This window comes from Schistocerca serialis, chromosome 10, assembly GCF_023864345.2.
Source record: "Schistocerca serialis cubense isolate TAMUIC-IGC-003099 chromosome 10, iqSchSeri2.2, whole genome shotgun sequence".
In the NCBI taxonomy this organism is placed as follows: domain Eukaryota; kingdom Metazoa; phylum Arthropoda; class Insecta; order Orthoptera; family Acrididae; genus Schistocerca; species Schistocerca serialis.
This window is the reverse complement of record NC_064647.1, coordinates 225,477,558-225,621,736: the sequence shown is the minus strand read 5'-3', so window position 1 is coordinate 225,621,736 and position 144,179 is coordinate 225,477,558. Positions and strand designations below refer to the sequence as shown.

Genomic DNA, 144,179 nt, shown 5'->3' with positions numbered 1-144,179 from the left:
TAAACTCCTTTTTCAAACTAGTAATGAATCCTAGTGAAGCTGTAAAGTTTGTACACCCGAAATTTCTGCCTACGTCCAATGCCAAATGCTGTAAATGCCAATAATGAACGGCGGAACCGCATTCTCGCGTTTCATCGAATTTCGCCATTACACGCTCCTTGATGGTCTTGAACAGCAGTGTACGATTTCCTTTGAAAAATGTATTTCCTTCTCTTTTCTTTGCCACGTAATCCAGTATGTTTTTAATATTGCTTTTAGACTTCAGTTTAGGGTATCTTTTCAGAAGCTTGTCGTATGTGTCGAAACCTCTTACGTAATAATCATCGTACATGTTCTGCAGTGTGTTGTCATCAAATGCCGTGATGATGCTTGCAACTTAAACCTCCTTCTTGGGAGACGGTTGGTATTCACAGTCACTGCTTCCATCGCCTCTTCCCGCACTTGCCGTAGCACTACCGTCTGCAATGAGTTGTTCGTCATTGTCATCCCTATCATCATCATTGTGTGTTAGTGTTACAACAGTATCTGTTTCTAACTTATCCTCACATTTCTGCACTATAACTGATACCAGAAAACATGCGAATGATTCGTCTTCTCCACCAATACCATCTTAACGAAGAAGGGTTCTTCGTAACTTCATCTCAACCAATCGCAATACATTAGCAGGATTGATTACCAATCGCCGAGCCATCTGACGCATCAATACACAAATAATATCACAAAACGCAACTTCAGAGGCACACTGCACCGTCCCTACTGGTCCCGACTGGCGTACCGACAGGTCAGTGTGCAATGGGGCATGGCATACGCAGAGGCCTCTGACGGACGACTGCAGAGTTTTACAGATGCGGGAGTATCACTAGTGCAATAAGAGACCTTTACATTACTTCTCACACGGTTTTGGTGTGTTTGTGTTTGTTCGAGCCCAAGTACTTTCCCGGTCAGTGTTCTTCAGAGACGTACAGTACAGTACGATCGAGCAGTACCAGTACGGTTTCGCAGAACTCACTGACATCCACCATGTGTATGGGGCAGCACGTTGCCGCGCCCTCGCTGGTGAAAGGCTGCACAGGGAGCGATTTCCTAACAGGCATCGTCCGTCAGGATCGACGAATGCGGGAGACTGGCTCATTGGAAAGAAGATTCGAGGGACCTGGCAACATGAGGACCACTCGCCCATCCAATTTTGAAGAGGAGGTGCTGGAACGAGTTGCACGTATTCACAGTACTGCACGTGACATGGGCGCTGCACATACTAGCGAGTGGCGAATACTCCACGAACAGCAATTACACCCATGTCACCCACAACGAGCCCATGCAACACTAGTGACTAACTTTGCACCAAGGTGCAGTGGTTTCTCCAACAATGAATTGATCGACCAGATTTCCTCCAAATCTTGTTTACTGACGAGGCCTCATTTGATCGAGACTGCCTTTCTAACAGCAGGAATAGCCATGTGTGGGATGAGGAAAAGCCTCAACCTGTAGTAGAGTCACACCATCAAGTACGTTTTGCTGTGAATATCTGGGCTGGCATTGTGGCAACAGTTTCATTGGGCCATTTCTTCTGCCTGGCCGTCTGGATGGCCGCCTGTACTCGAGGCTCGTCAAAGAGTTCTACCTGAGTTTTTGTAAACATACCATTAGCTGTTCGTGAAAGGATGTGGTTACAACACGACGGTGCATCGCCTCACTTCATTGTGGATGTCCGTAACCAGCTCAGTTCTGTATTTACTGGTCGCTGGATTGAAAGGTGCGGTTCTATTGCATGGCCTGCGAGATCGCCTGGCCCGCATCCCCTTGGTTATTTTCTATGGGGGTATCTAAAGTCAGTAGTGTATGAGGTACAAGTGGATACGGAGATGGAATTAGTTGTCAGAACTGTAGCTGCCTGTGATGTGGTTCAGAATGGTTCAAATGGCTCTGAGCACTATGGGACTTAACAACTGAGGTCATCAGTCCCCTAGACTTAGAACTACTTAAACCTAACAAACCTAAGAACATCACACACATCCATGCCCGAGGCAGGACTCGGACGTGCGACCGTAGCAGCAGCGTGGTTCCAGACTAAAGCGCCTAGAACCGCTCGGCCACAACGGCTGGCTTGATTGTGGTTCGAAACACACCAGCGATATTTGTCAGGATGCGACAGAATCTTGTTCGCCGATGTCATACTTGCATTGTGGTTGATGGCCGGCAATTTCAGCACATTTTGTAAGATACAGTACAAATGGTAGGTTCATTGTGTTACTGATAGTATTTGCGGTGAACTATAGCTAATGTAAATAATAAAATACACAGTAATTTAGTTTTATTTCTATTATCTCCTTAAGCTGGCTTCTCCGATCCCTATCTCAAATTGCTCAGTGGAGCATCCTCCATGTCCTGTTAAATTTTTGCACGCTTTTACAGAAACACCTTACATGATACATAAGACGGAAAGATTTTTTCCGAAAATTTCGGAAAACTTCTCAACCAATTTACGTTAAATTTTTACAAGTTAGTCTAACAAGGAGGGGACAGATTGTAGATTTTTAATACACACACCAAAAAAAGGTTTGCATTCCCTCGGTTCCGAGATTTCCGGAACCTGTATAGAAAATTGGAACAGAGATCAACATAAACATCATTTCCACCCTGTTTACTGCTCATGAAAACCACACATTGCATGTTGTACCACTATACAGCGAGACCTTCAGAGGTGGTAGTCCAGATTGCTGTACACACCGGTACCTCTAATACCCAGTAGCACGTACTCTTGCATTGACGCACGCTTGCATTCGTCGTGGCATACTATCCACAAGTTCATCAAGGCACTGTTGGTCCAGATTGTCCCACTCCTAAAAGTCTATTCGGTGTAGATCCCTCAAAGCGGTTGATAGTCACGACGTCCATAAACAGCCCTTTTCAATCTATCCCAGGCATGTTTTATAGGGTTCATGTCTGGAGAACATGCTGCCCACTCTAGTCGGGTGAAGTCGTTGTCCTAAGGAAGTCATTCACAAGATGCGCACAATGGGGGTGCGAATTGCCGTCCATGAAGACGAATGCCTCGCCAATAAGCTGCCGATATGGTTGCACTATCGGTCGGAGGATGGCATTCACGTATCGTACAGCCCTTACGGCGCCTACCATGATCACCAGCGGCGCACATCGGGCCATATAATGCCACTCCAAAACAGCAGGGAACCTCCATCTTGCTGCACTCGCTGGACAGTGTGTCTTTCAGCCTGACAGGGTTGCCTCCAAACACGTCTCCGACGATTGTCTGGCTGAAGGCATATGCGTCACTCATCGGTGAAGAGAACGTGATGCCAATCCTGAGCGGCCCATTCGGCATCTTGTTGGGCCAATCCCTACCACGCTGCACGGTGTCGTGATTGCAAACATGGACCTCGCCATGGACGTCGGAAGAGAAGTCGCGCATCATGCAGCCCATTGCGCAGAGTTTGAGTCGTAACTCGACGTCCTGTGGCTGCACGAAAAGCGTTATTCAACATGGTGGCGTTGCTGTCAGGATTCCTCCGATCCATAATCCGTAGGTAGCGGTCATCCACTGCAGTAGTAGCTCTTGGGTGGCCTGAACGAGGCATGTCATCGACAGTTCCTGTCTCTCTATATCTCCTCCCTGTCCAAACAACATTGCTTTGGTTCACTCCGAGACGCCCGGACACTTCCCTGGTTGACAGGCCTTCTTGCCACAATGTATCAATGCGGACTCGATCGAACCGCGGTATTGACCGTCTGGGCATGGTTAAACTACAGACAACACGACTCGTGTTCTTCCTTCCTGGTGGAATGACTGGAACTGATCGGATATCGGACCCTCTTCGTCTCATAGGCGATGCTCATGCATGGTTGTTTACATCTTTGGGTGGTTTAGCGACATCTCTGAACAGTCAAAGGGACTGTGTCTGTGATACAATACCCACAGTGAACGTTTATCCTCAGGAGTTCTGGGAACCGGGGTGATGCAAAACTTTTTTGATGTGTTTTTATACAATATCTAAATATATGTACCTATACTAATATATAAATACGAAACATTGTATCCAAAAATATCGCAAAGTTTTTGACCGATTTACTTCAAACATTTAGGCAATACTATAAGAACGTTCGGTCAGACGTAAGTTGTATATTATTTTAAACAACAATGTACAGGTTTTCTCTTCTCCTTATAACACAATATAAGCTTAATGTGTGGGGGTATGGCGAATGTCCGGGGAACGTCACCTGCCAGCGTGTGTAGTGCCAACAGTAAAATTCGGTGGTGTTATGGTGTGGTCGTGTTTTTCATGGAGGGGGCTTGCATCCCTTGTTGTTTTGCATGACACTATCACAGCACGGGCCTACATTGTTGTTTTAAGTACCTTATAGCTTCCCACTGTTGAAGAGCAATTCGGGGATGGCGATAGCATCTTTCATCACGATCGAGCACCTATTCGTAATGCACGGCCTGTGGCGGAGTGGTTACACGACAATAACATCCCTGTAATGGACTGGCCTGCACATAGTCTTGACGTGAATCCTACAGAACACCTTTGGGATGTTTTGGAAAGCTGACTTCGTGCCAGGCCTCACCGACCGACATCGATACCTCTCCTCAGTGCAGCACTCCGTGAAGAATGAGCTGCCATTCCCCAAGGTACCTTCCAGTACCTGACTTAACGTATGCCTGCGAGAGTTGAAGCTGTCATCAAGGCTAAGGGTGGGCCTACACCATACTGAATTCCAGCATTACCGTTGGAGGGCGCCACGAACTTGTAAGTCATTCAGCCAGATGTCCGGATTCTTTCGATCACATAGTGTACCATATCTTTCATTAGATTCTCATTTTCCTTGGCGTGTTTTGTTCCCCACACTTCAAGTTTCTAAAATTTTTTTTTGTATTATTTGCAAAGACATAGCGTGAGTGATTGGCACAACCTGGATACTCTTCAGCGTACAACCACACCGCCGCTCTAGCAATTTTTCGACATTCGCTTTACACGAAATTCACTTTTTCGACTTTGGTATACATTGTAAATGACTCAGTAGCTTTACGAGCAAGTTATCAGACTTCTACAACAGTGTAACACTGACTGATGTCTTTCAAAATGATGGAGCACAGCAACCAGCCGTCCTTCTCCTTCAGGCTTTATTAGAGCAAATATAGATTTTGGCTAGTGCCTAACCATTATAAATGCACTATCTAGATTTGCTCTAAGAAAACCTCATAGGAAAGGACGACTGATTTCTGTGCTCTGTCATTTTGAAAGTTATATTACAGCCGTTGAGAGCATTCCACATTCCTAATGGAAGGTAACTTGACAGATTGATGGGTTTCAAGCGCACACGTAGACACAGAAACCATATCTGAGTTACGCGTCTGCATACATTTGTTATAACAGGGCAGACGTTTGTGGAACCTTTTCTCCTGACGGTAGGACAATGGTTTGCGGCACTGTTATCTTGATACTATTTGATGAAGAATCATACTTATTATATCTGTAATCCTCATCACGATAGGTCATGTTGTGGGAAAGACAAACCAAAGACTGCATTTTATTGGCAGAACACTTAGAAAATGTAACAGATTTACTAAAGAGACTGTCTACACTAAGCTTGTCCACCTTCTTTTGGAGTACTGCTGCACGGTCTGGGATCCTTACCGCATAGGATAACGGAGTGCACCGAGAAAGTTCAAAGAAGAGCAACACGTTTTGTATGATCCCCAAATAGGGGAGAGAGTGTCACGGGCATGATACAGGATTTGGGGTGGAGATTATTAGAACAAAGACATTTTTCGCTGCGGCGGAATCTTCTCACAAGGTTTCAATCACCAACTCTCTCCTACGAAAGCGGAAATATTTTGTTGACGCCGATCTTCACGGCGAGAAACGATCGTTATAATAAAATAAGGGAATTCAGAGCTCGCACGAAAAGATGTAGGTGTTCGTTTTTTACGTAGATTGGAGTAACAGAGAATTATTGTGAAGGTGATTCGGTGAACCCTCTGTCAGGCACTTAAGTGTGATTTGCAGACTATCCTTGTAGGTGTAGATGCAGATGCACCACATGGTAGCTTGCAGAGTCTGTTTTTGATGCAGATGTCGCTGAAAACCACCGATTTAGCGTCATCGTTAAATTTTCACGTCCCTGTCTCTAATACGTAGTACCTGGCTATAGCCCCTAACTATAAAACAAGAAGGAATACCAGTTCATTCTCCTTCAAAGCACGCAGAGGACTTGATGGCTCGGTTTACGCCGCCTGGCCAATTGGAGTTCCCGCACAGCTAGCAAGTTCGGCGGGTTGCCTCAGAACCCCTGCCGCTGACGGGTTGGCACCGGAGGGCTGCATCTAACAAACGACTACGTCGACCTCTGCAACTGTACTCGGCAAGCCAGCGAACGGTGTGAGGCGGGGGGTGGTTTGGTGAACCGACATCTTTACCCACGTTCTCACTCCATTCGGGAATGTGACCTTCGAAAAGTTGGGGAAGAGCACAAGGCGTTCGTCGACACAAATCATTTGTGGAAGGCCGAGAAAACGTTGAAGATGAACCTCACTAAAGACCAATCGAGGTGGTGCAGCGATTAGCTCAGTGGACTCGCATGCGGGAGGACGACAGCTCAAACCCACGTCCCTCTATCCTGATTTAGGTCTTCCGTGATTTCCCTAAATCGCTTCAGGCAAATGCCGAGATGGTTTCTTTGAAAGGGCACGGCCGGCTTTCTTCCCCATCCTTCCCTAATCCGATGGGATCGATGACCTCGCTGTTCGGTCCCCTATCCCAAATCAACCAACGAACCAACCGAACCTCACTTATGGAGACCTTCAACTTCAAAAACCGATGAAAACGTCGAACATGTGCGTCCTTTTGTCAGATTATTCCTCCAGGACAAACTGGCAACCAAGTGTTTCACAGTGATGTCCTTGAAAGGTTCAGAAAAAGGGCAAATCGATTGCGAACAGACAAATGGTTGCTGAATCATGACAACGCCCCAAGTCACACGGCAACTTCCATCACGGAATTTTTGATCTCAAAAGGCATTCCTGTTGTTTCACGGTCCCCTGTTCACCCGATCTGAGTCCTTGAGACATTTTTTCCCAGGAATTGAAAAATGTCTTAAAAGCACGTCATTCTGGGACTCCGGAGAACATTCAAAAGAATGTGACCAACACTTTAAAGGCCCTTCCAGCTGAAGCCTTTCATCGCTGCTACCAAGACTGGGAACAACCACTCCACCGGTGTATAGCTACCAAAGGAGACTGCTTTGAAGAGGACAATATTGTTGTTTGAAAAAAATATATAAACTATCATGAATAAAAAAATCTCATTACATTTCTCACACATCTCGTATACGCTGTTAGCCATTGAAACCGCGACACAATAAATTTCAAACTGGTATTTAATTCCATTGGGTACCTTGTGCACCACGACCGTATTGTTGTCAACATATTTTGGATAAATTCCAGCATAGGTCGTAAATATTTATTTTACCGATCTTCAGTGCTAAAAATACATAAGAAACATCAGAGATGAGTAGCTACACAAATGTGGCCCTATTTATAACCACTATCAACGTCCCACTGCAAAGGGTAAATGTTTTATACATTTAAAAATCGATGGTTTTGTAAATGCAAAAAAGATGCTTTTGATAACTTTCCTGTACCTGTTTTGAAGAAATTACTATGTGTTTTTACGTTAGGTACACAACTGGCCATTAAAATTGCTACACCAAGAAGAAATGCAGATGATAAACGGGTATTCATTGGACAAATATATTATACTAGAACTGACGTGTTATTAGATTTTCACGCAATTTGGGTCCATAGATCCTGAGAAATCAGTACCCAGAACAACCACCTCTGGCCGTAATAACGGCCTTGATACGCCTGGGCATTGAGTCAAACAGAGCTTGGATGGCGTGTACAGGTACAGCTGCCCATGCAGCTTCAACGCGATACCACAGTTCATCACAACTAGTGACTGGCGTATTGTGACGAGCCAGTTGCTCGTCCACCATTGACCAGACGTTTGCAAATTGGTGAGAGATCTGGAGAATGTGCTGGCCAGGCCAGCAGTCGAACATTTTCTGTATCCACGAAGGCCCGTACAGGACCTGAACATGCAGTCGTGCATTATCCTGTTGAAATGTAGGGTTTCGCAGGGATCGAATGAAGGGTAGAGCCACGGGTAGTAATACATCTGAAATATAACGTCCACTGTTCAGTGCCGTCAATGCGAACAAGAGGTGACCGAGACGTGTAACAAATGGCACCCCATACCATCACGCTGGGTGATACGCCAGTATGGCGATGGCGAAAACACGCTTCCAGTGTGCGTTCACCGCGATGTCGCCAAACACGGATGCGACCATCATGATGCTGTGAACAGAACCTGGATTCATCCGAAAAGAATGACGGTTTGCTATTCGTGCACCCAGGTTCGTAGTTGAGTACACCATTGCAGGCGCTCCTGTCCGTGATGCAGCGTCAAGGGTAACCGCAGCCACGGTCTCCGAGCTGATAGTCCATGCTGCTGCAAACGTCGTCGAACTGTTCGTGCAGATGGTTGTTGTCTTGCCAACGTCCCCATCTGTTGACTCAGGGATGGAGACGTGGCTGCACGATCCGTTACAGCGATGCGGATAAGATGCCTGTCATCTCGACTGTTAGTGATACGAGGCCGTTGGGATCCAGCACGGCGTTCCGTATTACCGTCCTGAACCCACCTATTCCATATTCTGCTAACAGTCATTGGATCTAGACCAACGCGAGCAGCAATGTCGCGATACGATAAACCGCAATCGCGATAGGCTACAATCCGACCTTTATCAAAGTCGGAAACGTGATGGTAGGTATTTCTCATCCTTAACGAGGCATCACAACAACGTTTCACCAGGCAACGCCGGTCAACTGCTGTTTGTGTATGAGAAATCGGTTGGAAACTTTCCTCATGTCAGCACATTGCAGGTGTCACCACCGGTGCAAACCTTGTGTGAATGCTCTGAAAAGCTAATCATTTGCATATCACAGCATCTTCTTCCTGTCGGTTAAATTTCGCGTCTGTAGCACGTAATCTTCGTGGTGTAGCAATTTTTGATGGCCAGTAGTGTATATTCCTAGAAAAAATTTATATTGTACTTTATGTCAGAGGTTGTAATTTATTGTATTTTTTATTATGCTTGTACTGCGTTTTTTAAAGTTTTGATATGATTTCTGACGGTAAAAAATCGTCAAGTATTTTTAAAGGTTGCTTATGTAATCTTTGATTTTCTGTTAATGGCATTTATAGTATTTGATACCAGCGTGTTGTTCGCTTGTTAATGGTATTTATTGTGTTTGATATGTGCGTATTGTTCGCTTTGGAAGAAGAGGGCACTAGGATGCTTGTTTTTGCTATAGTGAGCTTAGCTAGTTGGCTGCGTAAGCTACAGGCTCACTGTACGTTGGATCGACTACTGCTGAGTTTACAGTACTGGCTCTTCTGTAAGTTTAAAAAATCATTGTAAGCAGTAAAATTGTACATATCTGTTGGAAGTAATCATTAGAGTACCTGTTATACTGCATAGAAAATGTTGTGTTATTATGGTATGGGCCTACAAGGTTCGAGTAATTTGGTATGTACGAGAATCTGTATATCTTCTTATATATTTTTGTGTTTCTGTATTTTTTGATAGTGGCTATAAACAGGGCCACATTTGCGTTAAGATACTGTAAGTAGGCTGTTTAGGTTTTTGTATTGGTAATGCCACGTAGTGCTCTGTATGAAAATCACTGGCTGTGCTGCGTGCAGTCTGTGGCTGGGTGGCATTGTTGGAATAGTCGCTGTTGTAGTGTTGGGCAGTTGGATGTGAATAGCGCGTAGCGTTGCGCAGTTGGAGGTGATCCGCCAGCGGTAGCGGATGTGGAGAGAGAGATGGCGGAGTTTTGAGAGCGGATGATCTGAACGTGTGTCCATCAGAGACAGTAAATTTGTAAGACTGGATGTCATGAACTGATATATTTATTATGACTTTTGAACACTATTAAGGTAAATACATTGTTTGTTCTTTATCAAAATCTTTCATTTGCTAACTATGCCTATCAGTAGTTAGTGACTTCAGTAGTCAGAATCTTTTATTTAGCTGGCAGTATTGGCGCTAGCTGTATTGCAGTAGTTCGAGTAACGAAGATTTTTGTGAGGTAAGTGATATAGGTTATTGTTAGTCAGGGCCATTCTTTTGTAGGGATTATTGAAAGTCAGATTGCGTTGCGCTAAAAATATTGTGTGTTAGTTTAGTGATGATCAGAATAAGTAAAGAGAGAAATGTCTGAGTACGTTCAGTTTTGCTCAGCTGTTTGAAAATCAAATAACGTAAGGGGTTTATCAGCACAGTAATTAATTAATTTTTCTAAGGGGACGTTTCAATATGTCTGATGGTTCTTACGTATTTTTAGCACAGGAGATGGTCACACAGCTACCCGGGGTCTGTCAAAAAAATGGTTCAAATGGCTCTGAACACTATGGGACTTAACTTCCGACGTCATCAGTCCCCTAGAACTTAGAACTACTTAAACCTAACTAACCTAATGACATCACACACATCCATGCACGATGCAGGATTCGAACCTGCGACCGTAGTGGTCGCGCGGTTCCAGACTGTAGCGCCTAGAACCGCTCGGCCACCACGGCCGGCTCGAGGTCTATCTGTATAATAAAATAGAGGATTTCAGTATTTACCACCGATGCTTCCATTTATACGGAATATGTAAAATATCAGATTTACGGTGTTTGACATAAAATAATTAACATTTCAACGCAACCGCACAAATTAGGTAGGCACCTATACTGTCTGACAAAGTGGAGCGTCCAGAAATGGGGAAGGGGGGAAGAAACAAAATTGAAATTTCAGGGGTTGAGAGGGTGAGTGATGTTATTTCAGTGACTAAAACATCGAATCAAACCTGCAAAGAAATGGCGTTAAGAGCCAGCTTAGCAGTATGACGTTGCACTACCTCTAGCATGGAAGCACGCACTGATTCGATTTGGGAGGTTGTATTAAATCTTTGTATTCTCTCGCGAGGCAATCCAGTTCACAAATGTTATAAAGGGTCCTCAATATCGTGGACACTGCAGTAGGAATCGATGGCTGAGCAGGCCCCACACTTGATCTATCAGCGACAGATCTAGAGATCTTGCTGACTGCAGGACTACCTCAGGATCAACAAGTCTTGTAGAGACATGTACCATGTATAGATGAGCATTGTGCTGTTGAAAAATGGCACCACTATACCGCCGTACGAGAGGTAATGTTTGTTTGCAGATGATACAAACACTGCAGTAAGTAGCAAGTCAACTACAGATTTAGAAATTTCTGTTAGTCATACTGTCACTGACATTAATAAATGGTTTAAAGCTAATTCACTGTCATTAAACTTTGAAAAGACCCACTATATGCAGTTCAGAACCTGTAAGAGATTTCTACCAGCGTGTGTATAACATATGAAGACATGCAGATCGAATAGACTGACAGTATGAAATTTCTGGGCTTACAACTTGATAATAAATTCAGTCTGAAAGGACATACCACAGAATTGCTGAAGCACCTAAATAAGTCTGTATTTGCAGCGACAATGATGTCGAATGTACGAGATATGAATATAAAGAAACTTCCATACTTTTCTTACTTTCATTCTATTATGTCATACGGGATCATATTCTGAGATACATCGTCAAACCGAGCAAAAGTTTTTAGCGTGCAAAAGCATGTAATAAGAATTTTTTGTAATGTAAATTCAAGAACATCATGCAGAAACCTGTTCAAGCAACTTTGTATCCTAACCACTGCTTCTCAGTACATTTATTCCTTAAGGAAATTTGTTGCAAGTAATATGTCCCTATTTCCTACCAATACCTCAATAAACGGTAGCAATCTTAGGAATAAGAATAATCTACATAAAGATATAAAATCACTTACCTTGATTCAAAAAGGGGTCCAATATTCGGGAACACACATTTTCAATAAATTGCCAGTAACCACTAAGAAGTTGGTTTCAGGTACAACACAATTTAAACAGATTTGACGGACTTTTTGATAGGCAACTCCTTCTACTCTGTAGATGAATACCTTAACAGGGACTGTTGGACCATCGTCTAACACGACTGTTAGATTTCGGTTTTGGCAGCTCTTGATCACAACAGTCAAGATCAGGTATTTAGTGTATGATAAATTTATCAAAAGTGCATAACTATGCTTAATTCTGACAGTGTATTAATTCTGTAAATATCAGCAGTTCCAGTTTACTCTCATGTATTCACCTACACTCAGGCTCATAAATTAAGGATAATTGCAAAATGCGGCGCCACACAACGTGGCACTACACAAAACTGGCGCTAATAGCATAGGCACATAGGGAACACACACGACACAGATCTGTAAGTCCTCGGTATTGGTGATAACTTGAGAAAACCATCCTCAAACACATGTGCTACAAAACGCCACTGTTTCCTGCCCATGTACCCCGACATAAATGTGGGATATGACCAGCATGCACACGCACACAGGCCGCACAACGGGTTGGCATTCTCTGGATCAGGTGGTCGAGCAGCTGCTGGGGTATAGCCTCCCATTCTTGCACCAGTACCTGTCGGAGCTCCTGAAGTGTCGTAGGGGTTTGAAGACGTGCAGCGATACGTCGACCGAGAGCATCCCAGACGTGCTCGATGGGGTTTAGGTCTGGAGAACAGGCAGGCTACTCCATTCGCCTGATATCTTCTGTTTCAAGGTACTCCTCCACGATGGCAACTCAGTGGGGCCGTGCGTTATTATCCATCAGGAGGAAGGTGGGACCCACAGCACTCCTGAGAAGGCAGACATATTGGTGTAAAATGACGTCCCGATACACCTGACCTGTTACAGTTCCTCTGTCAAAGACATGCAGTGGTGTATGTACACCAATCATAATCCCACCACACACCATCAAACCACGACCTCCATTCAGGTCCCTTTCAAGGACAATTGGGGGTTGGCATCTGGTTCTTGGTTCACGTCAGATGAAACCCGGCGAGAATCACTGTTCAGACTATACCTGGACTCGTCCGTGAACATAACCTGGGACCACTGTTCCAATTACCATGTACTGTGTTCTTGACACCAGGCTTTACGGGCTCTCCTGTGACCAAGGGTCAGTGGAATGCACCTTGCAGGTCTCCAGGCGAATAAACCATGTCTGTTCAGTTGTCTGTAGGCTGTGTGGCTGGAGACAGCTGTTCCAGTGGCTGCGGAAAGGTTCCGAGCAAGGCTACCTGCAGTACTCCGTGGCCGTCTGCAGGCACTGATGGTCACATATCAGTCTTCTTGTGGTGTTGTACAGTGTGGACGTCCCGTACTGTAGCGCCTGGACACCTTCCCTGTCTGCTGGAATCGTTGCCATAATCTTGAGATCACACTTTGTGGCACACGGAGGGCCCGTGCTACGACCTGCTGTGTTTGACCAGCCTCCAGTCGCCCTGGTATTCTACCCCTCATAACGTCATCAATATGTGTTCTTTGTGCCATTTTCAACACACAGTCACCATCAGCACGTCTGAAAACGTCTGCACACCTACTCGCTGCACCGTACTCTGACATACAGCAGCACACCTCTGCGTATGTGGACTGCTGCCAGCGCCACCGTGCGACGACCGCATGTCAAATGCACCACATGGTCATGCCCCGAGGTGATTTAAATCCGCAAACCGCGCACCGGAGCATTGTTTCACCACGTATCAGCATTATCCTTAATTTATGAGCATAAGTGTATTTTGGCGGTATCCTGACAAATGATCATGGGAGCCAGAATTACATTCACATGTTTCATTTTTTTGTTTTATCCTTTCTGACATGTTCCACATTCACGAGAATCATCTCATTTTTGGGTCTATTGAGCGAAAACTAAATCTAATCTAATCTAATGCATGAGGACGCACGATTTCGATGACGCACAGCTGTGCCTTCAGAGTTCCCTCAGTCACTACCAGCGCATGGTGGCCTGGATTGTCACCCATCCAAGTGCCGGCCAGGCGTGGTCCTTACGCGCGATGTATGTTGGCGGGAGCAGAATCATTCGACAGTCAGCTTCAAATGGCAGTTCTGTAAATGTTCTCAATAGTGTTTCCCGAAAAGAACGCCGCCTTCCCTCCAGGGATTCCCATTTGAGTTCCTGAAGCATCTCAATAACACTTAAGTTTTGTCCTTCCAGTAACAAATCTAGCACCCCTCCTCTGAATTGCATCAGTGTCTTCCTTCAATCCGACCCGGCACGGGTCCCAAACGCTCGACCAGTACTCAATAATAGGTCGCACTAGGGTCCTATACACGGTCTCCTTTACATATGAGCTTTTTTTTTTTTTTTTTTTTTTTTTGGTCATCAGTCTACTGACTGGTTTGATGCGGCCCGCCACGAATTCCTTTCCTGTGCTAACCTCTTCATCTCAGAGTAGCACTTGCAACCTACGTCCTCAATTATTTGCTTGACGTATTCCAATCTCTGTCTTCCTCTACAGTTTTTGCCCTCTACAGCTCCCTCTAGTACCATGGAAGTCATTCCCTCATGTCTTAGCAGATGTCCCATCATCCTGTCCCTTCTCCTTATCAGTGTTTGCCACATATTCCTTTCCTCTCCGATTCTGCGTAGAACCTTCTCATTCCTTACCTTATCAGTCCACCTAATTTTCAACATTCGTCTATAGCACCACATCTCAAATGCTTCGATTCTCTTCTGTTCCGGTCTTCCCATAGTCCATGTTTCACTACCATACAATGCTGTACTCCAGACGTACATCCTCAGAAATTTCTTCCTCAAATTAAGGCCGGTATTTGATATTAGTAGACTTCTCTTGGCCAGAAATGCCTTTTTTGCATAGCGAGTCTGCTTTTGATGTCCTCCTTGCTCCGTCCGTCATTGGTTATTTTATTGCCTAGGTAGCAGAATTCCTTAACTTCATTGACTTTGTGACCATCAATCCTGATGTTAAGTTTCTCGTTGTTCTCATTTCTACTACTTCTCATTACCTTCGTCTTTCTCCGATTTACTCTCAAATCATACTGTGTACTCATTAGACTGTTCATTCCGTTCAGCAGATCATTTAATTCTTCTTCACTTTCACTCAGGATAGCAATGTCATCAGCGAATCGTATCATTGATATCCTTTCACCTTGTATTTTAATTCCACTCCTGAACCTTTCTTTTATTTCCATCATTGCTTCCTCGATGTACAGATTGAAGAGTAGGGGCGAAAGGCTAGTCTTACACCATTCTTAATACGAGCACTTCGTTCTTGATCGTCCACTATTATTATTCCCTCTCGGTTGTTGTACATATTGTATATGACCCGTCTCTCCCTATAGCTTACCCCTACTTTTTTCAGAATCTCGAACAGCTTGCACCATTTTATATTGTCGAACACTTTTTCCAGGCCGACAAATCCTATGAAAGTGTCTTAAAATTCTTCCAAGAAACGGAAATCGCCCATTCACCTTCCCTGCCACAGTTTTCACATGCTTATTCCATCTCACATCGCTTTGTAGCGTTACGCCCAGATATTTAAACCACTTGACTATGTCAAGCTGGAGACTAGTAATACACATCCGAACATTACAGCTTTCTTCTTCCTACTTATCCGCATTAACTTACATTTTCCTAAAAGGGATCGGTTGGTAGGACATATTCTGAGGCATCAAGGGATCACCAGTTTAATATCGGAGGGCAGCGCGGAGGGTAAAAATCATAGAGGGAGACCAAGATATGAATACACTAAACAGATTCGGAAGGATGAACGTTGCAGTAAGTACTGGGAGATGAAGAAGCTTGCACAGGATAGAGTAGCATGGAGAGCTGCATCAAACCAGTCTCAGGACTGAAGACCACAACAACAATCCGTATGCTAGGACTTTCGTTAACAGCCTGCAAAGGGGCACCGAGTCAAATGCTTTCCGGAAATCTAGAAACACGGAATCTGCCTGTTGCCCTCCATCCACAGTTCTCAGTAAATCATGTGATAAAAGGTCAAGCTGAGTTTAGTACGAGCGATGCTTTTTAATACCATGCGATTCGTGGACATAAGCTGCTTAACCTCAAGAATGTTTGTTATATTCGAGCTGAGAATGTGTTCAAGGATTCTGCAGCAAACAGAAGTTGGGGATATTGGTCTGTACTTTTGCGAATCCGTTCTTTTACCTTTCTCATACACTAGAGCCGCCTGCCCTTTTTTCCAGTCACTTGGGACTCTGTGCTGGGCGACAGGTTCACGACAAATGCAGGGTAGGTAAGGGGCCGATGCCGTAGAGCACTCTCTGTGAAATCGAACTGGGATTCCATCCAGACCTGGTGATTTATTTGATTTCAAATCTTTAAGTTGCTTCTCTACGCCAGGTATGCTTATTTCTATGTAAACTAAATATTACGATAAATTTTATAAATAGTCGACAAGTACGCCAAAGAAGAAGAGATAGAACTACAATGGAGATGTTATTCCATGGACTCTTGCGCGTCTATGCATGAACTATCTTTCCTTTGTCTTTCACTTATCTTATCTGCTTGGATTCGGAACTAAGAGGACGTTCTTGTGTAAAGCTCATCTTGCTGTACCAGTTGATAATGTAAGTTGTACGTAAAACCCGAAAAATATCATGGTTATTTTGTCAAAAGAATTTGTGTATATGGTCAATCAATTGGTAGTATGATACCTGGATTGTCTTACGTGGATATGGGCCTTAACAAAGAATTTTCATTGTTAGGCGCCATCTTAGAAACATCTTTAACATTTTTCTTTTGGCTCATCTACGAGACGTGCCGTCGGTTAGGACAACTAACTTTATTTCAGAACCCACGTGACCGGAGGCAGCTACTAATAATTTAACAATTTTACTTACAGATTTTCTTTATATGACGAGATAACATCCCAGGCAGAAAAGATCTGGTCACAGGATTCCAGTTCAATTATAGGATTTCACTTGTAGATGCTACTCTTGTTATCTTATATTGGGAAATCGAGACGAAACCACGATGTTAAGTTACGTATTGCAGTAGTGTACATCGAACAGACTTGGCAAATATTCTCTGGCGCAATAAGCACACGACTTCTCACGAGCCGGCCGGGGTGGCCGAGCGGTTCTAGGCACTACAGTCTGGAACCGCGCGACCACTACGGTCGCAGGTGCGAATCCTGCCTCGGGCACGGATGTGTGAGATGTCCTTAGGTTAGTTAGGTTTAAGTAGTTCTAAGTTCTAGGGGACTGATGACCTTAGAAGTTAAGTCCCATAGTGCTCAGAGCCATTTGAACTTCTTACGAGCATGGAATAATACCTGTAGTGTTGGGTAAATAAGAAAAGGACAATTAATTATCGACCATTACTTAACTACCCTGAGAACTGAGCTAGTTCACTGAGTGCTTATACATGTCCGGCTAAATTAAACAACATATAACACTGTTAATAATATTCCTACTTTAGTTATTTCTCTTTTATGCTGAGCCATTGCATTAATGTGAGTTTCTTTGTTATATAAGTCACGGCTCATATTCATTCTATTACATTACAATGACTGCAAAGAAAAAGAGTCACAAATAATTTTTATTTTATTACATTACAATTTGGAAGTCTGCCCGATGATCAAATGACGGTATGTTGGTATGGTTCTCCTGCGTGAACGATTTCTTGAATGTGAAATTTAAAACTTCGGCTTTCGTTTTACTACACTCCTGGAAATGGAAAAAAGAACACATTGACACCGGTGTGTCAGACCCACCATACTTGCTCCGGACACTGCGAGAGGGCTGTACAAGCAATGATCACACGCACGGCACAGCGGACACACCAGGAACCGCGGTGTTGGCCATCGAATGGCGCTAGCTGCGCAGCATTTGTACACCGCCGCCGTCAGTGTCAGCCAGTTTGCCGTGGCATAAGGAGCTCCATCGCAGTCTTTAACACTGGTAGCATGCCGCGACAGCGTGGACGTGAACCGTATGTGCAGTTGACGGACTTTGAGCGAGGGCGTATAGTGGGCATGCGGGAGGCCGGGTGGACGTACCGCCGAATTGCTCAACACGTGGGGCGTGAGGTCTCCACAGTACATCGATGTTGTCGCCAGTGGTCGGCGGAAGGTGCACGTGCCCGTCGACCTGGGACCGGACCGCAGCGACGCACGGATGCACGCCAAGACCGTAGGATCCTACGCAGTGCCGTAGGGGACCGCACCGCCACTTCCCAGCAAATTAGGGACACTGTTGCTCCTGGGGTATCGGCGAGGACCATTCGCAACCGTCTCCATGAAGCTGGGCTACGGTCCCGCACACCGTTAGGCCGTCTTCCGCTCACGCCCCAACATCGTGCAGCCCGCCTCCAGTGGTGTCGCGACAGGCGTGAATGGAGGGACGAATGGAGACGTGTCGTCTTCAGCGATGAGAGTCGCTTCTGCCTTGGTGCCAATGATGGTCGTATGCGTGTTTGGCGCCGTGCAGGTGAGCGCCACAATCAGGACTGCATACGACCGAGGCACACAGGGCCAACACCCGGCATCATGGTGTGGGGAGCGATCTCCTACACTGGCCGTACACCACTGGTGATCGTCGAGGGGACACTGAATAGTGCACGGTACATCCAAACCGTCATCGAACCCATCGTTCTACCATTCCTAGACCGGCAAGGGAACTTGCTGTTCCAACAGGACAATGCACGTCCGCATGCATCCCGTGCCACCCAACGTGCTCTAGAAGGTGTAAGTCAACTACCCTGGCCAGCAAGATCTCCGGATCTGTCCCCCATTGAGCATGTTTGGGACTGGATGAAGCGTCATCTCACGCGGTCTGCACGCCCAGCTCGAACGCTGGTCCAACTGAGGCGCCAGGTGGAAATGGCATGGCAAGCCGTTCCACAGGACTACATCCAGCATCTCTACGATCGTCTCCATGGGAGAATAGCAGCCTGCGTTGCTGCGAAAGGTGGATATACACTGTACTAGTGCCGACATTGTGCATGCTCTGTTGCCTGTGTCTATGTGCCTGTGGTTCTGTCAGTGTGATCATGTGATGTATCTGACCCCAGGAATGTGTCAATAAAGTTTCCCCTTCCTGGGACAATGAATTCACGGTGTTCTTATTTCAATTTCCAGGAGTGTATCAACAAAAGTAAATGTTGGGCCATAGTCATCACTTTAATCACTGTCAACATTGTTATCACCAGAAGGAATTTCGTCAAATAATATTCAGTAACATTTTTCCTGCGCAATTGTTTTTTGGCGGGACATACTCGGTGGAGAAGAAAGGCGATGGTCGCCACTAAAAATACAGAAATCCATCTGTGAAGTATAGAAAATCCTAGTCGAATAAAAATTAATATTACTTTTAGATTTATGGAAGGTCAGTATAAAAATATAAAGAATTACTATCAAAAGTAGCTGTATGAAGAGGAGGTACTGAGGGAAATGCATACCACTTCCACAAACAACACCAACAATGCATAAAATATCATCTTGTGTCGTAAATACGTGGCAAAAGTACTGCACTGTGATTGAGTTTAGTCAACAGTTAGTTGATTAGTTGAGGGAAGTTCCGCCCATGAGCGGTGAGCTCAGAAAAGTTATGCTCATAGCCACACTGACCACCGCCTTTCCAAAGCGTCTGCGTAAGTGGTATGTTACAATGAGGCCTGCACTTCAAATAGTTAAACCATACTTCGTCAGTTGTGTTGAAACATAGGAAGGTCTTTTAGCATGGAACATATAATACTTGCAAATGAATTGAGTTTCTTTAATGTCTGAGTAATTCTACCTCTGTTGGTTTTAGTGTAAACTTGTAAATCTTTGATAATACTTTGACTTAATTTGATTTCACATACCGATTGTTGGTGTGTAGTAGTCTAACAATGTAACAAATAGATTGCTTAAATACAAAACTGATAAGAGTTTCTCGATTTCAGTGCTTTTAAATTTGGATAGAATATTTGTTCCTAGGTAATTTATCTTGTAACATATTTCCATGTTTGAAAGAAACTTTAATTTTCGTGAGAAATTATTGTAATTTTAGAAAAAGACTGCAGCACATAAAAATTGAATGATATGATTTTTAAAAAATTTTTAGCGTTCTCGCTTCCCGAGTACGGGGTCCCGGGTTCGATTCCCGGCGGGGTCAGGAATTTTTCCTGCCTCGAGATGACTGGGTGTTGTTGTGTCGTCTTCATCATCATCATTCATCCCCATTACGGTCGGAGGAAGGCAATGGCAAACCACCTCCACTAGGACCTTGCCTAGTAAGGCGGCGCTGGTCTCTCGCGTCACTCCCCTACGCTCTGTAAAGAAGTATGGGACTCATCATCATCATCAAGAAGATATATTAAACTTGTATTTTAGGGCTGGCTAGAGGCAGAAGACTTGAAAGTGTTCCAATATAGGAGATTCTCCTCTACTATCCTGTATATTAACAGGAGGTGCAAGAAACATTATCTTCTTCTTGTGCCTTTTCCTATTTTGACAGAATAGCATTGTTATAAGGGTTTGGCAGTTTTGGTGGTATCTGGTGGCTGTGTTGCTTCCTGATGCCATCAGTCTCCCTGGGACAGAATGCGTGTACTCCATTTGCCTACATCTAGAGAAAACTTGTGCTCAAGTGAGAGAACGTTTGCTAAATGTCTGACTAGCGTGTATCTGAAGTTGGTTGTGGCTACCAACCCTTTCACTGCCACAGACAAACACTCTGTATTCTGTGCCTAAGCTGCTTTTGTTATGGCTGCACTGCTCGCCAAATGCTGGTACATGTTCTGAGGGACGGCGTTCCAACCGATATGAAATAGTTATCATCCGAGTTTTCGAACTACTAGGTGAAAACATTTGATTTTTGCACATATTACAGTCTGATATCTTCACTCAATGAAGGACTAGATTTCTCTTTGTTACATGCCATATTTACTGTGCTACATCAAATTGAGTGTAACATTTCGCGAAATTTTAAAGATTTTTGCAGAGGCAAAAACACATTGAAGTAAATGAAATGTAGGTAATAGATCTAAATTTCATTTAAAATTAAGAGTAGTTGATTATCTCATTTAATTCTTGAGTTATTGGGTTCTGTATCTGAGGGATTGTAGACTCAATGAGCCCATTTGATTGCATAGCTTCTCTTATAAAATGTGAAAACTAACCCATTCCTTTTATGTATTAGAAATGTGTGCTATGTTTTTTAAATGTATTATACGTAATTTCCTTATATATCTTAGTTGTAGTTGTTATGGGCTTATGTTCCTTGCTGCTGGCACAACAACATGACATACATGTAAATGTGATTCAGTAATTGTAAATTATCAATCTGTCAATCTGTGTTTATGGTATCGCATAATATGTGCATTTTTATGTCGCATGGAATTATGATTCTATAAAGAAGATATTGAAATCTGCTAAACCAGTACTAAATAGCTTTCTGTAATTAACTTTTGATAATATTCGTAAATATACAGGCAAGGTCTAAATACTTATAATATTCCTAATTTTGTAGGCTTCTGAAGAGGATAAATTAACCAGTCGAAACCTGTAAAGGGAAATAAAAATATGTTTGCAACTGATGGCTGAATTTTATTACATCAGTCACTTGTAAATAGCTATTATGGTACTACATATCACTTCAGAAGAGTGCTGTGGAACACTATGTATACCTTTCTGACGAATGATGCTCATCAACAAATGCGATTTTGTTGTGTATTCAGTATGGGACGAGTCATCTCGAGGGACGTAATTAGTTTTTGAGATGAGACAGTTATCAAAGTAACTTCACGACAAAAAGTACCTGTGGGGGCATTTGTGCATGCTTCGTGTATCGTCAGCCAAGGCAGGAGTGGAGCATCAGTCCTGGAGCAAGAGCGACAGTCGACAATGTTGAAATCGGATGGAGGACACAAGCAAAGATTTTGAAATTTTTGTTGTCGTATATGGATCTGTCAAGTTAATGTTTACTGTTCATACTTCAGATCTGTTAAGAGAAGTTATGGTAATGTTCTTGTAGAAGGAATGGCTTATTATGAAAAATTAACTAATTTTTACTCAAAGATAATTTGTGGCTACATCTGCAAAAAATCGTCGCATTTATTCCAAATGTATCTGATAATGTGCTACACAATGTAAGTTTCAGCAATATTACAGATTGCAAAATCTGGTGAGGAAAAAGTCTGTAAAGGTATACAACAATGGCCATAGATAAATAAGAACGCGAGGTGAATATTATCCAATAATTACAGCTCACAAGAGAATTAATCATCAATAGGGCAACATTACACTTCACAGCCAAAACTGAGCTGTAGTGAAAAATAAAAATAAAACGATATTATAAACCACGTAACGACAATCAGTACAGCAGTAAGTGGCACCACACATCCATACATAGTTGTACCGTGATAAGTGGCGCCCCACATTGGGCGCTACTTATCATGGTGTAACTATGTATGGATGCACTTATCATGGGAAAATTATATATTTTTATTTTTATAATTATATATTTTATGATTTGTTTTGGGTGACTTTAAATATTGTGGGATAGCATGAGACTTATAATTAACTTATACCGCGATAACACTCGTACAGACATCGGCTGCCCTGAAGTACATACGATATAATAATTTTCAAACACAACGCACGACTCACCGCCTTCTAATAAACAGTTTGCGTGAGCGCTGCTATTTAGAAAAGAAAATATGCATATTCTTACGCAAACTGTAATTATTAATATGGGTCTCAGGGGCTACTGGTTATTTATGTAACAAACTACACAAAGATTAACTGAGATATTGCTGAGCTTATTGAATGGAATAATTTTCAATATTTCTTGTTCATTATTTGCAAGGAAAAACTGGAGAGAATCTCATCTGCCGTTAAGTGGACAAAATGAACATAGTGAACTCATTAAGTGCTGTGAATTTTGGTAAATGAAATCTATCACTACTCTTTTTAACTTTGAAATTAATGAAAGATCAAAACTGAGAAGTCTCTCGCATTTGCATTTAATAACATGAATCGTCAGCGTAATGGCCGACCAATTGCTGCTAGGGGAGAAGAGCTCCCCACATCTCGAACTTCTGAAAAAAACTTTGTTAATTATAATTAATGATTACTATCATGAGAGGTGCCCCCTAAGTCAATAATACACACTTTCTAATAACAATTTCTATTATATTTTGCAAAAATACAGAAAAACTTACATTAATTATTATCCAGTGCTACAATGGCGGTCCACCTCTAGACAAAACAAAAAAGGAGAGAGTTCAGTCAAGGCATTGTCTCTGATCTTCATGGCCTATGTTACACAGAGATTATACAAAAAACTGTGTTTTGTTAATTACATCGATATTTATGTTTTGATAATAATAACTTACATTGTTTACTGTTGCTATACATCGCGCAGACGTACTTAGTCTTAAGACAATTTATGGTTCACATGTCACGTAACAAAAACTTCTTTCCCCTTTCTCCAAATGTCCATTTATGTGATGTACCGTCACAACTGCCGGAAGAGTCTTTGCTCTCTAAGGGGATTCATGGGTTTTTGAAAATTACAGTGTGCCTCTTATCCAATGGTTCCCCACAGAAAGCTACCTCAGTGACAGCTTCCAGCTGGTCATCTGCTGGCACCTCCTGGAGACAGTAAAATGGAAGTGTGTCCTCCAGCATAGTCCTACTAGGCCAAAACAGGCCCATCAGATACCATTTGTGGCAGATCGTCTGTCAGTTCATCCTGCAGACAATCAAAGTGGGCTGTCCTCTCGTGTCTAGCCGTTCTGTTAGGCTGAAGTTGCCTCACCAGAGGCCACCTCCAGCTGGTTGGGCTCCGGTTCCTCTTCCAGGTGGTCAAATGGGGCCGCATCCGTGCAGTACAGCCTATTGGCCCAAAAGCTGAGCGCCACCAGTTCCAGTAGGGTCAGCACGTTCACTCCCACTGCGGACAAAAGGGCAGAAATCCCACACTGTCACAAGCTCGTATCACAAATGGCTCAACAGGCTGAAATTTAAATGCACCACAGATGCTTGCCACTAGAAGTGAGTTGTATAAAAGATCAAAACACTTTCATCAGATTTGTTCAAGCCAGGGAAAGCACTGAGCAATGTCATTTGTGCAAAGTATTTAACATCTGCACAAAAATGAGTGTACATTATAGAGTGAGAAGGTTTATATGCAATACATCCAAGAATTCGTAATGCGTAATTACAGGATCGACAGGAAGTGCAAAATGGCTAAGCAGGGATGGCTAGAGGACAAATGTAAGGATGTAGAGGCTTATTTCACTGGGGGTAAGATAGATACTGCCTACAGGAAAATTAAAGAGACCTTTGGAGAGAAGAGAACCACTTGTATGAATATCAAGAGCTCAGATGGCAACCCAGTCTAAGCAAAGAAGGGAAGGCAGAAAGGTGGAAGGAGTATATAGAGCGTCTATACAAGGGCGATGTACTTGAGGACAATATTATGGAAATGGAAGAGGATGTAGATGAAGATGAAATGGGAGATAAGATACTTATGAAGAGTTTGACAGAGCACTCAAAGACCTGCGTCAAAACAAGGCCCCGGGAGTAGACAACATTCCATTAGAACTACTGACAGTCTTGGGAGAGCCGGTCCTGACAAAACTCTACCATCTGGTGAGCAAGATGTATGAAACAGGCGAAGTACCCTCAGACTTCAAGAAGAATATAATAATACCAATCCCAAAGAAAGCAGGTGTTGACAGATGTGAAAATTACCGAACAATCAGTTTAATAAGCCACAGCTGCAAAATACTAACACGAATTCTTTACAGACGAATGGAAAAACTAGTAGAAGCCGACCTCGGGGAAGATCAGTTTGGATTCCGTAGAAATACTGGAACACGTGAGGCAATACTGACCTTACGACTTATCTTAGAAGAAAGATTAAGAAAAGGCAAACCTACGTTTCTAGCATTTGTAGACTTAGAGAAAGCTTTTGACAATGTTAACTGGAATACTCTCTTTCAAATTCTGAAGGTGGCAGGTATAAAATACAGGGAGCGAAAGGCTATTTACAATTTGTACAGAAATCAGATGGCAGTTATAAGAGTCGAGCGGCATGAAAGGGAAGCAGTGGTTGGGAAAGGAGTGAGACAGGGTTGTAGCCTCTCCCCGATGTTATTCAATCTGTGTATTGAGCAAGCAGTAAAGGAAACAAAAGAAAAATTCGGAGTAGGTATTAAAATCCATGGAGAAGAAATAAAAACTTTGAGGTTCGCCGATGACATTGTAATTCTGTCAGAGACAGCAAAGGACTTGGAAGAGCAGTTGAACGGAATGGACAGTGTCTTGAAGGGAGGATATAAGATGAACATCAACAAAAGCAAAACGAGTATAATGGAATGTAGTCGAATTAAGTCGGGTGATGTTGAGAATATTAGATTAGGAAATAAGACACTTAAAATAGTAAAGGAGTTTTGCTATTTGGGGAGCAAAATAACTGATGATGGTCGAAGTAGAGAGGATATAAAATGTAGACTGGCAATGGCAAGGAAATCGTTTCTGAAGAAGAGGAATTTGTTAACATCGAGTATAGATTTAAGTGTCAGGAAGTCATTTCTGAAAGTATTTGTATGGAGTGTAGCCATGTATGGAAGTGAAACATGGACGGTAAATAGTTTGGACAAGAAGAGAATAGAAGCTTTAGAAATGTGGTGCTACAGAAGAATGCTGAAGATTAGATGGGTAGATCACATAACTAATGAGGAAGTATTGAATAGGATTGGGGAGAAGAGAAGCTTGTGGCACAACTTGACCAGTAGAAGGGATCGGTTGGTAGGACATGTTCTGAGGCATCAAGGGTTCAGCAATTTAGTATTGGAGGGCAGCGTGGAGGGTAAAAATCGTAGGGGAAGACCAAGAGATGAATACACTAAACAGATACAGAAGGATGTAGGTTGCAGTAGGTACTGGGAGATGAAGAAGCTTGCACAGGATAGAGTAGCATGGAGAGCTGCATCAAACCAGTCTCAGGACTGAAGACCACAACAACAACAACAATTACAGGATGGGGATGGAATGTTATGAAACTCATTGACTTGTTCGAGGCTGTAAGGCGAAAATCCGTAAATTTACAAAAAAATCGATGTTGGTTGATAATTAATAATTAACTGACTATTACCATATTTTGTAACACGCAAGTTACTTGAAAAGCTCAAATTTTTGTTCTGTTTGCCACATCTACTCGGAAAAGCTACAATAAAGAATGTGCACTGCCTGACCAAACAAAATTAAGCACCCAAAACACGTGTTGGGATGTCAATGTAACTTCACCCAGGTACATACCATCGATATGTGTGTAAATGATTAGTATTTCAATTCTCTGTGCCATGTAGAATGGCCACCAGAGTGTCTTAAAGTTGTTCATGTTTGGTGTTGTGAAGAGACCTGGTTGGGTATATAAGCGGCGTGAACAACGTCAGATGCTGAATGACCACTGTGGAGGACACATGCCACATACTCGTGTGAGACAGCATTGTCAGCACCTGATACAGTTTGAAAGGGACCTCATTGTGGTTCTCCATTTGGTCGGATGGTCGAATCATGCAATATTCAGATTTAATTTTATTCACATTTTGCAGCTTCAAACGTGACTGTACTCAATACACTCGAGGTATGAATTAAAAAACTCCTTCAGTCAAAATTTTTCGTGTTTTATTCAGTACACGATGCATTTCGGACCCTGTGGGTCCATCTTCAGGTGTAACTCGTCTCAATACATGCTTTATTTGTTCTCTTGAATGAGATGAAATGCTTATTCCTGTCACGAAAAGGTTTGATGTTAAGTTGCGAATTTCGTAAGTCAGACACAGAAAGTATGTGTGAAATAGTGGAAAAGATGAATAGTGTAAACTTATCAAATAAATCAAGAAAAGCGTTTTTAACGTTTTAGCAACAGCGTAAGTTTTTTTTCCTCCATCGTTTTCAAACATATTACTTCATTCAAGAGAGACATTCGCATGCCCCAGTTGTCCTGCCCGTCAGACATTGCACAACATATGTTGGAAACGAAAAATGTCATCAACACTCTAGAGAACAATTTGGAAGTAGAACATAATGAAGCCGCTGGTAGGACACTAAATCTATTAGAACAACTGGAGATATACCTCCACAAAATCAAAAAATCAGGATCGATGTTAAATGATTTCGCAAGCCACAGTTATTTCAGTAATTTTAAAGATCTGTTCTAAAGTTATTTCCTGCATATGTCAATTGTTTCCTGCATATGTCAATTGTTTAATAATTATATCATTAGTACTATGAAAAATTCATCTTTGACTATACCATGTACAAAACCTCTGTGAAATGATTACAAACATGTGTTTGCGAATGTGCCACTTGAATGAAGTGATATGTTTGAAAACGGTCGAGGAAAAGAAAAACTTATGCTGTTGCTAAAACGTTAAAACACTTTTCTTGGATTATTTGGTAAATTTACACTATTCATCTTTTCCACTATTTCGCACATATTTTCCGTGTCTGACTTACGAAATTCGTAACCTAACGTCCAACCTTTTCGTGACAGGAATAAGCATTTCATCTCATTCAAGAGAACACTATGTTCCACTTGACCGATTTCAACCAAACTTGGTACACATATCACTTACCGTCTAGAAAGGATCGCTGTGTGGGTACGATCAAGCTACCTCTCAAAGATGTGTGAGTGGAGGTGAAAAATCAGTGTAACCCACTATGGGTGAATTCCCATACTGCAGTATTGGCGAATCAGAGCACTTAGTGAAATGCAACAATCTTTACACATAATTTCAAAGGTTTACGAAACTTTTTAACGCTGATAACCCCAATAAAATGATGAAAGCTGAGAAGTTTATCGGTTATTACATTTTCGCTGTTCATGCAGTAAAACTGACGCATGAAGCATGACGTTTTAATTTATTAGACCCTACTTTTTTACTACTGGTTGTTTTCGCGACAAATTTGGCAAACAATATTTACATATACTACTGAAAGTACCAGCAAAATTCAATCGTTGAAAGACAGATCGCTCAGGAGATATGTGTCATAAACAATGAGATGCACGAGAAACTGCCGCATCATGCAAGACTTTTAATTTATTACCTTTATACAAATAACTATGTTCACAAAACATTCCGCAGACGGTAGTCACAAACACCATTGGATGTACCTGCAATTGTAACATTCTACAACATATAGTTCAGGAAATACGACGTCATAAACATGGAGCTGCCTGAAGATGAAACTACACGGTGAAATTTGTTAGAGATACAGACTAAATATGGCTATAAATACCAAGTGTAAGAAGCTCATCCTAAACCTTTGGAACAATTTCAACTAAATCTGGAAAGAAAATACACTACTGGCCATTAAAATTGCTACACCACGAAGATGACGTGCTGCAGACGCGAAATTTAACCGATAGGAAGACGATGTTGTGATATGCAAATGATTAACTTTTCAGAGCATTCACACAAGGTTGGCGCCAATGGCGACACCTACAACGTGCTGACATGAGGAAAGTTTCCAACCGATTTCTCATACACAAACAGCAGTTGATCGGCGTTGGCTGGTGAAACGTTGTTGTGATGCCTCTTGTAAGGAGGAGAAATGCGTACCATCACGTTTCTGACTTTGATAAAGGTCGGATTGTAGCCTATGGCGATTGCGGTTTATCGTATCGCGAAATTGCTGCTCGCGTTGCTCGAGATCCAATGACTGTTAGCAGAATATGGAATGGGTGGGTTCAGGAGGGTAATACGGAACGCCGTGCTGGATCCCAACTAGCAGTCGAGATGACAGGCATCTTATCCGCATGGCTGTAACGGATCGTGCAGCCACGTCTCGATCCCTGAGATGGGGACGTTTGCAAGACAACAACCATCTGCACGAACAGTTCGACGACGTTTGCAGCAGCATGGACTATCAGCTCGGAGACCATGGCTGCGGTTACACTTGACGCTGCGTCACAGACAGGAGCGCCTGCGATGGTGTACTCAACGACGAACTTGGGTGCACGAATGGCAAAACGTCGTTTTTTCGGATGAATCCAGGTTCTGTTTACAGCATCATGATGGTCGCATACTTGTTTGGCGACATCGCGTTGGACGCACATTGGAAGTGTGTATTCGTCATGGCCATACTGGAGTATCACCCGGCGTGATGGTATGGGGTACCATTGGTTACACGTCTCGGTCACCTCTTGTTCGCATTGACGGCGCTTTGAACAGTGGACGTTACATTTCAGATGTTGTACGACCCGTTGCTCTACCCTTCATTCGATCCCTACTAAACCCTGCATTTCAGCAGGATAATACACAACCGCATGTTGCAGGACCTGTACGGGCCTTTCTGGATACAGAAAATGTTCGACTGCTGCCCTGGCCACCACATTCTCCAGATCTCTCACCAATTGAAAACGTCTGGTCAATGGTGGCCGAGCAACTGGGTCGTCACAATACGCCAGTCACTATTCTTGATGAACTGTGGTATCGTGTTGAAGCTGCATGGGCAGTTGTACCTGTACACGCCATCCAAGCTCTGTTTGACTCAACGCCCAGGCGTATCAAGGCCGTTATTACAACCAGAGGTGGTTGTTCTGGGTACTGATTTCTCAGGATCTAAGCACCTAAATTGCCTGAAAATGTAATCACATGTCAGTTCTAGTATAATATATTTGTCCAATGAATACCCGTTTATCATCTGCACTTCTTCTTAGTGTAGCAATTTTAATGGCCAGTAGTGTACTTAGGGGGGTAAGAACCACCAGCCTGCTATTGGGGTTAGTGTCATAACATGAAGAGACAAGGACTGTGGAGAGATGGACAGGCAGCAAGGGGGCAAGAAGGGATGCTCACAGATGGGGAGGGGAGGAGGAGATGAACAGAGAGAGTGTGAGGAGGAAATGGACATAGAAGGGACAGAGGAGCTGGTGGGCAGAGAGAGGTGAGAAGAGGAGATGAACAGAAAGGGTGGTGGAGAAGGTGAATAAAGGGAGGGGTTGGAGGAGATCGACAGAGAAGGGATGAAGAGGAGATGAACAGAGGAAGGGGGAAGGAGGAAGTGGACTAATAGAAAATTGGAATAAATATATACCCGAACAGCTAATAAGAATGCATGCAGCGGAAGGTATTTCTGCTAAGGAAGAGCGACAAGAGATGCATTTCAGATGGCCTCTAGCTGATGTTTAGCATATTGGTCTGTAATGTTTCGAGTCCCGGCTTTTATCCTTCTTATATAGGTTGTGGCATTTATAACAGTTTTTGCGAATATCTGGAAAACTACGAATCGGATTAAAAACAGGTCGTAACAAAATTCGCCTTGAAGGTGACAACCAATGACACCAAAGTAGAGCCCCCTGCTCCACTCCCAGGGAGCGATAGTGGACTTAACCTTAAAGTCTTAAATAGATTCGGATTTTCTGGGAAAAAACACATAAATGATGTTTTTAACGTTTTTCTCATTGCGCAATAGTGGGCGCTGTAATCGACAAAAATCAAAATGGGTTAAAAACCGATGGAAAATGATAATATATCAAGAAATACACATCAGATTAGCATCCCAAATGGTTGTAAAGGCGGTTAGAGGTTTGACAGGCAGTTATTCTAAAATCTTTAATGATAAACCGGTTTTTGTAGGAAAAATAAATTGGTTCTAGATATATCGCAACAGGTTCGGGAATTTCGCAAATTTCGCAAGTAAGTGCTCTGCGGATACTGCATGAACACAAATACCATCCACATAACTTATGGTTGCATAAAGAACTACATGTCGTCGACTTTCCAAACAGCTTAGCATAATATGCATTATTGGTCAGTGGGGAATCGCCATTGGTTAAGGTGAGTCGAGCATCATCTGCGAAAGAAATTGCACCATTGTGTAACGAAAGTAATGTATTGTGTCCTGGAGAATAAAGTTTCTTTTGTATTATAAAAAATCGATTTCTCATCAATATATTATAGAATAACTGCCTTTCTAACCTCCTGGCATCCTTATCTGGTGTGTATTTCTTAAGATCATAGAATGATGGCTTTCACGACCGGATGTTTCAGCTGCCGACAATTCTTCCGGGTTAAATGACCATGGTCCATGGAACTCTTCTATCACTGACGTTTCGTCCAAAACTGCGTTGGACATCTTCGGAGGTTCTCCTGATTGTGCTGAGTCTTGCCGAAACGTCAGGGATAGAAGATTTCCATGGACCACCGCCATAAAACCCGGAAGTATTTCTTAAGATATTAGCATTTTTCAACGGTTTGTAACTCAATTCGATTTAGCCTCTATCGGTCTATTATTGTTTATTGAAATGAGAAAAACAAATCTATTTGTGTTGATTACAACACTGTCTATCACGCAACTAAAAAAAATGTTAAACACAAAAGTTAAGTATTTTCTCCCGGAGAATCCGACTCTGCAATACAAAATGGGGGTTCATGTGGAGTCGTCTACATCTCCATCTACACGTCTATTCTGCAATTCGCACTTAAGTGCCTGGCAGAGGGTTCTTCGAACTAACTTGATACTATCTGAGCACTTAAATCTTTCTGTACAACTTCTGATTTATCTTTTTTTATTATGATTATCATTTCTCTGTGTGTTGGTTGGTGACATTAAAATATCCTCACATTCAGAGGAGGAAGTTGGTTCGAAGAACGATGTCCCATGGCAAAATTAGTACCTCACGACGGGACCACAAGTAAGGGCCGTCGCTGCATCAGGCAGCGACGAATCAGAGACGTCGGCGCAGACACGCGCTCAAGAAGTTCAGCACACCGCCGCTGCTGGAGGATTACTTACGTCAGAGCGCAGCGACGTTCAGCCGCAGACCGCAATCATAGCTCAGGACGACAGCGTCGCCTTATTTCAGATCCGGCAGCGCTAATTGTATTACAAGTCACAACTGGATAACAAGTCATGACTATTTCTGTATTGCATCAAGTGAAAAAAGACACAGAGTCCAGCGACGTAACAAATACTTATGAGGCATGATGAAAAAATACGGTAAATGATTTTATTTGAAACAAAGTAATAATCTTACATGGAATTTGATTTAATCTCCATCAAATTACTGTCCTTGGTAAGCAATGTGCCTATCCCAACGTTGAATCCATGACTGGAAGGCTTCTTTGAAAGGGTGTTCAGTTGCTCTGTCGTGGCCCTGTCAGTGCCAGGAATGGTGTCAAAACGTTTACCTTTAAGCACGGTTTTAACTGTTGTGAAGATACAGAAGCCGCATGGTGCTAAATCTGGTGAGTAAGGCGGATGTGGACAGACAGGAACTCTTTTTCCAGCCAAAAAAATAGCGAATCAACAATGAGGTATTGCACGGAGCGCTGTATTGATGTAGAAGGAAGCCTTTGGCCCATTTTTCTCCTCTCTTTCTTCGCGCATCGTTTCGCAAATATTACAGTACGACCTTGTAAAACTCGGCGTTCACAGTCGCTCCCCTTGGAACGAACTATGATCACACTATGCCCTCAATATCGAAAAGAAACCCAACGAACATGACTTTGATATTTAATTTTGGCTGACGTGCCTTTTTATGGCGAGGGGACCCACTGTTTTTTTTATTATTGTGAACCGTAAATTTTGGTTTCAGGATAATACCAATAGACCAGCTATAATTTTGGACATTACGTCCAGATACGAATGCAGACGAGCCTTCAAGTCTGTGCAAAATGACACACAATTTTCCTTCTGTTCATCACTCAAAAATCTGGGAACAAATTTTGCACTCACTCGTCTCATTTGCAAATTATCGGACCCGTGCAAGGTGCTAGTTTCTTCGGTAAGCTCTTAAATAGTTATTCACCTGTTTGAACCGACAATGTTTGCTACTTTTTGTGCGTTTTTTCTGTCTGAGGTTAATCTAGGTCCCGAACGGTCTTCCTCTTGTACCGACTCATTTCCACTTTTAAATCGCTCATCCTACTTGTAAACAGAGTTACAGCATTACTGCCATAAATCAGTTTCAACATTTCATTAGTTTCTTTAGAACTCTTTTGCAGCTTGAAATGTAACTTAATGTTCACGCGTTGTTCGAAATCCAAGATGTGCGACAGACACAGAATTCACAATCTCATTCGAGCTCTCTGGACATTGAGTGTCAGAACGCGTTCCAGCTTGCCGCTGCCTGTTTCAGCGGATCAGGCTGTCGGCAAATTACGTCAAATGGTTGTAGCGTCAGCAGCTACTGCTAAGAAAATTTGTTCGCCGTATTTTTCGATCATACCTCGTAGCTTCCTGCGGACATAGTTTGTTTCCAGGTTAGGTGTTACAGATTGTTCAAGTTTTAATAAATTGATCTAGTATTTCGTGTATGTTGCAGTATCCACTCCACCTCTTCCAGAAGTAAGTCTAGGCTTGCTAGAACCCCTTACAGTGCCGACTCGAATACCTTTAATGTACTTTAGTTCGGCGCTATAGTTCCTATTTGAGATTTCAAAGTTGACCTCCCCCTTCTGCACCTTCGCTGTCGGGCAGAGGGTCGTGTTTGGTCTCGCTGAATGTCCCCTTTCAAGACGAAAATCTTTTGCACTACTTGACAATTGCTAAATACCAGAGACAGTGTTTGACAAGAATAATCACAGGGAATGATGGACGAAATGAAACTCAGCAGATACGTAATAGAGGTTGAGCGCTGTATTTATAATGAAAAATGGTACATATTTCACCTCATGGGAAAGCAGAATAACAGAAACAAATAACTTTCAAGTCAGACTCCCAACATAAAGGTCAATATCGGACTCTCAGTGGGGAATATGCCCTACTCGGGCACTAATGCACATTTTCCACCTGTTATTCGTGCTGGTTACCACATTGTTGAGGAGTCCTTAGGAGAAATTGTCCCAGTCCTCTCTCAAAGCCGTTTTCAGTTCTTGCACTGTTGGGGCAGAGGTTTCGTTGAGAGACACGCCTGCCAAGAGAATCCCAGGTATCCTCTATAGGGCTTGGGTCAGGAGAGTAACTGGGCCATTCCATATATTGAATATCTTCAGTTTCCAGTGTGTCTGACACCTCAATGTTACTGTGTTGGCGGGCACTGTGGAGGAAGTAAACAGGAAGTCGGGACTTATTACACGCCTAAACAGACGGACTTGGTCCAGAATAACATCCATGTAATACCGCTGTGCTGTGACGGCAAAGATAAGCAGCGGTATTTGGCCTTTGTGCAGAATGCCTGCACACACCGTGACACACAGGCTGTACCAAAGACTTTCATGAATATTCCGTGATGTGTAAAGTGTTCCTGTCTCTCTCTACACTAACTGGTGACCAGAATCACTTGCCACGGTGAAGCGAAATTCGTCGGAGAACATCACTCTGGACCACTGTTGCTGACCCAAGTTAACATGCGCCTTACACAAACGGACGATGGCATGGTTGAAGTGGTATGCATTTTACAGACTTCTGAGCATACAAAACCAGGCTGATTTAATCGCTGCGTAATGGTTCTGGCAGAGATATGCGCTCCAGTATTGGTTGCAAGGTCTGCAGCGATCTGTCTGGAGGTGGAAGGTCTGTTTCTTTTCTCCACTAGTGCTATGTACCGATTCTCTTGCAGTCTGGTAGTCCGCCTACCAGCAGCGGCTTGTTTTCGCTTAGCATTTTCACCATTAACGGCCTTTTCCAATCCCGAGGTGACAGTTTTGGACATATCCATGACCGTGGCCACAGTAGTGACACTTTAACCGCCTTTGAGACGTAGCAAATGACTGTTGTTTCTTAGCAAGTGTCAGCTGTTCTTTAGCAGCTGCCGAGAATTCTTCCGGGTTGTATGGCCGTGGTCCATGGAACTCTTCTATCCATGACGTTTCGTCCAAAGCTACGTTGGTCATCTTCGGAGGTGCTCCTGGTTGCCGACAAGACTCAGCACACCCAGGAGAACCTCCGAAGATGTCCAAAGCAGCTTTGGACGAAACGTCATGGATAGAAGAGTTCCATGGAGCACGGCCATACAACCCGGAAGAATTCTCAACAGATGAGACATCCGGTCGTGAAAGACTTCACTGTATGTTCCTTAGCAGTTGTAATGTAGTGTACACTGAGGCAGTATGGCGTACACGAGAATAAAAAAGGGCAGTGCACTAGCGGAGCCGTCATATGTACTCAGGAGATTCATGTGAAAAGGTTTCTGACGTGATTACGGCCGCACGACGGATTAACAGACTTTCAAAGCGGGATGGTATATGGAGCTAGACGCATGGGGCACTCCATTAGGGAAATCAGTTCAAATGGTTCAAATGGCTCTGAGCACTATGGGACTTAACTTCTGAGGTCATCAGTCCAATATAACTTAGAACTACTTACACCTAACTAACCTAAGGACACCACACACATCCATGCCCGAGGCAGGATTCGAACCTGCGACCGGAGCGGTCGCGCGGTTCCAGACTGTAGCGCCTAGAACCGCTCGGCCACTCCGGCCGGCTGGGAAATCAGTATTTTGGGATCCACAGTGCCTGGGGTATGCCGAGAACACCAAATTTCGGGCATTACATCTTTCCACGGACAATGCAGTGGCGACGGCCTTCACTTAATGACCGAGAGCAACGGCATTTGCTTAGAGTTCTCAGTGCTGACATACAAGCAACAATACATTACGTAACTGTAGAAATGAGAGACGTACGACAATCGTATGCGTTAGGACAGTGCGGAGGAATTTGACGATAATGGGCTGTGGCAGCAGACGACCGAAGTGAGTGGCTTTTTTTTGTAGCAGCACGACTTCGCCTGCAGCGTCTTTCCTGGGCTCGTGACCATATTGGTTGGACCCGACAGAACAGAGAACCGACTCGTGGAGATAACATCTTGGACCTACTGATAACAAACAGACCCGAACTTTTCGACTCTGTATGTACAGAACAGGGAATCAGTGATCATAAGGCCGTTGCAGCATCCCTGAATATGGAAGTTAATAGGAATATAAAAAAAGGGCGGAAGGTTTATCTGTTTAGCAAGAGTAATAGAAGGCAGATTTCAGACTACCTAACAGATCAAAACGAAAATTTCTGTTCCGACACTGACAATGTTGAGTGTTTATGGAAAAAGTTCAAGGCAATCGTAAAATGCGTTTTAGACAGGTACGTGCCGAGTAAAACTGTGAGGGACGGGAAAAATCCACCGTGGTACAACAACAAAGTTAGGAAACTACTGCGAAAGCAAAGAGAGCTCCACTCCAAGTTTAAACGCAGCCAAAACCTCTCAGACAAACAGAAGCTAAACGATGTCAAAGTTAGCGTAAGGAGGGCTATGCGTGAAGCGTTCATTGACTTCGAAAGTAAAATTCTATGTACCGACTTGACAGAAAATCCTAGGAAGTTCTGGTCTTACGTTAAATCAGTAAGTGGCTCGAAACAGCATATCCAGACACTCCGGGATGATGATGGCATTGAAACAGAGGATGACACGCGTAAAGCAGAAATACTAAACACCTTTTTCCAAAGCTGTTTCACAGAGGAAGACCGCACTGCAGTTCCTTCTCTAAATCCTCGCACAAACGAAAAAATGGCTGACATCGAAATAAGTGTCCAAGGAATAGAAAAGCAACTGGAATCACTCAATAGAGGAAAGTCCACTGGACCTGACGGGATACCAATTCGATTCTACACAGAGTACGCGAAAGAACTTGCCCCCCTTCTAACAGCCGTGTACCGCAAGTCTCTAGAGGAACGGAGGGTTCCAAATGATTGGAAAAGAGCACAGATAGTCCCAGTCTTCAAGAAGGGTCGTCGAGCAGATGCGCAAAACTATAGACCTATATCTCTTACGTCGATCTCTTGTAGAATTTTAGAACATGTTTTTTGCTCGCGTATCATGTCATTTCTGGAAACCCAGAATCTACTATGTAGGAATCAACATGGATTCCGGAAACAGCGATCGTGTGAGACCCAACTCGCCTTATTTGTTCATGAGACCCAGAAAATATTAGATACAGGCTCCCAGGTAGATGCTATTTTTCTTGACTTCCGGAAGGCGTTCGATACAGTTCCGCACTGTCGCCTGATAAACAAAGTAAGAGCCTACGGAATATCAGACCAACTGTGTGGCTGGATTGAAGCGTTTTTAGCAAACAGAACACAGCATGTTGTTATCAATGGAGAGACGTCTACAGACGTTAAAGTAACCTCTGGCGTGCCACAGGGGAGTGTTATGGGACCATTGCTTTTCACAATATATATAAATGACCTAGTAGATAGTGTCGGAAGTTCCATGCGGCTTTTCGCGGATGATGCTGTAGTATACAGAGAAGTTGCTGCATTAGAAAATTGTAGCGAAATACAGGAAGATCTGCAGCGGATAGGCACTTGGTGCAGGGAGTGGCAACTGACCCTTAACATAGACAAATGTAATGTATTGCGAATACATAGAAAGAAGGATCCTTTATTGTATGATTATATGATAGCGGGACAAACACTGGTAGCAGTTACTTCTGTAAAATATCTGGGAGTGTGCGTACGGAACGATTTGAAGTGGAATGATCATATAAAATTAATTGTTGGTAAGGCGGGTACCAGGTTGAGATTCATTGGGAGAGTGCTTAGAAAATATAGTCCAACAACAAAGGAGGTGGCTTACAAAACACTCGTTCGACCTATACTTGAGTATTGCTCATCAGTGTGGGATCCGTACCAGGTCGGGTTGACGGAGGAGATAGAGAAGATCCAAAGAAGAGCGGCGCGTTTTGTCACCGGGTTATTTGGTAACCGTGATAGCGTTACGGAGATGTTTAATAAACTCAAGTGGCAGACTCTGCAAGAGAGGCGCTCTGCATCGCGGTGTAGCTTGCTCGCCAGGTTTCGAGAGGGTGCGTTTCTGGATGAGGTATCGAATATATTGCTTCCCCCTACTTATACCTCCCGAGGAGATCACGAATGTAAAATTAGAGAGATTAGAGCGCGCACGGAGGCTTTCAGACAGTCGTTCTTCCCGCGAACCATACGCGACTGGAACAGGAAAGGGAGGTAATGACAGTGGCACGTAAAGTGCCCTCCGCCACACACCGTTGGGTGGCTTGCGGAGTATCAATGTAGATGTAGATGTAGATGTAGACCCTAGACGACTGGAAAACCGTGGCGTGGTCAGATGAGTCCCGATTTCAGCTGGTAAGAGCTGATGGTAGGGTTCGAGCGTGGCAGAAACTCTATGGAGCCATGGACCCCAGTTGTTAACAAGGCACCGTGTAAGCTGGTGGTGGGTACATAATGATGCGGGCTGTGTTTACATGGCCCAACTGAACCGATAACTGACTGGCTACTTGGACACCATCTGCAGCCATTCATGAAATTCACGTTCCCAGACAACAATGGAATTGTAACCGGGCCACAATTGTTCACGATTGGTCTGAAGATCGTCCTGGATGATACAGGTGAATGATTTAGCCGCCCAACGTGAATCGTAACGAACATTTTCAGGACAACCGAGAAGTCCGCTTCTGCCCAAAATCTCCCACTGGCAGCACTGCCGCAGCTATGGACGGCTTTAGAGGCGGCATGGCTCAATATTTCTGCAGAGGACTTCCAACGACTTGCTGAGTCCACGCCAGGTCGAGTTGCTGCACTACGAGGGTCTCTCCAAAAGAAATGCACGCTATTTTTGTAAAAATACAGTTTTCATTCTGCATGTGTGAAAGTCTTACAGTGTGTAGATACATCCTTCCCGCTTGTTTTCAAAGTTAGTTCAACCTCTTCCCGCGAGTGGCGCCGTCACAGCATGTCTTCAACAGGGCTGCTACACTTGAAGTTCGTCAGAAGCAACGTGCTGTCATAGAATTCCTGTGCTGTGAAAACGAGACAGTCGGAAACATCCACAAGAGGTTCAAAAAGGTGTATGGAGATGCTGCTGTCGATCGCAGTACAATTAGTCGGTGGGCAAGCAGGTTACGTGACGAAAGCGGGCATGGCAGTATTGAGAATTGTCCCCGCAGCGGCAGGCCGCGTACTGCACACACTCCAGACAATGTGTGGAGAGTTAACGAATTGGTGACTGTTGACAGACGCTTCACAGTGGACGAATTGTCACGCTATGTTGGGATAGGGGAAGGAAGTTTTTGCAGAATACTGGATGTGTTGGCGTTAAAAAAGGTTTGTGCCAGGTGGGTTCCCAGGATGTTGACACTGGCTCACAAAGGAACAAGAAAAACGGTATGCAGCGAACTTTTGGAACAATACGAGAATGGTGGAGATGAATTTCTTGGAAGAATTCTGATAGATGATGAAACATGGCTCCATCATTTTTCACCAGAAACGAAGAGGCAATCAATGGAGTGGCATCATGCAAATGCACCCATGAAAAAAAATTCCAAAACCACACCTTCTGCTGGAAAAGTTATGGCTACGGTGTTTTTAGATTCTGAAGGACTCTTGCTTGTGGACATCATGCCAAGTGAAACCACTTTAAATTCTGATGCATATGTGACAACACTGAAGAAACTTCAAGCACAACTGAGTTGTGTTCGACCACATCGGCAAAAGCAGGATGTTTTGCTGTTGCACGACAATGCACGGCCACATGTCAGTCAAAAAACCGTGGAAGCGATCACAAAACTCGGATGTAAAGTACACAAGCGGCAAGACGCAGTCAATACCTTCGCTGCGCAGTGCCGATGGTACTGTTACCGACGACTGTGCCGCTAAAGCGGAGTTATTGAACGCAGTTTTCCGAAATTCCTTCACCAGGGAAGACGAATGGAATATTCCAGAATTTGAAACACGAACAGCTGCTAGCTTGAGTTTCTTAGAAGTAGATTGTGGTGTCACCGCCAGACACCACACTTGCTAGGTGGTAGCCTTTTAAATCGGCCGCGGTCCGCTAGTATACGTCGGACCCGCGTGTCGCCACTGTCAGTAATTGCAGACCGAGCGCCACCACACGGCAGGTCTAGAGAGACGTCCTGACACTCGCCCCAGTTGTACAGCCGACGTTGCTAGCCATGGTTCACTGACAATCACGCTCTCATTTGCCGAGACGATAGTTAGCCTAGCCTTCAGCTACATTTGCTACGACCTAGCAAGGCGCGGTATTCAATTGCTAATTAATATTATGAAGCATGTATCATCAGGAGCGATGTTCTACAATTATGGATTAAAGTTAAGTATTCCAGAAGCTACGTACTTTTCTTTATAGCATTCATTACGTATCCTGTTTCAGACCTCACACCAGCCTGCGTGAGTTTAAGCGCGTGCCTTTCGGCTTCCTCTCATTGTGTCTAGGCTGTCTTGCCTAGACACAACATAGATACCTTAGGGGTTGCGAAGCAACTCAAATCGCTTGATACAGGCAAGTCTTCAGGTCCAGATTGTATACCGATTAGGTTCCTTTCAGATTACGCTGATACAATAGCTCCCTACTTAGCAATCATATACAACCGCTCACTCACCGATAGATCTGTACCTACAGATAGGAAAATTGCGCAGGTCGCACCAGTGTTTCAGAAGGGTAGTAGGAGTAATCCATCGAACTACAGACCTGCATCATTGACGTCGGCTTGCTGTAGGGGTTTGGAGCATGTACTGTATTCAAACATTATGAATCACCTCGAAGGGAACGATCTATTGATTCGTAATCAGCATGGTTTCAGAAAACATCGTTCTTGTGCAACGCAGCTAGCTCTTTATTCGCACGAAGTAATGGCCACTATCGACAGGGGATCTCAAGTTGATTCCGTATTTCTAGGTTTCCGGAAAGCTTTTGACTTCTAAGCAAGCTGCGGGCCTATGGGGTATCGTCTCAGTTGTGCGACTGGATTCGTGATTTCCTGTCAGGAAGGTCGCAGTTCGTAGTAATAGACGGAAAATCATCGAGTAAAACTGAAGTGATATCAGGTGTTCCCCAGGGAAGCGTCCTGGGACCTCTGCTGTTCTTGATCTATATAAATGACCTGGGTGACAATCTGAGCAGTTCTCTTAGGTTGTTCGCAGACGATGCTGTAATAAATGGTCTAGTAAGGTCATCCGAAGACCAGTATCAGTTGCAAAGCGATTTAGAAAAGATTGCTGTATGGTGTGGCAGGTGGCAGTTGACGCTAAATAACGAAAAGTGTGAGGTGATCCACACGAGTTCCAAAAGAAATCCGTTGGAATTCGATTACTCGATAAATAGTACAATTCTCAAGTCTGTCAATTCAACTAAGTACCTGGGTGTTAAAATTACGAACAACTTCAGTTGGAAAGACCACATAGATAATATTGTGGGGAAGGCGAGTCAAAGGTTGCGTTTCATTGGTAGGACACTTAGAAGATGCAACAAGTCCACTAAAGAGACAGCTTACACTACACTCGTTCGTCCTCTGTTAGACTATTGCTGCGCGGTGTGGGATCCTTACCAGGTGGGATTGACGGAGGACATCGAAAGTGTGCAAAAAAGGGCAGCTCGTTTTATATTATCACGTAATAGAGGAGAGAGTGTGCCAGATATGATACGCGAGTTGGGATGGAAGTCATTAAAGTAAAGACGTTTTCGTCGCGGCGAGATCTATTTACGAAATTTCAGTCACCAACTTTTTCTTCCGAATGCGAAAATATTTTGTTGAGCCCAACCTCCATAGGTAGGAATGATCATCAAAATAAAATAAGAGAAATCAGAGCTCGAACAGAAAGGTTTAGGTGTTCGTTTTTCCCGCGCGCTGTTCGGGAATGGAATGGTATAGAGATAGTATGATTGTGGTTCGATGAACCCTCTGCCAAGCACTTAAATGTGAATTGCAGAGTAATCATGTAGATGTAGATGTAGATGGACAGCACTGAAACACCCGCCTTACAGTCCTGACCTGGCTCCATGGGACTATCAGCTCTTTGAAACACTCTCTTCGTGGAGCAAGGTTTGAAGATGATGACTCCCTTGTGCACGCTGCCAAACAGTGGCTCCAACAAGTTGGTCCAGAATTTTACCATGCGGCTACACAGGCTCTGGTTCCAAGATGGAGGTTGAGAGGGATGGAAATTATGTCGAGAAATGAAAATATTTTTCCTAAAGGATGTATCTACACACTGTAAAACTTTCAAACACGTAGAATAAAAGATGGATTTAAAAAAAATAGTGTGCATCTCTTTTGGAGTGACCCTCGTTGTTGTTGTGGTCTTCAGTCCTGAGACTGGTTTGGTGTAGCTCTCCATGCTACTCTATCCTGTGCAAGCTTCTTCATATCCCAGTACCTACTGCAGCCTACATCCTTCTGAATCTGCTTAGTGTATTCATCTCTTGGTCTTCCTCTACAATTTTTACCCTCCACGCTGCCCTCCAGAACTAAATTGGTGATCCCTTGATGCCTCAGAACATGTCCTACCAAGCGATCCCTTCTTCTAGTCAAGTTGTGCCATAAACTCCTCTTCTCCCCAATTCTATTCGGTACCTCCTCATTAGTTATGTGATCTACCCATCTAATCTTCAGCATTCTTCTGTAGCGCCAAATTTCGAAAGCTTCTATTCTCTTCTTGTCTAAATTATTTATCGTCCACGTTTCACTTCCATACATGGCTACACTCCATACAAATACTTTCAGAAACGACTTCCTGACACTTAAATCTATACTCGATGTTAACAAATTTCTCTTCTTCAGAAACGCTGTCCTTGCCATTGCCAGTCTACATTTTATATCCTCTCTACTTCGACCGTCATCAGTTATTTTACTCCGCAAATAGCAAAACTCCTTTACTACTTTAAGTGTCTCATTTTCTAATCTAATTCCCTCAGCATCACCAGACTTAATTCGGCCACATTCCGTTATCCTCGTTTTGCTTTTGTTGATGTTCATCTTAAACCCTCCTTTCAAGACACTGTCCATTCCGTTCAACTGCTCTTCCAAGTCCTTTGCTGTGTCTGACAGAATTACAATGTCATCGGCGAACCTCAAAGTTTTTATTTCCTTTCCATGGATTTTAAATCGTTAAAGATTCCCTTCCGATTCGACTAACGTCATCAGTTGTTCTGGTACCTTCCATTCTAGGTTGGATTCTTAGTGGAAGCAAATCAGGCACCACGGCTAACCTTGTGACGGCAAACTACATCAGTTTAGAGACAGCGACAACGACAGACGATATTTTACGACGTTTCTGGAATTTAGAAACAATGGGATTCACAGAAGATGAAACAACAACTCTGAACCAGGAGGAATTGGCGTTATTGCAAGATTTCTCAAAATCCTACTGCATCGAAGGCAAAAGAAGAGTGGTGTCTTTCCCCAGAAAACCCAACGTTATGTTATCTAATAATCTTCAGCAAGCAGAGAAGAGATTTGCTTCACTGGAGAAAGAATTTACGAAGGATAACAAACTGAAACAAATTTACGAGGCGCAAATGATAGAACACATCAAGAAGAAACATGTGGAAGTCACCCCTTCCGGACAGAAATTGCGTGACACATTTTATCTGCCGCATCATGCAGTAGAGAAAGAAAAGTTAGGTGTCATCAAATGGAGGATTGTATTTGATGGTTCGTCGCACGACCAGAATGCACGTTCATTGAATGACTCTTTAGAAATAGGTCCTAATTTACTTCCTGACATTCTTTCAATATTACTGAGATATCGTCTACATCAAGTAGCCTTAATTGACGATATCAAATAAGCATTTCTACAGTTAGTTCTTCACAGGAAAGATAGAGATCTCACGAGGTTTTTTTGGTACAAAGTAATCGTAGATCGACAAGGAAACTGTATTACAACTGACGAAAGGATTACATACCGCTTCACCCGGCTACCTTTCGGACTTAGCTGCAGTCTGTTTCTTCTTGCAGCCACGCTGAAAGAACTTGCTGTAATGCACAAAGCGAATTTTCCGCAAGCTGCTTTACTTGTTGAAGATAATATGTACATGGATGATTTTGTAGCAGGTGCTAAAGATGACAATGCCGTAATTAACTTATATTATGAGTTTACATCACTCATGGGACAGATCAGTCTACCAATGGCAAAGTGGGCCACAAATTCAAGCCAACTAATTGGAATATGGCAATCAGAAGGTGTCATAAACACTACAGACACGGAGGTACTGGGAGTCCACTGGAACACACAGACTGATACGTTGAGTGTTGTTCACAACAATGTTACCGACAATGTTATAAATCGTCCTGCCACTAAGCGAGAAGTACTACGAAACACTCCTAGATTCTATGACCCACTGGGTTTGTTGTCGCCTGTGTCCCTCACTGCAAAAACAATTTTTCAAGAAATTTGGTCAAGAGGAATTGAATGGGATGAGCTTTTACCCCTTTATCTTAGCAAACGCTGGCGAATGTGGGTATCAACACTGCCATCATGTTCACACATAAAAATTCTCCGACGGGTTGGTGTATCTGAAAACATTGAGCCAGAAATCCGTGTCTTTTGCGACGCAATCAGAAAAGGCCTACGGAGCAGTCCTTTACGTACGGTGCACCACAACAAATATGGTATCGGTCCATTTAGTTTGCAGTAAAAACCAAAAAAATAACTCTTCCACGGCTGGAACTTCTAGCGACACTTCTTGGATCAAGACTACTTCATTATTTCTGTAAGGCCACGAGCTATAATGCAAGTCGTGCAACATTATGGACTGACTCAACTGTAGCCTTAGGATGGATACAACATAACCCTAATCGATGGAAAACCTTTGTGTCAAACCGTGTTACGGAAATACAACGACTAACGAATCCGTCACAGTGGAGGCACCGCCCTGGTGACGAAAATCCAGCTGATCTAACCTCCAGAGGTACCACAGCAGATAAACTTCACCATGCTTCTGTATGGTTCCATGGACCTGTTTGATTAACAAAGAACAGAACACAGTAGCCTCGAATTTTACAGACGGAAGAGCACTCCTTGCCAGAAAAGAAGAAATTAACAGAGCAAGTCTTCATGGTACAAACAACGATTCCTGTTTTAACAGCTACACGGTACAGTAGCTATTTCAAGCTGTTAAGAGTTACAGGATGGGCACTTCGCTTTAAACGGCACTTTTTGAAAGAAAACAGAACATCTGAAGAACTAACAGCATCAGATTTGGGCGAAGCACGCACTTCTGGATTCAAGTTGTTCAACAGCAACATTTTGCGCTCAAACTGCATGCACTATACAACAACATGGCTCTACCGCTTAATTCTCAGATAGCTCGCTACAACCCATTCTTGGATAATGGTCTTATTCGTCTCGGTGGACGGCTGCAGTTTGCAGAATTAACCAGAGATCAACGTCACCCGATTCTTCTTGATGGACATCATCATTTCACACGTTTACTGATCCAGGAGACTCACATTCGTTTGCATCACCTTGGAGTAAACATAGTGTTATCCGAACTGAGAACAGAATTCTGGATCCTTAGAGCTCGACAGGCAATTAAACATGTTCTACCCCGTTGCCTACCTTGTAAGATGGTGAAAGCTCACGTTGTTCAACAAACTGAGGCCCCATTACCAGCTGAACGAGTTTCACCACTGAAACCATTTACAGTAACAGGTATTGACTTTGCTGGTCCATTATACGTCACACAAGGACATATTACGAAGAAAGCGTATATTGTTCTATTCACATGCGCAACAACACGAGCTATACACCTGGAACTATGCTCAGATATGTCAACTGACAGATTTCTTCAAGCCCTACAAAGGTTTGTCGGAAGACGAGGAGTGCCCAGCACAATTTACACTGATAACGCTACTACCTTCCATGCCACGCACTTAGAGCTGAAGGAGCTCTGGCAGGTTCTCATGGCAAGCAAGACGCACAAGTACCTCGCCCAGCAAGCCATCACTTGAAAATTCATCGCCCCACACGCGCCTTGATGGGGAGGATTCTGGGAACGGATGGTGGGATTTGTCAAACGCTGCCTGAGAAAAGTTTTAGGACAGTCACAGTTGGACGAAGAAGGTCTCAACACAATCCTGGTCAGCATAGAAGCAGCAGTAAACTCTAGACCAATTACGCAAGGGGAGAGGAATCTGAGCCACTGACGCCCGCACATTTCCTTGTAGGTGATCGACTCACAACACTACCTTCTGGTCCAGAATCACGAGTTAGAAAGGACTGGTCCAAGGAATTTCAATGGCTGCAGAAGATGGTAGAACACTTCTGGAACAGGTGGAAGAAAGAATATCTGATCCTGCTCAAAAACTTCCATGAAACTCATCAACCAAGGCCAAGTTCAGGAAGACTCCAGCTGGGTGATGTCGTTCTTTTACAAGAGGATGTTCGTCCACGACACATGTGGAGGAAGGCGCGGATAGAAGATCTTCATGAAGGAAGAGATGGGAAAATACGAACTGTAACCTTACGAACTTCAGAAGGATCCATAATATCACGCCCCGTTCGACTAGTCACTCCTCTAGAAGTTGACCAGGGTGGGGAGGGTGTTGCGGGTTGATATTTGTAATTATAGACACTCTGGAAATATTGATTATCCTTGAATTAATGTTTTATATTCCATGATGTACGTTCCTTGGAGAGAAATAAATTAATGTTGTATTGGAATCACGGTGTTGTGTGTTCATAATACCTACTCCGAACTTTTCTTTTGTTTCCTTTACTGCTTGCTCAATATACGGATTGAATAACATTGGGGATAGGCTACAACCCTGTCTCATTCCCTTCCCAGCCACTGCTTCCCTTTCATGTCCCTCGACTCTTACAACTGCCATCTGCTTTCTGTACAAATTGTAAATAGCCTTTCGCTCCCTGTATTTTACCCCTGCCACCTTCAGAATTTGAAAGAGAGTATTCCAGTCAACATTGTCAAAAGCTATCTCTAAGTCTACAAATGCTAGAAACGTACGTTTGCCTTTCCTTAATGTTTCTTCTAAGATAAGTCGTAGGGTCAGTATTGCCGCACGTGCTCCAACATTTCTATGGAACCCAAACTGATCTTCCCCGAGGTCGGCTTCTACCAGTTTTTCCATTCGTCTGTAAAGAATTCGCGTTAGTATTTTGCAGCTGTGACTTAATAAACTGATAGTTCGGTAATTTTCACATCTGTCAACACCTGCTTTCTTTGGGATTGACTATCGTATCTTTGGGAAACTGAAAGACTCTCTTCGTGGAACAAGGTTTGAAGATGGTGACTCCCTTGTGCACGTTGCCAAACAGTGACTCCAACAGGTTGGTCCTGAATTTTACCGTGTGGGTATACAGGCGCTGGTTCCAAGATGGCGTAAGGCAGTTGAGAGGGATGGAAATTATGTGGAGAAATGAAAATATTGTTCCTAAAAGATGTATCTACACACTGTAAAACTTTCAAACACGTAGAATAAAAGATGGATTAAAAAAAATAGTGTGCATCTCTTTTGGAGTGACCCTCGTTGTTATTGTTGTGGTCTTCAGTCCTGAGACTGGTTTGGTGTAGCTCTCCATGCTACTCTGTCCTGTGCAAGCTTCTTCATATCCCAGTACCTACTGCAGCCTACATCCTTCTGAATCTGCTTAGTGTATTCATCTCTTGGTCTCCCTCTTCGATTTTTACCCTCCATGCTGCCCTCCAATACTAAATTGGTGATCCCTCGATGTCTCAGAACATATCCTACCAACCGATCCCTTCTTCTAGTCAGTTTGTGCCACAAACTTCTCCCCAATCCCATTCAATACCTCCTCATTAGTTATGTGATCCACCCATCTAATCTTCAGCATTCTTCTGTAGCACCACATTTCGAATGCTTCTATTCTCTTCTTGTCTAAACTATTTATCGTACATGTTTCACTTCCATACATGGCTATACTCCATACAAATACTTTCAGAAACGATTTCCAGACACTTAAATCTGTACTCGATGTTAACAAATTTCTCTTCTTCAGAAACGCTTTCCTTGCCATTGCCAGTCTACATTTTATATCCTCTCTACTTCGACTGTCATCAGTTATTTTGCTCCCCAATAACAAAACTCCTTTACTCCTTTAAGAGTCTCATTTCCTAATCTTAATTCCCTCAGCATCACCCGACTTAATTCGACTACATTCCATTATCCTCATTTTGCTTTTGTTGCTGTTCATCTTATACCCTCCTTTCAAGACACTGTCCATTCCGTTCAACTGCTCTTCCAAGTCCTTTGCTGTCTCTGACAGAATTACAAGGTTTGAAGATGATGACTCCCTTGTGCACGCTGCCAAACAGTGGCTCCAACAGGTTGGTCCAGAATTCAAACACTATTGGTTAGCATGAGTAATGGTTAAGAGTCCAGTGCAGTCCAGACCGAAGGTTGCAAAATACACTTCTGACCATTAAAACCTCAAAGGTTTTATTACTTCTCCATGGATTTTAATACCTACTCCGAAATTCTCTTTTGTTTCCTTTACTGCTTGCTCAATATACAGATTGAATAACATCGGGGATCGGCTACAAACCCGTCTCAGTCCTTTCCCAACCACTGCTTCCCTTTCATACCCCTCGACTCTTATAACTGCCATCTGGTTTCTGTACAAATTGTAAATAACCTTTCTCTCCCTGTATTTTACCCCTGCCACCTTCAGAATTTGAAAGAGACCCTCGTATGTCGAGAAAAATGAGGTCCGAAACGATACTTGGAGGTACAATCTCAGTGAATTATGACCGTTTTTGAATCTGATTTATAGTTTTTCAGATATTTCAAAAACAATTTCAAATGCTCAACCAAGTGTACAGGGAACCCCATGCGCCTTTTTCCCCCTCCATGGCTCCCCCCTCCCGGAAGAAAGAGGAGGCGTTAGTGGGTACTGACTGCGGCTCCAGAAGGAGGGCGAGAAGGCCCCAGAGCAGGGGAACAGCGCCGCCACGCTGTCCGCCGCGGCGCCCTGGAGCTCAGCCGCCAGCATGGTGAGCTCGAGTGCGAGGAACTTGTGCGAGGCGTTGCCTCCGCCGGGCAGCTGGAGGCGCGCCAGCAGCTGCACCACCATCTGCGTGCCCCAGCCCGCCACCAGCACAGACCCCACTTGCAGGGGCTCCATGTACGGCCACACGCTGTCCAGCAGCCTCTGCAACACACCGTGCACCGTGGGCTGTCGGATGGATTGTTTGGGGGGGGAGACCAGACAGCGAGGTCATCGGTCTCATCGGATTAGGGAAGGACAGGGAAGGACGTCGGCCGTGCCTTTTAAAAGGAACCATCCCGGCATTTGAACAATACCTGAAGAAAACAAAAACAGTCTGGAAATCTTAAGGAAAGTTAACGATTATAAAAGGAAATGGAAAAGATGAGAGAAAATTTGTTGGATATGTCATCATGTACAATACTTTCATCATTAACATTCTTGAAGTGCTGGGAAAGGAGAGGACGTTCTAGGATGAAGCATCTGGAAGACATCGAGAAGAGGATAGGATGTGACAGTTACACAGAAATGGAACAAACAGCTGATGACAGAAGAAAGTAGTTGCATAGACAAGGCATTAGCCTCTAGAATATGTAGTACACAATGTTGGAAGCTCCCAGAGACAGTCTGCAGACTATACAAGCTATCCACGAATGAAGTGGCTTACGAGGACCCTATTCTTGAGTAGTTTTCATCAATCTGGGATCCGTACGAGGTGAGACTTATGAGAGAAGTAAAGAAAATCCAACGGAGAGCGGCGTGTTTTGTCACGGGGTAGTTTACTCGATGCGAAAGTATTACAGAGATGCTCAATGAACTCCAGTGGCAGAAGCTACAAGAGAGCCTCACGGAGAGGTTTACTCTTGAAATTTAGAGAGAATATTTTCTGGGAAGAGTCCGACGACATGTTACGTCCTCTCGCAAAATGACCACGATGAGAAAATTCGAGAAGGTAGATGTACGAGGGGGAGTTGGAAAATAAGTTTCCCCTCTCGACTGGGCAGAGTTGTGTTGGATTAGGTTGTTTTGGGGTAAGAGACCAAACTGCGAGGACATCGGTCTCATCGGTTTAGGGAAGGACAGGGAAGGAAGTCGGCCGTGCCCTTTCAAAGCAGCCATCCGGGCATTTGCCTGGAGCGATTTAGGGAGATCACGGAAAACCTAAATCAGGATGGCCGGACGCGGGATTGAACCGTCGTCCTCCCGAATGCGAGTCCAGTGTGCTAACCACTGCGCCACCTCGCACTGTCCCATGTACTGTGAAAATCTTGTATGGTAGGAGCTCTGCAGTATGTAAGTACACTGGTGGACAAAATTAAAAAGGTGGGTAACATTTACTCTGATGATGTGGGGAAATACTGGAGAGAAATAAATGTAAATAGGTATGGATGTGGTTTATTGTATGACAGTCATTTGTACAGAACAGCAGTTCAAACGCTATTGGTTAGCATGAGTAATGGTTAAGAGTCCAGTGCGGACCGGAGCACAGGTTGCAAAATACACTACTGGCCATTAAAATTGCTACACCAAGAATAAATGCAGATGATAAACGGGTATTCATTGGACAAATACATTACACTAGAACTGACATGTGATTACATTTTCACGCAATTTGGGTGCATAGATCCTGAGAAATCAGTACCCAGGACAACCATCTCTGGACGTAATAACGGCCTTGATACGCCTGGGCATTAAGTCAAACAGAGCTTGGATGGCGTGTACAGGTACAGCTGCCCATGCAGCTTCAACACGATACCACAGTTCATCAAGAGTAGTGACTGGCGTATTGTGACGAGCCAGTTACTCGGCCACCGTTGACCAGACGTTTTCAATTGGTGAGAGATCTGGACAATGTGGTGGCCAGGGCAGCAGTCGAACATTTTCTGCATCCAGAAAGGCCCGTACAGGACCTGCAACAAGCGGTCGTGCATTATCCTGCTGAAATGTAGGGTTTCGCAGGGATCGAATGAAGAGTAGAGCAACGGGTCGTAACACATCTGAAATGTAACGTCCACTGTTCAAAGTGCCGTCAATGCGAACATGAGGTGACCGAGACGTGTAACCAATGGTACCCCATTCCATCACGCCGGGTGATACGCCAGAATGGCGATGACGAATACACACTTCCAATGTGCGTCCAACGCGATGTCGCCAAACAAGAATGCGACCATCATGATGCTGTAAACAGAACCTGGATTCATCCGAAAAAACGACGTTTTGCCATTCGTGCACCCAAGTTCGTCGTTGAGCACACCATCGCAGGCGCTCCTGTCTGTGACGCAGCGTCAAGGGTAACCGCAGCCATGGTCTCCGAGCTGATAGTCCATGCTGCTGCAAACGTCGTCGAACTGTTCGTGCAGATGGTTGTTGTCTTGCGAACGTCCCCATCTGTTGACTTAGGGATCGAGACGTGGCTGCACGATGCGTTACAGCCATGCGGATAAGATACCTGTCATCTCGACTGCTAGTGATACGAGGCCGTTGGGATCCAGCACAGCGTTCCGTGTTACCGTCCTGAACCCACCGATTCCACATTCTGCTAACAGTCATTGGATCTCGAGCAACGCGAGTAGCAATGTCGCGATAGTATAAACCGCAATCGCCGTAGGCTACAATCCGACCTTCATCAAAGTCAGAAACGTGATGGTACGCATTTCTCCTCCTTACACGAGGTATCACAACAACATTTCAACAGGCAATGCTGATTAACTGCTGTTTGTGTATGAGAAATCGGTTGGAAATTTTCCTCATGTCAGCACGTTGTAGGTGTCGCCACCGGCGCCAACCTCGTGTGAATGCTCTGAAAAGCTAATCATTTGCATATCACAGCATCTTCTTCCTGTCGGTTAAATTTCGTGTCTGTAGCAAGTCATCTTCGTGGTGTAGGAATTTTAATGGCCAGTAGTGTAATTGTGAGGACGTGGCTACTATGGTGTGTGGTTGCCTCAGACATACACACAGCATGCGCTACAAATGGCCATACTGTTAACAAGCGAGTTCAGGGGTGCCTGTGAAAGCCGCACCCACTCCTCCTCTAGAGCTGAATGGTTCTGCGTTGGGTGCGGCATGTTGCAACTGCCCTTCCAAGAGCATCCCAAAAATGTTCAAAAGGGTTCAGGTCAGCTGGTTTAGTCAGCCAAGTCATATGGTGAATGTCCCCACTTTGCAGATATTCAGTAACCACTTATGCTCTACCTTGTCTTGTTGTTCATCCGTAGAAATTAACTGAGGCCAACAGCACCACTGAAAGGTCACATATAGTGCTCTAGGATCTCTCGCCTGGACCTCTGAGCATTCAAAGAGCTAACAAATGTAGTGGTGTGCGATTATCATGCACGATCCCTGCTCACATCAGCAAATGTGCATCATCATATGTGACCCTTTGCCTGATGTTACAGGGATGGCATCATGTCCGGCATTCCCTCCATATGAAGACTCGCCCAGAATCAGGTTATAAACTGGATCTGGACTCAACCAGAAAGGGAGCATTAGCCAACTGAAGCTGTGTCCAATGCCTGTGTTGTATGCACCATTGTAAATGCTCTCTTTTGTGGGAGGGTGTAAGTATGATGGACATGGTTGGCTTTCTGGTGTACAGCCCTGTCTAAATATGTAGCCTTCGGGCAACTATCTTCCTGGTTACATCAGCCTGGTCACAAGAGATTTGTGTGGCTGAAGGCCTCCTCCGGCACTTCGCTGAAAGCACGAAATTCTAGTCGTCATTGACTGTTGTGGCTCTCGGTCACCCTTTTCCTGGTCTTCTGGTAACTGCCGCACTGGTTTTAAACTGTTTCCACAAGATTGAGACAAAACTAGGTGTTACATCCAGTTCTTTTGCAACCTGAGCTCTGGACTGCCCTGCCTCAAGCTTCTGATGATTTACCATTTCATACCGTCGTCTAAGTGATGAGGTGTACTCATTTCAACTAAACAAACAGAAAGGTAATAACATTATTCACGGAAGGCAATAACAATCTCTACTGTACTGCAGAGCGGACGTAGGCCATAGCTACATAGAGATTTATACTTCCTGCTGGCGTTGGGTTGCCCACACGAATTCGTAACCTTATCTACCCAATTCCAGAGCCACACCGTTTTCATATGACACCCACAGGCCTAGTTTTGTGTGTTTTTTTCGGAGAAATGCGGGTTGGTTTGTTTGGGGAAGGAGACCAGACAGCGAGGTCATCGGTCTCATCGGATTAGGGAAGGACAGGGAAGGAGGTCGGCCGTGCCCTTTCAAAGCAACCATCCCGGCATTTGCCTGGAGCGATTTGGGGAAATCACGGAAAACCTAAATCAGGATGGCCAGACCTGGGATTGAACCGTCGTCCTCCCGAATGCGAGTCCAGTGTGCCAGCCACTGCGCCACCTCGCTCGGTCCCATGGGCTGTGAAAATCTTGTATGGTAGGAGCTCTACAGTATGTAAGTACACTGGTGGACAAAATTAAAAAGGTGGGTAACATTTACTCTAATGATGTGGGGAAATACTGGAGAGAAATAAATGAAAATAGGTATGGATGTGGTTTATTGTATGACAGTCATTTGTACAGAACAGCAGTTCAAACGCTATTGGCTAGCATGAGTAATGGTTAAGAGTCCAGTGCGGTCCAGACCACAGGTTGCAAAAAAACTGTGAAAACGTGGCTACTGTGGTGTTTGGTCGCCTCAGACAGATTTTTTTTTTCTTTATTGAATTTCGTTTTCCCTGAAGGGGCGGACTGACAGCAGCTTAGTATGCCGCTCTTCAGCGTACAGAATTTGTTTTAAAAAGATGAAGATAATAAATAATAAAAGCAGGCGATAAAATAGGTGACTTAAATGGTAAAATGGCGGAAAATCGTGGAACTTAAAACATATAACAAAGGGTTGATGATGCTAATAAAATACATATGAAGCAGACAGGTAAAAGAATAGACAGACAATTAAAAAAAAACACGGCGAGAGTCTGGTTTCTGTTCGCAAGAGATATAAAATTCACACCCAACGACAGCATGGTTTCTGTTCACAACACTTCGGAAAGACGAACAACACTCAACATTCGCTGGCCGGGGTGGCCGAGCGGTTCTAGGCGCTACAGTCTGGAACCGCACGACCGCTACGGTCGCAGGTTCGAATCCTCCCTCGGGAATAGATGTGTGTGCTGTCCTTTGGTTAGTTAGGTTTAAGTAGTTCTAAGTTCTAGGGGACTGCTGACCTTAGAAGTTAAGTTCTACAGTGCTCAGCGCCATTTGAAGTCGACATTCACTTGAACACTGCACTAAAAAATTGGCACAAATATGTTATACCACAGCCGAGAGCAGATGGGGGGAATCGGGACAGATGACAAGAAAGGAAAGGAGGGGAAGGAGAGGAAAAAACGAAGTGGGGGGGGGAGGGGGGAAAGGAGCCGATGGAGGACGAGGACCCATAAGAGGGGGGGCGGGTGCTGGGCAGGTGCAACAGGGAGTGGGGAAAGGCAGAGGAGGGGTATACAAAAGGACTCGGGGAGGGGGGGGGGGGAGGCAGAGGCCTCAGACACACAGCATGCGTTTCAAATGGCTGTACTGTTAACGAATTCAGGAGTGCCTGTGGAAGTCGCACCCACTCCCCCTCTACAGCTGAATGGTTTTGCATTCGGTGTGGCATGTTGCAACTGCCTCCCAAGAGCATCCCAAACATGTTTGATACGGTTCAGGTCAGGTGATTTTGTCAGCTAAGTCATATGGTGAATGTCCCCGCTCTGGTACCGAGTGCTGCGGGTTTCGAATCCGCTCCAGACGGCGTGGACCTTGATTACCACTAGAGGTCTCTACAACCGTCGCGCCATAAGCAGTGGCTGTGCGCGTTCCTGGCCTGTGTATAACGTGAGGGCGCCACGGTTGGAGATGTGGTCCCAGCCGCCGATAGCGACGTTCCATATCCTGCATATAAGCGCCTGCCTCTAGCTCAGCTAATCACCCTTGACCGTTGCCTCTCCTGGAGCCCCCATCTCCGGACTATCCAAGCCAAGGCACGCTCCCGACTCGGTCTCCTCAAGCTCCTTTCTGGCTGTACGTGGGGTCTGGACCCCTCCACCATACTCCACGCCTATAAATCCCTCATCTGCCCTATCCTCTGCTACACCCACCCTGCCTGGATTTCCGCCCGTCCTACCTTTTACAAATTCCTTCATATCCTCGAACGCCATGCTCTTTGCCTCGCCCAGTGCATCTGTCTCCCCTCAACCCACACGGATCCTGCACAACCTTATCCCGTTCCCCCACCTACTCCTTTTCCTCGAACGGATACAGATCCTCTACACCTCCTGTAAACTAGATCTCCCTCACCTGCTTGTCTTTCACATCCTCTCCCACCCCCGTCCGCTGCTGCACCTGTATTTCCACATCCCACCTGCTCTCCATCTCTCCACTCTCCATACCCTCGCCCAAGGTGGCTTACACCAACTCCCCCTCCCTGATGCCCTCATCCCCTACATCTACCCCTCCTACGAAATTTGATGCTCCCCTCCCTGTGGTTTTTCCTCAGGGCGCCTTCTCTCCCTTCTCTCCCCATTCCCTCCCTCCTCGCTTCCTGCCCCCTCCTTCCCCTGGCTTCCCCTACCCCCATACCTTCATTCCTCCCCCATCTCCTCTGCCATTGGCATCTTCACTCTCCCCTCTCCCTCCCCCACCACCTTCTTCCCCTCTTGGCAGGTCCCTGCTGGACTCGCACACGTTAAGTGGACATTAGCGTGGCGGAGATCATCGCCATCAGTTTTTCGTGTGTGTGCCATCGTGTTTGTGATTCAGTGTTTTTCGCCACCCACGCTCCTTCGTTCACGTATTTGTGCACAGTGCCGACAGTTTTCTTGTTTTTCGTCGGGTCTGAACAGCTTCAAGTTTTTTTAGTTATTGTATCTACTGTTTTGTAACCACCATTATGTTACTTTTCTGTCTTCATTGATTTCTCTCTTATTGCATTGCTTGTGGCTGAAGAGCGGAGTAAAATTCTCCGCTGGTAGCCCACCTTGAATGAGGTGCATCATGACAATAAAGAAAAAGAAAAAAAGCTTTGCTAAGTAGTCTGTCATTCGTATGAGTCTATCGACATCTCGCCTACAGACAGCTTGTTTACCATACTTTGTTTTCGTTTATGAGTGGACGTTGTGGATTCGTTTGGCTGTCGCTTGTGACCCCGTTGCTTCTTGCGGGTTGTCGTCGTAAGGTCTTGCTCGGTCGACCGTCATTGCTCGTGTCCGTCCTTTCCCGTTCGTTTGTTTTTTCGCGGGCCGCTCCCGTTTGGTCCCGCCGCGCTTCGTTCTCGGAAATCCGCCACGCGCTTTGCAGATATTCAGTAACCACTTGTGCTCTACCTTGTCTTGTTGATCATCCGTAGAAATTAACTGAGCCCAACAGCACCACTGAAAGGTCACATATAGTGCTCGAGGATCTCTCGCCTGGGCCTCTGAGCATTCAAAGAGCTAACAAATGTAGTGGTGTGTGGTTATCATGCACGATCCCTGCTCACATCAGCGAATGTGCATCATCATATGTGACCCTTTGCCTGATGTTACAGGGATGGCATCGTGTCCGGCATTCCCTCCATATGAAGACTCACCCAGAATCAGGTTATAAACTGGATCGACATCCAGAAAGGGAACATTAGCCCACTGAAGCTGTGTCCAATGCCTGTGTTGTATGCACCATTGTAAATGCTCTCTTTTGTGGGAGGGTGTGAGTATGATGGACATGGTTGGCTTTCTGGTGTACAGCCCTGTCTAAATATGCAGCCTTCGGGCAACTATCTTCCTGGATACATCAGCCTGGTCACAAGACATTTGTGTGGCTGAAGGCCTCCTCCGGCACTTCGCTGAAAGCACGAAATTCTAGTCGTCATTGACTGTTGTGGCTCTCGGGCACCCTTTTCCTGGTCTTCTGATAACTGTCGCACTAGTTTTAATCTGTTTGGACAAACTTGAGACAAAACTAGGTGTTACATCCAGTTCTCTTGCAACCTGAGCTCGGGACTGCCCTGCCTCAAGCCTCCTGTGGTTCTCCATCTCATACTGTCGTCTAGGCGATGAGGTGTAGTCATTTCACGTAAACAAACAGAAAGAAAATAACATTATTCACGGAAGGCAATAACAATCTCTACTGTACTGCAGAGCGGGCGTAGGCCATAGCTACATACACTTTTATACCTCCTGCTGCCGTTGGGCCTTATCTACCCAATTCCAGAGCCACACCGTTTTCATATGACACCCACAGTCCTAGTTTTGTGTGTTTTTTCGGAGAAATGCGGGAAAATGTTACTCATCTCTTAATCTTGTCTACCAGTGTATTTGTTAAAATAAGCCTTGCTGTACAACACGAGCTGTATGTAAAAATATTTATTTGCCAGACCAGTATTGGGGCACACAGCTTATCGTCAGTGGCAACTGATACAGCAGACAAACAACTAAATTAAAGAAGAAAATAATCTCCAACCACGTCATCGCTACCAAAGTAGACAAATTGAACAATTTAGTTCCATTGGACAAAAGAGGTTACTTCATGGAGGTATGTTCCATGTTTCTGACTGAATGAAAGGCAGTTTGTTTTTTGCATACACGTTTCACTTTTTTCATTTATGAGGTTCTACAGAGGTCAGTAATACATCTCTCTCTCTCTCTCTCTCTCTCTCTCTCTATATATATATATATATATATATATATATATATATATATATATATATATATATATATATATATATAGGGCTATTACAAATGATTGAAGCGATTTCATAAATTCACTGTAGCTCCATTCATTGACATATCGTCACGACACACTACAGATACGTAGAAAAACTCAGAAAGTTTTGTTCGGCTGAAGCCGCACTTCAGGTTCCTGCCGCCAGAGCGCTCGAGAGCGCAGTGAGACAAAATGGCGACAGGAGCCGAGAAAGCGTATGTCGTGCTTGAAATGCACTCACATCAGTCAGTCATAACAGTGCAACGACACTTCAGGACGAAGTTCAACAAAGATCCACCAACTGCTAACTTCATTCAGTGATGGTATGCGCAGTTTAAAGCTTCTGGATGCCTCTGTAAGGGGAAATCAACGGGTCGGCCTGCAGTGAGCGAAGAAACGGTTGAACGCGTGCAGGCAAGTTTCACGCGAAGCCCGCGGAAGTCGACGAATAAAGCAAGCAGGGAGCTAAACGTACCACAGCCGACGGTTTGGAAAATCTTACGGAAAAGGCTAAAGCAGAAGCCTTACCGTTTACAATTACTACAAGTCCTGACACCCGATGACAAAGTCAAACGCTTTGAATTTTCGGCGCGGTTGCAACAGCTCATGGAAGAGGATGCGTTTAGTGCGAAACTTGTTTTCAGTGATTAAGCAACATTTTTTCTTAATGGTGAAGTGAACAGACACAATGTGCGAATCTGGGCGGTAGAGAATCCTCACGCATTCGTGCAGCAAATTCGCGATTCACCAAAAGTTAACATGTTTTGTGCAATCTCACGGTTTAAAGTTTACGGCCCCTTTTTATTCTGCGAAAAAAAACGTTACAGGACACGTGTATCTGGACATGCTGGAAAATTGGCTGATGCCACAACTGGAGACCGACAGCGCCGACTTCATCTTTCAACAGGATGGTGCTCCACCACACTTCCATCATGATGTTCGGCATTTCTTAAACAGGAGATTGGAAAACCGATGGATCGGTCGTGGTGGAGATCATGATCAGCAATTCATGTCATGGCCTCCACGCTCTCCCGACTTAACGCCATGCGATTTCTTTCTGTGGGGTTATGTGCAAGATTCAGTGTTTAAACCTCCTCTACCAAGAAACGTGCCAGAACTGCGAGCTCGCATCAACGATGCTTTCGAACTCATTGATGGGGACATGCTGCGCCGAGTGTGGGAGGAACTTGATTATCGGCTTGATGTCTGCCGAAACACTAAAGGGGCACATATCGAACATTTGTGAGTGCCTAAAAAAACTTTTTGAGTTTTTGTATGTGTGTGCAAAGCATTGTGAAAATATCTCAAATAATAAAATTATTGTAGAGCTGTGAAATCGCTTCAATTATTTGTAATAACCCTGTATTTAGTGGTTACAAATGTGGTAGTGTCTTAGATTTTCTCATTTTTTTCTCTTGTTTCTCACGTTAGAAACAATTTTTTGTAGCACAAGTTTCGTGAGTTTACATTATCGTTTGGTGTTACTTACGATTTCCAATATTGCTAGTCCATGTATACGGTCATGGAGATGTATTCATTCGGTCTCCATATTCCAGCTGGCCGATTTCTGACGTTTCCCCCCTACATTTATTACAGCAAATCACTTGCACTTTTCATTGTGTGATCAACATGTGAGTGTTTACAGTGTGTAGTGTTGCCAGCTGTCGCTGGGTGTCTACCGTTTGTCTTTTTTTTGTGTAATGGGTGTGGTTTGATATTTTTTGTTTGTTTTGGTCATAGTTTTTTTTAACGTGTATGTTACTTTCTTTATGTAAGTGGATATTCATGTGTGTGTGGTGGGAAGAGGAAGATTCATCAATTATTTATTCCACACACACACAATTATCCACTCAAATAAGGAATAACTCATCCACAAAAAAGCAATCTCACAAAGAATGACATATTCACACATAACAAAATACGCACACACACACACACAACAAATGAGAAATATCGAACCACACACGCTACACAAACAACAGACGAGAGATAAAAGCACAGTGACAGTTGATAACACTAAACACTGTGAACACTCACATGAAAAGTGCAAGTGATGCGCTGTAATAAATGTGGAGGAAAAACGCCAGAAATCGGCCAGCTGGAATATGGATACCAAATGAATAAATCTCCATGACCGCACACAGGGACTAGCAACATTGGAAATCGTAACCTGGAACGATAATTTAACCTCCCGAAACTTGTGCTACAAAAGTTGTTTCTAATATGAAAAACAAGAGACAATCACGAGAAAATCTAACAGAATAACATGTTAGTAACCACTACACAATGTATTAATTATATGTATAAAAACAAAAATGCATTACAGGCCACTGAAGATGTTTCATAAATCAAGGAAGTGAAGATCATACGGCAAAAAATAAACTGCCTTTCATTTTGTTGCAAACACGGAACATATCACCATGAATTTTGAAGCAACTAAGGACGACGGAAAACGGGAAAAAATGACGAAAATGTGATTAAGTTACAAAAGTGAACCAGTTCCGACTACTAGTATCTACAAAAAGATCCGATTGTAGCTTTCAATGAACAAATGAAAACCACCATCAAATCATGTAAAACTATTTAGATCTGAAACCAACAGTCCTATGCTGGATTATATGGCATATCCAAATTACATAAAGATAGTGTTCCAATACGCCCAGTAGTGTCATTCTTTTCTATTCTATGTTACCTACTAGGGAAAGAGATTGATTATATCATTAAAAAGAAAATCAGTTCTAAACCTATGGCTCTTCTTGACAAAACCCCACACAGTTCTAAAACAGTATCGTTCCATGTCACTAGTTTGTTTACAGATGTTGCTGCTGATGACTCTATAAACACATTAACATACCTTTTATACAAATCCAAAGTTAAACCTGCAGAATTACATGACATAATAACATACCTTTTATACAAATCCAAAGTTAAACCTGCAGAATTACATGACATAATCAATGGTACTCAAACGTGTATAAAACAGAATTGCTGTTAGTTTCAAATCAAATATTATAATCAGTCTGATGTCCTAGCTGTGGGTTTACCTCTTAGTCCTATACTATCTTAAATTTTCATGGACAATTTTGAACAATTTTCCTACTGAAAGTGCGAGTGAACTGGGAAATTATGTACTGGTTCAGATATATCGATGATGTGCTTTGTTTGTGGACAGGTACCACTACGATTTGATACATTACTACAGCATTTGAACTTACGACATAAAAAATTCAGTTTACTATGGAGCTGGGAAGCTGTTGTACGAATATCTTGGTCCTTAATATAGATATTAGTATAAGAAAATACATATTCAGCGCTTACAGAAAAAATATAGCTACTGATATAGTAATCCCTCCAGGCTTCCAGCATCCACACAGCCATAAACATGCAGCCTTCCAATCAATGGTGCGTCGTCTCATATCTGTTACAATATCCAATGGAGCCTTTGAAACAGAACTAAAAACCATCATACAAATCGCCTCTGGCAATGGCTATAGCTCTGCACTGATTGATAATAGTCTATGAAAATAGAAAATGGATAAAATTACACCTACAGCCCTCTGTAGCTACAAATCCTGTTGCAAAATTCCATATACTGGGAACATTTCAGACAATCTTGAAAAAAAGGTATAGTCTCACAAGTACAGACCTGCACTTTGTAACACCGATAACATATCAAAATTTTTGTTCAGTAGTAAAGACAAATTGAAGCCCTTTCACATAGAGTATTGTATATAAAATTACTTGCAAGCAGTGTGAAAAAGAGTAAATTGGTCAGTCAGGCGGAGCTGTAGCAATTAGGCTACATGAACATCAGAGACCCTAACGGTTAAGGAAGAAGAATTCGATCTTTGCTGATCATCTTTCAGCAGCAAAGCATTTGTATGATCGGAATGGGAAATTCTACATTCTGTCATGAAAAGGAGAGAGATGACCCCACAGAAACACTGGAAATCAACAAACTCGTGGCACAGAACGCCAACCTCAGTTTCCATCTATCTCTTTGTTAAATTAATTTTTCGTTACTGGATTCAAACTGTAAATTCGCCTTATTTCTCATGATTTGTTCAATGTATCTCCACATAAAAGCTTTATTTGCCCCTTTTTTAGCAAATGTAATTTTGTAATGTTTTCCTGTGTAAACACTCTCTTATTTTCATATTTTCCGTACAAATAATATCTATATTTCTGACATTCAATTGTCACCTGAATGTCACCTGAATATGACCTGAGAAGTCGAAAGCCGGTTCCTGATCAAATAAATATAATTTTGCAGAACATTAGCAAGTGTTTTTCTTCTATATGGTGATCTGCAGCTTTAAAATGTTTATTAAGGACATTTTCTATACAGCATGAGCAGCACTAGAAAAGTTTTATTTGTGAGTTGCACTAGAAATGTTTTATTTGCTAAGGTTTCCAGGTTTATAACCAATCACCAGTAACATCTGATATAGAGGAACAAACAACTCTATGTAGATTTTTCTACAAAATGATAACTGTACATATAGTAACAGTAATATTAGTCTTTTTACATTGTGTAGCTCTATAGCAATGACATGCATGCAATTTAATACAGCAGAATCTGAACTCTATCGTACAGCATAGTACACAAGTTGTCACACATGTTACTACTGTCAAATAATAGGCGGTGGCAATTCTTGATAACGTTTGACATGGCGGTTACATAGTGGAAAGATGGAAGCGACATGCCAAATAGTCTACATTACTTGCCTTTTGTTATTTTTAAGGTCATATTTATATTTTTTTAAATTTTTTTCCTTGGCATTTGGTAAGTAGTACCACACAACCCACTCATATTACATTTATGAAACATGGAAATATAACAAAGTAATATTTTTTAATATTCCTTTCCAGAACGTCTAAGTATGATTGATTTAACCTGTAGTGTAATTTGAACTGATGTCACAAATTTAAATATGGGGTTACCGTGAAGAATATTTGGAAAACCACAAGGTAGCGGTAAGAGCGCTTTCTCTAAGTCTTCCATAACCACCTATATATGAATACTGTATTTTGGACAACTGAAGAAAATATGGTTTAGGTCTGCATAGGAAATGTTGTCACAGTCACAATAAGAAAAATTCGAGATGCCTAATTGGTGAAGATGGGCTAGAAAATATCCATGACTTAACTGCATCCAAATTACACTAGTTATTAATTTCCTTGAAAAATTTTTGTCTGCGAACCAAGGTTTACGTGGGAGAGACGCTTGCATCGATGCATACCGTTTACCCACATTATAAAATTCCTGCTGTAACTGTTGACTTTGCAAGCTTCATTCTATATGATGCCTGAGTGAAGGGAAATACAAACGAAAAAAGAGACGTTTCCTTTGTCATTCCTTTGCATCACCATGTGAAGAATTTCAGCTATATACCGGTATATGTTTGTATCACAGTTCTATTTTGGGTTTTCAATGGATTAAATAATACTTTTCGAATCTGAAATAATTGCAATGTTGCGGTATAAAATTGTGAAATAATGCAACGTATCACGTTATACTGGACAATTTTTCATACCAAAATTATTGGATTAAAACACTTGAAATTTTGTACGTACATCTTATTCTTGTTCATTAAGTATGTTGTCCAGTTGTTTTGTCATATGATGTATATTTCAGTTTCTTCTAGAATATTTAATAATCTACCCTTCTCTGCTTTATGGAGAATGATGTTTTTGTTACTGTCGTCAGCAGAATGCTTGTATTCTTTTAAATGAGCAGTGAATGCTGAGGCATTGGCTTCACTAACATTAATATGTTCTCTAAATCTCCTTTTGATGTTTCTCCCCGTTTATCCAACGTACAATTTATCACATTCGATACATACTTTATACACACCTGACATGATATATGTTTGGTTCTTGTCTACACTCCTGGAAATTGAAATAAGAACACTGTGAATTCATTGTCCCACGAAGGGGAAACTTTATTGACACATTCCTGGGGTCAGATACATCACATGATCACACTGACAGAACCACAGGCACATAGACACAGGCAACAGAGCATGCACAATGTCGGCACTAGTACAGTGTATATCCACCTTTCGCAGCAATGCAGGCTGCTATTCTCCCATGGAGACGATCGTAGAGATGCTGGATGTGGTCCTGTGGAACGGCTTGCCATGCCATTTCCACCTGGCGCCTCAGTTGGACCAGCGTTCGTGCTGGATGTGCAGACCGCGTGAGACGACGCTTCATCCAGTCCCAAACATGCTCAATGGGGGACAGAGCCGGAGATCTTGCTGGCCAGGGTAGTTGACTTACACCTTCTAGAGCACGTTGGGTGGCACGGGATACATGCGGACGTGCATTGTCCTGTTGGAACAGTAAGTTCCCTTGCCGGTCTAGGAATGGTAGAACGATGGGTTCGATGACGGTTTGGATGTACCATGCACTATTCAGTGTCCCCTCGACGATCACCAGTGGTGTACGGCCAGTGTAGGAGATCGCTCCCCACACCATGATGCCGGGTGTTGGCCCTGTGTGCCTCGGTCGTATGCAGTCCTGATTGTGGGGCTCACCTGCATGGCACCAACACACATACGACCATCATTGGCACCAAGACAGAAGCGACTCTCATCGCTGAAGACGACACGTCTCCATTCGTCCCTCCATTCACGCCTGTCGCGACACCACTGGAGGCGGGCTGCACGATGTTGGGGCGTGAGCGGAAGACGGCCTAACGGTGTGCGGGACCGTAGCCCAGCTTCATGGAGACGGTTGCGAATGGTCCTCGCCGATACCCCAGGAGCAACAGTGTCCCTAATTTGCTGGGAAGTGGCGGTGCGGTCCCCTACGGCACTGCGTAGGATCCTACTGTCTTGGCGTGCATCCGTGCGTCGCTGCGGTCCGGTCCCAGGTCGACGGGCACGTGCACCTTCCGCCGACCACTGGCGACAACATCGATGTACTGTGGAGACCTCACGCCCCACGTGTTGAGCAATTCGGCGGTACGTCCACCCGGCCTCCCGCATGCCCACTATATGCCCTCGCTCAAAGTCCGTCAACTGCACATACGGTTCACGTCCACGCTGTCGCGGCATGCTACCAGTGTTAAAGACTGCGATGGAGCTCCGTATGCCACGGCAAACTGGCTGACACTGACGGCGGCGGTGCACAAATGCTGCGCAGCTAGCGCCATTCGACGGCCAACACCGCGGTTCCTGGTGTGTCCGCTGTGCCGTGCGTGTGATCATTGCTTGTACAGCCCTCTCGCAGTGTCCGGAGCAAGTATGGTGGGTCTGACACACCGGTGTCAATGTGTTCTTTTTTCCATTTCCAGGAGTGTATATTGTGTAGAAGACATGATGTTACATTGTTCTCTGTCATGAAGCCAATTTGCACTCTATTTTCTCGAAACAATCGGGTTAGTTCGTTGGAAGTGTGACTCCAGTATGGTGTTGTAAACTTTCTTTGTTTGTACTTGCTCGCTCTTTTCTAATGTGACTATGCATTTCTGCTTTTTGAGTATAATTTCATAACTAGTTTCGGGTCATCATTAATTATTACGCATCTAACGCACCAGGACCTCGCTACACCTTTTCTATGGAAGTAAAACTTAAGTAAAACAAAACGCTAAGTACCTCATCCTCCGCCCACAGAACATAGCAGACTGTGTACAGGATCCACATCGATATGGGCAGCTGTAGCACCAGGATCCGTAGCTTCAAGAGTGTCTTCCTGAAACAGAGAGAGATCATTTAGGTTAACACTTTCTCTGCTCTTTCCTCTTCATTCTATTATTCATATAGTTAGTGCTCAATTTGTTAGGCACACACTTCCAGGAATGTAATTTATATGTTGATGGAGTTGTTATGATATCCAGCATGGATAACTAATTTACATTAACTTCATTTATTAAATATAAGCAATCAGTAACAGATTATCGTGCTAGGTGTGACACCTGCAGGACTGAAAACAGGGCAAGCCTAAACTGATGGCAAAAATAGTGAAGCACTCAGCAGACAGGGTCGGATGTCAATGTGACTTCGTTCGCCTACACGGTATCGGCGAGCATGTAAACGATTAGAGTTGATTTTCTGTTACAGGAAGAACGGCCACCAGAGTGCATTAGTGTTGTTACCAGGCCTGGAACGTTATATACGGGGGCGTGAACAATGTCAGATGTTGAATAAACACTGTGAAAGTTATGGAGATTCGATATACTAGTGGAGACAGATTTACCAGCAGCTGAAGAGTTTGAAAGGGGCCTCATTGTTAGTCTCTATGTAGCCTGCTGGTTGGGGCATTCGGATGTGGCCATTGTGTATGGGAATATGAGGGCAAGTATACTCGTCAAGGTTCTGGCTGACCTCATCTGACCACCTCAAGGAAGGATCGCAGTAATGTGTACCAAGCACACTGTATCCCTTTCACATCTGCTCCTGCTATACCAGAACAAGTAATGGACACCCAATGACATTATGTTCCATCCCACACTATTGGTTGGAGACTAGCCAGCTGCCAGACTGGGGAGTCTGCCATTAACACAATGATGTACACAGCTCTATCTGGAATAGTGGTGTGACCAGGAAGAATGGACTGGTGCCATCGAGTATGGTCACGACTTGGAGAGAGGTTCAGTGTTTTGGAGAGGCTTAGTGGCATTTTTCAAGGGGTCAAACAACACAGAACGTACACAGTAGCTGACTGGATGCATTTATTCAAACGATGTAAAGTGCCGAGTGCACTGTCAGCTAGATGAGCGGTTTAACCTGCAGAGTGTGGAGGGCCTAGGTCAAGATGGGTATGAAAATGTGATATACGAAGTGTTGCCTTTTTTTCTGCATCTTAATGATGAGTGTACTGTGAAGAACCTCAAGATGGCAACAACTGTCCTCATAGAGCTGGTGGTATACATTTTTGGTGTGACAAACACCATGGCTCCTTAATTGGTCACCTAATTCACCCAACCATACCCCCATACAAAATGTCTGCTACTATTTTGAACAGCAGCTGGAACATATTAGGCAACAGTTCTGTGATTTGGTAGCTCTGAGGAGTCTAATCATCGATTAGTATCTTCAGCTTGATACGGGTTACCTGAAGATTGTGGTCTCCCTTCATTGGTGAACTGAATGTGTCTGAAGGCTAGAGGTGGTGTTACACAGTATTAGTGAGATGTCTTCTCACTGTCACCAATTTTTTGTCCCATGTGCTTATCTGAGGCATGATCTTTGAATGGTCGCCTTTCCCAGTGTATCAAATGAACGAGACATACCGGGTTAGTGGCACAGGTCTGCAGAGCCAGTGACATCCCGGTAGGCAGCAGAGGGGCCCCGTGTTGAGCTGGATCATGGCCCCATGCAGCTGATCTGTGGAGCCCTCCTGCTCGCAGTAGGCGACCAGCAGGCAGAACATCTGATACAGGCATGTGGCGTACAGGTCCTGGAGACCAACGTCGACCAGGAAGGATGCGCGTGGGATCATCACTGACAGGTAGGCCAGCACTGCAGCAACCTGCCAACACATATTCCTGTAGCCTAGGCAGCTGACTTGGACAACAGTCTGACATAGAGAAATTAATGGTACATCATCAAAACATGCATAAATTGTCAGTATGTGGTGTGGTGATTACACAGTCCTGTCAACACTTACAAACCATTGTTCTGTACAATATTTATGTATGGGAGAACCCATTATGTTTCCATCAGTTATCCGTTTAACTTGCTCTTCAGACCCATGAGTGCTGTATAAACTATCCAGCAGGAAAACAAACGCTCTTTATAAGAATGTATCTGGAAGAACAGATAACACTTGGAATCTGCAGCTGTGATACCTATGTAAATTGACGGTGGAGAGGTGAGGAAAGAAAGTAAATGCAAGGAACTATTGATGTCAGCTCCGTTGGAACTTTACACAGAATCAGGGGCGATTAATGAAAATGTGTGCTGGGCCAGAATGAAGGAACTTCTGTTTACTAGGCAACTGTATTAATCACTGCACTATCTGGACACAGTATTTATTGCAAATGTTCGGACTATCTAGGCATGCTCCCCAGCCGATTCAAACACCCACCTACCACCACCTATCTGCAGGCGCATCGACCTCCAGTGGGACTCTGTGATTAGTGAGCATGAAGGACATGCACAGCCACTGTGGATAGATGGTGCTATGGGGGAATGTGGGTCAGCTGGGGAGTGTACCAAGTTAGTCTGTGCATTTGCATTAAACGCTTTGTCCAGATTGTGCAGTGGTTAACACAATTGCTTACAAGGGAACCTCCCCATCGCACCCCCCTCAGATTTAGTTATAAGTTGGCACATTGGATAGGTCTTGAAAAACTGAACACAGATCAATCGAGAAAACAGGAAGAAGTTGTGTGGAACTATGAAAAAAATAAACAAAATATACAAACTGAGTAGTCCATGTGCAAGATAGGCAACAACAAGGAGCATGTAAGCTCAGGAGCGCCGTGGTCCCGTGGTTAGCCTGAGCAGCTGCGGAACGAGAGGTCCTTGGTTCAAGCTTCCCTCGAGTGAAAAGTTTACTTTTTTATTTTCGCAAAGTTATGACCTGTCCGTCCGTTCATTGAAGTCTCTGTTCACTGTAATAAGTTTAGCGTCTGTGTTTTGCGACCGCACCGCAAAACCGTGCGATTGTTATTGAAGTCGCGAGCTATATTTGCTGGATTCATATTGCCCACGGAATACATCTCACGTATTTAAAGCACTCTCGTCCAAAGTAGCGAACAGTCAACTGCCAGCCAGGGAGCCTCGTTAGCAGGAATACTCTCTCCTCCGTGCGCTGTAGTCGACTGACGTCGTGTGTTTCGATGTTTGTTTAGGTGCAGCGTCCCCATACTACAGCGCAGTTACCTCGCATCGGACGGACAGATAATAATTGCCTAAAAATTAAAAAAATTAAACTTTTCACTCGAGGGAAGACTTGAACCAAGGACCTCTCATTCCGCAGCTGGTCACGCTAACCACGGGACCACGGCGCTCCTGAGCTCCCACTTTCCTTGATGTTGCCTATCTTACGCATGGACTACTCAGTTTGAATATTTTGCTTATTTTTTTCATAGATCAGTACAACTTCTTCCTGTTTTCTCGATTGATTTGTGTTCAGTTTTTCAAGGCCTATCTACTGTGCCAACTTATAACTAAATCTGAGGGGGGTGCGATGGGGAGGTTCCCTTGTTAGTAAGTAGGAGATCCTGGGCTCGAATCCCAATCCAGCACACATTTTTACTCATATAAAGTCCCAATGTAGCTGACATTAATAGTTCCTTCCTTTCCTTTCTCCCCCATCCACCTTCAATTTACACAAACTCTCTTTAATTTTTTATTTTATCTTCCATCTTTCAATTTTTCTTTATTTGCATTGCTTCCTGTCTTACATTTTCAGGTTGTGTCGTTTTATTTTGTTTTCTTCTTTCTTTTTTCCTACTCCTCAAAAGATACACTGGTATTTGCGATTCCTTCTGTCCCACATGTTCTTTTCTTTGATCTTTATTCTCACCTCTTTTCCCTCACCTTGATTCTTCATTAACTCTTATCTCCCTTTACCTTCACCTCACATTCAGCTTCACAGTCAGTTTTGTTCTACCTTCACCTTTGTCTCCTCTCTTCTATCTCCACTCTCATCTCTCATCCCTTCACCTAAATTTCTTCTTCAGCCTCTCCTCTCTTCTACCCTTACTTTCTTCCACACTCATCCTCACTTTTCACCTTCACCTTCACCTCTCTTCTACCTTCACCCTTACCTCCAAACTGCGTTCTCCTTCACCTTTCTCTCTTCCACCTTCATCGTCAAAGCCCTTCCACCATGTCTCAGCTCTCTTCTACCATTACCTTCACATCTCTTCTGCATTCACTCTCACCTCTCTTCAATGTTAATCTTTTCACATTCTCTCTCACCTTTCTCTTACCTTTATCCTCATCACTCACTTTCACCTCTCTTCCACCTTTAGCATTACCTCCCCTTTACCTCTCTTCGAGCCTCACCTCTCTTCCATCTTCTCTTTCTCCTTCACTTGCCTTCTTAAATACTTTCAATTTCACTTGCAGCACTTTGCCAACCTTCCGCCTTTGCCTCTACCTCTTTTCTCCCTATATCTGTCACTTCCTATATTCCTTCTCTTCGCAACTCACTATTATTTCTCCACTCTCTCTTCCTCTTCTTTCCCTTCACATCTCTCACCAAGTCACTCTCTCTCTCTCTATACTTCTAAATCTACATGTTTATTTCTTTACAGCTACCTCCATATGTCTACTTCCACACTTCCACCTCCACAGTTCCACACCTCCACAACTCCACGCTACCATACTTCCACACCTCCATCTCCACCTTCACCTCTACCTGCATCACTCCCTCTCCTTCTCCCTGTCCTCCTATTTATCCCTGTCCCCCTTCCTCTATCTCTCTTCCATCTCTCTTTCTCTCTCTATTCCCTCCTGCCTCCCTCTCTCCCCTTCCCCCAATCTCTGTCTCCTCCACCCTTACTCTCAGTCCCATTCTTTTCCTCTCTTTCCCTTTCCTTCTCTCTCTCTCTCTCTCTATTGGTTTCGAAGAACAACTTAACTTCTACTGGTGTACCACATTCCAATAATCTATCATAATGCCTTCTTTAACAAGCTTATTTGTAACAGTTTTTCCAGTCTTCGATAGGTTATCTGATTCTATTGTGGGAATGCATGCTGTGGTAGACAAGAAGAGAGGATGACTGACCGGGTGGATGGTGAGTACCCAGGCAGTGTGGCTTCGTAACTGTGGGGCAGTCCTGGTGAGCACGTGCCTCAGGCTGAGCGTGTACGTCACACACACGGACACCACAGCCACTGTGGAGACTGCTATGGCCACGCTGAGCAGCGGTGTCAGGTCTGAAAGCAGATGCAATACACCATGCATTAAGAAAGATAATACTTTGTGTCAGGTATCTACGTAGGTACTGGGTATTTCAAGACGAATTTTGGAATTTTATGACAATGTACGTGTATTATATACACTGTTGTTCTCATCGACTGTACTGGTGATCATGCTCAGTTTCTTTTTATTGAATGATGACACTTCCGTCTCCATTGTTAGTGAAAGCTTTAGAATGAGTACAGTAGATAACGTAAGTTCTTGTTCTGTTTCGAATGAGTGAAATGATATGATTGTGTCTATATTATGTAAGGACTACACGCGTTAAACAGGGGCTGTACATCACAGAGACCCTCGCTCTCAAAATTCTGAGAGTCGAAGTTTCAGACAGCTATTCTAAACTGCTCGAAAAAAATTTTTGTACCCCTTGGATACCTACGATCGTTTCTGGGTTTAGTCTGGAAGTAAAAATGAAATGTAACAGCTAATTTTATGAAATTGAGAAGAAAAAACTTTAATATTAAATGAAAACACAACAATATGCAGAATAAGGGCAGTCTGTTTGAAAGTATAAAATTTTACACATCTATGAAATTACTGTACGCTATTAGGCAAGTTTCAATATCATTTTGGTCCACTCTGTGCGCTGTAACAAGCTAGGGTCCTGGTCGGCACGCTGTCCACAAGCTGGTCGACCCGTGGCTGTGCACGCCATTCCAGTCTTCGACGGCGCCCCTCTGTGAGTCATCCAAAGTGTGAGAAGGATTTCCACACTGATGCGCTGCAAGTTTCAGCTGGCCTGAAGCATGCTTAATCGGGTTCACGTCAGCAAATACCGTAGGCCGCTCCATTTGGTTCATTCCAGCCATCTACAACAATGTGCTCACGAAGTGAGTGTCATGTGGTCGTGCATTATCTTCTTGAAAGACGAACCCATCAACATAACGTTCACTGTACACCACTAGAGGCTGCCCACAAGGAGGAGTTTTGTCCCCTCTATTGTGGAATCTAGTGGTGAACGAACTCATTGAGGAATTAAATTCCAGACAATGCTTCTCCCAAGGATGAGTTTGTCATAGTAATACTTGGCAAATTTACTGACACAGTTAGAAATATGGCACAAGGAAGTTTGGACATTATGCAAAATTGGTGCATCAAACAGGATCCGAGGTTTAATCTTAAGAAGACTGTGGTGGTGCCATTTATGAAGAGACATATTCAACACTCAAGTTGTATTCTAAAGCTCTTCGATGAAACTCTACCTGTGAAGGGGATGGTGAAATATCTAGGGGTGAGAAGCTAACATGGACCCCTCACACTAAGAGTATCTGCTCCAAGGCAAAAAGTACTCTAGTGAGTACTAGAAGGGCTTATGGCAAAAACTGGGGCCTAAGCCCCAGAGGTATGCACTGGATATACACCACAGTGGTCACACCTAGGATTTCCTACGGGGCTGTAGTGTGGTGGAAGAAGTTAGAACAGCGGGTTCCAGCTAAGGAGCTTGCTAAGGTGCAGAGATTGGCCTGCTCAGCCATAACAGGCGGAATTAGCAGCACAACAATCGCTGGAATGGAAGCCATGCTGGACATGCCTCCACTACACCTTTGGGTCAAGATGGAGGTAGCAGCTTAGGCACACAGATTTAAAAATGGCAAAAACTGGGTCTCATTCAAATATCGAGAATCACACATTAACATAGTGAGTAAGGTAAATATAAGAATGGCTGGGGAAATGCCTGCCGACTATATAATAACTCCCAGCGGCTTCGACAAGCCTTACAATATAATAATTGGGAGCAGGGAGCAGTGGGAAAAAACAGTTCGACGTCTACAGAGGACACTGTTTGGTTCACTGATGGGTCGAAAACAGACCAAGGCGTTGGGGCAGGGGTGTACGGGGTTCAGCCAAGACTGGAGGACATCATCTCTCTAGGAAAACTGGCCTCTGTATTCCAAGCTGAAATTACCGCAATCAGGGCATGTGTGGAGGAGTATGTGCGTAGGTGCTACAAGGACCGTAGCATCTACATCAGACTGTTAGGCAGTCCAGAAATCATTGGCAGCTCCTGAAACTAGATCTAAGATTGTTGCAGAATGCCACAGGGCTCTGGTGGAGGTAGGGGCAAGCAATAGGGTAAACCTAGTGTGGGTCCCTGGCTACTTAGGGATCTGTGGCAATGAACAAGTCCACAGATTGGCTAGGATGGGGGCAACAACTCTATTTATTGGACCGGAACCTGTCCTGACAAAGGCTATGATCAAATTAGAACTATGGAGCTGGCTTAGGAAACAGCACGTAGGATATTGGACCGAGGTCCATAAACAAAACCATGGTAACGTAATGATGCCCAAGCCATGTTTTAAAAGAAGCTCTGTAATCCTGGGATTGAACAGGAAAGAGATCTTACTCGTGAGTAGACTGATGACCAGCCATGGTAATTTCAGAAAACACCTACACACATTGGGTGTAACGGAAGAGGACCCTAAATGTGGGATCTGTGATGAGGGTGAAGAAACTGCATCATACCTAATCTTCGAATGCACGGCATTGGAGAGTAAAAGATACAGAATCTTCGGGACAACTAGACCTGAAGAAATTGTGTCTAACAAAAAACTGGTAGAGAGACCCCTTGCACTATTTAAGGGCATTGGTTGGCTTTACTACATATACAGGGAGTGATACCGCACAATGAACAGTTTCGGTGCGGGCAGTGATGGGTTAGACCTAAGCTGTTTTAGCTTCCCTGTTAAAATCAAATCAAATCAACGTTTACCGTATGGCTGCACAATAGGTTAATGATTCTGAACCAATACTTAACAGCCCTTAAATTAACCTCAATATGCATGACACATCCGTTCATGATTCTGGCACGAAACATGACTGACCATCCATTGTACTCAACCCGTGGGAATCCGTGATCAAAACGTGAATTGAGAACAGCCGCCTCCACATGATTCTATGACGAATATCAGGCGTGAGACAAATCCTGCACTCGTTGGTGAAGAGAACTCGGCGTCATTCGTCCAGGTTCCCTGCCGTGTGTTCCCCAGCTCACCTCCTTCGCGCTCCACGGTGGGGAGTTTGAGCTGTTGCTCGTAATGGGCGCCAGGGGGTGAGCCTGGGGGGGGGGCAATTTGTAGCGTCTCGGTCGACACAGTGACAGTCCTCCTAGCTGCCTGTAAAAATGCAACGAGTAGTTCCGCAGCACTCTCATCGGCCATAACACACTCTCTTAGCGAAAGTATCCAGACACTACTATGTAATGCAGAATTGACAACTAGATGTCCCGACAGGTGGGCTCGCCACTATAAAAGGAGGCGGGAAGGACTGTGTTGTCTGTACAGAAGCAGTAACAGCTGAATGGGTCAGTTGGGAGAGCTTAGTCAGTTCGACTGTGGAATAGTGACTGGATGTCACCTAAGTAACAGATCCATCAGGTAAATGGTTCAAATGGCTCTGAGCATTATGGGACTCAACATCTGACGTCATCAGTTCCCTAGAACTTAGAACTACGTAAACCTAACTAACCTAAGGACATCACACACATCCATACGTAAGCTGCCGTCCTTTTAAAGCTGCCCAGGTCGACTGTTGCTAATATGATTCCGAAGTACAAACACGGAGGAACAGCCAAAGCTACCGCAAGACCAGGCGACCTTACGTACTGATGAACAGGGATTGTGGAGCATGGCGGTAGGTGGATGTAAAACATCGCGTCAAATTAGCAGACGGAATCACTCGTGACTGCCACAGTTCAAATGGTTCAAATGGCTCTGAGCACTATGGTACTTAACATCCATGGTCATCAGTCCCCTAGAACTTAGAACTACTTAAACCTAACTAACCTAAGGACATCACACACTTCCATGCCCGAGGCAGGATTCGGACCTGTGACTGTAGCAGTCGCGCGGTTCCGGACTGAGCGCCTAGAACCGCTAGACCACCGCGGCCGGCTGCCACAGTCCTACCAGCAGTCCGGCTGGCACACCGACTGTGCACATGGAGTTGAAAACAATGTGGTGCAATGTGTGAGCAGCTCCTCACAAGTTACACATTTCCATAGTCGAGTGCACCCCGCACTCTGGAGAGGCGGATGCACGTCTCGTCCTTCGCCACTTACTAGCCCGGACCCATTCCAACTCAGGTGGTGGGTCAGTCACCCAGCCGTTCAGCAGTCTGGACCCAGCTAACCTGGTCCAGGCGATCTCACCATCTCCTGGGTTTGGCGGAACACGCCCCAGTTATCTACGGGCGCGGCGAAGCGCACTTGCCGACTCGCGCCGAGATCCCACGCCAACAGACGAGGCAGCCAGAATGCAGAGCACTTGCTGGTCTGTGCAGAGAGAGGGAGAGAAGCAGCAGCTGCCTAGCGCAGAGGGGTCGCACAGAGTCAGCAACACCCCCGCAGCCTAGCAGCCCCGCTGCTCAACCCCGCCCCCCCCCCCCCCCCCCACCAAGGGACAGATCTTTGGTCCCTGGACACCGCTCCCCCCCCTTTGCCACGCACCCTTCGCTTTCGCATTGGGTTGGGTAGCAGCTCTCCCTTCTCACGCAAGGAAACATCCGGGCAGGCCCGAGAAATGCCGAGCTTAAGCCGTCGGCAGATGGACCGTGCTGTCTAGAGGTGGGTCAAACGGTTATTTTGGAGTAACCGTTATCACAGTTCCAGTTATTCTTTGATAACCGTTATCGTTAACCGTTATTAATAACTGCCAAGTTATTTTTCGCTAGCGAATACCGAATATTCCGACAGTTAAATAACGACATAGTTGGAATCCATCAGTTTAGTTATCAGTATAACTGCGAGTAGTGTGAAATAACAGGAAGTCGTATGAATCGTGTCATAACCTTAGCTTATTAACTCCGGGTACATTTTAGTTGATGTTAGAACGATTATTAGTGTTTCATATTATATGTTTGTAGGTTATCGGTCGCTATTAGAAATAATATCTTCGCAGCTGCGACAGAAAGTACGCGGAACTTTGCCAAAGCACTGTTTAAGTAAAATGTTAACAACGTGCGTTTTTAAGTATGAAGTAATATGTAAACTGAGTACGGTAGGTTAAATTCGAAGCTTAATTTCTTGTGCTGCTCACATAATAGAATAAAGTGTACAGCCTTGTAATACAACAAAAAATATACGTAATGTGACAGATTCGTTTACTCCTGTGCTGTAAAAGCTAGTCCTATTGGGGAAAGTGTGAGTACGCTAATCCAAGTTTTATGTCAGATTTGCAAACTGCTCGATTTCTCCAGCGACAGCATGTTTATAACATATGAAGACATGCAGATCGAAAAGGTTGACAGTGTTACATTTCTGGGACTACAACTCGATAATAAATTCAGTTGGGAAGGGCATACCACATTTTTTCATTCTATTATGTCATAAGGGAGCATATTCTGTGGTAACTTATCAAACGTAGCAAAAGTTTTTCGCATGTAAAAGCGTGTAATAAAAATCGTTTGTGGTATCAATTCAAGAACATCATGTAGGAACCTGTTCAAGGAACTTTGTATTCTAACCACTGCTTCCTAGTATATTTATTCCTTAATGAAATTTGTTACAAGTATTTCCAACCAATAGCTTAATACATAATATCAGTACTAGAAATGGGAACAGCAATCTACATAAAGACCTAAAATTACTTACCTTGGTCCAAAAGGGGTCCAATATTCAGGAACATGCATTTTCAATAAACTGCCAGCAAGTCAGCAACCATTAAAAACTTGGTTTCAGATAAGGCACGGTTTACAGTGTGTTTGAAAGACTATTTGATACAGAAGTGTCTGATTCCACCCGTCATCAATATGCCGGAAATGGCTATTTTAAGTGTGTCTATAACGTCACTACATACACATGACAACAAACACGAAGATACATATAAATAATACAATAACATTTCCCACCAAAAATACAATCAAACCAATGGGACAACTGCGGGAAGTTGGGGGTTTTAGGGTGAGGACAAGCTAGTAAAAGAAACACATCATGATCCCAAAACACAAAATGAAGAACAAAAAGAAAAAAAATACAGCATTCTGCTACATCAACAAAAATCTGCAGGAATCGAACACTTCACTTGAACAATATAGGTCAACTATAGGTGACCATACCAAAACACCAATACCCACAACTAAAAGTACGAAAATTGGAATCAGACATTTCCCTTGACCTACATAGGTCAACCTCAGATGACGATACTAAAACATCAACACACACAACTATGAAAATGGGAATCGGTCATTTTCGGTGACCTATATAGATCCACCACAGCTACTGATGCCAAAAAACCAACACCTACAACTGCGAAAAATAAAACCACAATCTCAAAAGTCCACAAATCAATCATCCCTACATAAATTAAATCACGTTCAATACTTCATAAATACACAAAACATCACAGCTAGAAAAAAATTTAATTACCACCAGCAAATTCCGGCACTGCAACCTAGATCGACAGCCCCCCCCCCCCCCCCCCCACACACACACAAAAACCAACTCATAAATACCGTACCGTAATGACATTCACACACCACAACACCTTTACGTCGAAGCAGACGGGTGGAATCAGACGCTTCCATTGACCCCTCCTTCTACTCTGTAGATGAATATCGTAACAGAGACTGATAGACCAGCTTAGGTAAAAATTCTGCTATATTTCAGTTTTGACAGCACTTGGTTGCAACAGTCAAGATCGGGTATTCTGTGTACGATAAATTTATTAAAAGTACGTAACTGTGTTTTATTCTGTCAGTGTGCCAGTTCTGTAAATATTAGCAGTTACTGTGATATATTCACATATTTTGACAATCTCCTGACAAATGATGAGGATGATAATTATTATATTCCACTGTATTATGTTATACTTTCTGACATGTTATTTGTCATTCGCGATGGCCAGCGGCTATTTCCGTAGCAGTACGAAAATATTTGTTCGCTCCAGTTACTATCCTCTCTGGAAATATCACCTGGAACTACGACCTTTAACTGGAGTCACCGAGTCAGGAACGTCTAGACACACAGTTATTCCGTTACCAGCTTCCAGGTTATCTGTGGTGGTAGCCCGATAACTACCAGAGAACTAGAACTACGAGCCAATAACGATGACTGCCAAAGGAAAATACCGGTCTCTAACAGTTATTTCCATAGTCGCTCGAATTCCTTAGTAACTTTCCTTGTACTACCCGTCCAAGCTAAATTAACACGTAAGGCGATGGCTTAAGGGAACGACCGTACTTGTTAATGCCTGTACTGCAGCTCCTATCAGCCACGGCTCTTACATTAACTTTATTTAATTGTTTATGCTAAAAGTAACGAAGGCCCACGAAATAGTACACAGTTCTTATCAACAGATGGCGCGCAGTCTCACAGTTATTCCCATGGTCTATAGAACGCCTTCCAAATGCGCTGTACGATCTTCGGTCAACAGATGGCGCGAGGCACTGTTGACACTTAACAGTTATTGAAATAATTGCCAGAATCAGAGGAACGGTTATCGCAGTAACCGTTACTTCTCAGTAACCGGTTATTTCTATCAGTTACGTTATTTTTTGCCACCTCTAGTGCTGTCGAAGGTTAACGTTGAGCGTGCCAAGTTCAACGTGCTGCTGAACGCTCAGGAACGATGCGACTTGTGCATACGGTACGTGGGCCCCAACGTGGTATACGCGATCGCAACGCACTCCAGCGGCAGTTTGAGGGATGTTTCTAGTTCGTAAATCACACTGTTTACTCAACGGGCGCGCATAAAATTCCCACGTTAGGTCTAGTAAAACGCACATATCCTCCATCGTACACGAAAAGGAAAGTACCATGTTCAACCAATAAGGACACAGGCTTACAAAAGTTCCATTACAAACAGTGCGGGACAAATTTGGAATACTTCTCCGCATGAGATAAACATTATTTCATCATTCCCACATTTTAGTAAAACCCCAAGGTCAGTCTTACTTGATCACTGTTCCTACCCAGTAGCAGAATCTTTGCAACATGTGAATTACGAAGCGTAAAAGAAAAACGAGCAAAACATCTTTATACAAGTAGCGCAAGCTGTCCTGTAATTAAGCCAATCGAACAAAGTCACCCTTCAAAAAAAAAGGTGAAAATTATAGCATATACTTATATTAAACTAATAATAAAGTATCAGAACTAAATAAATACGCGAATGTTAGGAAAAGAAATTTGGGAGTGTAAAGACGCGGATCACCGACTCAGCATAGACTCTTTACCGGACAGAAACGCTACCCATTACGATTTTTTTTCCTTTTAAATCTCATTTTTGTTAGCTTTTGTTCGTTGCATCTGCTCGGGGCGAACGTCTTAAGACATCCGTTTAAGTTCGTTGTTGATCGATTGACTCAGTTTTTTTTATTAAAGAGGGCTGCTAACCCTCTGACCGAACACCCTGAGCTACCGTGCCGGCATGCTAAACCAACAATAGACTGCTGTTCCTTAAAAATATTGTGTTATCCTTTGCTAAAAACGTTAATCGTAGATAATTATGTTATTAATTGAAATTTAATTATAACAAATTGTACGATGAACAATGTGTTTGGGTGGATCTTTAGTGTATCGCTGCCTTCAAATAGCCTACTCTCATAATACGCTCCTTACAATAATTCTTTTGCCATGAATATGATGTTTCTCATTATTTTATTGGAAACGAAGCACACAACTAACAACGTGTTTTCGAGTGATTCTCAATTTGCTGGTGCTCAGAAACGGCATATATACATGTAGGCTTGAAATGAATGCCAATATGGCGCCTCACAACTCTCTACCGAAGGGAGACGACATGCGTGTGACGTAGGTGGCGATGTGCCATCTCATTGGTCAACGCTCAGACGCACGCTCAGAATATCTGACATGCCAGATATGCTCTGCACGTTCGGAAAGACTCCCGAGCGTGCTATTCCACGCTATGACGTCAGAAACTCGGCACGCCCAACGCTCAACGTTCGGATGCACGGTCCGTGTGCCGACGGCTTTAGTGTCTGGCACCAAACGGAAACAGCCACTTGAGAAGAGGAGACTATGTAGGACGGACCACTTCGCCATGTGAGGCCCGTCGCGGGCACGCCTGACCAGAAGCGATATGCCCCGTTGCGAGATTCCGTGCCTCACGGAGCGCTGGCAAGTGCACCGTCAAGCGACCGAGGAACTGCGGGCTTGCACGCTCGCTCAACTCATATGACCTCACGCCGGCGATCGAGAGGGTATAGAGAGCGATGCCACTGTAAAGTGGATGACTGTAAAAGAGTGATTTGGAGTAATGAATCACGCTATACCTTGTAGCAATCCAATGGAAGGGTTTGGGTTTGGGCAATGCCTGGAGAACTGTACCTAGCATCTTGTGTACTAACGGTGAAGTACAGAGGACGTGTTGTTACCATTGAAAGGGTCCTATAGCCACCTTTCATTAGTCCGGTAGCCCATTTTCATTACCATTTCTCTTTCTTTTCCTTGTTTCTCTATTCTCTTTACTCTCATAGTGGTGTGATTGAATGAATGTGGTTGTGTGTCACGTTGCTAGACGGTGGCGTAGTCTGCTGCAGAAAGTCTGCGATAGTCGTACAGATTCAGCAGCAGTTGTACAGAATAGCCAACTCGCGTAGTGGTCAAGTCGGCAAAGAGGTTTTCGGTACTTGTGAGAAATCCACCTGCGTTAGGTTGGTGGCGGAAATCGCATCTTTGGGTTTTCCGGGCCACGCGGAGCGTGGAAGAGGCTGGAGAAGCGGGAGGCAGTCTGCCGCCAGTACGGGAAGCGTCCACAGCTGTGCTCCAGTCGAAGAAGGGTGAGTTAGACTGACCGCGTGGCGCGTTGTTACTTGGCGAGGGGAGAGCTGTTAGCTTTTGGTCTCGCTTTTCAACTCTGAAAGATTGCTTTGCCTTGTCGCAGCAAGGAATGCAAAACTTTGGCAGATTTTTCACTTAGTAAACTTCTATAGCAGACTTGGATCCACCTGAAGAACGCCACACAAAGGTGACGATAAGGAGTGAGCACTCGCTTCTGTATGAATGTCTGTTTGCCTTCAGCTGTGCCTGTATAAGCTTTCATTTTTCTAAATATTAATAGCTTTGCCTTCTCGTGAATTTTCCTTGCTTATTGTATCTTTCGTCCGTGGGGAGCCGACAACGTGGTTCAACATTAAAGTTTTGTTGGGCTACCGTCATCACTAACTGTCCGGTCTCATGCTTGTTTTAAAGAACTTTAACCGCTCATGATTGTGTGATGTGATATTGTTGCAACTTGGACCCGATACCTACGAAGTGCGTCTCCACAAACCACGTGGGCACGCGGGTGTACTGCGCAACGTGTACCGCTTTACGAGTTATTGCGATCAGTTATCAGGCAACAGCAGTTGTATGAATGATTCACACCAATGATTTTAGGAGTAGATTATAACGGTGAATGTATCGATGCTTTTCTTTAATGTCTTAGGAATAAATGATTTTATCCACAATTTTCTCTTGTGTTCCGCGGTTACGTTTTCGCACCTAAGCCACTCACCTCATAGCTTTCCCGTTAGCACATCCAGCGCGTTTCCTTACGCACAGGTCCAGTGATTAGTTTCCTTTTTTATTTTAAAACAAGTGCTTTAGATTAAGTCTTATTTTCAGGTGTGTTCTGGGAGCTGATCTTATGCAGTGTTCGTGCATTTTCTATTTTATTTTAAATGTTTGACTGTCATGAACAGTGCGCGGGTAATACTATTAATTACATTGCATCCCCTATGAGCGACATCACAACGTATGCATTTTTATGAGTTTTTGGTCTGTGATCAAATTAATTTATTTTCCGACTCGGCCAAACCTTCGATTAGTTGTATGGTTAGAGTCGGTGGCGACCCTAATCTTCTCACGTTAACTTCCCAAGCAATAAGTATTTACATTCCCAATAATAACGTAATAACCCGTAGAAACAGGTTAGTTACACCATGTAGAGGTGTCTGTCGTGACTCGAACGTGATAACCTTACTGTACTCAAGAAAACCCTGAATGTGGAAGGATATGAGCACATTTTTCAGGATTGTGTATCGTGTATGGTAAAGGAACAGTCGCGAGATGAGAACTGTGAAGCATGACAATGCATCCTGTCATGAAGCCGCTCTTGTGAGGCGATGGTTTGTGGACAACAACATTCTATGGCGAACAGGCCTTTAATAGTCCTGACCTGAACCATAAAACATTTGGTATGAGTTAGAACATCAGCTTCGCTTTAGATCTTGGCGTCCAACGCCCTTACGTCCTCTGGTTTCAGCTCTTGAGAAAGATTGAGATGCCGGCCGCGGTGGTCTCGCGGTTCTAGGCGCGCAGTCCGGAACCGTGCGACTTCTACGGTCGCAGGTTCGAATCCTGCCTCGGGCATGGATGCGTGTGATGTCCTTAGGTTAGTTAGGTTTAAGTAGTTCTAAGTTCTAGGGGACTGATGACCACAGCAGTTGCGTCCCATAGTGCTCAGAGCCATTTGAACCATTTTTTGAAAGATTGAGCTGCGTCTCCTCCACAGACATTCAGACGCCTCACTGAGTCCACAGCAGGGTTCAATCCGTCATAAAGGTGAAGTGTGATTACACCTCGTACTAATGTCCATTATCAGGTGTCCGAATGCTTTTGATTAGCTAGTGTATGTACACTATGTTATCAAAAGTATCCAGACCCCCCCTCCCCCCCCCCCCCCAAAAAAAATACGTTTTTCATATTAGGTGCATTTTGCTGCCACCTACTGGCAGGTACTCCATATCAGCGACCTCATTAGTCATTAGACATCGTGAGAGAGCAGGGTGCACCACGGTACTCACGGATTTCTAACGTGGTCAGGTGATTGGATGCCGCTTGTGTCACACGCCTGTACGCGAGGTTTCCATACTCCTAAACATCCCTAGGTGCACTGTTTCCGGTGTGATAGTGAAGCGGAAACGTGGCTGGCTCTGAGCACTATGGGACTTAACATCTATGGTCATCAGTCCCCTAGAACTTAGAACTACTTAAACCTAACCAACCTAAGGACGTCACACAACACCCAGTCATCACGAGGCAGAGAAAATCCCTGACCCCGCCGGGAATCGAACCGGGGAACCCGGGCGCGGGAAGCGAGAACGCTGCCGCACGGCCACGAGCTGCGGACAGTGAAAACGTGGAGGGACACGTACAGCACTAAAGCGTACAGGCCGACCTCGTCTGTTGACTGACAGAGACCGCCGACAGTTGAAGTCGGTCGTAATGTGTATAAGGCTGACAACTGTCCAGACCATCACACAGGAATTCCAAGCTGCTTAAGGATCCACTGCAAGTACTATGACAGGCGGGACGCGAGAAAACTTGGATTTCATGGTCCAGCGGCTGCTCAAAAGACACACATCACGTCGGTAAATGCCAAACGGCGACTCGCTTGGTGTAAGGAGCGTAAACATTGGACGATTGAACAGCGGAAAAAGGTTGTGTGGAGTGACGATTCACGGTACACAATGTGGCGATCCGATAGCAGGGTGTTGGTATGGCGAATGCCCGGTTAACGTCATCTGCCAACGTGTGTAGTACCAACAGTAAGCCGGCCGGGGTGGCGAGCGGTTCTAGGCGCTACAGTCTGGAACTGCGCGACCACTACGGTCGCAGGTTCGAATCCTACCTCTGGCATGGATGTGTGTGATGTCCTTAGGTTAGTTAGGTTTAAGTAGTTCTAAGTTCTAGGGGACTGATGACCTCAGAAGTTAAGTCCCATAGTGCTCAGAGCCATTTGAACCATTTTTGAACCATCAGTAAAATTCGGAGGTGGTGGTGTTATGGTGTGGAGTGGGCTTGCAACCCTTATTGTTTTGCGTGGCACTATCACAGCACAAGCCTACATTGTTTTAAGCACTTTATTGCTTCTCACTGTTGAAGAGCAATTCGGGGATGGCGATTGCATCTTTCAACACGATCGAGCACCTCTTCATAATGCACGGCCTGTCGCGGAGTGGTTACACGACAACAACGTCACTGTAATGGACTGGCCTGCACAGAGTCCTGGCCCGAATCCTATAAAACACCTCTGAGATGTTTTGAAACACCGACGTCGTGCAAAGCCGCACCGGCCGACATCGATACCTCTCCTCAGTGCAGCACTCCGTGGAGAATGGGCTGCCATTACCCAAGAAACCTTCCAGCACCTGATTGCGAAAGTGGAAGCTGTCATCAAGGACAACAGTGGGCCAACACCATATTGAATTCCAGCATTAGCGATGGAGGGCGCCACGAACTTGTAAGTAATTTCCAGCCAGGTGTCCGGATACTTTTGATCAGATAGTGTACATACCATTCATTAGCTACTGTTCTTGGCAGCAGACGACCAGTATGACGCAAGTCTTCCACGTCGTATGTCTCATGTCAGCAGCTGAATGTTGGAATGACATTCCAATGGTGGGCAACTTCCTCTAGAGACAACACTTAGAAAGCTGTGTGTTAAACGACGCTTTCACTATTTTAATAGTTTTGGTTTCAGTAACTCGTGAACTGGACTTCCCCAACATTCTATAATCGGTATCGTCATTCAGTGTAGGTTCTTTCAACTGCCTATCTCTAAGGTGTAGCAAAAATGGAGTCACCTCTAGTCATTCCAGTGCACTCCCAACCAATCGAATCGTTGGCAGTTAGATCGGCATGCTTGCGAATAAGTTTGAAATCCATTTGTTCCGGAAGCAGCGGCATAAGCAGTTAGGCAGATATGGTGAGAGTCTTCCGTTTATTCAAAGTGTTTTTTCGCATGCGTGGTGTTGCAGTCAATACTTCCGTGTGGTCTTCGTATCGCACAGGCTATCTGTCTACAGTTTCGCGTGTTAAACTTGTAATGAATTAGAAGGCGAGCTGATATTTAGGCGTGAGGTGTAACAAAAGGAGATGGGAGCTGATTACAAGATTGTACCATGGTCGTTTAATCTGAAGCATTGCGCATTCACTTCCGTTACTCTGTCCTACAGTTCAGGTCTTCCTAATGTAATGGTCCAGAGCCAAAGCCCAGCACCAGCTCTGCGACATTCACAGCTCCTCTGCCTGCTGGAGTCGCTGAACCCCTGATGGAGCAGGAGTGAGGTTCTCCCACGCCGCCAAGCTACTGCGAGTCAGCGGTCTGGAACGTTGACCGACCTTCAGGAAGTTTCTGCTGTTCGACCCACAGCTGTGAGACAACAGCTGGGTCTCGGTCACTGGTCCCTGTTCCAGACACTTCACTGTGCCTCAGAACCGCGGCCTTTTCCACACGGTCAGCGCCGGACAGTGGTATTTAAACCCCTCGGAAACATCCTATTTTCATTGAACAGTGGGCGGTGGTATGACGTCCAGTCTGTGCTGGTCAATGCCATACCAAAGATACTGACCTCACTGCCGTTACCATACCTCGAATCTCTGTTTCTCCACAACCCAGGCACTTACAGGGTGTTTCAAAAATGACCGGTATATTTGAAACGGCAATAAAAACTAAACGAGCAGCGATAGAAATACACCGTTTTTTGCAATATGCTTGGGACAACAGTACATTTTCAGGCGGACAAACTTTCGAAATTACAGTAGTTACAGTTTTCAACAACAGATGGCGCTGCAAGTGATGTGAAAGATATAGAAGACAACGCAGTCTGTGGGTGCGCCATTCTGTACGTCGTCTTTCTGCTGTAAGCGTGTGCTGTTCACAACGTGCAAGTGTGCTGTGGACAACATGGTTTATTCCTTAGAACAGAGGATTTTTCTGGTGTTGGAATTCCACCGTCTAGAACACAGTGTTGTTGCAACAAGACGAAGTTTTCAACGGAGTTTTAATGTAACCAAAGGACCGAAAAGCGATACAATAAAGGATCTGTTTGAAAAATTTCAACGGACTGGGAACGTGACGGATGAACGTGCTGGAAAGGTAGGGCGACCGCGTACAGCAACCACAGAGGGCAACACGCAGCTAGTGCAGCAGGTGATCCAACAGCGGCCTCGGGTTTCCGTTCGCTGTGTTGCAGCTGCGGTCCAAATGACACCAACGTCCACGTATCGTCTCATGCGCCAGAGTTTACACCTCTATCCATACAAAATTCAAACGCGGCAACCCCTCAGCGCCGCTACCATTGCTGCACGAGAGACATTCGCTAACGATATAGTGTACAGGATTGATGACGGCGATATGCATGTGGGCAGCATTTGGTTTACTGACGAAGCTTATTTTTACCTGGACGGCTTCGTCAATAAACAGAACTGGCGCATATGGGGAACCGAAAAGCCCCATGTTGCAGTCCCATCGTCCCTGCATCCTCAAAAAGTACTGGTCTGGGCCGCCATTTCTTCCAAAGGAATCATTGGCCGATTTTTCAGATCCGAAACGATTACTGCATCACGCTATCTGGACATTCTTCGTGAATTTGTGGCGGTACAAAGTGCCTTAGACGACACTGCGAACACCTCGTGGTTTATGCAAGATGGTGCCCGGCCACATCGCACGGCCGACGTCTTTAATTTCCTGAATGAATATTTCGATGATCGTGTGATTGCTTTGGGCTATCCGAAACATACAGGAGGCGGCATGGATTGGCCTCCCTATTCGCCAGACATGAACCCCTGTGACTTCTTTCTGTGGGGACACTTGAAAGACCAGGTGTACCGCCAGAATCCAGAAACAATTGAACAGCTGAAGCAGTACATCTCATCTGCATGTGAAGCCATTCCCCCTGACACGTTGTCAAAGGTTTCGGGTAATTTCATTCAGAGACTGCGCCATATTATTGATACGCATGGTGGATATGTGGAAAATATCGTACTGTAGAGTTTCCCAGACCGCAGCGCCATCTGTTGTTGACAATTGTAACTACTGTAATTTTGAAAGTTTGTCTGCCTGAAAATGTACTGTTGTCCCAAGCATATTGCAACAAACGGTGTATTTGTATCGCTGCTCGTTTAGTTTTTATTGCCGTTTCAAATATACCGGTCATTTTTGAAACACCCTGTAGGTACCTCAGTACGCTACCGCCTTCACGAGACTACCATTTCGAGTTGGGGGAGTTAGACGACCAACGCGTTTGCATTTAATTTTGCGTGAAGCTCAAGAAAACCTTTACAGACACAAGCGAAATGATGCAGGAAGCCTATCGCGATGGTCGTAATCGGTGTTACGAATGAATCATATGGTTTAAAAATGGCCGGACGGAAGTGAAACATGAGCCTCGTCCAGGACGCCCTTCGACGTCCACCGTCGACACTCGTGTCAGGAGCGTCAACGAAATTGTTCGCGTGACTACCCGAGAGATTGCTGAAGAATGTAACATTTCAGCTGTATTATGTCATGAAATACTGACACAGAATCTTGGAATGCACCATGTTGCCGCCATATTTGTCCCACGGTTCATAAGTTGAGTAAGACAAGAAATCTGTGAAGAGCTTTTGGATCGCGCAAATGAGAACCAGATGCTCCTTAAGAGAATCATAACTGGTGATGAGACATCAGATTACGGTTATGATGTTGAGACGAAGCTTCAGTCTTTACAATGGGTCGGGAAAGATTCTCCAAGACGGAAAGAAGCTCGTCAGGCCAGATCAAATGTCAAAGCCATGCCGATAGTTTTCTTTGACTTTGAAGGATTAATTCATTATGAATTCGTGCCACAGGGACAAATTGTTATTCGATGGTACTAGCGGGACGTGTTACGACGGCTGCTAGAAAATGTGAGAGGACCTGAAATGAGGCGAGACGATGTATGGGTATTGCTTTAGAATAGCGCACCCGCACACGCATCCCTGTTGGTGTGTGAGTATTGCACAAAAAACGAAATTGCTGCCCTGCTTCATCCTCCGTACTCGACGTACAGATTGAAGAGTAGGGGCGAAAGGCTACAGCCTTGTCTTACACCCTTATTAATACGAGCACTTCGTTCTTGATCGTCCACCCTTATTATTCCCTCTTGGTTGTTGTACATATTGTATATGACCCGTCTCTCCCTATAGCTTACCCCTACTTTTTTCAGACTCTCGAACAGCTTGCACCATTCTATATCGTTGAACGCTTTTTCCATGTCGACAAATCCTATGAAAGTGTCTTGATTTTTCTTTAGCCTTGCTTCCATTATTAGCCGTAACGTCAGAATTGCCACTCTCGTCCCTTTACTTTTCCTAAGGCCAAACTGATTGTCACCTAGCGCATTCTCAATTTTATTTTCCATTCTTCTGTATATTATTCTTGTAAGCAGCTTCGATGCATTAGCTGTTAAGCTGATTGTGTGATAATTCTCGCACTTGTCAGCTCTTGCCGTCTTCGGAATTGTGTGGATGATGCATTTCCGAAAGTCAGATGGTAAGTCGCCAGACTCATATATTCTACACACCAACGTGAATAGTTGTTTTGTTGCCACTTCCCCCAATGATTTTAGAAATTCTGATGGAATGTTATCTGTCCCTTCTGCCTTATTTGACCGTAAGTCCTCCAAAGCTCTTTTAAATTCCGATTCTAATACTGGATCCCCTATCTCTTCTAAATCGACTCCTGTTTCTTCTTCTATCACATCAGACAAATCGTCACCCTCATAGAGGCTTTCAATGTATTCTTTCCACCTATCTGCTCTCTCCTCTGCATTTAACAGTGGAATTCCCGTTGCACTCTTAATGTTACCACCGTTGCTTTTAATGTCACCAAAGGATGTTTTGATTTTCCTGTATGTTGAGTCTGTCCTTCCGACAATCATATCTTTTTCGTTGTCTTCACATTTTTCCTGGAGCCATTTCGTCTTAGCTTCCCTGCACTTCCTATTTATTTCATTCCTCAGCGACTTGTATATCTGTATTCCTGATTTTCCCGGAACATGTTTGTACTTCCTCCTTTCATCAATCAACTGAAGTATTTCTTCTGTTACCCATGGTTTCTTCGCAGCTACCTTCTTTGTACCTATGTTTTCCTTCCCAACTTCTGTGATGGCCCTTTTTAGAGATGTCAATTTCTCTTCAACTGTACTGCCTACTGCTCTATTCCTTATTGCTGTATCTATAGCGTTAGAGAACTTCAAACGTATCTCGTCATTCCTTAGCACTTCCGTATCCCACTTCTTTGCGTATTGATTCTTCCTGACTAATGTCTTGAACTTTAGCCTACTCTTCATCAATACCATATTGTGATCTGAGTCTATATCTGCTCCTGGGTACGCCTTGCAATCCAGTATCTGATTTCGGAATCTCTGTCTGACCATGATGTAATCTAATTGAAATCTTCCCGTATCTCCCAGCCTTTTCCAAGTATACCTCCTCCTCTTGTGATTCTTGAACAGGGTATTCGCTATTACTAGCTGAAACTTGTTACGCAACTCAATTAGTCTTTCTTCTCTTTCATTCCTTGTCCCAAGCCCATATTCTCCTGTAACCTTTACTTCTACTCCTTCCCCTACAACTGCATTCCAGTCGACCAATCCTTTCGATATCCTCATACACTTTCTCTATCTGTTCATCTTCAGCTTGCGACGTCGGCATGTATACCTGAACTATCGTTGTCGGTGTTGGTCTGCTGTCGATTCTGATTAGAACAACCCGGTCACTGAACTGTTCACAGTAACACACCCTCTACCCTACCTTCCTATTCATAACGAATCCCTACACCTGTTATACCATTTTCTGCTGCTGTTGATATTACCCGATACTCATCTGACCAGAAATCCTTGTCGTCCTTCCACTTCACTTCACTGACCCCTACTATATCTACATTGAGCCTTTGCATTTCCCTTTTCAGATTTTCTAGTTTCCCTACCACGTTCAAGCTTCTGACATTCCACGCCCCGACTCGCAGAACGTTATCCTTTCGTAGATTATTCAATCTTTTTCTCATGGTAACCTCCCCCTTGGCAGTCCCCTCCCGGAGATCCGAATGGGGGACTAATCCGGTATCTTTTGCCAATGGAGAGATCATCATGACACTTCTTCAATTACAGGCCACATGTCCTGTGGATACACGTTACATGTCTTTAATGCAGTGGTTTCCATTGCCTTCTGCATCCTCATGTCGTTGATCATTGCTGATTCTTCCGCCTTTAGGGGCAATTTCCCACCCCTAGGACAAGAGAGTGCCCTCAACCTCTATCCGCTCCTCCGCCCTCTTTGACAAGGCCGTTGGCAGAATGAGGGTGACTTCTTATGCCGGAAGTCTTCGGCCGCCAATGCTGATTTTTTATCAAAATTTAGGCAGTGGCGGGGATCGAACCCGGGACCGAAGACGTTTTGATTATGAATCAAAAACGCTACCCCTAGACCACGGGTGCTTAGCATAAGTTACATTAAGTAGTGTGGAAGTCTAGGGATCGATGACGTCAGTAGTTTGGTCCCGTAAGAATACACACAGTTGAACAGTTGAAACGTAGGTGTTTACTGCCAAGAACATGCCATTTAGCAGGTAAGATTCAAACTCTGAATCTTATCTGCTACTTAACATGTTCTTCTCTATAAGCACCTATGGTTGAAGTTATATTTCATGCACGATACTATGAGTCTACTGGACGTAGTCTTGCGTTGAAGACGATCACTCTGTGATTGAAATCAATATAAAATAACAAAAAGCAGTTTGAAATTTAGACGACCAGTGCTGGAGTTCCCCTTGTTTACAACACCACCAGAATTGTTGTATATCCCGAACAACGGCTACCATGCACCGAAGAGGGCGAGGTGGCATCCCGCAGAGGAAACGCCCAGTACAGCTGTAAAGAGCAGAGTAGCCCGGAATCCTGGTTCACGGGCCTTACCGCTGTAGGGGATGACCCATTGCTGTTGCCGATATGGTGGACAAGAATATGGCATATTTAATGAAAAAAAGAAGGCATCACAGCAAAATCTTCCCACTCTTGGCGTACAAGACACGCATTAGCAAATTCACGGTTGGTATTGAGTTGTAACAATGTCTTCACGATGGGTCATCCTCTTCGCATGAAGCACAGTGGTGGGTTGACTCAGTTCGACTGGATGACCAAAACTTTGGAGTGAGAACAAACGCTTTGCTCACGCTTGCAGGACAAGGCAGTGGTGTCTCGAACTTTCATGTTCGTGCGGAATAAGTGTCCGCCTGCTTAGCTCACAAGGGGAGGCCGCCAATTGTGAAATTCAGATTCGATTCATACTGCGCATAATAACAACTCATGGCCAGAGGTGTAATGTGGCAAAGCACCAAGATGCACTTCTCAGCCGTTGTCGAGAAAATAGACAGTTAAAAGAAACCGTTGCGGTGAAATACTCTCTACGATTAGTAATTTCCCACAACGTCGTGGCGTAGCGGTAAGCGCTCGGGTTGTTAATCCGAAGGTCGCCAGATCGAATGTCGCACCATCCAACTTTTTTTTTAATATTTGTTTTTTGTAATACAAATGTATACCCACACACACACACACACACACACACACACACACACACACACACACACAAAAAAAGGCTGTCCTGGTAACCCGACAGGACATGAACAAGGTGACGAATTCGTATACGGCACAATATTCAACCACCATGTCTGGACGAGTCTTGCCACTTGTTTTCGTATGCCTCCAAGAGTCCACAGGTACGTTTGGACCCAGAGTGCAGAAGACAGTCGACGAGTACGCCAAGAAGTATACCAACGTTGTTATTACATCCTCCAAATCCGGTAAACTAACAACGGGTTCGTTCATGGACTTCTTGCGTAATGCTTTGCAACCATACATACAAGAGAGAGAATTTCTCCTTCTGATCGACTCTTGGGGTGGGCAAACGAACCCGGCATTATACGATGAGATGTTCCAGGACGATAAGAAGTTACCAACGTGCACTATAAAATTCATTCCTCAAAAGTGCACTCTTCTCGTCCAACCGTGTGACGTGTATTTTTACCGGCAGGTAAAAAATTTGATCAAGCGCCTTCAAAATTGTGCTTTTTTAATCGAGCGAAACCGTGACATCAATTCCAGAGACGATTGTATAAAAATCCAGTCCATCGTCCACCACCAATTGTCTTCTCCGATTTTTGCCGATGTGATACGATACGCGTGGTATGCATCAAACCTGACGAACGACAGAACAATTTTTCAGAATGTCAATCAGGTGTGTTTCCCAACAGATAATTTAAAAAACAATTGTTCTTGTAAAAACGCATCGTTTATCGGATGTGCTCGATGTTGTGCTGTTTTCTGCTCTCCATGTTTCTGTGACAACTATCACTCTGGTTGGTGCGATACTCCAGCTACTTCTGGTCACTAATTGTTAATTATGTGCGAGTGTATACCGAACTTTTCAATAAATTGTATCCACTTGAATATTATTTGTGATATTGTGTTTTATTTCAAGTATTATTTTTCCACGACAAATGACTTTCAACAGCTTCTTATATGCATAATTGTTGCAACTGATTGCCGGGAATTATATATATATATATATATATATATATATATATATATATATATATATATATAATTGACCAACCAGTGAAATTAGGACGAACAAATATTCGAATAGACTGTTTGGCCTTTGCAGACGACTTGGTTATTGTAACGCAGGACATCCAAATTGCTCAGAAACAAATAGAAATTCTTAAAGAAACAGCAGAAAGAGTAGGTCTCCAAATCTCATTTGAAAAAACACAGTATATGACTAGCAACAAACTGGCACCCAAACTTTTGGAAACTAAGTATGGAAAAATCAAAAGAGTTTCGCAATTCAAATATTTAGGTGAAACAATCTCAGAGACTGGTCTAGAAAAAATTGGAAATGAAATTTGTTGTCAAAAGATGGAGACAGCTTTTAGACTTACAAAAGACATCTACAACAAAAAATGTCTCTCGAGGTACTCTAAATTGAGACATTACAACACGGTCATAAAACCAGAGTGCCTTTATGGGGCTGAAACGCTAATTTTAAACAGAAAAAAGGACATTCAAGAAATCCAAAAAAGAGAAAGAAAAGTAATCAGAAAAATTCTAGGTCCAAAATATACTGAAGAAGGAACATACAGGCTAAGAGCAAATAGTGAAATTCAACAATACACCAGCATATATTCGGATATGAAAAAACGCAGATTAAAATTTTATGGGCATATTAAAAGAATGGATGCTACCAGACTAACTAAACAAGTAGTGGAATTCTACGAAAATCGAAGTAAAGCTAAATTTGAGACAATAAAATGGATTGCTGCTATAAAAGAGAACATGAAAGAGGCAGATATAAAACAAGATGAAATTCAAGACAGAAAATTATTTAGGCAAAAAATTCATGACTGGGTAGTTGGTCAAGCTGAAAAACCAAAGAAAACTGGAACCACATGGTCTGATGAAAGGAAAAGAGCTCATTCCGAGAGAATGAAAACAATTTGGGCAGAGAGAAAGTCTAAAAGAAAATAACTGAATGCCCCGTGATTGTACTTCGCGTGGTCCAGTAGGGCCCAAACGTGAATAATAATAATAATAATAATATATATATATAATGTGTGTGTGTGTGTGTGTGTGTGTGTGTACACATTTGAATTAAAAAAAATATATAAAAAAATTTGTCTGCCGCGAGATTCGATCCGGCGACCTTCGGATTACAAACCCGAGCGCTTACAGCTGCGCCACGATGCTATACAAAAAAAAAAAATCTCTAATCGTAGAGAGTATTTCACTGCAACGGTTTCTTTTATCTTTTAACTGTCTGTTTTCTCGACAACGGCTGAGAAGTGCATCTTGGTGCTTTGCCACATTACACCTCTGGCCATGAGCTGTTATTATGCGCAGTATGAATCGAATTTGAAATTCACAATTGGCGGCCTCCCCTTGTCAGTGGTTACGTGCCTGGCTACCATGCAGCGGGCGCGGGTTCGACCCCGGCTGGGTTGGGTAGTTTTCTCCACTCGGAGGGTGGGTGTTGTGCTGTCCTCATCTTCCTCATCACCGACGAGCGAGTCGCCCAATGTGGCGTCACCTGAAGTCAGACTTGCACGCGGCGGCCGAACTCCACCGAATACGGCCTCCCGGCCAACAACACCACACCATCATCTCATTTTTCTCTTTTCTTTTTGCAGAAAAGGCAAAAATGTCGAACTCAGTTTTTCTCTGCGGACGGCAGTCACGGCATCCACTCCTCCCAGCTAGGTCAGGCTCTGGCTCCTCACACAACAGCCTGAATGAGGCCGCAGCTTCACTTCCGTGAGAACCGCCCGCCTGCCTGGAGACTCTCACCTCTCCTCAGGAGAGTCACGGACTGCCTTCTGCCGACAACAGGACCCAGAGGCTAAACGGGAAGTGCGTCTTCCCAGTGAGAAAAACGCAAAACCTTCCTCCCAAGCCCACATAGCTTGTACCCTCACTTAAAAATAACCACCAAATAGTGGTAGAAAATGTAACAATATTGAGATTCAGGGATAGCATAAGGGAGCAATTGACAGGAATGGGGGAAATAAATACAGTAGAAGAAGAATGGGTAGCTTTGAGGGATGAAGTAGTGAAGGCAGCAGAGGATCAAGTAGGTAAAAAGACGAGGGCTAGTAGAAATCCTTGGGTAACAGAAGAAATATTGAATTTAATTGATGAAAGGAGAAAATATAAAAATGCAGTAAGTGAAACAGGCAAAAAGGAATACAAACGTCTCAAAAATGAGATCGACAGGAAGTGCAAAATGGCTAAACAGGGATGGCTAGAGGACAAATGTAAGGATGTAGAGGCCTATCTCACTAGGGGTAAGATAGATACCGCCTACAGGAAAATTAAAGAGACCTTTGGAGATAAGAGAACGACTTGTATGAATATTAAGAGCTCAGATGGAAACCCAGTTCTAAGCAAAGAAGGGAAAGCAGAAAGGTGGAAGGAGTATATAGAGGGTCTATACAAGAGCGATGTACTTGAGGACAATATTATGGAAATGGAAGAGGATGAAGATGAAATGGGAGATATGATACTGCGTGAAGAGTTTGACAGAGCACTGAAAGACCTGAGTCGAAACAAGGCCCCCGGAGTAGACAATATTCCATTGGAACTACTGACGGCCGTGGGAGAGCCAGTCCTGACAAAACTCTACCATCTGGTGAGCAAGATGTATGAAAGAGGCGAAATACCCTCAGACATCAAGAAGAATATAATAATTCCAATCCCAAAGAAGGCAGGTGTTGACAGATGTCAAAATTACCGAACTATCAGTTTAATAAGTCACAGCTGCAAAATACTAACACGAATTCTTTACAGACGAATGGAAAAACTAGTAGAAGCCAACCTCGCGGAAGATCAGTTTGGATTCCGTAGAAACACTGGAACACGTGACGCAATACTGACCTTACGACTTATCTTAAAAGAAAGATTAAGGAAAGGCAAACCTACGTTTCTAGCATTTGTAGACTTAGAGAAAGCTTTTGACAATGTTGACTGGAATACTCTCATTCAAATTCTAAAGGTGGCAGGGGTAAAATACAGGGAGCGAAAGGCTATTTACAATTTGTACAGAAACCAGATGGCAGTTATAAGAGTCGAGGGACAAGAGATGAATACTCTAAGCAGATTCAGAAGGATGTGGGTTGCTGTAGGTACTGGGAGATGAAGAAGCTTGCACAGGATAGAGTAGCATGGAGAGCTGCATCAAACCAGTCTCAGGACTGAAGACCACAATAACAATATTGTCTAATAATACGTAAAAGCAATATCACAACACTTACAATAAGCTGCACAACTGCCGAGTGGCATGCATAGCTTGTGTAATTGAACAGCTAACACGTAAGGTCCTATAAGAATTACGGTAGTGTAGCAGTGACCAACTTATAAATGAACACTGTGCAACTGGACACATACCCCTTGTTGCAACCGCAGCACTTCGATATGAAAATGGCTCCAAAGCATTTGAAAGGTGATGCAGTGCGAACGAACTGAATATGCATGAACTATTACAGAATGCTGAACATGTAAATAAATTCTCTGTGTAAGTTATTTGTTGGAACACAAAAGCACACACTGTATAAAATCTGCCTCAGCAATTCTGCAGTCAGTCGCCAACAACAAACCTTCCCTTCAAACCTGAAAATTTCGGTGTAGAGAATGGGGTATTTATCACTTTTCATGCGAAGAAGCTACGTGAGAACTGATTTATTTATTTATCTGTACTACTTAGAGTCATTAGACAAAATGATAGCTCTTCCGCAGCTCGTGGTCGTGCGGTAGCGTTCTCGCTTCCCGCGCCCGGGTTCCAGGGTTCGATTCCCGGCGGGGTCAGGGATTTTCTCTGCCTCGTGATGACGGTGTTGTCTGCTGTCCTTACGTTATTTAGGTTTAAGTAGTTCTAAGTTCTAGGGGACTGATGACCATAGATGTTAAGTCCCATAGTGCTCAGAGCCATTTGAACAAGATGGTAGCTGACCGGAGTGGCCGTGCCGTTCTAGGCGCTACAGTCTGGAGCCAAGCGAGCAGTACGGTCGCAGATTCTGCTCGCGCATGGATGTCCTTAGGTTAGTTTAATTAGTTCTAAGTTCTAGGCGACTGATGACCTCAGAAGTTAAGTCGCATAGTGCTCAGAGCCATTTGAACCATTTTTTGAACAAAATTATATACATCGCAAAATTAGTGTACAAAGTGGGCAACAGAAATATACATAAATATTTAATAAATGACTGAGGAAGTAGATTGGAGTGCAAAACCTGCACGTGATCTGCCATTGTGAAGTGATATAGCACGATGAATCTTGGACCACACAAACGAAGAACTCTTGCAGTATATTACTGGAGGTAAATGAAAGAAATATGCAACGAGACCAACAGAAATGACCCTTTCATTCAGAAACAATAATTGTATTGAAGTCGTCCCGTGGACATTACAACAGGCGAGACGTGGTTTTTAACAGGATGTATTATTACTAAGCACTCCGTCTTCAGGCCACAAGTGGCCCATAGGGACCATCCGACCGCCGTGTCATCCTATCGGAGGATGTGGATAGGAGTGGCGTGTGGTCAGCACACCGCTCTCCCAGTCGTTATGATGGTTTTCTTTTACCGGAGCCGCTACTATTCGGTCGAGTAGCTCCTCAATAGGCATCACGAGACTGAGTTCACCCCGAAAAATGGTAACAGCGCGTGGAGGCCCGGATGGTCACCCATGCAGGTGCCGGCCACGCCCGACAGCACTTAACTTCGCTGAAATGACGAGAACACGTGTATCCACTACGGCAAGGCCGTTGTCATATCAGTACTAAGGACGGCAAAGAAAGCTCTGTAACGCGCTCCCACGCTGGTCACGAGGTTGGTAAGGAGTTGTTGTGGTGAGGCGTTCCATCCCTCCACCAGAGTGTATGACAACTGCTGGATGGTCGTCGGTAGAGGTGGATACGCTGCAATGCTGCACAATGCACTCCACACGCGCTCAATGGGAGTTCAGTACGAGGAACAGGCAGGCCGTTTCATCTGCCGAATATCCTCTAGTTCCAGGAGCTCCTTCATTTACGTATTTCATTGTCATGCATTGCCATCCATAAAAATGAAGTCAGAGCCGAATTCAGCCTGGAAAGAACTCTCAGGGGAAAAAAAGCATAAACTCACAATAAGACTGACCAGTGAGTGTATTGTGTTCAAAGATATGGTGGTCAGCATGCCCATGCAACATTATGTCTCCCCATACCATAACGCCTGGACCACCATTACGACCGTGCTTGACAATGTCCTTTGGTGCATAACATGTTTCCACCTGCCGCCTTATGGAGGTACATCCAGCATTGTCAAACACAATCGTTTTTGTGGTCGAGGTGTCACACTGTACTGCTTCCCCAAGTGCATCTTTTAAGGGGAGCCGGAGGTGCTCAAATCCAAAAAATTGTGATTTTCTTTTTTTTTTTGCTACCGAAAATTAATTGTAACGATCCTCTTTAATGTAAACTTTGAATTATTGTTCTACTCGCCCTAGAAGTGGAGTTATTACCATTTTCCCCCACGCCTGCAGAGGAAATGGGCGGCCGCTGAATGCATCTAACACCCTCTCGTGACTTCCTGGCGAACTGCTTGGGATTTTTTCGGCCTGTTACGCATGCAGCGCCGCATGTTACGCATACAGCGAGTGTGCAAGGGTTGGCTACATTGTTTTCTGTGACAAATATTACCCGTATTTCCTCAGAATCTCGAACATCTTGCTCCATTTAATATTGTCGTACACTTTTGTTCTGGTTACGATGCCACATTTTAGTAACCGTGTATATAAGAAGAGGAAGAACGTAGGGAAAAGAAAATTAACACTAATACCAAGTTGCGATACTAAAATGAATAAGAGCGCGGAACATCGTCTCTTTGCTGTTTACCGTTTCGAATTAGTTCAGTGTTGCGCCTGTTGTTGGTAGTATTATACTTCTTGTGTAAAGTGGGTAATATGCAATATGCACAAGAATCAGGAGGGAACAATAAAACCAATTTTTCATGACTTAGCACAGCCAGAATTGTTACACAAATGTCTACACGGAAAGACGCAGAATCCTAATGAGAGCGTAAGCAATTTGATTTCGAAAGTGATTCCTAAAAGGGTGTTTGTAAGCATAAAAACACTGCACTTCGGCATTTATGATGCAATAGCAACCTACAACCAAGGGAACAGTGTGAAGTGTGAAGTTCTGAAGGCATTAGGATTTACAGCTGGGGTGAACACTGTACGAGCACTAAGAAATATTGACAGAGAAAGGATAAGAGGAGCAGAAAGAAGAGAAAGGCATATGAAGTATGATGGAACAACAGGCCAGAAAAGAAGACAGAAGAGGAAGCTTTTGGAGGATGAAGAAGAAGACCCTGATAATCCATCCTATAGTGTAGGAATGTATTGAGAAACTTTGATAGCCATTTCCCGTAAATTAGAATTTTTAGAATTTAAGGAACATTTTCTCAAAATCCACTCAAGCTAGAGAGATGAAATTTTTATACAGCACTCCTAGTGGTCAAACTTACATTGTAACACAGCCATTTGGCAATATGTTCAGTAGTTTCATTTCAGTTTAATTATAAAGCAATTATTTGTAAAAAAATTTGGGTCATTAATAAAAAAAAATAATGGGAAGGAAACTAGAAAAGATACTCCAAAATCCCTCTGTCATAACTGCAATACTAAACCACTCTATATGTAAAAAAAAACTCAAACTTTTCTATTTGGTAGTTTATTCATAAATGTTCCTCAAACTTAGTGATTTTAACATGGGCAGCATAGGCACCTCCGGCTCCCCTTAAAGGGTGTATTCGGCCTTCACTTCGTTTTGATGGATGAAAGTGCACAGCAGCATCAGACGGTACAGGTGAAGGAACACCTGGAACAGAAAGATGTTCGGTGAATGGGCTGGCCTGCCCATTCCCATGGAGCGCGTGCGGGATGCGTTGGAGAGCAGTATTGCAGCATGTCCACATGCTCCAGCGACCATCCAACAGTTGTCAGCCGCTACACGCTACTAACTGGAGTCTTTTTTTTGTTTCACTGTATAATGGGGTATCCAGGATGGGCTGTTGCCGGCGGTGATTCTCTGCCAGAAATGTATGTGGGGACAATGGAAGAAGCAGCTTGTGGTCACAAGAAATTCTTTATCACAGGCTATTCACATCTGTCAGTAATACACCGACATGGCATATATTGGTGTGTGAGCACCTACTGTGGTCCCTGCTGCTACGTTACACGACGTCTCGTGTTTCCAGCCGTAGCATGCTGGTTGTGGTGTAGGCTGCTGTCACCGGGAAAATGGGAATATGGGAGACTGTGCCTCGCCCCCAGTGAGTCAGGTTGAAGGAGTCCCCCATTAGGACCTCGGGAAATGGAAGGGTGGCTGGACCCACAGCATGGTAGTCCCGTGATGGCGGTAGGGTACTGAGCTACCTAAGTGCCTGGGTTGTGCAGATCTTTTTGTGCTTTGTGTAGTCTTCCATATTTTTTGGTGCCTCCCAACAGTGTTAGCTTGATTTTAGTTTTAGAGAACTTCGTTCTTTGGTAATTTTATTTTTATTTATATCAGTCATTAGAGCAAATAAACTGATGTGTCGACAGAAGTGCCGACACAGTGTGATTTGAGGGGACCGCAATGCACGCTATAAACACACGAAGGATGGCGTGAGGTCTGAAACAGGATACATAATGAATGCTATAAAGAAAAGTACGTAGCTTTTGGAATACTTATCTTTAATCCATCCTTGTTGTATACATCGTTCTTGATGAGACATGCTGTATAGGATAAGTATCAATTGCTATGTAAGGCTAATGGCGCCATGCTAGGTCGTAGCCATGGACTTAGCTGAAGGCTATTCTAACTATCTGCTCGGCAAAGGAGCGAGGCTTCGTCAGTGTAGTCGCTAGCAAAGTCGTCCGTACAACTGGGGCGAGTGCTAGTCCGTCTCTCGAGACCTGCCGTGTGGTGGCGCTCGGTCTGCGATCACTAACAGTGGCGACACGCGGGTCCGACATGTACTAATGGACCGCGGCCGATTTAAAGCTACCACCTAGCAAGTGTGGTGTCTGGCGGTGACACCACATAAACATATGTTGATCTCTGTCCTGCGTTAGATTTCATGATCGTTTAAAGTGTCCTACAGCTTTTCCATGGCTTGGCAACCCACTGATAATAAATATAGCCACGTGCACACCTAAGATTGTTGTTCTCAATACGACGAGGCGCTATCGTTGTGTATAGTGGCCAAACTCAACGACCATTCTCTTATTATTGACTGAAGCAACGGGCGTTGCAGTAGCTTGTCCTTTAAATCTGTTTGTTGACTAGCGAGAGCTGTGTCGATTTCCCCTGGAATTATAAGTTTCCTGGGTGTTGTTTTATGACTGTTAACTGACATCTTGCAGTGTTCATACGTAGTAAACAACAACACTGCTTACAAACGTCGATCAAAAAGAAACTTTCTTTGTCAGATACTTAGTTAATTTTTTATTCAGTTTCTTTCAGATAATGTTAAAAATAATTATTGGTTCATGACTGTGCCTATGACAATGTGCTGTTTTACTACATCAGGGTCTAGTACGAGTATTACCATGGAAATGTTACTACTTGCTTTAGCAGTCAGATTTCTAATAGAGTAGCGACATTGTAACGTCTCGCAGTAAAGTGATAGTGCTGACGGGGGCTGACCTTGAAATGACCCTCAGAGGCACATTGGTAAACTGAAGAACGTACACAAACCGCATTGTGCGTTGGCGTTTGGCTACATCGCTGGACTAGACTGAGAATGTACGTTTACCTCCCAGTACCCAAAAAAATGTCGAGAAAGGTGATTTTCGACTTAAAAACAGCAAGCAGACTATGCAGTTAATGACGATGGAGCACAACGTTGTCTGAACACTGCACCTTGCCCAGCGAGCACGTAGTTAAACTGAGGGACACTTACTGGAGTAGAACTCTTCGACTGTCGGCAGCTGACTGTGAGCGCATCCTTCTCCAGCCTCCAGGTGGTCCCCCTGTTTGCTGGAGAAAACGCTAAACACCGACGAGAATTCCGTGATCATGCTGGAGCGGTTCGGATCTTCTTTGCTAGCGGTGACAACCGCTCATCCGAAACACTCGTCCCCCGCCTTTAAGTTCTCTCGCCCGCTGCCGAAACCTGCAGAGAAATGGCCGAGAACTGATCAAGGACACATTCTGAGGCAACAAACAATATTTAACTCGTTAATGTGCAAAACCCTGTGACGATGAATTTCCCTGAACCCTCCAAAACTGCCTCTTTAAGAACTGGTCCCTAAATGGTTGTGCATGAAGTTAAATGGATATTATGAAAATTATGGCCTTAGATATAGCTAAAAATGGGGAATTTGCGAAACAAATATCTCATTCTGACTAACGCTACCTGGTTGGAGTATTGTATTGATGATTATTTTAAGATGATTGCAAATATCTTACAGTATATACAGGGTGATTATAATTAAAATTAAACTTTCAGACGGCTGCAAAAATAACACCACTGGTCAGAATGACGTCAAATTGCAACGGAATATTATCAGAGAAGCGGGAAAACGTATGACAGAAGAAAAATAAATAGTTGCAAAATGTAGCAACAGATGGCGTTGTAAGCATCAAAATTTAATAGTGGTCGACTACAAATGACAAACGAATCATACAACAATGCCTAAGGTGTACGTTTGACGTTAAACAAATGCACTACTCAGTGTGCATGGGTGTACAGGTGTGATGCTGTTAGTTACGTAAGCCCATCCACCATGGCAAGGCCATTTCACACTGGATGGGAAAGATCGGTTTTTAATTGTCCTGAGGCCAAAAGCCTCATAAAAAGCATCAATCACATCGGTTTTTAAATCCCTCCAAAACCCAGGCGATCATTGTAGGCAAAACCACCCCTTCCTTCCGCCTCCTTGATTTCTATCTCACCATCTATGGCCGCCCTATCGCCCTCACTCCCACCCTTAAGTACCTTGGCGTCACCCTCGACTGTCGCCTCTCCTGGACTCCCCACCTCCGGACAATCCAAGCCAAGTCCCCTCAAGCTCCTCTCTGGCCGTACGTGGGGTCTGGACCCTTCCACCATCCTCCACACCTATAAGTTCCTCATCCGCCCTATCCTTTGTTATGCCCATCCGGCTTGGATCTCCGCCCCTCCTACCTTTCATAAATCCCTCCAAATCCTTGAACGTCATGCTCTCTGCCTCGCCTATCGCATCCGTCTCCCCTCCCCCACGCGGATCCTGTACAATCTCATCCCCTTCCCCCATCTCCTCCTTTTCCTTGAAAGGATACGGATCCTGTACACCTCCCGCATACTCGATCCTCCTCACCCGCTCGTCTCCCTGATCCTCTCCCACCCCCGCCCTCTGCCGCGCTTGTATTTGCACGTCCCACCTGGTCTCCATCTCTCCACCCTCCTTACCCTCTCCCAAGGTGGCTTCCGCCAGCTCCCCCTCCCTGATGATGTCCTCCTCCCCTCCATCTACCCCTCCTATCAACTTTGACCCTGCCCCCCCCCCCACTTCCGGTGTCCTTTCCTTTGGGCACCCTCCCTCCCTTCTCTTCCCTTCCTTTCTCTTTCCTTTTCCCACGTCCCCTCCCTCCACCCCTCTTCTCTCGGGTTTCCCCTCCCCCTTCCTCCCTCCCCCCTTTCGCCCCTGCCCGTGGCATCTCTGCTCTCCCCTCTCGCTCTCCCACTCCCCTTCCTCCTCCTCCTCCTCTCTTGGCAGGTCCCCGGACTCGTACACGCTCAGTGAACATTCGCGCGCCGGAGATCATCGCCATCAGTGTTTCGTGTGTGTGCTTCGTTTTGTGTTTCGTGCAGTTACGACTCCACTGTTCACATGTGCCATCGCCGTTCTCCGTGTTTTGTGCGCCGTGTCCACAAGTGTTAGTGTTTTTATCGTCCAACGTGAACGGCTTCATGTTTATTGTTTTTTTGTGTCTCCATTTTTTGCCCGCCGTTTTTTGTATTGTCTGTATCACCTCTACGTCATGTTATTGTTCCACTTAAGGCTGAAGAGCAGCGTAATGTGCTGCTGCCAGCCCGCCTGTATAGGTGATTAAAATTACAATAAAGGAAAAAAAAATCGGTTTTTAATTGTCCTGAGGCCAAAAACAGCATAAAAAGCATCAATCAAAATTAAATCGTATTGTTAATTTCCGTGTGACTGGCGCAAGACATGTTCAGTATGCTGTACATCGTTTTCTGCAACAAGATGAAATCGAGAAACAGCATGTTCCACAACTGATCGAAGTGTTTCCGGGGTCACCTTCAGAATATGTTGCGCAATGCTTGCCTTCAGTGCAGCTAACTTTGCAATCGGAACACTGAACACATCTTTCAGACAGCACCACAGCCAGGAGTCACACGGATTAAGATAACACGGATTGAGATCAGGTGATCGGGACGGCCAGGCTGCAGGGACATGGCGGCTGATAATTCTAGCGTTTCCGAAATGGCGTTTCAGCAGCTGCTTAACTAGACTTGCCATATGCGGAGGTGCGCCATCTTGCAAAAAAAAAAAAAAAAAAAAAAAAAAAGAAAAGAAAACTATCCCACGCACATATCCACGCTGTTGGAGAGCTGGAATGACGTGGTTCCGCAAAAGACATAGCGCTTACCAGTGACGGTACAAGTAGCAGGAGCGGAAGTACCTGTCTCTTCGAAAAAAACATGGCCCTATGATAAATGAAGCTGTAAACCCGCACCACACAGTGACCTTTTCAGGATGAAGTGGTACTGGTTGATTTGCGTGTGGATTTTCCGTTGCCCATATTCGACAATTCTATGTATTGACATGTCCTGTCAGATGAAAGTAGGCTTCGTCTGCCCGCAACTCGTGCACATGGGTAATTTTGAATGGATAGCAAAGAAGGATGTTCCGTAGTATTTTACGCACCGTGCTCACAGGTATGTCCGATGTTGGGGCAGTTCTCCGTGCACTACACGTTTGCACACCACCACTCGTCTCCTCCTGCATTGCTGCGGTCGTTAATTCCGCAGACGCCGAATTAATTCGTTTCCTCCCTCTGCCAGGCTGCACACCAAACGAACCCGTCTTTTCGAATTTCCGAGTCATTTTCTCCCTACCCACGGCAGTCATCGGACCAACGCCTTTTTTCAAATCCTTCAGTGTCCGGTAATTCTGCAGAGCGACGTGTGCACAGTCATCATTCTTGTAATACAGAACGTGATCCTGCATTGAGACAGCCATGGTGAACGTCGCAGGCGCAAATGGAAGGAAAAGCCGTGTACCCGGCGTGTTTATACCAACATCAATGAGTCGTGTGCATGACAGGTGTTTTCATTTACGTACTCTGACACATACAGCGTCATCTGTTAATCAATTTTTACACTATTTTTTTTCTTCTGCCATACGTTTTCCCCCTTCTCCGATAATATTCCGTTGCAATTTGACGTCATTCCGACCAGTGGTGTTATTTCCACAGCGTTTTTAATGTTCAACTTTAATTATAATCACACTGTAGATCAGAAGCCTACAGCTCGATGTATGTGAAGAAGTCGAACAGTAACACACATTAAACTCACATTCACATTTATTCATAAACACATTTATGAAATTAACATATGAGTGAATAACCAAAACCTGTAATAATTAGCTCTATCCTAATTTATACAGGATTGTCCATTGCTAGTGACCGGGCCAAATATCTCACGAAATAAGAATCAAACGAAAAAACTACAAAGAACGAAACTCGTCTAGCTTGAAGGGGGAAACCAGATGGCGCTATGGTTGGCCCGCTAGATGGCGCTGCCATAGGTCAAACGGACATCAACTGCGTTTTTTTTAAAGTAGGAACCCCCATTTTTATTACATATTCGTGTAGTACGTAAAGAAATATGAATGTTTTAGTTGGACCACTTTTTTCGCTTTGTGATAGATAGCGCTGTAATAGTCACAAACATATAAGTACGTGGTATCACGTAACATTCCGCCAGTGCGGACGGTATTTGCTTCATGATACATTATCCGTGTTAAAACGGAACGTTTATAAATTGCGGAAAAGGTCGATATCGTGTTGATGTATGGCTATTGTGATCAAAATCCCCAACGGGCGTGTGCTATGCTGCTTGGTATCCTGGACGACATCATCCAAGTGTCCGGACTGTTCGCTGGATTGTTACGTTATTTAAGGAAACAGGAAGTGTTCAACCACATGTGAAACGTCAACCACGACCTGCAACAAATGAGGATGCCCAAGTAGGTGTCTTAGCTGCTGTCGCGGCTAATTCGCACATCAGTAGCAGACAAATTGCGCGAGAATCGGGAATCTCAAAAACGTCGGTGTTGAGAACGCTACATCAACATCGATTGCACCTGTACCATATTTCTATGCATCAGAAATTGTATGACGACGACTTTGAACGTCGTGTACAGTTCTGCCACTGGGTACAAGAGAAATTACGGGACGATGACAGATTTTTTGCACGCGTTTTATTTAGCGACGAAGCGCCATTCACCAACAGTGGTAACGTAAACCGACATAATATGCACTATTGGGCAACAGAAAATCCACAATGGCTGCGACAAGTGGAACATCAACGACCTTGGCGGGTTAATGTATAGTGTGGCATTATGGGAGGAAGGATAATTGGGCCCCATTTTATCGATGGCAATCTAAATGGTGCATTGTATGCTGATTTCCTACGTAATGTTCTACCGATGTTACTACAAGATGTTTCAGTGCATGACAGAATGGCGATGTACTTCCAACGTGATGGATGTCCGGCACATAGCTCGCGTGCGGTTGAAGCGGTATTGAATAGCATGTTTCATGATAGGTGGATTGGTCGTCGAAGCACCATACCACGGCCCGCACGTTCACCAGGTCTTACGTCCCAGGATTTCTTTCTGTGGGGAAAGTTGAAGGATATTTGCTGTTGTGATCCACCGACAACGCCTGACGACATGCGTCAGCGAATTTGTCAGTGCATGTGCGAACGTTACGGAAGGCGAACTACTCGCTGTTGAGAGGAATGTCGTTACACGTATTGCCAAATGCATTGAGGTTGACGGACATCATTTTGAGCATTTATTGCATTAACGTGGTATTTACAGGTAACCACGCTGTAACAGCATGCGTTCTCAGAAATGATAAGTTCACATTGGTACATGTATCACATTGGAACAACTGAAGTAAAATGTTCAAACGTATCTACGTTCTGTATTTTAATTTAAAAAACTTACCTGTTACCAACTGTTCGTCTAAAATTGTGAGCCATATGTATGTGACTATTACAGCGCCATCTATCACAAAGCAAAAAAAGTGGTCCAGCTAAAACATTTATATTTCTTTACGTACTACACGAATATGTAATAAAAAATGAGGGTTCCTACTTTAAAAAAAAACGTAGTTGATAACCATTTTACTTGTGGCAGCGCCATCTAGTGGGCGAACCATAGCGCTATCTGATTTCCTCCTTCAAGCTAGACAAGTTTCGCTCTTTGTCATTTTTTCGTTTGATGCTTATTTCGTGAGATATTTGGCCCAGTCACGATCAATGGACCACCCTGTATAACGATTTAATGGAAAGCTGTGTCACTTCCCTATCAGTTATTACTTCTTGCCCCCTTAAGAATTTACTCTCTCCCAATGTTTGATGGTGACTGACAACTTTTAAATTCCACAATGCTTGATTGGATCTCCCCTCCCTCACGCGAATCCTGTATGACCTTATTCCGTTCTCCCACCTCCTCCTTTTCCTCGAACGCATACGGATCCTCTACACCTCCTGCAAACTCGATCCTCCTCAACCGCTGGTCTCTCCCATCGTCTCCCGCCCCTGTCCACTGCCGCGCCTGTATTCCCACGTCCCACCTACTCTCCATCTCTCCACTTTCCTTACCCTCTCCCAAGGTGGCTTCCAACAGCTCCCCCTCCCTGATGATGCCCTCCTCCCCTCCATCTACCCCTCCTACCAACTTTGATCCTCCCCTCCCCCTTCCTGTGTTTTTTCCTTTGGGCACCCTCCTTCCCTTCTCTCTCCTTTTCCCTCCATCTCCCCTTCCTCCACCCTCTTCCCCCGGGCTTCCCCTACCCCCCCTTCTCCCTTCTTTCCACCACCCTACCTCCCCTGCCCTTGGCATCTCTGCTCTCCCCTCTCCCTCTCCCACCCCCCTCCTCCTCTCTTAGCAGGTCCCTGGACTTGCACACATTAAGTGGACATTCGCGTGCTGGATATCATCGCCATCAGTTTCTCGTGTGTGTGCCATCGTGTTTGTGTTTAGTGTTCTTCGCTGTCACGCTCCTTCGTTCACCTGTGCCGTCGAAGTTGTCAGTGTTTGTGCGCTGTGCTGACAGTTTTTAGTGGTTTTTTTTTCGTCGAGTGTGAACGGCTTCATGTTCTTTGTTTCTGTGTCTACGGTATTTTTGACCACCGCTTTGTATTGTATCTTCTGTGTCTCCTTTGTATTTTCATTGTACAACTTGAGGCTGAAGAGCAGCATAATATACTGCTGCCAGCCCACCTTATGTAAGGTGTTAAAATGACAATAAAGGAAAAAAAAATACTTGATTGGAACAGTGACTAGAAGGTGGTGACTAAAATCAAGATGATCAGACATTCATTATCAGTGCAAAGGAGATGAGACAGGCGATCATCCTGGATTCTCCAAATGTGAAATCAGTTTAAGTATTCTAATGGTGCTGACAATTATATGCAGTATAAGACTGGGATGCGTCTAGCTGCAAGGTGACGAATCGTCAGCGACTGTGGAGGACACCCAAGATGCGGCACCCTCTGCCGCGTTTCTACGCCAAGTATATCTGGACACTCTCTCATCCCACCTGCAAGTGCTTGTCCGATGTGCACACCTTCGTATCCTCCCACCCAGCGGCTATCATGTGGCTCTCACTCCCGCCCTGCGTATTCCTTGCCACTGAAACGCTGCCAATTGCCAATCGCTAAATTACGGACCACTGTGGCTTAATAACGTGAATTCCCTACAACAAAAATTGCCTCCGAACATAGCGCGCGCGTCTTCTCCAACCTCCAACGACAACATGAAACTCTCCCCTGCTACCAAAATACACTGAAGAGCCAAAGCATATACCTTCCTAATATCGTGCAGGGACATTGCGGGACGTAAAAGTGCCGCAACACGACGTGGCATGCACTCGATTAATGTCTGAAGTAGCGGAGGGAACTGACACCGTGAATCCTGCAGTGATGTCCACATGTCTCTCAGAGTACGAGGGGGTGGAGATCTCTTCTGAACAGCACGTTACAAAGCATCCCAAATATGCTCAATAATGTTCATGTCTGGGGAGTTCGGTAGCCAGCGGAAGTGTTTAAACTCAGAAGAGTGTTCCTGGAGCCACTCTGTAGTAATTCTGGACATGTTGGGTGTCGCACTGTCTTGTTGGAATTGTCCACAGGCACTGTTGCCCGAAGGACAGGGAGTGTTCGACCACGGTCAAATACAGCAGCAGATGACCGCCACATTGCGCAACAGGCAAGAAAGGACGCGGGTGCGACTGTGACCACATTGAACAGGACTGCAAGACACTCCGCTGTGGCACGGAGAATCCTAAAAGGTGGTCTCCATGCCCGACGGCCAATCGGTAGTGTTCCATTGGCACCCTCACATCGGCGTTACCGTTTACGATGGTGCCAACAACACAGAGACTGGACCAACGAGGAGTCGACTCACGTACTCACCTTTGATAACAGAGTCTGTCTGAGTAGTGATTCTCGTCGTACCCTCACATGGCAAGATGCGGGAATAAGTAATGCACCCGGGAATGTTGTCGAACCTGATTATTTTGGCAGTCCAACGTGTTATAGTATGAGGGGCCATTAAGTTGCGTGGGCGTACTCACCCCCAAATCTTCGGACATGGGACACTCACCAGTCAACGTTATCGTGATGCAATTGTAGTATTACCCTTCGTCTGTCATTTTTTTCTCTTAGCACAAGTGTTTACTCGTAACCACCCGAGTTATATATGGCTCAAAGACTCATTCCCACTGCGATAGACAAACAGATTATCTCTGACTCATGATATAGAAAGTCTGTGGATAGAATGTGGAATATTACGTGTACTATGGACGTACCTACTTCTGATTTAGGATTGCAGGGAGTAGCACCACAGCAGAACTGTGATTAGTGGCATTGTTGTAAGCTGGCATTTCGAATATTGGATGTAATTTGTTCAAAGAGATTTTTTGGGATTGTAGCCAGTCGTCGTAATCTTCATTCCATGATATTTTGGCTTGGGAAACTGCCAGCCATCTTTAGGCGGGCTGAACGAGGACTAACAAAGAGGTTTTTTTTCCCCTTTATTGTGATTTCATGCCTCAGCTGAGGTGGTCCGGCAGTGGCCTACATACGCCGCTCTTCGGCCAAAAGACACAACATAAATACCCGGAAGGCATAGAAAACATGAAAAACATGGTAAACACAAGATGAACACTGCACAAGAAATCAGAAGTCGTTCGACTGAAGCCACTGTAGTGAAGGGTGGCACCAGTTGAAAACAGATGAAGACGACCAGGTGGAGGCACGAACGTAGTAGAAAACACAGACGAAGACACTGTACACAAACGGAGAGACACTGGTGACGATCATTGGCGAAGCACTCACACTTACAAAGGGGGGGGGAGGGACTGACTCCAGGTGAAAGGGAGAGGTAGGAGGGCAGGAAGGGGGGGTGGAGCCAGTGGGAGAGAGAAAGGAGAGTGGGGGGAGGAGAGAGGGGGGGTTGGAAGCCTGGGGAGGGGGTGGAAGCGACAGACTTGGGAGAGAGGAAGGGACAAAAGGAAGGTGAGGAGGGAGAGAGGGAACTGTGGGGGAAAAAAGAGGGGGAACGGGAGGGGAGAGTCAGAGCTGGTAGGAGGGGTAGATGGATGGGACAAGGATATCATCAGGGAGGGGGAGTTGGTGGAAGCCACTATGGGAAAGAGTATGGGGGGTGTGAAGATGGAGGGCAGGTGGGATGCAAGAATACAGGTGCGGCAGTGGGCGGGGATGGGCGAGGATGGGAAGACAAAGAGGTTCTCTGCTCTGTTTTATATAGTGCGCTGATGGTACTGCTGCGCATGCGTCGAAGTCGCGGAGACAGAAGGACCACACCGCCCAGCGGCAGTGCCCTCGCTGGTGGAACTGCAAGACTCAGCTGCCGTCGGTATTGTCGCTGGCCACAGGTATCGAAGTCTTCTGGTGTTTTCGTCTCGAGCAAATTTCGGAGATGAAGGGATTCCACGCGTTATTCAATTGGTAACCACTGTCATGGTACATCAGATTACCTGCAATGCGTATTTCTACGGATTCTTTGATGATGGAGTCCCAAAAGATTGTTGCTGTGGCCAAAATCGAAGTTTTGTCATACTCCATTGAATGTCCGTTGGAAATACAATGTTCCGCAACTGCAGACTTACTGGGTTGAAGTAGGCGAGTGCAACATTGATGTTCCGTACAACGCTCTTCCACTGTACACGTTGTCTGTCCTATATAGGCCATTCCACATTGACACTGTGTTTTGTAAATTTCCGCCTTCCACAGTAACAAATCATTCTTCACTGATACCAGCAGATCTGAAATCTTAGAAGGTGGACGAAAAACCACTTTCTCATGAAAATTATTAAGAATCCTCGCTATTTTAAAAGGACATATTTCTAACGAAGGGAAGAAAAGCTAGGGTTTTGGTTGGCGCGTTCTCCTCTTTATCCACTTCCCAGTTCCTGGCTTTAGTTGAGAAGGCCCTGTTAATTTGCCGGGTCGAGTATCCATTGTCTCTGAACATCGTCCTTAAATGTGCAAATTCCTTAGGCAAATTCTCTGCATCCTATTTGATCAATTATCGTTTCATCTCATACCGGCTGTTCAGAAAGTAACTATGCAGTCCCATGTTATGGTGTGCTAAGTAATGACTCGTGTGATTGTCAATTAATAATACAATATTTTCCATTGTTTAACGTATTTGAACCTTATCTAAACCATATTTGACCAGGTATTTGTATTTTTTCGCAGGTCCGGTTTGCATGAAGGCCAATGTCTTGTGTAACATCACTGTGATCCAGGTCATCATGCTGATGATTGAACAAAGAGTGTTTCTTGTGGATCATGTGATCCACAATGGATACAAGTTTACCTCAGCAGTAAAAGCTGCAGTTTCAGCAAAGTTCCCAGAAGTGAAGACACCTAACTACAATGCTGTATGGAACCTCATCATCAGGTTTCGAAAGACCGGAAGCCTTCATAATGCTCCAAAATCAGGCAGGCCATCCACATCCGAAGAGAAGGTGGCGGAGGTCCAAGACATGATGGTGCAAAGTCCAAAGTAATAGGTTAGCCAACTAGCTCAGCAGGCCAACGTGTCCGTGTGTTCCACTCACAGGATTTTCCGGACGTCACTGTCCATGTATCAGTAAAAATGTCGACCGTGCATGAACTGAGACACACCTATCACCCAGCGCGTGTAAACTGTTGCAACTGGTTTCTGTCCTTCCTGCAGGATAATGGTGTGGGAAATCTTGACAGAACGCCGGCCGCTTTGGCCGAGTGGTTTTAGGCGCTTTAGTCCCAAACCGTGCTGCTGCTATGGTCACAGGTTCGAATTCTGCCTCAGGCATGGATGTGTGTGATGTCCTTAGGTTAGTTAGGTTGAAGTAGTTCCATGTCTAGGGGGCTGATGACCTCAAATGTTAAGTCCCATAGTGCTTAGAGCCATCTGAACCATTTTAATCTTGACACAACGTTTTTCAAGGATGAAGCATGGCTTCACCTCTCCAGTTACATGAATAGCCAGAATAGTTGTGTGTGGACTACGGAGAATCCACACAAATTTAAGGTGTCCCCACTACACGATCAAAAGTTTGGTGTTTGGTGCGCCGTGCCTCGTAAACGCATCATTGGGCCAATCTTCTTTCTTCTTCTTCTTCTTCTGTAGTGGTCAATCCAAGGATTGGTCTGAAATAGCTACAATGGCAGTTTGTCTCCATTCTGTGCGTCTTTCAGCTTTTCTCTTCATTTCTTTATAGGTGTTACATCCCACATCTTTCACGATTTGATCCATGTACCTCAGTCGTGGTCTTCCTCTCGGTCTTTTTCCCTCGACATTTTCCCTCTATGATTGTGTTCAGGAGTCCTTTATGTCTTAATAGATGGCCTGTAAATTGCACTCTTCTTTTAACAATGAAACTCCAGAAGCTTCTCTTCTCACCTGCTCTTTCCAGAACCACTTCGTTTGTGACCTTGTCGATACATTTTATTTTGAGCATGCGTCTATAGCACCACATTTCAAAAGAACTTAGCTTCTGGTCTTCCTCTGTCCCGAGAGTTCATGTTTCACACCCATAGCATGCCACTCCACACATATGATTTCAAAAATCTTTTCCTGATTTCAAGGCTGATGCTCAAATGCAGAACGGTACTGCACCCGCTTTCTGGAGGCTTTCCTAGATGCACTGAATGAGGACGAAATTGAGTATACCTGGTTCCAACAGTTATCAGGTGGCTGCACATACTGCCCACAAGGCGATGAACTTTTTAAAGGACATCTTCAGCGACCGCATCATCTCTCGAGGACTCTGGCCTACACGTTCACCGGAATTGGCTCCACTGGATTACTTTTTATGGGGTACTTTGATGAGAAAGGCCTATGAAGGTAATCCGCACACCATGGAAGATCTACAAGCTGCACTGACATGTCACATTTGGAACATCACTCCCGATGTTCTGCACAACGTCTTCAGGAACATGCAGAAAAGTATGCAACTGCATCTTCAAGTACAAGAGGATCACTACCAGCATCTCTTATAACTTCCATGACTTTAATACGGGAAATTATGAACTGCATAGCTACTTATTGAACATTCTGTACAAGAGGATGATGTACCATTAAATGTAGCTATGATGATCATTTACGCAAAAAATACGAGGGTTGTTTTTTAAGTAAGGGCCGTTTTTATTTTTTAAAAAAGATACAAATACTTTTGTAAAAAAAAATTTTATTTTCTGATTCTACACACTTTTACCTATTTCTCTACATAGTTGCTTTGTTTATTTAAGCACTTGTCATACCGTACAACTAAGTTTTTAATTCCCTCTTCAAAGAATTTGGCCGGCTGCTCCGACAACCAAGAGTTCACGGCCGCTTTCACTTCATCGTCGTCATTGAAGCGCTGCCCGCCAAGATGGTGTTTCAGGTACCGGAAAAGGTGAAAATCGCTAGGAGCAAGATCAGGGCTGTATGGTGCATGGTCCAAAACTTCCCAGCCAAAAGAATCAATCAAATCCCGAGTCTTTTGAGAGGTGTGAGGCCTAGCGTTATCGTGCAGGAGCAAAACTCCTTTTGTCAGCATGCCGCGCCTTTTGTTTTGAATTGCTCTGCGGAGCTTCTTTAGAGTTGTACAGTAGGCATCTGATTGTCGTTCCTCGTGGCATAAAGTCCACTAGCAAAACACCGCGCCGATCCCAGAACACAGCTGCCATAATCTTGCGCTTTGACAGCGTCTGTTTGGCTTTGACCTTGACGGGTGAGGTTGTGTGTCGCCATTCCATTGATTGTCGCTTGCTTTCGGAAGTGATATTGGATACCCATGTTTCATCTCCAGAGACAATTTGACTCAACATGTCATCCCCTTCTTCCTCGTAACGAATCGAAAAGTCCAATGAAGTGGCAAATCTCTTCCCTTTGTGGTCCTCTGTGAGGAGTCTGGGTACCCACTGAGAACACAGTTTCTTAAAGTTTAGGTTTTCAGACACAATTTTGTACAAAACCGATCTCGAAACTTGTGGCAATTCCAAAGAAAGAGTCGAAATTGTGAATCTTCTGTCCTCACGAATCTTTGTTTCGACTGCAGCCACCAAATCATCAGTGATCACAGAGGGCTGGCCTGAGCGTTCTTCGACATGGACGTTTCGACGGCCATTTTTAAACTCTCTAACCCACTGACGCACTTTACCTTCACTCATTGCATTCAAGCCATAAACTTCTGTTAACTGACATTGAATTTCTGCAGCTGATAGGCTTCTCGCGGTCAAAAAACGTATCACCGACCGTATCTCACACGCGGCGGGCGATTCAATAACCGTAAACATTATAAAGTAGCACAGCGATGCGTACACGTCAGCTACAGAGCTGCAACTTGCATCAGTGTGAACGGGAAGGATGCCGGCAAGTGGCGCGGTGGCTTGTTGCGGCGTCCGCGCGAACTACGGGACTATACGCGCGAACGACCCTTATTTAAAAAACAGCCCTCGTACAATTTTAAGAACATAAAAGGTTATTTTAACTTTTCTCTTGCATGTGGCTCGGGATATTATTTGGCGTCGTAACTCGCAGAGAAAATTGGAAATTTGTGGTAAAATCTTATGGGACCAAACTGCTGAGGTCATCAGTCTCTAAGCTTACACACTACTTAATCTAACTTAAACTAACTTACGCTAAGGACAACACACACATCCATGTCTGAGGGAGGACTAAAACCTCCGATGGGGGGGGAGCCGCCCGGGAACTCGTAGAGAACTTTGTATCCCGGGAAATCAGCAAAGCCTGAGCCACGGTCGTTTATGCTCTATTTTTAGAGATTAATTTCTCGACTTTTATCGAAATTAACACACAACTTGGACACTGATTGCTATGCTGCAGAGTGAGTACGTCATAGTGCTCGGAGAAGGCTTCCTCCATGGCGTGCCTCTGACTACTTTAAGAATTTTCAGAGTCGACGATTGATGAAATTCTGCAGAGCCACAGAAATTTTATTCCAGGCTCTCACTTCGACATCGCGAGGCCGACAAAGTATGATTATGAACTGTAACTGCATAACAACATTGTTGTCCACCCCTGGTAGCTGAGTGGTCAGTGTGGCGGAATGTCATACGTAACGGCCCGGGTTCGATTCCCGGCTGGGTCGGAGATTTTCTCCCCTCAGGGACTGGGTGTTGTGCTGTTCTTATCATGATTTCATCCCCATCGACACGCAAGTCACCGAAGTAGCGTCAACTCGAAAGGCTTGCACCAGGCGAACGAACGATCTACCCGACGGGAGGCCCTCGCCACACGGCATTTCCATTTTATCATTTTGTTTTATACACTTGAGAATTCAAATAGTAATTAATTTCATAAATGCGAGTGTGCGAGATATTTGTGTTAAAATCTTGGGGAAGCGACTTCTCTCGCCCAAAAGTTTACATTCAGGTAACTAGATATCATTCAGTCATAATAATTTAACTTCAGTTTAATGTGGAGAGAAGTTAAACAGTACTCCAGCCCATGTGTGACTTTCCAAGGGTGCATACCGCTCTGTTGACAACGCGAGAAATCATCGAACACTGCAGGTGGAGCAGCTCTTAGAACGAGAGGATGTTCGGCATATGCACTAATCCACCCGTTCACCTTATGTGTGTCGTGTGTTGAACCGGAGACCTAGAAACGACGGAGAGGCTTCGTCCTTCTGTAGCCCTCAGTGGTTCACAACTCCACAACAGGCCACAGCGGTCCACCCACCCCTGCAGCCCCACACCGAACCCTGCAGGGTTATTGTGCGGTTTGGCCCTCAGTAGACCTCCCCCCCCCCCCCCCTTCCCCATCCCTCTGGGAACGTCTCATACCAGACGAGTGTAACCCCAAATGTTTGTACGGTAGAGTAATTATGGTGTACACGCACATGTAGGGTGTTTACGCAGCAATCACCGAGATAGTTAACTGAGGCGGAATAAGGGAACCAACTCGCATTCGCCGATGCAGATGGAAAACCGCCTTAAAACCACCCACAGGCTGGCCGGCTCACCGGACCTCGACAGTAACCGCTGGGCGAATTCGTGCCGTGGACTGGCACGCCTTCCCGCTCGGGAAGCAGCGCGTTAGACCGTGCGGCTAGCCGGGCGAGCTGCCCGTTCGCCTGACTTAAGTCCCATCGAACTCTTGTGGAATGCGTCGGAGAGACGGATTGCAGCACGTCCAAGTGCAGCAACGAGCGTCCAGTAATTGTCAACCGCACTCGTGGACGGATGGAGAGCACAGGCCTACTACCACAGGAATTCATTACCAACCTTGTATCCAGAGCGTGGCCACATTGAAGAGCAGGCAGCGCCGACCCTGGTGATCACACGCACCGATGAGAACATGTCCTACCGTTTGTAATATTCCAGGGAACATCATAAATCACGATGTCGTCAAAGTAATTATTGTCTTTGAATAAAGATGTCATTTCTGTCGGTTTCATTCCGTGTTTCTCTCAGTTACCTTCTGTATCACACTGTAGCAGTTCTTTCTACGTGTGATCCATGTTTCATCGAGCTGTGTTACGTTGCAGTGACACATTATGTGAAAGTTACTTTCCCTAAGTTTTGCTCTCCGTTTGTAGGTAACTTTCACTGATTAAGTTGCAGATAATCCGAAAATTAAGCACCTGTTGAAAAAGCTAATGTTACCACGAAAAGCTGGTGAAATTTTGGTGCTAACTAATGCAATGAGGTACAACATTTATGGTAGTGATAAGCTTAATGTAATTGATGTTCGTTACAAAGTTCACCCGAAACCAATGGAAAACGTTATGTTAGATTTACTAACTAAAAACACAAACAAGCTTGCATTTTTAGGATCTCAAAGGAATCAGCGCACCTTCACTAGTAACGTAAAGTGGTTAGAGGGGTAGTTTTATAATAAAACGTGCAGTATGTATTGTTTTGTGTTTTTGCAATGAAAGATGGAGGCCGTGCAAGTGCAACAACATACCAAAATACACACATCAAACAAGTTTTGCATCACCCCAGACCTCCTACAGACAGACGTTGACAGCGGATGTTGTATCACAGACACAGTCCCTCCGACTGTCCAGAGATGTCACTAAACCCGCCCAAAGGTGTAAACAACCATGCATGAGCAGCGACTATTAGATGGAGGGGATCCCACAGCCGATCAGTTCCAATCATTCCACCAGGAAGGAGGTACACTGCTCGTTGTCTGTAGCGAAACCTTGCCTAGACCGTCAATACCGTGGTTAAATCGCGTACGCATTGTTACTTTGTGCCAGGAAGGTCTCTCAACAAGGGAAGTGTCCAGGCATCCTGGAGTGAAGCAAAGTGATGTTTGGACATGGAGGAGATACAGAGAGACAGGAACTGTCGATGACATGCTTCGCTCAGGCCGCCCAAGGGCTACTACTGCAGTGGATGACCGCTACCTACGGATTATGGCTCGGAGGAATCCTGACAGAAACGCCCCCATGTTGAATAATGCTTTTCGTTCAGCCACAAGACGTCGTGTTATGACTCAAACTGTGGGCAATAGGCTGTATGATGCGCAACTTCACTCACGACGTCCATGGCGAGGTCCACCTTTGCAACCACGACACCCTGCAGCGCGGTACAGAAGGGCCCAACAGCATGCCAAATGGACCGTTCAGGACTGTCATCACGTTCTCTTCACCGATGAGTGACTCGTATGCCTTCAACCAGACAATCGTCGGAGACGTGTTTGGAGGCAACCCGGTCATGCTGAAGGCCTTAGACACGCTGTCCAGCGAGTGTAGCAAGGTGGAGGTCCCCTGCTGTTTTGGGGTGGCATTACGTGGGCCGACGTACGCCGCTAGTGGTCATGGAAGGCGCCGTAACGGCTGTGCGATACGTGAATCGCATACTCCGATCGATAGTGCAACCATATCGGTAACATATTGGCGAGGCATTTGTCTTCATGGACGACAACTTGCGCCCCCATCGTGCACATCTTGTGAATGACTTCCTTCAGGATAATGATATCGCTTGACTAGAGTGACCAGCGTGTTCTCCAGACAGGAACACTATCGAACATGCCTTGGATAGATTGAAAAGGACTGTTTATGGACGACGTGACTCACCAATCACTCTGAGACATCGAGGCCGAATCGCAGTTGAGGAATGTTACAATCTGGACCAATAGTGCCTCGATGAACTTGTGGATAGTGTGCACGAATCAATGCAAGAGGACGTGCTACTGGGTATTAGATGTACCGGTGTGTACAGCAATCTGGACCATCACCTCTGATGGTTCAAATGATTCAAATGGCTCTGAGCACTATGGGACTTAACATCTGAGGTCATCAGTCCCCTAGAACTTAAAACTACTTAAACCTAACTAACCTAAGGACATCACACACATCCATGCCCGAGGCAGGATTCGAACCTGCGACCGTAGCAGTCGCGCGGTTCCGGACTACAGCGCCTAGAACCGCATGGCCACCGCGGCCGGCCATCACCTCTGAAGGTGTCGCTCTATAGTGGTACAACATGCAATGAGTGGTTTTCATGAGCAATAAAAAGGGCGGAAATAATGTTTATGTTGATATCTATTCGAATTTTCTGTACAGGTTCTGGAACTCTAGGAACGGAGGTGATCAAAACTTTTTTATGTGTGTATATTTGTATTTAGCAGTAGACTTTCCTTCAACAGCAGACAAAGTTAGAAATTACTAGCGAATGATGACAGTGAAATAGTGTCATTAGTTTTAAATTACATCCGGAACCGTGCGACTGCTACGGTCGCAGGTTCGAATCCTGCCTCGGGCATGGATGTGTGTGACGTCTTTAGGTTAGTTAGGTTTAAGTAGTTCTAAGTTCTAGGGGACTGATGACCACAGCAGTTGAGTCCCATAGTGCTCAGAGCCATTTTTTTTTTTTTTTTAAATTACAGCACAGCGGGCACAGTCAAGATTGTAAGGAAATTCTACTGCGAAGACGACGGAATAGTACAGAAAGTATTTCCGACCAAAGCTGTTATTGCCGAAAACGTAAGAAATTTGTCATCACATCAATATTGTAGCCAAAAAATGAAGATTTCACTGAAAGAAATTGTGAGGAACATTGTGGAAAGAATTAAAAAGATTTACTACGCTCGTGACTCCATAGAGTACGTCGAGGATACTTATAGTCAATTGTATCCTGTAGAACTGTTACATTCATTACATCCGGCAAAATTACCACCGCATAGACGTATAATACGAGAAAACGTTATTGTCATATTGATAAGAAACGACTCTCAGTGGAGTACACAAGGTTGTAACAAAAGTCAATGAATTTATAATTTGGCCGTGCGGTTCTAGGCACTGCAGTCCGGAACCGCGGAACTGCTACGGTCGCAGGTTCGAATCCTGCCTCGGGCATGCATGTGTGTGATGTCCTTAGGTTAATTAGGTTTAAGTAGTTCTAAGTTCTAGGGGACTGATGACCTAAGATGTTAAGTCCCATAGTGCTCAGAGCCATTTGATTTTTGAATTTACAATTAATGCTCAGCTGATTGACACCGGGGAAACTGTTATAAAACCACAAATAACTTAACACCATCGGATTCAAGCATGTGTTTTCAGTTGAGGATGAGGAGGTTAGTATTTAACGTCCCGCTGACTACGATGTCATTAGGGAGAGAGCGCAAACTCGGATTAGGGAATGATGGGGAAGGAAACCGGCCATGCCTTTTCAAAGGAGCCATCCCGGATTTGCCTGAAGTGATTTAGAGAAATTACGGGAAACCTAAATCAGGATGGCCCGGCGCAGGTTTGAACCATCGTCCTCCCGAAGGCGAGTCCAGTGTGCTAACCACTGCGCCGTCTCGTTCGGTGCCTTTTCAACTGACAAGAAGACAGTTCGCTATTAAAACTGTATTTGAGACCACTATAAACAAGTCGCAGGGACATACGCTTCAAACAGCAGGATCGTATTTACCAAATCCCGTTCTTACTCACGGACAATTGTAAGAGGGTGAATCAAATGAAAAAAAAAAAAAAAATAATCGAACTTCCGCGCCGTTATCCTGTAAGTTGGTAAGCGTGCTACAAACAGCGTGCAGAATGGCCTGTAGGGGGCAGCATAGTGCAGATGCACACATACCGTAGCAGTATCAGTATAAATATGGCCGCCCCACTTGCGACTTGCACCAGGGAAGAACAGCGTTCTATTATTCGGTTTTTGCGTAGTGAAGGTTTGAAACCTGCTGAAATTCATCGACGAATGAAGGTTCAGTACAGTGATGCATGTTTGTCACAGCAGCAAGTCTACGAATGGAGTAGGAAGTTCGCAAATGGTGTGACTTCAGTGGAAGATGCTCCTCGTCCAGGTCAGCCACAAAGAGTTGTGACTCCACAGAACATTGCAGCAGTTGAAGCCATAGTGAAGGAAAACCGCCGAGTGACACTTAATGACACTGCAGCATGTTTACAGATTAGTCATGGGTCAGCACACTACATTGTGCATGATGTGCTCCAGCTTCGCAAAGTGTCTGCAAGATGGGTGCCACGGCAGGTGACTCCTGGAATGAGAGAACGACTTGTCGATGCTTGTGAAGATCTTCTTCGACGCTCTGAACGAGAAAATGATGGCTTCCTTGCAATAATCGTTACTGTGAATGAAACCTGGGTTCACTTCCACCAACCGGAAATGAAGAGAGCGAGCAAGGAATGGTGCCATTCTTCATCACCAAAACCAAAGTAGTTTTGAACAGAACCATCAGCAGGGAAGGTTATGCTGACTCTCTTTTGGGACGAAAAAGGCGTCATTTTGGAGCATTACATGCCTAGAGGGACCACTGCCACCAGTGCATCATACACAGATCTCCTAAAAAACCATCTGCGGCCTGCAATCAAATCAGAGCGACGTGGATTGCTGTCAGCAGGTGTCCTTTTGCAACATGACAATGCAAAGCCCAACACAGCCCGTACAACAGTTGCAACAATCACAGACCTGGATTTTGAGTGTCTTCCTCATCCACCATACTCACCAGACATTGCCCCAAGTGATTTCCATATGTTTGGACCACTCAAAGACGCAATGGGAGGAAAGAAGTTCCGTTCTGATGAAGAGGTACGCCACGCGGTGCACGAATGGTGGTTCTGAGCACTATGGGACTAAACTTCTATGGCCATCAGTCCCCTAGAAGTTAGAACTACTTAAACCTAACTAACCTAAGGACATCACACAACACCCAGTCATCACGAGGCAGAGAAAATCCCTGACCCCGCCGGGAATCGAACCCGGGAAGGTGCACGAGTGGTTGCGCGGACTACCAAAGGAATTTTTGAATTTTTTTCTAAAGGAATTTATGCACTTTGTAAGCGCTGGAGGACTTGCATTGAGCGTGGGGGAGATTATGTTGAAAAGTGATACAGCTTTGTACCACTTCTGCACAATAAGTAATATTTTTAAAAAAATTTAAGGTTTTCATTTGACTCACCCTCGTATATAGCCATTTCAAGGGTAACTAAATCAACTAGAGTTTTTGCATCTCTTAAAGAATACGAAAAAACAAAAAGTATACAAAGATTAGATTCTTGCGTCAAATATTGTTTGTAATGGTCTGTAAAGAATTTTGTTCAAAATTACATGTATGGAAATGTATGTACAAGGATGTATCATAAATTCATCATACCCTTATCCCAGTAACTACAGTTGTTCCAAATATTGCCATTATTCAACACTATAAAAGTGTGCAAGTTTCGCACAGGTCCCATGGTCTTGTGCAAATCTCGAGGAACGAAGACCTTGCCACATGACACTTGTAACTCCAGAGGGAAGCACTCTATAGCACATCCACCATACGCCATTTAGTAATGAACGTTTGAAACATTTTCTCAAAGATTTAAGACTTCGTAAATAAGTACCGAGAACACAACAGCACCGACAACGCGTTTCGTGATTAAAATGTCTCTTAGAACGTTTGAAACTTCCACCCTTCACTCTATCATTTCGCCTACCCTATTCGTGCCCGCAATTTAACCAAGTTGTACGAAGTGAATAGAACAGTAACAGGGTAACGCGACAGTTGTGTTTCCGTGTCCTTGAGTCCTACTGAGCCAACTTCATTAACCCGTTGTACAAATAAAGAGTCTGAGTTAGTACCTCGCAGTGGTATCATTTCCCGAAAGCGTCGCCAAGCGAGGGCACTGGCCGATATGTGCCCAGGTGATTCTGTCGTCTCCCCACTGGCACAGGCGGACGGATGCTCCCCACCCGTCGTCTTCTTCGGCGGGAGTTGCACTGGACAGCAACCAGCTGGACATCTTGCTTGTGTTGGTGCGACCGCCACTGACCGATTCTGCGCTGCGGACTTCAGTGTGTCGGCGATGCGGTTTATTTATTTTTATTTATTTATTTATTGTTCCGTGGGACCAAATTAAGGAGAAGTCTCCATGGTCATGGAACGAGTCAATACATGAAATTATAACACGATATTAGAAACAGATAAAATGAAATATAAAACAACATATTCAGGTGACAAGTCGTAAGTTTAAATAAAGAAAATCAACAATGTAACACTGGAATTTGCTTAATTTTTTATCTCTTCCGGGAGCTCCTCGACAGAATAGAAGGAGTGAGCCATGAGGAAACTCTTCAGTTTAGACTTAAAAGCGTTTGGGCTACTGCCACGATTTTTTTCTTGCGGTAGCTTATTGAAAATGGTTGCAGCAGAATAGTGCACTCCTTTCTGCACAAGAGTCAAGGGAGTGTAAGCCATATGCAGATTTGATTTCTGCTTAGTATTAACTGAGTGAAAACTGCTAACTCTTGGGAATAGGCTAATATTGCTAACAACAAACGACATTAAAGAAAATATATACTGTGAGGGCAATATCAGAATTTCCAGACTATTGAATAGGGGTCGACAAGAGGTTCTCGAACTTGCACCACATATAGAATGTCACAGAATGTTGCCGGTTTCTTCCCGTCGCACTTACTTATATTTCGGATCGGTTGCTGTTTGAAGTAATCGGTTTCGAAGATATCTGACTGATTACGTAAAGGGGAGATTGAATGCCCTGTGCTGCCAATGTTAACACTTTGCCGTCGCTTGGCGCCGGCAGCGCTAAATCGGATTACTCGTCTTGTCGCCGGCCGTTTGTCAACTTTCCGTTGATCACAAGCTTCAAACACATTGACTTTTGAGCGCTTTAATTTTTCCAGAAATCCTCTATTTTGCCGTATCGTTCCACAAACTCGAATTTTCTTTTCAAGTAACTTCTCTGCAAGTTCTACACTGTTATAATAATTATCCATGTAGAGGTGATGCTACTTTCCATAAGAAGATGTCAATAGTTCCATCACTATTTTTGATAAATGTTGTCCAGCGCCGGAATATTTCTTCAGTGAGGAAATGAATCCCGTACTCGAATCACATAGCATCCGAATGAGTATGCCATATTTCGTAATTTTCGACGGATTGTAAACTTTAAAATTCAACTGTCCACGCTACGGTATCATTCCTTCATCAATTGAAATGTTTTGACTTAGATTAAACGTTTCTTTGAACTTTTTGGACCAATAATCAATTACGAATCGCACTTTGAAAAGCCGGTAGGCATTACCCGCTTTATTGTTGTAGTCGGAAAAATGTAAAAATGATAATTTGTCTGAATTGGTTGCGGGACATTGTTTTGCGAAACATCGGTGTGTCTATCAACGGATTCGTTGACCAGTAGTCATCGATCCTTGCTGTTTTTTACAATTCCCATAAGGATAGCAAGCCCAAACCATTTTCAAAGCACGCGTCCCGTAACGTCGACAAATTTGGTATTTTTTTCATCCAGTTTTCTTCTATGGCAATGTTGACTGAAATACTTGTTGGTTTCGTTGCTAATACACGCAAATAGATAGTTCCCAATATATAATTCTACGATATCCACGACGCTCTGTGTATCTCTGGGAAATATGTGTGGACCTGGAGATCCTTCAAATTTACTACTGGTCCTCAGTAGATCATAGTCTGATTCATTCGAATCAGTTGCCAACTGTAGCGTTCGCCGAATCCTTCTTGCACGTATTTCACTATCTTCCGACGATTCTGCTTCACTTTTATCTTTTTGATATCCATTATCTTCTTCCCAATCAGCCAAGTCGTCCGGAACGTCATACAAGACGTCCGCGCATTCATCGTAAATAATCGCATCGTCTCTTTCGTCTCCCGTGATGAAAGTGCACAAGTACTTACAAAAACAAAAAAACTTGTTGACGTGTGTAATTTATTGTTACCTAAACAAAGTACCAACAGAATGAAAAAGATACTAAAGTGCTGTCACCGGCCGCTGAGCGTTACTATGCACAGGAAATGGTTCAAATGCCTCGAAGCACTATGGGACTTAACATCGGAGGTCGTCAGTCCCCTAGACTTAGAACTACTTAAACCTAACTAAGCTAGGACCATCACACACATCTATCCTCGAGGTAGGATTCGAACCTGCGACGGTAGCAGCCACGTGGTTCCGGACTGAAGCGTCTAGAACCGCTCGACCACAGCGGCCGGGTTATACGCACGCCACCACTGTGGTGTCGCCGGACGGCAAAGTGTTAAATAATCAAACTTCGTGACCCGTTATCTCGGAAGGTTTTTAAGACACCGACTTCCAATTTTCCAAATTAATGAATGTGGGTTTGTGGATATACTGAACTAGAATTATTGTAAACATTATTTTACGAGGGCTGTTGTGGTTTCTTCGCAAACTCTTAATTTCTCTGGCATAATGTAGTAAATAAATGAACGTAATGAATGCAAAACAAAGGATATTTTTATTTTTCTAGTTTCGCATGTGTTGAATCTTATTCTTGGCAAGCTGAAAAAATTTCATGTTTCTACCTTCAGTAATTTTTGAGATAGCGGGTCATTTATAACAAAAAAGTAGTTCTGAGACACTAAGATTGAAAGCTCTTTTAATTACAAAATTGTATACATTCTTAGACTTCTGATTCTTTCTGGGTTATCATTTGTGTCCTTTTCAGTGTCACGATCGCTAAACGGTTGCCTTCTTCGGGTCTTTCTCGATTCTTTTGCTATTTACTGAGCAACAAACTCTGTTTGGACTACACGCAGCACATCCAGTTCTCGCAAGCGTCTAGCTGTATTCTGCTTTAACTTCACGCCTGCCCTCCCTGGAACCTTCAGTCTTTTATAATTCCATCGTCGAAAGTTAACATCAGACACTGCTAACTTTAGAATCATGAAGCCGTCAAACCGTTTTTAGGCACATGGCACCACACAACATTACTAAAGGATTCATTCATTTTATGGGTCTTCCCTTACAAACATTTCTTTAATACCTTTGCATTTACCAAATTTTTGAATATAGGTTTCACTACCACTATTACTGCCAAAGATTACCAGGAAATTCAGCTTCCTTATACTTACACCAGGCACTAGAGGGCGTGGTCACTCTCCTCCCGAACAGGCCATGAAGGCCCAAAGTCACCGACCGGCCGCCGTGTCATCCTCAGCCGCATGTCAGTTTCTCAATTAGGTAGCTTCTCAGATTGCCTCACAAGGGCTGAGTGCACCCCGCTGGCCAGCAGCGCTCGGCAGACCGGATGGTCACCCATCCAAGTGCTAGCCCAGCCCAACAGCGCTTAACTTCGATGATCTGACGGGAACCGGTGTTACCACCGCGGCAAGGCCGTTGGCACGTGGTCACTCCAGACACATTATTCTCTTCATTGTTTGCAAGTGTTCTCTACAACTTCAGACGCAAATTCGGATTTGACACATCTGTTACCCCCAAATTTGTGTTAATTGAAAATACTTTTACACCTACTCATTTTATATACGTGTAAGAGAGCGGTATATGGAAGTACATTACAGAAAACGCTGGCTGGCACATTATTTTCATGTAGGACTAATATAGAGCCAACAAAAAGAAAAGCTTTGTCTGATTGTAATGCTAGCCTCTGAGGACAGTGGCATCCAAACAAGGCAATTCACAGCCTTCGAGACTGTATAGTTGCTAAGATATGACTGTTCAACTCCGGCACTAATAGGAGCTGCCGAAAATTGTCTGTCGCTTGTCAAATTTAAAATAAATATTTGAAGGTCTTAAAATTATCTGTTTTTAGTGTATGTTACACCAAAATGTTCAGTAGAGTTTAAAGCACTTTATGGAACAGAAAATAGCAAATGTCAAATTTCATCTGATTTGATATACAATATCCCCTTAATTCCGTTATTATAGTCACAAACCGTAAGTAGCGATTCTGTTTTAGTACTCTCCTCGAGAAATCTTTTCATGTCCTTGATGATATTGTCTAATAACATCTGTGACTTAACTGGTACCCCGCCCACCCTGGTAGCCGCGATGTCTAACGCCCTGCTTCCCGAGCGGGAAGGCGTGCCGGTCCCCGGCAGGAATCCGCCCGGTGGATTAGTGTCGAGGTCCGGTGTGATGGCCAGCCTGTGGATGGCTTTTAAGGCACTTTTCCATCTGCCTCGGCGAATGGGGGCTGGTTCCCCTTGTTCCGCCTTAGTTACACTATGTCAGCAATTGTTGCGCAAACACTGTCTCCATGTACGCGTACACCATAATTACTCAACCATGCAAACATTTGGACGTTCCCGGGTGGGGGGGGGGGGGGGGGGGGGGGTGCAGTCCGCTGGGGGCCCAATCGCCCAATAATTCTGGTTCGGTGTGGGGCGGCGGTGGATTCGGTGGACTGATGTGGCCTGTTATGGGGTTGTGAGCCACTGAGGGCTATGACGGGACGAAGCCTCTCCATCCTTTCTAGGTCCCCGGTTTCACACCCAATACACACACACGAACTGTCACCCTTGCTAGTCTCGTGCACAACGTTATTTTGGAGTCATGAAACATTTTTCACAACGGCTTACACACACTAGAACACCCTGAAGTGGAGGGGGAAACGAAATGAAACTTCAAAGGTTGAGAGCGTATGTGATGTTATTTTAATGATTACAATATCGTATCAAATCTACAAAACACTATGGCTGTACCCACTGTGGGCTGAATGCGTGCACTATTGCAGTTGGGAATGGCTTCATAAAGTCGTTGTATCCTCTCCTGATGCATGCTGGTCTACAACTGTTGTACCTGATTCTTGATATCGTACATACTGACACAGGGGTGGACCTGACGTCCAAGTTGGTCGCAGAGGTACCTCACCATCACACAGACAGTTCGCAGAGATACCTGCCAAGGCCGGCCGGTGTGGCCGTGCGGTTCTAGGCGCTTCAGTCCGGAACCGTGTGACCGCTACGGTCGCAGGTTCGAATCCTGCCTCGGGCATGGATGTGTGTGATGTCCTTAGGTTAGTTAGGTTTAAGTAGTTCTAAGTTCTACGGGACTGATGACCACAGATGTTAAGTCCCATAGTGCTCAGAGCCATTTGAACCAGGATATCTGCCATTGCGGTCGAGCATTTTCCTATTGAAAAATGACGCCATGATACTCTCGCTTGAGAGGTAACACTTCGGGACGCAGGATATCTGTAACGTACCAATATAACGTAACAGTTTCCTCAATCGCTACCAGCTATGAGTCATGGGCAGCGGCTCCCCACACCATAACGTCAGCAGTAACACCGCTGTTCCTCTCCAAAACTCTGGAAGAATGTGACCTCTCTCCAGGTCGGAGCCACACTCACCGATGGTGGTCATCCAGAGCAGTCAAGAGCTACAGTTCATCACTGAACATAGTGCAGTGCCATTCATCAGTAATACGTTCTTCCCAGTCACGACATCAACTGCAACAACTGTTATGTGAATACACGGTATCCGTTCTTTCGGACATGTCCGAATGAACAGACACCATGCATTCACACAACTGAATCGCCTCAATGGAATATCAAAGTAGCGAGCATGGAGGACATGCACGGGGACTGCCGACAGGTGGAGCCAGGTGGGAGTGTGGGTGGCCAGATAGTCCGCGGATTTGCAATAAACACAGTGTCCCGGTGGTGCAGTGGTTAACGCAACTGCTGAGTAAGCAGAGGGTCCCGGGTTCGAATCCCAGGCTGGCACATATTTTCACTCGTCGCCGCTGATTCCGCATAATGACCCGACGCAGCTGACATCAATATTCCCTTCCCTTTCCTTTCCTTTCTCTCCCATCCACCTTTAATTTACGCAACTGTCTGTCTTGTGGCGTTAATGGCAGTCGAGGTAATTCCATACTCCACTTGCTGTTTGTTAGTCACAGAGCAGGGTGCAGAATGATGCTGTGAGTCTGGTCAATGGTGGCCGAGCAATTCGTTCGTCACAATACGCCAGTCACTACTCTTGATGAACTGTGGTATCGTGTTGAAGCTGCATGGGCAGCTGTACCTGTACACGCCATCCAAGCTCTGTTAGACTCAGGCGTATCAAGGCCGTTATTACGGCCAGAGGTGGTTGTTCTGGGTACTGATTTCTCAGGATCTATGCACCCAAACCGCGTGAAAATGTAATCACATGTTAGTTCTAGTATAATATATTTGTCCAATGAATACCCGTCTATCATCTGCGTTTCTTCTGGTGCAGCAATTTTAATGGCCAGTAGTGCAATTTGTGTTAGTATTTTGCAACCATGACTTATTAAACTAGTAGTTCGGTAATATTCACACCTGTCAGGAATGTTTCAATGTTGAATTCTCAGTCTGGGACGAATGAGGCAGGCCAGCGTATATGTTTCAATTATCTTCAGTAATGTTTACTAAACCTGACGTGAATTATCGTAAAATATAATACACGCTATCAGCACAGTTCTGCCACTCGCATTTTGGCCGGTATCAGAAATATTCGAAGCCTTTCCGAATAATAAGAAACACGGCGTCAATCTTAGCACCACTGCCCTTTGACTTCTGGATCTCAAGAACGAGCAGAACAGACTGTGTTTCGCAGAATCTGGGCTTGCAAGACGTGAGGAAAAATTCCAGCACTGACGAGACGTTAAGACAGACAGAGATCGCAGTGCTGTAACCCACCTTTAGGACTCCCGGTGCGCGTCGAAGCAGCAGACATGCGAGTTGCTTCACGTCGAACTTCACCGTACGTAGACGCACTCAGAAGCACGTGGCTTCGCGGACGCCATGATACACAGGCGTGCGTCGCCATACTGCCGCCTTCTGCGCTACGTTATCATTCATTATCAGCTGACTTCTGACGCGCTAATCCTCCAGAACTGATAGTTGCGCGAACGATCCATGGCCGCTGGTAGAGATTTCGAGAAACACTGTTTGCATCGACACACCCTTCCGACCGCTGTGTTCTTTTATAATCACATTTTAGTCTGTTTGTTGGTCACAAATTTTGCAGTTGATTTCAAAATAGCTGCCCGATGAACTAGAGATCTGAAACCGTGAACATAGCTCAGAACTGGACTACAATGCAACATTAGCTCGGTTTGTTGCCTGGTGTGTGGCGGAGAATTGTTTACACTATTATTTTCCGATGAGCTAGGGGTTTGAAACTTGGAACATACTCGTAGCTCAGAACTGAATGACAATGCAATATTAACCCGCTTTCGTGTCTGGTATGTGGCGGAGCGTACTTTGTTCATCATTATCATTTCATGATGAGTTAGAGACTTGAAACGTTCAGAAAATCTCAGATCTCGATAACCCTGCAATATTAAACTCTTTCGTCTGGTGTGTGGCGGAGAGTATCTTGCATACCACTCCCACTTCCCTTCTTCCTGTTCCACTTGCGAACGTTTCGTGATAAGAACGGTTGCTGGTAAGTACCGTGTGAACTCGACTCGCTAATTATTACTTTAGAGGTATTTTGTGAGATAGCACAGTAGAAAGCAATGTGTTGGGTGCCACAGATGAAGAGAAATTGAAATAATTCTGAAATTTATCACATGTCTCTGTTGTAATGTCATCAAAATATTTGAAATCGATTGAAAAATTTGACACAGACAAGATTAAAAAGCAAAAAATAATTATTTCAATAAAAAACCTTTTAATATAACACGTTTTTAAAACTGATCACGAAGTATAAAATAATTTATCCCAGCCCCATACAGATTTCTAACCCCATGCAGTTAGTACTGAAAATTTGAGCTTGGGAATTTTTAATAGCTATGAAAACACTTAGAAGTCAAAAGGTTCAAATGGTTCAAATGGCTCTGAGCACTATGCGACTTAACTTATGAGGTCATTAGTCGCCTAGAACTTAGAACTAATTAAACCTAACTAACCTAAGGACATCACACACATCCATGCCCGAGGCAGGATTCGAACCTGCGACCGTAGCAGTCCCGCGGTTCCGAAGTCAAAAGGAAAAAAAGTGGAGTACATACAATACATAACTGATGCATCAATGTTTTACCTCCTCACTACTAGTTGTTACATATCCTCCACGTTTTTTGTTTTAAATTCTACAAGTATTTTCATAGCTATTAAAAATTCACAGGCACAAATTTCCAGGACCATCTGTATGGGGTTAGCAGTGTGTACGTCGCTAGGATAAACTGTTTTTCACTCTTTAGTCGATTTTAAAAAGTGTTATATTAAAAAGTTTTTTATTTAAATAATTATTTCGTGATTCAATACTTGGGGCTGTCTATGGTGTGTAATAGTAGCGATCATTTTCAACTCTTTAAGGAACAAGGGTATCTGACGTATACACCTACACCTGTATCCATTACGCGCAAACCACCTTGAAGTGCATGGTCTAGGGTACGTCCCATTGTACCAGTTATCAGGGCTTGTACCGGTTCCAGTCATGTATGGAGCGTGGGAAGAATGACTGATAAAAAAACCTCTGTGCGATCTGTGATTAATCTAGTATTATCCTCGCGATATCTATAGGAACGAAGGGATTGTAGTATATTCCTAGATTCGCAATGTAAAGCTGGTTTTTGAAACATTATAACTCACCTTTTTTGGGATAGTCCGCATCTCCAAGCGTCTGCCGCTTTAGTTCTCCAGAATCTCCGTGACACATTTCCACGGGTCAAATGCACGTATGACCATTCGAGCTTCCCTCCTTTGTATACGTTCAATATCCCCTGTTAGTCCTACTTGGTATGGACCCCACACACTTGAGAAATATTCTAAGATGGGTGCCACTAGCATTTGGCAAGCAATCTCCGTTGTAGACCAATTGCATTTTTCAATAATTCTGCCGGCTTTACCTATGAATGAGCCAATGTGATCGCTCCGTTTCACATTTCTACAGATTGTTTCACCTAGGTGTTTGTATGAGCTGGCCAGTTCCAACTGTGACTCGTCGATACTGTCCTCAAAGCGTACTACATTTTTCGTTTTGTGAAGTGCCCAGTTTTACATAAATGGGCATCTAAACCAAGTTTCCAATCTCTACATATCTTCCAATTCTTTCAAGATCCAAATGAATATTTGCGGAGCTTTTCCTTTGCCTTTAGGGAAGACCGTTAATTGTCTGAAACTCTACACAACATTTTTCGTTAGATTTTTATTGTTACGTAATCATCTTGACTTGTATAATAATTCCCTTTTTGCAAAGTTAACTTTTTTGGGCAGGCTTGGCCTTTATATTGGGAACACACAAAAACTGGCCTAATTTATGTTTGCAGTAGCACTAGTACTGGGGACGAGATGGAAAAAGAAAAATATTGATATTCTACTCACTAGTAGTGTTCTACGACTTGTATCGTACTCGCGAAAGTAATTAAAGAAAACCTTGGGCGAAGGGGATATCCAGGCGTCTAAAAAACGAAGTTGGCAGAAGGTAAAGTGTAACAAAGCAAGAATGGCTAGACGATAAATGCGGAACTGTAGAATCAGGAATGAATTCAGGAAAAGTAGATGCCATACATAGCAACAGCAAAGAAATTTTTGGAGAAAAGAGAAGCAATTGTGTAAATATTAATAGCTCTGACGTGAAACCAGCACTAAGCGAAGACGGAACGGCTGAGAGGTGGAAAGAGTATCTACAAGGTCTATAAAAAAGGAAAGAAACCTGAAGGCAGTATTACAGAAAGTAATGAGGCTAATGAGATTGGGGATGTGACACTGCGAGATTAATTTGACAGAGTACTAAAAGGGTCAAATTGAAACATGGCATCTGGAAAAGACACAATTACCTCAGATTTGTTAATATTTGGAAGAACTAACTGTGACAAAATTATTTCGTCTCGCATGCAAGATATAGGAGACAAGTTTAGTTGTAGAGAGCCAGGTAGGAACGCGCGAGGCGTTGTTGTTCCTGTGGCTTATTTTAGAAGGTTGGTTAAGGAAAGGAAAGAAAGGGTCTCTAGAATTTATAGATTTAGAGGAAGTTTTTGACAGCGTTGACAGGTATACACTCTTGGAGATTCTGGAGGTAGCAGGGATAAAATACAGAGAGGGTAAGGTTGTCTACAACTTGTGTAGAAAACAGACCGCAGGAATCAGAATCGAAGCATCTGAAAGGGAAGTAGTAACCGAGGTGTGAGTGTGTCAGGATAGTAGTTTCTACCCGATGGTATTCAATCTGCACAGTCGTCAAGAATTAAAGGAAACCAAGGAGAATCGGATGTGAATTAATGTTTTAGGAGAAAAATTAAAGCTACTGAGGTATTCCGATGGCTCTGTAATGGAATGGATACTGTCTGGAAAAAGCCAACTAAAGTAAAAAAAAAAAAGTGCAATAGAAAACAGCCGAATAAATCAGGCGATGCTGAGAGAATTACATTACAAAATGAGATATTTAATATAGAAGAACAGTTTTGTTGTTTGAGCAGCAAAACAACTAATGAGGTCAGAAGTCACATTAAGTTGACAATCGGTCAAAAGCCTGAAAAACTGCCTTTTGCAGGGAGCACCCCTGCGAGACGTGCAGGAAGAGAGTCAGTCAGGTTCCGGGATGTACCGACTGGAATATGAACCCGTGCGATGGGCAACTGCATTACGTTTCTCGATTGAGCATGCATGGTGCGAATGGCCTGATTGAGATAATCCCACCGATTCTCGACTGCTTCTATATCTGGGGAGTTTGGCGGTCAGGATTGTGATGGGTCCACTCGTACGTGGAGCAAGATTTTGTAATACAATTAATGAACAATGGCGTGAAAGGGGTATCACATGCAGAACAGATTGTATCTTTGACACCACTGAACCAAAGATGTTGACTGAGTGGCAGAATTGATTGTAAGTAGGGGCGTGCAGAGCGCAGTAGTAGTTGCCGTTGCACTCTGTTAAAGGTAGGATGTAAGACTTAAAGCTAGTGGCTGGCTGTGAGAATTTAGCTGTTGATCTTGGACGCAGCGTAATACAGTATTGTAAGGTAATGAAATCATGTATATTTAGTTTTAAGTATGCAGCAACGCTATGTCGATCTTGCTAATTTTACAGTACTGACACTTCATTGTAGGAACCAAATATTTGCCATTACGTTTAATGTATAGGTTGATTAGATATACCTGATTTGTAATATTTTGTGTGTTTTCTTATGCTGATACAGGAAAGTTAAAATTTGGAACCTATTTTGTTAAGCGATGTTAGACTTATTGTGACCTAACAATCCAAGGTTGTTTAACTACGTCAGTAAGCGAGAATTGTAGAACAGTTGAAAAGTTCAATAATTTTGAATTTAACGTACAATGTTTCATGTCAGATTTTGTAAAGGAGAAACTTTATTATCAATCCAATTTTTGAACTAAAGAATTTGGTCTTAGCATGTCCCCTTATCAGTACCTCATCCACTTCCGTGTCGTGTTTGTTTAAATCTAATGAACATGTTTTAAAAGAAATGATTTTTCAATCACAGTCATAAAAATATTAATGTGCCAGAATCAGAAAAGAATTAATGTTTGTAACAGCCTTAATGCGGGCATCACTGTACAGCACTGAGCCAATATCCAAAATCACTGAACATTTGCAAGGTTTTTCATTTATCAACTAGTCTACTGGCATTATATATATGAAGCTATTTTACAACCGGCATTGCACTTCGCTGAGCCAAGATTGAATTTTTTGTATGCCTACTATGGAGGGAACTGAATACCAAGATTACATCTGTTGCGACTCAAGAGCTAAAAAAATGTATTTCATTGTTTACCTGCAAAGGGAATTTTATCATTTTATTGCTCAGGGCGGTTATGAGACTGAGTAAATTTCAGAGGGATTGATTCATTATAGGTATTAGTAACTGGTGTTCCAAATTAAATTGTTTAATTTTTCTTTGGTTTACAGTAAAACTGATTAAGCGCACCATTTGCACAACACAAGGTAAATTTGGATACTACAAAATATATTTTTTAAAGAACGTTACAGGGTATAACACTATCTTTATATGGCTCATCAAATTTTTTATAGTTTTTGTGCTTTAAAATTTTCGGATATTGGTTATATATTTTCTGTACATGTAAAGTAAAGTGTACTATACTGGAGGTTGAAGCTCTTTGCATTGTTTGTGAGTAATGTACGTAAAATACTATGTAAATTGTTTATTACATTAAATAATTTTCTGATCACATTTCGTATTTAAAAATATTTGTGTGTATAAACTGTTCATGTTGGCGTAAATTTTGACAATTGTAAGAAATGGTAATACTTAGGAACAATGTAAGAAATAGGTGTTATGTAAAAGCTTTTGTTTGAAACGAAGTGGCTCTGGGGAGTGGAAAAGGTGGCAAGGGCAAATTGGTGCACAGTCTGTAGGTAGCAGTGATTGAGGCAACACCGTTGTGGAGCAAGAGAAGCTTTGCCTGCAAATTTGCACAAAATTGCCTCAGATGAAGACTGCAAACGGACTTCTCAAAGGAGAATAAAACGTTTGACCCTGAGTGCATACCTGCCCCTGATGTAGGCAACCTGTGCTAACAAAATGCACTGGCTCCGACCTTGCCCCACTACTTGCAAGATTTTCGAGAATGTTTTAATTTCTGTAATATAAATGTGACATATAATCAGGCAGGAGGCAGGCGACCATTATTATAATAATCAACAGTTCTGCATTCTGGCTGACTGGGTTGGTGTTATCCAGTCAGCGTGAATGCAGAACTATTGATTGTTTTACTTTCATTTTTGACGTTGAATAACAAATGACAAAATATTTTTTTCGTGTGATATAATTACAATTAACAGTGTTCGGATTTCTTCCTTTACTTGCGCTGTGAAACCTTGCTTCTTGCCAAATTTCATTATTCTAGGCCAACAGGAAGTACCCTGTAGGCTTTAATGAGTGACTTTGCGAGTGTCAAACTGTATGACATAAACGGCTGTAGCTTTTGGTTGCATTGACTTAGAAGGTTACATTAATTACACCGCCAAAGGGGTATAGACATTGATATGTGACATAAATTTCAATTGATAGATCTAACCATTTCTGTAAAAAAAAGGGTCTTACCAGACGGACGAATAGACAGTCAGATAAGAAATGACAAAAAAAATTTTCTCGCATCATGTGATTAAAAATTTACAGGTTCTGGATTTTTCCTTTCGGCTGTACTGTGAAGCCTTCGTTTTTGGCAAATTTCATCGCTGTATATCAACAGGAAGCACCCTATGGGTTTTGATGAGGGAGTTTGTGAGTATCTACATCTACGTGGATACTCTGCAAATCACACAAGTGTCTGGTAGAGGGTTCATCGAACCACCTTCTCAATAATTCTCTATTATTGAAAATATCATACAGCATGCGGTAAAAACAAAGACCTATATTTTTCCGTGTGAGCTCTGATTTCCCTTATTTTATTATGATGGTAGTTTCTCTCTACATAGGTCAGTGTCAACAAAATATTTTCGAATTTGGAGGAGAAAACTGGTGTTTAAATTTCGTGAGAAGATTCTGCAGCAACGAAAAACGCCGTTTGTTTTAATGTTGTCCACCCCAAATCCTATCTCATTTCAGTGACACTCTCTCCCCTATTTCGTGATAATACAAAATGTACCATGCAGGGTAGCTGCATGGTCTGAGGCGTCTTGACATGGTGCACGCGGCTAGCCCCCGTCAGAAGTTCGAGTCCTCCCTCGGACATGAGTGTGTGTGTTGTTCTTAGCGTAAGTTAGTTTAAGTTAGATTAAGTAGTGTGTAAGTCTAGGGACTGATGACCTCAGTAGTTTGGTCCCACATTAAGATACCACAAATTTCCAAAAAACAAAATGTTGTGCTCTTCTTTGAACTTTCTCAATGCACTTTCTCAATCCATCTGGTAAGGATCCCACACCACACAGCAGTAATCTAAAAGAGGACGGACAAGCGTAGTGTAGGAAGTCTCTATAGTAGATCTGTTACGTTGTCCTGTCAATAAAAAGCAGTCTTTGGTTAGCCTTCCCCAAACATTTTCTACATGTTCCTTTCAATTCAAGTTGTTCTTAATTGTACTTCCTAGGTATTTAGTTGTATTTACAGCCTTTAGATTTGACTGATTTATCGTATATCCGATTCCTTTTAGCACTCATTTGTAGTTATTTAGGGGCAATTGCCAATTTTTGCGCCATACAGATATCTTTTCTAAATCGTTTGCAATCTGTTCGTCAGACTAACCGGGGAGGCCTTACCTGCGGCCCCCTGGGAAGTCTTTCACCGTGTGCCAAGCCCTGAGGCGACCTCCCACTCGATCACAGGAGAGGGGCAGCCTCAATGCGAACAGTAACTGGGCTGGCCACCAGTAAAGACCAGTCGGAGGACTTACGCATGCCGGACATCTGCTGGATCCCCATAGCCAGCCCACAACAGTAACGTCCATCCACTGCAGGTTCAAGCTATGTAACTGAAGCTGTCACATCCTGGAGCTGAGAGTGAAGTGTGACCGACTTGGCTTCCACCCGCACACAACAATCACAGTCCTTATCCATACTAAAGTCTGTGGAAAACTTTACTACTCAGAAAAACGGACTAGTGACACATGCTGCGGAACTCTCCTTTAGACCCTGACAAAATCACAAGCAGTTTGTCTAATAAATTAGATTAATACACAGAGATTCAAAAACCTAACTACGGATACACTCAGGTGAGACTAAATAATTCGCTCCTGATTTGGAAAGTGTAATGTGTCACAAAATCGGTTTGCTTTCCAACACAAACGAAAACTCGAGAACCATGTCTATTAGACACTAAATTAACACGCAAAACCCAAGAAATTAAACTGTCATGACACACAGACGAAATTATACAATTATCTCCTGGTTAGGACCGAGATTTAGGAACCAGGTTTTAAATTGTAAGACATTTCCAGTGCCAGATGTGGACTCTGACCACAATCTATTGGTTATGACCTGTAGATTAAAACTGAAGAAACTGCAACAAGGTGGGAACTTAAGGAGATGGGACCTGGATAAACTGAAAGAACCAGAGGTTGTACAGAGTTTCAGGGAGAGCATAAGGGAACAATTGACAAGAATGGGGGAAAGAAATACAGTAGAAGAAGAATGGGTAGCTTTGAGAGATGAAGTAGTGAAGGCAGCAGAGGATCAAGTAGGTAAAAAGACGATGGCTAGTAGAAATCCTTGGGTGACAGAAGAAATACTGAATTTAATTGATGAAAGGAGAAAATATAAAAATGCAGTAAATGAAGCAGGCAAAAAGGAATAAAACCGTCTCAAAAATGGGATCGGCTGAAAGTGCAAAATGGCTAAGCAGGCATGGCTAGAGGACAAATGTAAGGATGTAGAGGCTTATCTCACTAGGGGAAAGAAAGATAATGCCTACAGGAAAATTAAAGAGACCTTTGGAGAAAAGAGAACGACTTGTGTGAATATCAAGAGCTCAGATGGGAACCCGGTTCTAAGCAAAGAAGGGAAAGCAGAAAGATGGAAGGATTATATAGAGGGTCTATACAAGGGCGATGTTCTTGAGGATAATATTATAGACATGGAAGAGGATGTAGATGAAGATGCAATGGGAGACATGACACTGCGTGAAGAGTTTGACAGAGCACTGAAAGACCTAAGTCGAAACAAGGCCCCGGGAGTAGACAACATTCCATTAGACCTACTGACAGCCTTGGGAGAGGCAGTCCTGACAAAACTCTACCATCTGGTGAGGAAAATGTATGAGACAGGCGAAATACCCTCAGACTTCAAGAAGAATATAATAATTCCAATCCCAAAGAAAGCAGGTGTTGACAGATGTGAAAATTGCCGAACGATCAGTTTAATAAGTCACACTTGCAAAATACTAACGCGAATTCTTTACAGACGAATGGAAAAACTGGTAGAAGCCAACCTCGGGGAGGATCAGTTTGGATACCGTAGAAATATTGGAACACGTGAGGCAATACTGACCCTACGACGTACCTTAGAAGAAAGATTAAGAAAAGGCAAACCTACGTTTCTAGCATTTGTAGACATAGAGAAAGCTTTTGACAATGTTGACTGGAATACTCTATTTAAAATTCTGAAGGTGGCAGGCGTAAAATACAGGGACCGAAACGCTATTTACAATTTGTATAGAAACTACATGGCAGTTATAAGAGTCGAGGGACATGAAAGGGAAGCAGTGGTTGGGGAGCGAGGCAGGGTTGTAGCCTCTCCCCGATGTTATTCAATCTGTATATTGAGCAAGCAGTAAAGGAAACAAAAGAAAAATTCGGAGTAGGTATTAAAATCCATGGAGAAGAAATAAAAACTTTGAGGTTCGCCGATGACATTGTAATTCTGTCAGGGACAGCAAAGGACTTGGAAGAGCAGTTGAACGGAATGGACAGTGTCATGAAAGGAGGATATAAGATGAACATCAACAAAAGCAAAACGAGAATAATGGAATGTAGTCGAGTTAACTGGGGTGATGCTGAGGGAATTAGATTAGGGAATGAGCCACTTAAAGTAGTAAAGGAGTTTTGCTATTTGGGGAGCGATATAACTGATAATGGTCGAAGTAGAGAGGATATAAAATGTAGACTGGCAATGGCAAGGAAATCGTTTCTGAAGAAGAGAAATTTGTTACCATCGAGTATAGATTTAAGTGTCAGGAAATCGTTTCTGGAAGTATTTGTATGGAGTGTAGCCATGTATGGAAGTGAAACATGGATGATAAATAGTTTGGACAGGAATAGAAGCTTTCGAAATGTCGTGTTACAGAAGAATACTGAAGATAAGGTGGGTAGATCACACAACTGATGAGGACGTATTGAATACAATTGGGAGAAGAGGAGTTTGTGGCACAACTTGACTAGAAGAAGGGATCGGTTGGTAGGGCATGTTCTTCTGAGGCATTAAGGGATCACCAATTTAGCATTGGAGGGCAGCGTGGAGGGTACAAATCGTAGAGGGAGACCAAGAGATGAATACACTAAGCAGATTCAGAAGGATGTAGGTTGCAGTAGGTACTGGGAGATGAAGAAGCTTGCACAGGATAGAGTAACATGGAGAGCTGCATCAAACCAGTCTCAGGACTGAAGACCACAACAACAACAACACCAACATAGGAACTCGCAAAAGTCACTAAATCAGTAACTTCCCTGTGGCTGCTTCTGTCTCAGCCGCCTGGTGCTGCCTGACTGTTTAACTTAGAAGCTAAGGTTTGTTATGTTATAGACCTTACCTTGTGGCATAAATGTCAGTCTGGGATGTCTACCCGTTCCTGAGAAAAAGACATCTTTAACAGACGGACAGACAGACTGGCACTCTGATAACAAATAAGAAAAGTTTTGTTTTTGTGTGATTTAATTCAAAATTTCTGGTTTTCGGATTTTTTCCATTCTTTGTAATGTAAAACCTTGTCTCTCTCCAAATGTCAAGATTTTAGGCCAACGGGAAGTACCCTAGAGGTTTTGATGAGTGTGTTTGCGAGTATTAAAATATATGACGTCAATCGCGGTATGCAAGCATGCATGTCTGAAGGAACATTGCATCGTAATTTTGAACAACACTGTAATATCGTATGGTGTACAATTCTAAACGTACACTATCTGATCAAAAATGTATGGACACTGCTATTTATTGCGGAATTTACCACTAGATGTCACAAGATGTGAGCTCGCACATATAAAAGGCGGGTGGGGGGGGGGGGGCGGTGTTGGGTTGTTAGTAGAGGAGCAGTGGGTTGGTCTGGAGAGCTCAGTGACTTCAGTGGACGAGTCGCTAGATGTCTCCTGATTGACAAATCTATCAGGGACATTTCAACCAACTAGAGCTGCCCAAGTCGACTGCTGCTGACAAGACTGTGAAGGTGAGAAGTAACAACCGTAGCTAGACCAAGGTCAAGCAGCTCTCTTGTACTGACAGATAGGGACTGTCGAGAATAGCTGAAGATGATTGTAAAAAAAAATTGCATGAAATCAGCGGAAGAAGTTACTCGTGAGTTCCAAAGAGGTACCAGCAGTCCAGCTAGCACAATGACTGAGCGTAGAGAGTTAAAAAGGGATGTAGTGGTCGACAACACCTCATAAGCCACACATTTATGTAGTCAATGGAAAGAGCTATGGGTGAAGAGCGATGCCACTGTACAGTTTATAATTGGAAACGAGTGATTTGGTTTGATGGATCACCTTATACCCTGTAACAGTGCGATGGGAGGGTTTGGATTTGGATAATGCCTGTCATCAAGTGTAGTGTGAACATTGAAATATGGAGGAGGTGATGTTATAGTATATGGGTGTTTTTAGTGGTCTCCTTATTGTGCTTAAGAAAACGCTTAACTGCAGAAGGTTATGAACATATTTTACGGCATTTTGTACTGTGTACAGAAGAGCTGCAGTTCGTAGATGCTAATTAATTGTATTAGCATGCCAATGCACCCTGTAATAAAGCCCTCTCCATGTGGCAATCATTTGTGGACAATGTTGTTGTTGTGGTGGTCTTCAGTCCTGAGACTGGTTTGATGTAGCTCTCCATGCTGCTCTATCCTGTGCAAGCTTCTTCATCTCCCAGTATCTACTGCAGCCTACATCCTTCTGAATCTGCTTAGTGTATACATCTCTTGATCTCCATCTTCGATTTTTACCCTCCACGCTGCCCTCCAATACTAAATTGTTGATCCCTCGATGTCTCAGAATATGTCCTATCAACCGATCCCTTCTTCTAGTCAAGTTGTGGACAATAACATTCGTTAAATGGAGTGACCTGCCTGGACTCCGAACCTGAACCTAATGGAACACATTTGGGAATGAGCTAGAATGTCATCTTCAGTCCAGGCCACAGCATTCAACATCTCTGTCTTTTTTGGTTTCGGATCATAAGGAACAAAGCGCTACCATTCCTGCACAAAAATTCAGACACCTCATTGAAAGCGTCCCAAGCAAAAAAAGAAAAAGAAAAAGGTTCAAATGGCTCTGAGCACTATGAGACTTGACATCTGTGGTCATCAGTCCCGTAGAACTTAGTACTACTTAAACCGAACTAACCTAAGGACATCACACACATCCATGCCCGAGGCAGGATTCGAACCTGCGAGCATAGCGGTCACGCGGCTCCAGACTGAAGCGCCTAGAGCCGCACGGCCACACCGGCCGGCTCCCAAGCAGAAACAAAATGTTATAAAGACGATGGGTGGACATACCCCACGTTAATGTCCACTGACAAGTGTCCGAAAACCTTTGAGCAGATAGTGCAGCCTTGGCCAATGTTAGTGCTGTCCAAGACACCAAGCATGGTGAATGCTGCTCGCCCAGCTAGCCGCGCGATCTAATGCACTGCTTCCCGAACGGGACGGTGTGCCAGTCCCTGTGTCGAGGTCTGGTGTGCCGACCAGCCTGTGGATGGTTTCTATGGCGGTATTCCATCTGCCTCGGCGAATATGGGTTGGTTCTCCGTATTCCGCCTCAGTTACACTATGTCAGTAAATGCTGGACAAACACTGTCTCCACTTATACGTACACCATAATTACCACGCAAACATTTGGGGTTACATTTGTCTCGTAGGAGACGTTCCCGGAGGGGGGTGGGGGGGGGGGGGGGGAGGGGAGGGATCCACTGGGGGCCGAACTAATTGCGCAATAACCCTGGGTTCGTTGTGGGGCAGTGGTTGGGTGGGTGCACTGCTGTGGCCTATGTGGGGCTGTGAACCACTGAGGGCTACAGTGGGACGAAGCCTTCTGTAGTTTCTAGGTCCCCGGTTCAATACACAATACAGAATGCTGAATGTTATTTATTTTAAGGAGGCAGAGATTTACAGCTTCTGCTGCAAGTATTTTTTGAAAAACATCATCATTTGCACAACAACTGTATGTCACTTTATTAAAAACCACAAGTTTCGTTCAGTCAACAGACCATCCTCAGGAATAAAACATCAGCTACAGGAAATTAAAGACCAGGTGCATCCAGACAATAGAATGCAGGAAATTGTTTAACTCGCTCTTTAGATAACAAGCTAATGTCATGAGCTTGATTCTTTTGGACTTGGAAAATAAGGTTCAAGCTTGTGACTCTCCCATCCTCCTTCTATTCGAAGGTACAGTAGATCGTTTATAATGCTAACATTTCTCCATATGTTTTATACATGTACAAATTTGTGCTGGGCACTGTGCGAATGGCAAGAGAACACTACGCCCACGACTCCGGTCAGCGGGCCCTCAGCGTGGCCCTGCGTAGTCGCTGCCCTGGAGGGCTGCCTCGGTCCACTGACGCAAGCGGCGCTGGATGTCCTCCGACAGGACTTGCTTCCCCTCTCCGACCTGTCCTCTCCGCATAAACTTTGTGGAGGAGGGCAAAGGCTGCAGGTTGTAGTCTGCGCGCAGCTGCTCCACCACGGGGTCGTAGTTGACAGCCGGGTTGTTGCGCATCTTGTCGAAGCTCAGGTAGTCCACCAGCTCAGCCACCTGCCTCTCTGTGATCGTCTTCTGCAGGAAGGTGGCCACTCTGCGGATCACCGAAGCCAGATCCTGCCAATAGTACCACAAGGTTCGAGACTGCACACTGCCGCAAACTACATCAGCGTAACAGAACAGTGGGTGTGTATTCTACACACATACCTTGCAATACTAAATCTACGAGTGTTAGTCATAAAGTTTTAATTATCGAATAAACCAAGCTATCACCATGAAACTTGGTGATCGTTTTAGTCTAGAAAACTGAGGATGCGCTATATGACGACCAGTTTGGCTTTAGGAAAGGTAAAGGCATGAGAGAGGCAATTCTGACGTTGCGGTTGATAATGGAAGCAAGACTAAAGATAAATCAAGAAACGTTCATAGGATTTGTCGACCAGGAAACAGCGTTCGGCAGTATAAAGTGTGCAAGATGTTGGAAATTCTGAGAAAAATAGGGGTGACCTATAGGAAGAGAAGGGGTAATATGCAATACGTGCAGGAGCCACGAAGGAATGATAGTGGACGGCAAGAACGAAGTGCTCGGATTAAAAAGGGTGTAAGACAGGGATGTAGTCTTTCGCCCCTACTGTTCAATCTGTACATAGAAGACGCAGTGATGGGAATAAAAGGAAGATTCAGAGGTGGAACTAAAATTCAAGTTGAAACTCATCAGTGATACGATTCGCTGATGACATTGCTATCCTGAGTGAAAGTGAAGAAGAATTAGAATGACATGATCTGCTGAATGGAATGGACAGTCTAGCGAGTACAGAATGTGGACTGAGAGTAAATGGAAGACAGACGAAAGTAATGAGAAGTAGCAGAAATGAGAACAGCGAGAAACTAAACATCACGATTGATGGTCACGAAGTAGATGGAGTTAAGGAATTCTGCTACCTAGGCAGCAAAATAACCAATGACGGACGGAGCAAGGAGGACATCAAAAGCAGACTATCAGTGGCATTCCTGGCCAACAGAAGTCTACTAGTATCAAACATTCTGAGAATATAAGTTTGGAGCCTAGCATTGTATGGTAATGAAACATGGGCTGTGGGAAAACTGGAACAGAAGACAATCGAAGCATTTGAGATGTGGTTCTACAGACGAAAGTTGAAAATTAGGTGGACTGATAAGGTAAGGAATGAGGAGGTTCTGCGCAGAATCGGAGAGGAATATGTGGAACACACAGACAAGGAGAAGGGCAGGATGATAGGACATCTGTTAAGACATCAGGGAATGACTCCTATGGTACTAGAGAGACCCGTAGAGGGCAAAAACTGTAGAGGAAGACAGAGATTGGGTTACATCCAGCAAATAATTGAGGATGTAGGTTGCAAATGCTACTCTGAGATGAAAATGTTGGCACAGGAGAGAAAATTCGTGGCAGGCCTCATCAAACCAGTCAGACGACTGATGACTACAAAAAACAGGAATTGTACTTTTACTTAAAGTTTTTAAGCAGTATGGAACACATTCACGAAAGGCTACTATAAGTTTTGAATGTCATTTTTCATCTGCTGATTATGTTGTATGACAACAGATGTACTGCAATTTTGTGTTCCTTGCTACAAATGGGTCACGCATTGAAGATGTCCATCTCTGTAATGAGCATTTACAAATTTATATTACTTCCATGACAAAATTTATACCGTAGGAGCTGATCGCTATGAGTCCTCCACGTCCGTTAGTTGTCAGTACTGGATGACAAACAATAAAACATTCCCCATCTCACACCCTCTAACCCCACAGTGGCTTTGGTGCTTACCCCTCAGCCTCTGAGGTAAGAGGCCAACTTTACTTAGCTCACAGCTGTATTCACCAACATCAATTAAAATGCATCGCACCTTAAAATACTACTCTCTCTGTAAGTATATTTGTTTGTTACTGAGCAGGGAAACTACTCTCTTAACCCTCGTAAAACCAACGGATTTTCCATAACGTGCATTGCCAAGGGGAGGAGAGAGGTGTACTTTACGCCAACTCTAAAAAAAAATGTAAAAAAGTAAAATTATTTAACTGTTCTTGACTTACATTAACAACATTCTTTTACTGATATTAAAGTAGAGTATAGAGTCCAAAAATTTCATTTTGCACCATTTTGGCAAAATCAAGGCACTTTCAGTTACGTGTATCACCAATTGTATTACGAGCACCACAAAAATTTTTAAAATACAAATCTCGTTATTTTCTTAACTTTTACTCATATCATGTATTTAAAGAAGTGTTGATGGGTAAGTAATATCCAGAAAC

General features: G+C 44.0%; 1 protein-coding gene and 1 pseudogene across 2 annotated transcripts; both read right to left on the bottom strand.

The window, feature by feature from the left end:
- Positions 1–23,207: 23,207 nt before the first annotated feature.
- Positions 23,208–128,383, bottom strand: LOC126424967 (organic solute transporter subunit alpha-like). 2 transcript variants are annotated; one of them, XM_050087845.1, is made up of 7 exons: positions 128,257–128,382; positions 100,519–100,731; positions 70,109–70,260; positions 66,657–66,895; positions 65,020–65,116; positions 48,637–48,889; positions 23,208–23,922 (listed from the first exon to the last, which is right to left on the bottom strand). In XM_050087845.1, the coding sequence occupies exons 2-7, from the start codon at positions 100,634–100,636 to the stop codon at positions 23,768–23,770; spliced, it is 1,014 nt and encodes a 337-aa protein (XP_049943802.1). In that variant the 5' UTR covers positions 100,637–100,731; positions 128,257–128,382; the 3' UTR covers positions 23,208–23,767. The 2 variants fall into 2 exon arrangements, with proteins under 2 accessions (XP_049943802.1, XP_049943803.1); XM_050087846.1 differs by lacking the exon at positions 100,519–100,731 and having other exon boundaries at positions 128,257–128,383.
- LOC126425653 (5S ribosomal RNA) lies at positions 124,852–124,969 on the bottom strand (annotated as a pseudogene).
- Positions 128,384–144,179: the final 15,796 nt, after the last annotated feature.

Bases quoted from the DNA above. Each gene is read 5' to 3' on its own strand.
- LOC126424967 (XM_050087845.1), bottom strand. From the start codon at position 100,636: ATGATCACGGAATTCTCGTCGGTGTTTAGCGTTTTCTCCAGCAAACAG. The intron at 70,261-100,518 runs GTAAGTGTCCCT...ATCTGCTTTCAG, and splicing joins AGTCGAAGAGTTCTACTCCA to ACCTGACACCGCTGCTCAGC. The intron at 65,117-66,656 runs GTATGTCTCGTT...TCTCTGTTTCAG, and splicing joins AGACCTGTGCCACTAACCCG to GAAGACACTCTTGAAGCTAC.